At 35.5% G+C, this 144,179-nt stretch overlaps 12 protein-coding genes and 1 pseudogene across 17 annotated transcripts; 8 read left to right on the top strand and 5 right to left on the bottom strand.

Annotated features, from left to right (window-relative positions):
- Window positions 1-17,396: 17,396 nt before the first annotated feature.
- Window positions 17,397-17,843, bottom strand: LOC130470204 (uncharacterized). The gene has a single exon (XM_056839848.1). It carries the CDS (start codon window positions 17,841-17,843, stop codon window positions 17,397-17,399), a length of 447 nt encoding a protein of 148 aa, XP_056695826.1.
- An 8,782-nt stretch (window positions 17,844-26,625) lies between these two features.
- Window positions 26,626-32,051, top strand: LOC110789732 (uncharacterized). The gene is made up of 3 exons (XM_021994443.2): window positions 26,626-26,870; window positions 28,243-29,139; window positions 31,596-32,051. Exons 2-3 carry the CDS (start codon window positions 28,280-28,282, stop codon window positions 31,768-31,770), a joined length of 1,035 nt encoding a protein of 344 aa, XP_021850135.2. The 5' UTR covers window positions 26,626-26,870; window positions 28,243-28,279; the 3' UTR covers window positions 31,771-32,051.
- A 1,922-nt stretch (window positions 32,052-33,973) lies between these two features.
- On the top strand, window positions 33,974-36,641 carry LOC110789707 (transcription initiation factor TFIID subunit 14b). 2 transcript variants are annotated; one of them, XM_021994413.2, is made up of 6 exons: window positions 33,974-34,162; window positions 34,286-34,374; window positions 34,563-34,784; window positions 34,881-35,068; window positions 35,168-35,265; window positions 36,351-36,641. In XM_021994413.2, the coding sequence occupies exons 1-6, from the start codon at window positions 34,055-34,057 to the stop codon at window positions 36,435-36,437; spliced, it is 792 nt and encodes a 263-aa protein (XP_021850105.1). In that variant the 5' UTR covers window positions 33,974-34,054; the 3' UTR covers window positions 36,438-36,641. The 2 variants fall into 2 exon arrangements, with proteins under 2 accessions (XP_021850105.1, XP_021850104.1); XM_021994412.2 differs by having other exon boundaries at window positions 33,977-34,162; window positions 35,156-35,265.
- A 3,033-nt stretch (window positions 36,642-39,674) lies between these two features.
- Window positions 39,675-40,517, top strand: LOC110789706 (protein SMALL AUXIN UP-REGULATED RNA 10-like). The gene has a single exon (XM_021994411.2). It carries the CDS (start codon window positions 39,733-39,735, stop codon window positions 40,042-40,044), a length of 312 nt encoding a protein of 103 aa, XP_021850103.1. The 5' UTR covers window positions 39,675-39,732; the 3' UTR covers window positions 40,045-40,517.
- A 3,893-nt stretch (window positions 40,518-44,410) lies between these two features.
- On the bottom strand, window positions 44,411-49,116 carry LOC110789730 (uncharacterized). Its single transcript, XM_021994442.2, has 5 exons — window positions 48,888-49,116; window positions 46,919-47,077; window positions 46,736-46,817; window positions 46,463-46,579; window positions 44,411-45,103 (listed from the first exon to the last, which is right to left on the bottom strand). Exons 2-5 carry the CDS (start codon window positions 47,035-47,037, stop codon window positions 45,053-45,055), a joined length of 369 nt encoding a protein of 122 aa, XP_021850134.1. The 5' UTR covers window positions 47,038-47,077; window positions 48,888-49,116; the 3' UTR covers window positions 44,411-45,052.
- A 1,743-nt stretch (window positions 49,117-50,859) lies between these two features.
- Window positions 50,860-59,226, top strand: LOC110789735 (dihydroceramide fatty acyl 2-hydroxylase FAH1-like; annotated as a pseudogene).
- Window positions 59,227-62,284: 3,058 nt separating this feature from the next.
- On the bottom strand, window positions 62,285-65,247 carry LOC110789729 (uncharacterized). 2 transcript variants are annotated; one of them, XM_056839817.1, is made up of 2 exons: window positions 65,124-65,247; window positions 62,285-64,178 (listed from the first exon to the last, which is right to left on the bottom strand). In XM_056839817.1, the coding sequence occupies exon 2, from the start codon at window positions 64,153-64,155 to the stop codon at window positions 62,431-62,433; it is 1,725 nt and encodes a 574-aa protein (XP_056695795.1). In that variant the 5' UTR covers window positions 64,156-64,178; window positions 65,124-65,247; the 3' UTR covers window positions 62,285-62,430. The 2 variants fall into 2 exon arrangements, with proteins under 2 accessions (XP_056695795.1, XP_021850133.1); XM_021994441.2 differs by having other exon boundaries at window positions 62,285-64,197; window positions 65,124-65,222.
- Window positions 65,248-70,661: 5,414 nt separating this feature from the next.
- LOC110789728 (peptide methionine sulfoxide reductase A5) lies at window positions 70,662-74,904 on the top strand. Of its 2 annotated transcripts, none has more exons than XM_056841018.1 (4): window positions 70,662-71,083; window positions 72,560-72,672; window positions 72,762-72,906; window positions 73,576-73,692. In XM_056841018.1, exons 1-4 carry the CDS (start codon window positions 70,781-70,783, stop codon window positions 73,675-73,677), a joined length of 663 nt encoding a protein of 220 aa, XP_056696996.1. In that variant the 5' UTR covers window positions 70,662-70,780; the 3' UTR covers window positions 73,678-73,692. The 2 variants fall into 2 exon arrangements, with proteins under 2 accessions (XP_056696996.1, XP_021850132.1); XM_021994440.2 differs by lacking the exon at window positions 73,576-73,692 and adding an exon at window positions 74,273-74,904 and having other exon boundaries at window positions 70,671-71,083.
- Window positions 74,905-75,762: 858 nt separating this feature from the next.
- Window positions 75,763-80,771, top strand: LOC110789727 (peptidyl-prolyl cis-trans isomerase Pin1). The gene is made up of 2 exons (XM_021994439.2): window positions 75,763-76,202; window positions 80,332-80,771. Exons 1-2 carry the CDS (start codon window positions 75,968-75,970, stop codon window positions 80,454-80,456), a joined length of 360 nt encoding a protein of 119 aa, XP_021850131.1. The 5' UTR covers window positions 75,763-75,967; the 3' UTR covers window positions 80,457-80,771.
- Window positions 80,772-81,296: 525 nt separating this feature from the next.
- LOC110789726 (zinc finger CCCH domain-containing protein 6) lies at window positions 81,297-89,553 on the bottom strand. 2 transcript variants are annotated; one of them, XM_021994438.2, is made up of 4 exons: window positions 89,151-89,553; window positions 83,676-83,834; window positions 83,363-83,487; window positions 81,297-82,728 (listed from the first exon to the last, which is right to left on the bottom strand). In XM_021994438.2, exons 1-4 carry the CDS (start codon window positions 89,223-89,225, stop codon window positions 81,609-81,611), a joined length of 1,479 nt encoding a protein of 492 aa, XP_021850130.1. In that variant the 5' UTR covers window positions 89,226-89,553; the 3' UTR covers window positions 81,297-81,608. The 2 variants fall into 2 exon arrangements, with proteins under 2 accessions (XP_021850130.1, XP_056696995.1); XM_056841017.1 differs by having other exon boundaries at window positions 83,676-83,870; window positions 89,151-89,537.
- Window positions 89,554-91,133: 1,580 nt separating this feature from the next.
- On the bottom strand, window positions 91,134-96,177 carry LOC110789705 (uncharacterized). The gene is made up of 6 exons (XM_021994410.2): window positions 96,017-96,177; window positions 95,846-95,929; window positions 95,503-95,584; window positions 93,564-93,652; window positions 92,774-92,885; window positions 91,134-91,473 (listed from the first exon to the last, which is right to left on the bottom strand). The coding sequence occupies exons 1-6, from the start codon at window positions 96,050-96,052 to the stop codon at window positions 91,250-91,252; spliced, it is 627 nt and encodes a 208-aa protein (XP_021850102.1). The 5' UTR covers window positions 96,053-96,177; the 3' UTR covers window positions 91,134-91,249.
- A 15,481-nt stretch (window positions 96,178-111,658) lies between these two features.
- LOC110789724 (heterogeneous nuclear ribonucleoprotein Q) lies at window positions 111,659-117,178 on the top strand. Of its 2 annotated transcripts, none has more exons than XM_021994436.2 (11): window positions 111,659-112,029; window positions 112,709-113,805; window positions 113,893-113,982; window positions 114,068-114,532; window positions 115,221-115,314; window positions 115,397-115,495; window positions 115,636-115,874; window positions 115,977-116,061; window positions 116,202-116,254; window positions 116,342-116,455; window positions 116,555-117,178. In XM_021994436.2, exons 1-10 carry the CDS (start codon window positions 111,810-111,812, stop codon window positions 116,426-116,428), a joined length of 2,529 nt encoding a protein of 842 aa, XP_021850128.1. In that variant the 5' UTR covers window positions 111,659-111,809; the 3' UTR covers window positions 116,429-116,455; window positions 116,555-117,178. The 2 variants fall into 2 exon arrangements, with proteins under 2 accessions (XP_021850128.1, XP_021850125.1); XM_021994433.2 differs by having other exon boundaries at window positions 115,977-116,067.
- A 5,840-nt stretch (window positions 117,179-123,018) lies between these two features.
- Window positions 123,019-125,884, top strand: LOC110789725 (histone H1). Its single transcript, XM_021994437.2, has 2 exons — window positions 123,019-123,894; window positions 125,046-125,884. Exons 1-2 carry the CDS (start codon window positions 123,727-123,729, stop codon window positions 125,451-125,453), a joined length of 576 nt encoding a protein of 191 aa, XP_021850129.1. The 5' UTR covers window positions 123,019-123,726; the 3' UTR covers window positions 125,454-125,884.
- Window positions 125,885-144,179: the final 18,295 nt, after the last annotated feature.

The following is a 144,179-nucleotide window of genomic DNA, read 5'->3' as shown; positions in this document are numbered from 1 at the left end:
ATATAAAATGAAGCTATAAAACTCTGGGAAAACAATTCATTTAAAAGATTAAGAAGTTATTAAATTAAAGGATAAGTAGAAATTATAATCCGAGACAGAAAAGATACAAAGTTATTAAGCATAAATCACAAAATGCCCGTGCATTATAAAGTAGTGAAAAGCTAAAAAGGAACAACGATCGATCAATCCACACCAACATATATAGAATAATCTATATAAGACCCCACACGACTATGTTTTTTCTTAAGTATAAATCACAAAATGAAGTCAAATGAGCTTGTATGAATAGTGTCTATAACTTAATTGTGTCATGTAAATAAGAACAGAGGAACTATTATATAGATATAGATATAGGTAGATTTCTATGGTATATATGGATGTTATAAACCGTATAAATTTCAAATACTTATCCTGATATATACGATGTATGTTTGAATTAGTTTATGTGTAGAATTTGATTATGTATTCATATATAGGAAATCCTCTATATAAGTTAGTAAAAATATTAATGAATCTTTTAGTTCTATATGTATTTTTCCATATTAATTTTTGTCACCATAAAATACAGTAAATTGAACATATATTACGTGATATTATTATGTTGTAAAATATTTGTTGCTTGATTTTATTTTTTAAACTTTATTTTTAATACTAAAAGAGAGGCCAATCAATGTGTGACAAATGTCATCACCACATTGATTTCCTCTCTTTTAGTATATTATATAGATTACCATAATCCAAGAATCAATTTAAAAGTACCCAATAAAGTGGACCACAATTGACTAGAGGGTAGACTGGTAGAGTCCAGAAACACTTGTTTTTCGATATTTCTAAACTTATTAACTCCTATATGGTTTGGGGGGAAGGGGCGATACATGGGAGGTTATGTACCAATTGAGTTGATCTCAATGAACCAGAAGGATAATTCGGAGGATTTTTGTCTTCAACACCTTAAAAAGAAAAATCAACATTTGTAATTTTATACCTTATTTAACTTTTATTATATTTAAACACCTTAAAAATAAAAAAATTAGAAATTAACACCACTTAACGATTTTCGTTAGAAAGTATATTTGTTTTAACTATGCTATAGTTTCCAAGGCATGATTTGATGGTAGACGTGTCTAACGGAAATCGTTAAGTGGAGTCGATTTCTAATTTTTTTTAAGGTGTTTAAATATGATAAAAATTAAGTAAGGTGTTAAATTACAAAAATTGATTTTTTTTTAATGTGTTAAATGACACAAAAATCCTAATTCGGAATCATGATAAGTCTAGTCCATGAGGCAAATCAATAGGAAATGCGAAAGGAGTTAGCATTTGAATTGAGAGGTTCTTTTAAGGCTAAATATACTTAATTAGGGTGCGCTATCTTCGATCATCAGATGATACATGAATTTATCTAAGTTTATCTGAAGTTAATTATTGAAAATGAGGTATGATACCCAATTTCAGCAAGAGATCGAATGAATTTGAGAGAGTAAACTTATAAGACACAATTGATCGAAACTTACTGACCTGATAAGATTTGATAGTAACTTATCTGAACTTATTTGAACTAATTAAATCAACCTGAACTTTAGAACGCATCCCCTAGTATATTTTTCCAAGTTAAGTTTGGATCCTTAAATCTTGAGTTAGATTTTGATGTTGGATTTATCCCTTGTGTTCTAGCTTAAGGTGCTTGAGGTTTATGATTAAGGATATAGTGTATACACAAGGAAATTAAGGAAAATGGATCAAAGGTACACACCAAGATTTGGTTAAGAACTGCTGGAATTTGTGATGATTTGTCATATGTTGATGCAATTTTAATGGTGTTATAGTATGACTCTTTATGTGTGTGCTATATCAATGCAAAGACTGAAATATGTAGATTATGAATATACATAAATATTCACTGGTACATAATTAACTTTAGGTAACACCGAAAAACTGTTACATAAAGGGGGTAAAGTGTTCCCATAGATAATAGGTAACACTTTATGGGTGATACATCTGCTCGTGCTACCTATTATATTAGGTAACACTTTTAATAACATATGATAATACTTTTACTAGTGTTACCAAAAATAATTTTATGTAACACTTTTCCATTCCTATTGTAGCACTTGAAAAGTGATACTCGTAATATCTTAGGTAACACTTTTTAACCATTAGTATCACTTTTTTATATCATCTTTTGATTTACAGTAACACTTTATTGAATCGTAGGTATCACTTTTCACCATATAACGTAACACCTTGTTCATTATTTAGGAACACTTTTCTATTCTTAGGTAACATTACATATTTAACACTTTTAATATCTATTGTAACACCTAAATATAATAATTTAACAAATATTACAAAATTGGTTCATAAATAATAATAATAATAATAATAATAATAATAATAATAATAATAAATTTATAATTTTTTTTGGTAAAATAGCAATTTTATTACCAAAAGATAGTACGTACACAAAATAAGTTCCAAACAAGGAAACAACTAAAGGTAGGGAGCACACCCGCACCCTAACAAATTAAAATAATAGTATTTGATATACAATCTATGAAAATTATATTATTATGTTCAAAATAAAATCAAATTATCATATCCAAAACTAAAATGTATAATCCAAAACTAAATGTCTTCTATCTGTTCATCTTCAACTGGTTTCCCTTACGTGCGCATGATTCTCATTGTCAACTTTAATCTTCATTTGCTGTCCGATCCAATCCATCATCTTGATCCTATAAGAAATATAAAATTAGTAAAATTCAACATACATAATGAATATGTCTAACATTTAAGAGAAAAGTTGTCCTCGTCTTAATGAGAGGCTTTTTCGTAGTTTGCTTACTGCCTCTCAAGAGAAAAGTGTTTCATATAAGTCAAATCCTCCTTGTAATATACTTAAGAAAGAGCCTCCCTAATAATTGCAAGGATCTTTATGAAACGGTGGTAATTTGTATGTAACTTATCCCTAGTTTTCGGTATTGTGCAATCCTAGTTTTACTAATAAAACCCTTGTTAAATTCAGAAAATTTGGTATTTGGTGACTTGTTTAACTCAAATTACAGTTCCACATGTTTTTTTTTCTACCAGAAGTTTTTTCTGCTTGCTTATGTTCCTGTGATCTAGGAAAGCATCAACTACCATTTGACTTTCAACAGTAACAGTAGATGGATAATGATTATGAACAATATTTAAGTAAAAGATATATAAATAATTCACATGGTCATGCTCTTGGTCATCTGTTACTCTAGGACTCTCTGGAAAAGATGACATCACACGAGCAAACGATTCAGGAGGAAGTTGTTGCTTGAACATCTTTAGTACTTCTGCTACGGTATCTTTCACAATTTGATCTTTATAAGGTTGTATATATTCATCAGGTATGATTACACCACCCACTGAAGCTTTTTTACTCTTGCCTTTTACTTTCGAACACCTTCCTAATTGCTTGTGTTTTTCCGAGTTCTCCAGGTTCATTACTTCAAAAAATGCACCATCTCCATCAATTTGTCTTTGCCTTTGGACTTCCTCCATCTTATCTTATAACAAAATTGGCATTATATAACCACCAGGCCATTTTAAGATGGATTCGCATATCCTAAATACAGGAAGGGGCATATGGAACTTACAGTGTTACTTTGAATAGTCTCGTAAGGTGTTTTATATTCTTTTCCCACTTTTCTTTTCCGAGTTTCTTTGTACAAACGTGCTTGAGATGGTGGCTTATTCTCAACATCTTGTTGTTGTTAGAAATTCACACATCAAAAGAAGAACAAAATAGTAAAATGTTACTCATTGTCAGAGAAAAAAAATGGATTTCAAGATTAAAATGGATTTAGTAGTGCATAATTATTTACCAATTCATATTGTCTCCTCACAAAGCTCGTTGGCCCCATAGTGTGCCTTTCTCTTTGGTTGATACTGCTTTCCCTTTTCTTTTGGCTTTCTTCCTGTATGTTAAGTACAAACTAAATGGTAACTACTTGCACATTATGCATTGCGAGATGATACTTCAATTTCAAAGTAGAATATCTTAAAATTGTGAAAAGGTATCTATATCAATGTAGGGGGAAAATAGTAGTTCATAAAATAATGCCTCATAGCATAGCAACAAAAAAATGCACTGCAAAATAACATTTAACACATGCTTGTTGCTGGACATCGATTCAAGAAAGCTCCCTGGGAAAGCACCTTAAGTGTTCAGAAATACTGATTTAGTGGGGCTAGCACCAACACCAATAGAGCCTAGAAATAGGCATAACTATGCAACAATAATGGCCTAAATACATGGGCTTCAATATATATGACTGTAGACACCTACTTTTGTCCCCATTCCCGACAGGGAAGGTTCGATGATGAGAACATAAAATCTCCACTTGGCAACGCATCTCCTATTAAATAACGAATCTCAATCACCCTTTTCATTTCAACCAAAACTGCTATTTATAGAAACCTGCTAAAAATAGTAACTGCCGTAACGGGTAGTTGCTAAAAGTGGCAAGACATAAAAGATGGAAACCTGTCAGAATTAGGTGTTGCACTCCAACATAAATCCTAAAAGAGCTAGAATTTGCAAGAGGAATCCTATTCCTAGTATAATTCGAAAATAAGAGTTACGTATTAATTAAAATCCTAACGAACCTAGAGTTCGTACCGGGCCTAGACGCATTGCGTCATAAAGTTAATACGCACTAAAAGATTCGGATAAGTTTCAAAGACTCTGTATTTCACGAGTCCAAATATGACAAGGAAATACGGCCCATACCCTATTTTCAACGCCTGGCTCTGGGCGCCGAAATCTTCGGCGCCCAGCCCTGGGCGCTGAAATTACCTGGGTACGTGTTCTCTCCTAATTCTTCTTAGATTAGTGCTCTAAAATTCTATCTTTCCACGAACTCTTTTCTATAAATACAGCCCCAAATTCGACGTGAAAACGACACAACACACAATTCATATTCTGAGTATTGACTCCAACCCCTAAGCCTAAGCCTTACGCTGCGAAATTGATCCCGCGTTCTGTCGCAATCGATCCAAAAATCGAACAGAACGTATCCTGTCCCTTGTAGCTGAAGAATTAAGCCCGAAAACTTGAGATTCGTTTAAAAAAAGGAGAAATAGCAAAGCCAAAGTGGTTAGTTTTCTGAGAACCATGACGCACCTCTCAAGGGTGCGTCATAATGTGTCCCTTCGCATGATTTAATCGCTTTTCTCGCCCATTTATAAAACTGTTAAACTATTAAATTTGATTGTTCTATCACGCCTAATAAAGATAATATCTTGGACAATTGAACTATCATGCTAGGTCCCTTAAATCAATCTAAACAAGATAATCACGATCGATCTAGTATTATGTGTTGCATATTGCTAAAATCAATTCAGATTAGTTTAATAGTTAACGCATGTCCCTTCAATTATTTATGCTGAGCTAGTAAGGATATCCTGCCTCTGGAGTTATCGAAGAGCGAGTACTCCTCTCGGTAGTTACAGTCCCCCGAACCCTCAATCTCTGCCCTGCTGGTGTACGTTGAGCGATCCCCACACCAGGGATCACAAGAGAACCTATGGCCGTCGTGGTCAAATATAATTGCACTCCCTTTATGTCACGATAACCGGGTTTTGTCAGTTTTTCTCATTGTCGTTAAAAACTGAATGGCGACTCCTATATTACTAGTCAATTGGGTGTAAACTCACAGGAAATCCAATTACACTTGATTTGACAAAAAGAAACGTCACGCCCACGAGGGACGAGGTCACGCATTAGCCTCGTGCTTTTTCGACCCCCTCACAGTGGCGACTCCACTGGGGATAGTGAAGGAAATACTCGTGCTCGTAGGTAATCAAAATAGCCGATGGGTGAAACGATCCTACCCTGCGTTTATTTCCCCATCAAGTTGGGACGACCTGAAAATCAGCATATTAATGTGAATGGACAGAACCGCGTAAGGAATCTTGGCTCCCTTGGGATGTTTCATCTCGGGAGTTGGGACTAAGGATACCCATCGTCAACCAGGGGGTGCATACGCTTCGAATGTTGTCCACTCGGCACTTTTCGCTAGTAGTACACCCGTACCAAACCCAATCGTTCGCCCACTAGGTCCCTCTCATCGGTGCATGCCCCCTTGGCTTACATCGTGACTGGCCTCTTGGGCGAAATTCGTCTGTTGAAGGCACTACCTCAACCGGGGCATGTGTTGGATCTGCGATAGAAGCGGTACCAAGCCGGCGCAAATATTACCCATAGAAGCCTATCATAAACTACATGACATATTATTATTTTGCCTCATGATGTAATGTTAGTTATGTGTAGCGAATTATGTGATTGTGTGTGACAAATAATGCTAGAAAACCAACGACCTTAAAAGTTGCCCAAACATTCATAAACCAATTGGCCAAAGAGTTATACCAAAATACGTGTTCCGCAAACCCGAACGATCGCCACAAAAGTAAGCGACGCTCGGGATGGCCCGTAACGAATCCCACAAACGCTGCACAACGCGTAAATGACGTTATTAGGCAAGCACGCAAAATCAAAGTCGCATAAACGAAAAGATATACGCAAACAGAAGACGAGGACCAGTCAGGGACGCATTTTCAACGCCCCTGTCTGGGCGCCAATATTTCTCACGCCCTTCGCTGGGCGCTGAAGTTGCTGCCTGGCCTTTTGGTCAGGCACAACAGCCTCGGTGCCCGCGCATAAAAAAAAACGTAGCAATAAAAGAAAATTCGCAAAATTGCTACAAGGGCGTACAAAAAGGCACTCGATTCTAAAAACAACTTATAAAAAATAAATAACTCTTTGTGTCGTTGTTAGGCCTCCTATGGCGACAATGCTCGGCACCAAAACCGAGCATGCTAATTTAAATAACTTTGAATGTCACATGGGCAAAGAATTCAAAAAATGATGTTCAAATAAAGTTTTCAAGGAAAAATAATGATCGAATAAAAAATAAATAAATCTGAGTCTAGACTAGGCCATGCCAAAGTACAATCTAAATCCTAAGTCTTAGTTGTCTTATACATAGAATCGGTCCTAATGCTTGGTGTCGTTCTGCAAGTTAAAAGGTTAAACCATATTGAGTCTCCCTTCCTAACATTTAAATCGATAATCACCCATATGTAATTGTCATCCCTTGCTAAGAATCTACGGCCTCAATACTCTCTCTCACCAATAAGGAGAATATATTATGTAATTCAAGTGTTTGCAAAATGGAAACAGTCACATTCTGAAAATTATTCCTCCATAGTCGTACAACCCCCAAAGTGAGCCTAAGGTGTCAATACCATTAGCAAAAAAAATTTAATGGCCTCAAGGCTTATGATCACATTGGGTCACGACTATCATAGTCCTCTCGAGCCACTCGCTCCTTGAAGTACTCCTAAGTACGGACTAAAAGATTTTCCATGAATGCAACATGACGAACCATGAAGATACCCAAATCGGCATGCCATAAGGCTACCATTGGGGTAAAGAAATACACACTAAGAGGGAAGCCGCACTAATGATTCTAGTCTTGCAAAAATGAAAATTCGATCTCCCCAACTAACTACCTTGCCAACATTAAGCAAAAGGGCGCATGACAAATGAACACCCAAGGGTTAAAATCTAAAGTGTCAACCAACGAAAGTTATGGTCCAATTAGCCTGAGTCTGAAAGTCGCTTAGTCAAGTATTATAGGCTTACGCCACGTCATTATTTTGAGTCTAGGCCACCTCCTTGTATTCATACACGGGTTATAATCAGAAAAATTAATGAAAGTTCGAGTCTAAATCACAACTTCCAATTAAATCCCGGAAACCGGAATCTGAAAAGAAACAAAAAATTATTTTTGATGTAATTCTTTCGTTAAATTTCAATAAAAAAAAACATTTTGAATCTACTCTATTTGCACATTTTAAGAAACGACTAAATACACTTGCAAAGTAAGACAATTTAAAGGCCCACCCTAGGCCTACTAAAATTAAAGGTCCACTATAGGCCTACCAAATGAGGCTCACTCAGTCTCGCCTCGTGACTCAAAGACCACAACCATCTACATTTTAGCCCAAATAAAAAGGGGGAGAAATACCAAGCAAAAAAGAAAAAAGAGAAAGAGAAAAGGGAGAGCGAAAAGAGCGAGCCATGAAATACTTAGCCCGTACCTCCCGAAGTACGAAATTTACCCAAAAGAAAAAAGAGAAAGTGAAAAGGGAGAGCAAAAAGAGCGATCCATGAAATACTTAGCCCGTACCTCCCAAAGTGCGGAATTTACCCAAGTAAACAAGGGAAAAGAATTGAGTCAACCAATCCAAATCATGCCACAAAAACTACATAAAATTCTACGATGTCTACCCTTTCCAATCCTTATGTTCTTAGACGCCTTCGCTCTGGGGCCCCTGTTCAGCTCATTTAACCCATCCATGTTCTCATTGCCATAACCCAAGAAACCATTACCTCGACTCTTGTTCTTGAACTTGTTGTCAACTGCAAACCACGTACGACCATTGAAACGTGCGTCATACCCATTATTTCCGAAGCCCAAACCTGCTCTTACACCACCATTAGTATAATGACCATATAACTTGTTTGGATACATCCTTGAGCCATCCCCATGCTACTCATTGGCCTTGGTTGATGTAAACTCATGACACTAGCACGAGGCTGCAAATTGTGAGTCTTAGCAGATGTAATCCTCATGCTTGACTAATACCTATACAAATTATCCTATCTCATTCGACCCGTATTTCAAGCCGTCTTGAGTCACGAATAAAAAAAACAAATGAAAAGTACGTTCTACGCTTAACGTAAAAAAATTAAATAATAATAAACAAAAATAATAAAAAAAACTTTGCAAAGCGCACAAAAAAAGAGAAGAAGCATTTAAAAAAGGAAAAGAAGCATTTAGCGCACAAAAAAGATTCGCAAATATTTGGCACGAAACGAAAAGGAGCAGCGCAAAAAGGCAGCCCAGAACGCGCTTTCAATGCCCAGACCTGGGCGCCGACAATAATAGCGCCCAACCCTGGGCGCCGTTCTTGCTTCCAACTCCCAATTCCTAAAAGTGTTCGTATATTTTCCTATATACATGCGGAAGAATAACGAACACTTGGGGGGTAGAAGATCATACAAAAAAGGCAAAATACGCGCGCTCCAAAATTTTCGTACACCTATTTCACCCTATTTCAAACATTACGGCTCCACTTGAACGTACTTGTTTAAAATCGGCATTCTAAGAAACCATTTTCTGGCTAAGAACTACGCAAGACCTGATTCCAAATTAAATATATTTAAGGCGGATACGTAGGCAATCCATGATTCGGTCCAACCAATTTGCAAAAATGTTAAAACCTATAGAATAACAAGAATAAAAAATAGAGTCCCTTATTGAAATTTAATTACTTGCAATCCAAGTCGAAAGAAAAATTTAAGTCAAAGGAAGAATCCAAGTCATCAAGATGCCAAAATGAGCACACATCGAAAAATAATAAGGGCACGTACCCTTTCCAGAAGGAGTACTCACACTCCTAGGCACTTAGCCAATACTCAAAAGATCGCTTTGCCTCAATTGAATGGGGGCTAGCGCGAGCGTCCATGACCTCTAAAGTACTCGACTTGACCCTCCCTAAAGCAAAGTAACTCACTTAAAGACCTTCTTTAACCACTAGACACAGTCATAATCGCCAACAAGTAGTAAAGGCAGTAAGCTTGCAATAAAGAGGATTGTTCTACGGCATCGCCCCATCGTTCCTTCGAACTCAGGGCACCCGTTCATGGTAATTCAAATGCTTGTGAATCTCCTTTGAAAAAAAATAAAAAACATCAGACATTGTCAATAGGACTTGGCACTTAACCAAGGCTCACCCCACTCAGACATATGACACGGGCATCTAAAATCGAAATCAGAAAGAGAAGACATAACAGCAACTGGGGGCTAAAATTTGAAATGAAAGAGCTAGGGAAAGAACTAAGTATACCTTGACCTTTTGTGCAGACATACACCAAGTAAAATCTAAGTCAATTTGAAAACGGTTTATATTCCCGCAATTCTGGAAAAGATGGCCCTAAAAGCCTAAAACATGTGCCACACGGGCACAAGTAATACCTTGACGCCTGCACCCTGGCTTCCAGCAAATCCTTAGACAACATTCCAAAAATCGTAACAGTATTTTGATTCACTCATGTAATCCTGTACGAACCCTTCTATAAGTCAACTTACTTAGGACACCTCGGATTGTACACAATAGGACTCGGACTTCAAATAATTTTCAAAGACTTCTTCGAACATAATAAAGTGTCGTTGGTTTAAGCCAAGTATGCGTTTATCTCGATGTTGCAAGTGAGTCAAAAGATTTCTAAATATGGTTATGGGTAAAGAAAGGCACCTAGCTTTTGGTCAAGGCACACTTCAACATGTGACTACCTTGACCATGGCAATGTCGCACAATACGACATTTACAAGAGAAGTAGCAAATCACTACTCGAACGTACCTCGCACTAAACGAGTCTGGTTCAAACTATTCATGAAGCATGTCACCATGAATGCATAAAAACGTATGCCAAGCATTATAGCACCAAGCCAATCCCGTAGCTACAATTGGGGGCTTGAGAAAAACACTCTAAAAATGCTCGAAATGACGATTTTATCGCAAATTCTCGACGCTAATGCCATACACACGTCATAGGGGCACAATCCTGAGGCCAATCGTGTAAAACGAACCTTAGGATGGCTACAACCCCTCCCAAATTCTAAGCACTACTTAGAATATATAAAGTCACCCCACTATCAAGGGTAACTGAAAATCGCGAGTCACCAAAACTCCGATCAAACTACTGCACATAACGCTCGCCCTATAAACGCCTGTTACACAGTCTACGTCGTTCCAAAGCAAAAGCGAAAGAAAAATCAAGGATAAAAACTGTCAAATTATACCCAGAAATCATTTTCAACGCCCAGAGCTGGGCGCCGATATCTTTAACGCCCCAGCCTGGGCGCTGAATCTCTCTGCTTGCCAAATTTTGCCCAGGCATAAAAACAAGAAAGAAACATCTATGAATCCTCGCATCGAACGAAGTAATAAGCCGTGCACACCCACGCAGAAGGTGCTACACTTGTTCGAGCACCTGAACGAGGCGTGATGAAGTACTCCAATGCAAAAAATAATAATGATATCCCAACACCTGGAGGAATATTCTAAGACACGCTGTTAGGCCACACAAGCCTAAGTCGCACCATAAGTTCAACCGTCCCACGGTACAAGTCTAAGAAAAAAGAGTAAGGCATATTGCACTAATGCGGGCACGACCAAGAGTAAGGGGCAAAGGCTACTTATCGCCCAAATTCAAAATGCAAGCCCCACGACTCCTACATTAAGGATTAAAGGTAGCGAAATATTACCACGGAAGGGATAGCTCGCACCTACACGAGCGGAACCCCAAGGCATCTTTCTCGAAGGAACCTACAAAAATCGTACGCCAAAAGGAAGCATCCCAACATGCATACTTGGGGGCTCCAAGCTACGAAATGACCATAGCAAAATAAAAAATCTCAAAGCAAATGTTTGAACGATCGAAAGGGCACGATGCTTGAGCCCACTTCATGAATGGGCCTGACCCCTATCAAGCTTCTAAGCAAACTATTCAAAATCAGTCATTGCTCAAAAAAAAATGATTCAAGCGAACTGATTAATGGACCGCACGCAACGGCCATTCTATGAACGCTCGTTCTCACATACATTCTAAGTATCGAACATTCACGAACACGTTCAAAAGAAAAAATATACGAGCGATCAAAGTCTTACGCCTCAAAGGTATGTTCCTCGGGCCATATAGACTCGCCTGACTATTGCAATAACTGTACGCCTTAAGAGTAACAGTTCCTTTAAATAATCGCCCCAAAGCGACAAACACCGTAGTCCACCAATCGGCTACGACTTCTCGAGAAATCATCACGAGAAAGTCCTGCCTGGGATGCACTTTCAACGCCCAGGACCAGGCGCCAGATATTCCGACGCCCAGCTCTGGGCGCTGAAAATCAAAATAAAGAACCAGCCCAAACAACATTTTCAACGCCCAACCTAGGGCGTGAATTATTTCAACGCCCATGCCGAGGCGCCGTAAATGAACCCAGAAAAGGCCCCTGACTTCTATAGGGCCCTGCCGTATCCATTCGACTCGAAAATTGCCGATTTCTTTACTGAAAGTCGCACCTCACGGCTTTGTTCAAAGTAGCATACCACTACAAAGATCGCTCGCACTTACGAGCATAATCCCAAACATGGTCAAGGACATTACAGAATGCGTATCCCTAAGGAAACCTCTTTGACAAGAAATGACCGTCAAGCACGAGTGCTTGGGGGCTCGAAAACAAAAATATATAAAGAGAGTATGCAAAGTTAAAACAATATTCCCAGACTACGCTGTACGAAATCCCGTGTTTGGATAATCTCGAAAGATAAAACCAGATTACGACCTCAAGACGAAGGTCGCCGTTGATACTTATACATGGACCCCTGATCGAAGACCCAAGTAGTGGCAAAATTGAGCCGTAAAAACTAGCTCAAAACCATGAAAGATGATGACCACAAGACAATGGTCCGTCTAAGCACGTTGTCAACCCACATTTAGGTTACAACTAAATCCGAGCATCCCTCGAAAGAATTCGCTCCTACAAGAATGAACAAAAAGAAATTCTCAAAAGAAATCCCAAGAACAAATGAAATAGGGACTTGCCCACCTCAATCGGGCAAGATCGCGGCATTTACCCCGCGAGTCCCAAATCGAAAAGACGAATTCAGGTTCGCTCACCTCCAGCGGGCGGGGCGTCCACCCTTAGCGGACAAGGCTCGCCCACCTTCAGCGGGCGGGGTCTGCGTCACTAACCGCGCAGGTCCTCAGTTTTCGAAAATGAAAAGAAAATAAAATCTTCAAAACAAAAACAGGCTCACCATCTTCAGCCGGCGGGGTCTGCGTCACTAACCGCGCAGGTCCTCAGTTTTCAAAAAATGAGATCTTCAAAACACAAACAGGCTCGCCATCTTCAGACGGCGAGGTCTACGTCACAAACCGCGTAGGTCCTTATTTTCAAAAAACAACAAACAAATTTCGAAATAGATTCGTCCACTTCTATCGGACGGGGTGTCCACCCTCAGCGGACAGGCTCGCCATCTTCAGTCGGCGGGGTCTGCGCCACTAACCGCGCAGGTCCTTAGTCGCCGTAGCGATAACTATTTTCGGTTTTCCCTTTTTCCAAAAATTAAAGGATCGGTTTTTCCTTTTTCCAAAAATTAAAGGATTGGTTTTCCGTTTTTCCAAAAAAGAACGATGTGCCGGATTTTCCTTCGTTTTACGTCCCATAAAAACAAGGGGGTTTTCTCGTTTAGCTGACCCTGAAAATGAGAATCTTTAAAAACATTTTACCTCGTGATTGGGCTTGGCCAGGCCCAATTACACTTTATAGCTTTGATTTTGAAAATATCTGTAGCTACTTCCAATGACAAAGTGATCGAGGGAGTTTCTACGCATCTTTAGGTACTTCCAATGACAAAGTGAGGGAGTTTCTATACTATCCGTTGAAAAATCCCAATGACACGTGAGGGATATGTCGACACTTCAAGTGATGACCCTTAAGTCAAACGTTATCACTCGGGGGCTCGTGAGACCCTCGCAAAACGAGTCACATACACTATGGCTTGTGTGACGCACTCCGTCCAGTACTTTGACCATCGTCTCATCCCGAGACTCAGTCAAAGTGGAGGCTAACTGTAGACACCTACTTTTGTCCCCATTCCCGAAAGGGAAGGTTCGATGATGAGAACATAAAATCTCCACTTGGAAACGCATCTCCTATAAAATAACGAATCTCAATCACCCTTTTCATTTCAACCAAAACTGCTATTTATAGAAACCTGCTAAAAATAGTAACTGCCGTAACGGGTAGTTGCTAAAAGTGGCAAGACATAAAAGATGGAAACCTGTCAGAATTAGGTGTTGCACTCCAACATAAATCCTAAAAGAGATAGAATTTGCAAGAGGAATCCTATTCCTAGTATAATTCGAAAATAAGAGTTACGTATTAATCAAAATCCTAACGAACCTAGAGTTCGTAACGGGCCCAGACGCATTGCGTCATAAAGTTAATACGCACTAAAAGACTCGGATAAGTCTCAAAGACTCCGTATTCCACGAGTCCAAATCTGACAAGGAAATACGACCCATACCCTATTTTCAACGCCTGGCTCTGGGCGCCGAAATCTTCGGCGCCCAGCCCTGGGCGCTGAAATTACCTGGGTACGTGTTCTCTCCTAATTCTTCTTGGATTAGTGCTCTAAAATTCTATCTTTCCACGAACTCTTTTCTATAAATACAGCCCCAAATTCGACGTGAAAACGACACAACACACAATTCATATTCTGAGTATTGACTCCAACCCCTAAGCCTAAGCCTCACGCTGCGAAATTGATCCCGCGTTCTGTCGCAATCGATCCAAAAATCGAACAGAACGTATCCTGTCCCTTGTAGCTGAAGAATTAGGCCCGGAAACTTGAGATTCGTTAAATAAAAGGAGAAATAGCAAAGCCAAAGTGGTTAGTTTTCTGAGAACCATGACGCACCTCTCAAGGGTGCGTCGTAATGTGTCCCTTCGCATGATTTAATCGCTTTTCTCGCCCATTTATAAAACTGTTAAACTATTAAATTTGATTGTTCTATCACGCCTAATAAAGATAATATCTTGGACAATTGAACTATCATGCTAGGTCCCTTAAATCAATCTAAACAAGATAATCACGACCGATCTAGTATTATGTGTTGCATATTGCTAAAATCAATTCAGATTAGTTTAATAGTTAACGCATGTCCCTTCAATTATTTATGCTGAGCTAGTAAGGATATCCTGCCTCTGGAGTTATCGAAGAGCGAGTACTCCTCTCGGTAGTTACAGTCCCCCGAACCCTCAATCTCTGCCCTACGGGTGTACGTTGAGCGATCCCCACACCAGGGATCACAAGGGAACCTATGGTCGTCGTGGTCAAACATAATTGCACTCCCTTTATGTCACGATAACCGGGTTTTGTCAGTTTTTCTCATTGTCGTTAAAAACTGAATGGCAACTCCTATATTACTAGTCAATTGGGTGTAAACTCACAGGAAATCCAATTACACTTGATTTGACAAAAAGAAACGTCACGTCCACGAGGGACGAGGTCACGCATTAGCCTCGTACTTTTTCGCCCACGAGGAACATACTAGATAGTATACTTTGACAATTAATTTTAAATGAGGTAATGGCGGTAGAAAATTTTAAAAGGATACTTAGTAATTATGCCTACTGGAGTTATTTTCCATAGTGCAGTATGTTCATTGGGCTAATAAAATTCCATGTCAAGGAAAAAGTAACTATCTATTACTATATACTAAAAGAGACACCAGGAATGATACGTGTAAATTCCTGGTGCAATTTTATCCCGCCAAAAACCATTTTCCCAAAAAAAGTGTATCTGTTTGATTTTATTTTTATTCTCTACCTTTTTTTATAAACTATTTAGGTATGGAAACAAAGTTTAGTTTATAAATTATGGAAATAATAGATACGTAATAATAATTATTCTAAATTGGTAATATTTTAGTCAAATCGCTATATTAGTAATGGAAAATATATTACTAAGTATTTTGGTCAAATTACCATATTAGCATTTCAAATATGCATATTAGATGAATAAATTTAAACGAGTATGTTAAAGATGTTATAACTATGCAGTAGTATGGGAGATATTCAGTTAAATATTTTATGAAAAAAATAATCAAAATTCGTGCGTGCACGGCATCTAATCTAGTACATACCTATACCTTAAAAGGGTCCCGTCATAAAACTAGGTGGTTTTTATTCGACGTCCTCAGTCGCTAAAAATGTCCGCGTATTTATGATAAAAGGACAATTTTACAATTTTAAAGAAAATTATCCCCCTCCCTCACTTCACCCTACCCTTCCCCTTCACATCTTTTAAATATTTTTTGAATCGAAATTAATAAATAAACAAATAAATTTTTTAAACTACAATTATTAAACAAAAAATTCTAACAATTTTTTTCAATTATATTAATTATTTTAATTATGAAATTCAGTAATTATTCAAAAAAAAAAATATATTGCAACACTTTTTTAAATATTCGAAATTAAAAACGAAATAATAAACTAAAATTTTATTTTCTATTACATTCGTTTTTACCTAGCTGGGAAAAAAAATTCAGATTCAAAATTTTTTTTTTTAAACACAAGGGCTGCCCGAAATTGGCGGCCCGAACTGTGTCTGTGCCGCCCTAGATCTGCGGCCCAGACATGGTTTCAGCCGCCAATTCTGGGCGGCCCAGACATGGTTCCGGCCGCCAATTCCGGGCGGCCCAATACTACAACAATAATAAAACAAAACCTTCGATGACAAAACGTGCATTTTGGCCGACCGACCACGGCGTTGAAGGAACGTCGTCGTCCATGATGGAGGGGAGGGCGACGCCTTGCGAGGCCAGAACATAGATGGTGGTGGAGCAACGTGATGATGGTGGTGGAGCAACGTGATGATGGTGAGGTGATGAGTGAAGAAGATGGTGGAGGGGACATCGCTGGAAAAAGGTTGTGGATGTAGCCGAAAAATGGCCGGAGTTTGAAGTGGCCTCCCGGAAATGGAAAGTTGAAGGGAGGTGGGGTAACTTATATAAGGGTAGAACCATACTTTCACCATAAATACGCGGGCGTTTTTAGCGTACGCGGACGTCGAATAGCGATACATTAAAATTATTGGTAATAATATACACACGTAAATTTGTGTTTTGTTCGAATTATTTTTTCTGAACTTATCTTATCTGAACTTATTTGAATTTATCAGAACTTACTTGAACTTATCTTAACTTATTTTATCTGCAAAAGAACTTATTTGTATGAATTAAACTTATTTGTTTGTGAAAATATTTGAAAAATACTAACTTATTTGGACTTATTTTGTATGGAATAAGTCAAAGTAAGTCGTACATAAACCCTTATTATTTCACCCTCTAACTAATTATGCGTTTCCTCGCAAATAAAGAAGAAGCTAATTATTTGATGAGAGTATCATAAATTCATAATAACATTTTATGTTTTTTTTTTCCTTCTGATGTATACTATGTAGTCTGTAAGTCCATATTATTCATCGATTATCTAGGGATATCCTTCATAAGTCCATCTTGTTTCTACTAGATTAGATATTGATATTTGTAATAAGTCTAGTTTATTTTCCATCATTTCTTCTGATGTATTAGGAGTGTCCCTCGTGAGGAGGGTCTCCTAGTGCTTTTCCTTTTCTTCTTACCTTGTAAAAAAAAAAAACCCTTCATAAGTCCTTTTTTTTTTGAGATAAAAGTTTTGGTGTCTATATTATTAATTTGTCCATCAAAACATTCGGAGCAACCTCTCACAAGGACTATGGTTCTCCCAAATTTGTTCGACTCCAAAAGGAACTAAACGAGCAAGATTATGGGCTACGGTATTCCCATCTCGCTTTACATGACACCAACTAATGGTATCCTCTAGTATCGCATCAAGGTCTGTGAAGAAAATCAATGCTTTACATAATCTGTTGACAAGTACCAGACAATCAGTTTCAATAATCACGTTAGACAGGCCATGGTTACTGGCAAGATGAACAGCCATCGCAGCAGCCATACATTCCGCCACAACCGGAGGACAATATGCTCTCACACGTATGGACGCCGAGAAGATGACATCCCCTTTCCAGTCCCTCGGCACCCACTCCTCCGTACTCAAAGACGCATCACAGTTAATTTTGATAATGCCTTCAGGTGGGGCTAGCCATACCTTTGGACTTGTGCTTCTCATAAGTCCATATATTGAACACAATTAAAATTGGTCTAATGAAAAGGAAAAACCTTTTCTTTCAACTTGAAGTTTGAGGGTTCAACTCCCACTACGAGCACTTTAAAAGGAGTTCCGTATAATTTCCTCACCCAACGTTAAATACATACTTTGTGGTTATATGAATAAAATTCGCTTTTCCAACAAGTTAGCAATCATAACTTAAATTTGTCTAATACTTTTTATATGACTAATTTTGCGAGAAACAACCTTATATATGTTTTGTTAAAATATTAATCTAGAAAAATCTATATAATACACTTGTAAAAATGTAACAGCTGGGCGTTGCTTGCCTTGGCGGGCTGCTTGCTCGCCTGCTGTGCTTGCGCGGGATTCGCTAGGCGCGGGCCTAGCTTCGTGCTGGGCCTTGCGTCTAGCAAGCTCGTCCGATGTTTATTTCGTACGACGCGCTTCCGATTAATTTTCCGATTCCGGAATTCATTTCCGATTCGAACCATATTTAATATTTCCGATTCCGAAATTAATTTCCGTTTCGAACAAATATTTAATATTTCCGATTCCGGATTTATTTCCGATTCCGATAATATTTCCGATTCCGACAATATTTCCGTTTCCGGTAATATTTCCGATCCGGCAATATTTCCATTTCCGATACGTACTATGTTTCCATTTCCGGCAACATCTACGACTTGGATATTATTTATATTTCCGATACGATCCATATTTCCGTTTCCGGCAATATCATCGTTTCCGGAGTATTCATAATTTGAATTGATGTATTATAAATTGTGATTGCCATCACCTATTTATAGGGTAGGATTATCGGAACTAGAAACCTACTAGGATTCAACTTATCTAATTCTATTAGAATTAGATTTAAATTAAATCTATTAGTTTTAGTGTATTGCATAACAACTAATTCTAGTAGTTTCAGGAAAATATTCTAATCGGATAAATCCTAAACACTTAAGGATTCGAGACACGCATGAACACTACGACACGCATGAGCAGCCCGCAAGGGGCCTGACGCGCGCGCGAAGTGGGTTGGCTCGGCCCAGCAGCTGGTACACGGCCCACGAAGGGCGCGCCAGCTTGCTGGGCCTGGCCTTGCTCCTTTGCTTGGCTGGGCCTTTCTTGCCTTGGAGGGCTGCTTGCTCGCCTGTTGTGCTTGCGCGGGCTTCGCTAGGCGCGGGCCTAGCTTCGTGCTGGGCCTTGCGTCTAGCAAGCTCGTCCGATGTTTATTTCGTACGACGCGCTTCCGATTAATTTTCCGATTCCGGAATTCATTTCCGATTCGAACAATATTTAATATTTCCGATTCCGGAATTTATTTCCTTCGAACAAATATTTAATATTTCCGATTCCGGAATTTATTTCCGATTCCGATAATATTTCCGATTCCGACAATATTTCCGTTTCCGACAATATTTCCGATTCCGGTAATATTTCCATTTCCGATAATATTTTCCGATACGTACTATGTTTCCGTTTCCGACAACATCTACGACTTGGATAATATTTATATTTCCGATACGATCCGAATTTCCGTTTCCGGAGTATTCATAATTTGCCTTTTGACGATTTCAGCTCCCACTGGAACCGAGATCCGTCGATTTCGAATATCCATAAATGGAGTATTTAATTCACTTAAATACTTGATCCGTTCACGTACTATTTGTGTGACCCTACGGGTTCAGTCAAGAGTAAGCCGTGGATTTAATATTATTAATTCCACTTGAACTGAAGCGGCCTCTAGCTAGGCATACAGTTCACTTGATATCACTGAATTATTAACTTGTATAATTAATTAATACTGAACCGCATTTACTAGACTTAGTATTGAATGCATACTTGGACCAAGGGCATCATTTCCTTCACACAATTGTACTTTTTTTTTTTTATTAAAATTACATACACTTTCTGATTTTTTTATTTTAAATAATGGGGTCCCTAGGGACCCCACGGGGTCTTAATAGGTCCGCCTCTGGGGTAGACACAAGAGTTCTACCAAAAATATAAGGGGGAGACAAGGGCTCTCGCAAAAATTGTTGTACAATTCTTATTAATGCAATCAAGATAAAAATACAAACCAATCAACAATGCTTTACAAATAGCATAAGGGTTCACCTTCTAGGAAGGGTTGAAAACGAAACCCTTCATATGCTTAGTATTGGCCTTCTTAAGCGAAAACTAGATGCTCTCTTTACACTTTATAACATCTACAAGTTACTTTAAAAACTATGTTTTGTAACACCGTCTGCTGATCTACTTGCTCTCCTAAAAATAATATTTCTTTGAAGTTGATCACGAAGAAGACGCCTTAGTTATAAATTTGGAAACAAAGGTATATGGTTGCTACATGCTTACGTGTGGATTCTCATAAGTATTGTTGGCATGCCATGGCAATCATCCAAAAGAGAGAGTAGAAAATAACATGACAACTTCATTCACCATACATTATCATGTACAAACACATGCCAAAGCTTATGCTCTTGTCTTTAAAGTCATGTCAGGCATAACTAGTGGGAAGTTGCACCTTACCCGAAACCATTTCCCCGGTATTTATTGAAAACAGTTGGTAGTACTAGCAAAAAAAGAGAGGAACAAGAGGAAGGTCCGGAAAATAATAATAGGTTAAGAGAGCCAATCAGAACAATACGATAAATCAGTTCCTGTTTTACTTCCATGTGAATCTTGAAAGGATGCTAAGTTGCTAACACAACACACAAAAAAAACTTTTCTCAATAAAATGTTACAAAGGTTGTTTCTCACAAATAATTTTTTAAAGGTCTAAAATTGCCAAAAAAAAATTATAATAGGTTGTTTCTCGCAAAATCAAATATATAAAAGGTCTGCTTTGACAAATTTTCCAAGAAAAAAAAACGCACGTGACAGGCACGCCACAATCAACACCTGGAAATGGATTAAGGTTCTTTGTCACAAAAAGATATTTTTCAAGGTTTGAATTTGTCAAAAAAAATTATAAAAAGGTTGCATGTCCCAAAATTGACATATAAAATATCTATTTTAACAAACTTACAATTTTTTTTTTATAAATAAACCGAATTATCAGTATGGACCGAAATATCCCGAATTCAGCGTAAATTGGGTCAATAACCAAAAATCAAGGACTTTTATGGATCGAAGATCGGACCAGAATCTCTCGGTCTAGTCCATTTCGATCCCGTTCAGGTCTAAATTCCAGTCCAGACTGAATTGTAACACCCTTACTTGTGGGATAAAGATGAAGATCGGTCGACGAAGACTATTACCCAAAAATATTTTCTACAAGGTTATTTTTTACTTATTTCAATGTCTTTAGTACTCAGTTGGTATTATTTTTAAAACATTAACCGAGATGAATTAAATAGCACTCTATACATATGATTATATGTTTTCTTATATATATTAGGAATAAATTAGTAAATTATCTTAAATTCTAAATAATTTTAAGATTCGAACGGTAAGAAAAATTGAAAAAAATAGGAGTATCTCTATTATATAAGGGAACTTATGAGATCATTATCGTAAATGACATTTTGGTGTCTGAGTGTCTCTCTCTGCAATAGTCTAAAATATCCCACTATACTTACAAACTGTATTAACATTCATTATAACTAGATTTTAGCCCGTGCGATGCACGGATTCTATTAAATTTTTATGTTTAAATAAATATCCTATGTATATACCACTTTTATATTTTAGAAGATTAGTCTTTTATTTTGCATTGAATTTCATTTTAGATTTTTTTTTATTATGAGAGTGTTTGTTTTTGGATGAAATTGTATATGCGTAATATTAATAATTAATAAATAAAAATATCTACGTGACACTTAATGATTTCTTTACGTGGCACTCGACTTTTTTAATTCAAAATTAATTTTATAATCTTATTTTTCATTGGCTGAAACCATTAGATTTTTCTACGTTGCACTCTAATATTGGATTAATGTTTGATTTTAAATTGAATTGTATTTATTTTATTTTAGATTATTGTTTGATTTTGGATGAATTTTATTTTAGATTTATTTTTTAATTATTAGAGTGTTTCATTTTAGATGGAGTTGTATATTAGTAATTAATTAATTAATTAATTAATTAAAATATCTACGTGGTGGAAATCGATTTTTAATTATTAGAGTGATTGATTTTCGATGGAGTTGTATATATATTAGTAATTATTTAATTAAAATATCTACGTGGAACCTAATTAATTATCTACGTGGCACTTGATTTTTTTAATTCAAAAAGAAATTAGTAATCTTATTTTTCATTGGCCGAAACCATTAGTAATCCTAGGTGGCGCTCTAATATTTCAGCAAATATGCCTCGTGAGGCCGAAAACATTAGATTTTTCTACGTGGCGCTCTAATATTGTATTAATGTTTGATTTTAAATGGAATTTTATTTATTTTATTTTAGATTATTGTTTGATTTTGGATGAATTTTATTTTAGATTTATTTTTTATTAGAGTGTTTGATTTTAGATGGAGTTGTATATATTAGTAATTAATTAATTAATTAATTAACATGTCTATGTGACACCTAATTAATTACAGCGCGTCTCCTGTGAGACCAGTCACACCATCAACTTGATGGTGTGACGAGCGCGAAACCAACCGCGTACCTCCCCTAAAACTAAAAAAAAAGTAACAGATCTAAACTATAGAAGTAACACACCTAAACTAAAAAAGTACCTCCTCTAAAATTATAAAAAAAAGTAACATGTCTAAACTATAGAAGTAACATACCTAAACTAAAAATGTACCTCCCCTAAAACTATTCCGTATTAAAAAAAAAAAATTAACATGTCTAAACTATAAAAGTAGCATACCTAAACTAAAAAAAGTACCTCATCTAAAATTATAAAAAAAAGTAACATGTCTAAACTATAGAAGTAACATATCTAAACTAAAAAAAGTACTTCCTCTAAAATTATATATAAAAAATGTAACATGTCTAAACTATAGAAGTAACATACCTAAACTAAGAACGTATCTCCCCTAAAACTACTCCGTATAAAAAAAGTAACATGTATAAACTATAGAAGTAACACACCTAAACTAAAAAAAGTACCTCCTCTAAAATTATAAAAAAAAATAACATGTCTAAACTATAGAAGTAACATACTTAAATTCGCAAGTGTGAACTGGTCTCACCATCAGTTGATGGTGAGGACAGTCTCATATAAGAATTTGGGAATTAATTATCTACATGGCAATCGATTATTTTTTAATTATTGGAGTGTTTGATTTTTGATGGAGTTGTATATATTAATAATTAATTAATTAAAATATCTACATGGTACCTAATTAATTATCCACGTGACACTTTATTTTAGATTATTGTTTGATTTTGAATGAATTTTATTTTAGATTTATTTTTTATTAGAGTGTTTGATTTTACATGGAGTTGTATATATTAGTAATTAATTAATTAATTAATTAATTAACATATCTATGTGACACCTAATTAATTATCTACGTGCCAATCGATTATTTTTTAATTATTAGAGTGTTTGATTTTTGATGGAGTTGTATATATTAATAATTAATTAATTAAAATATCTACATGGTACCTAATTAATTATCCACGTGACACTTTATTTTAGATTATTGTTTTATTTTGGATGAATTTTATTTTAGATTTATTTTTTATTAGAGTGTTTGATTTTACATGGAGTTTTATATATAATTAATTAATTAATTAATTAATTAACATATCTATGTGAAACCTAATTAATTATCTACGTGGCAATCGATTATTTTTTAATTATTAGAGTGTTTGATTTTGATGGAGTTGTATATATTAATAATTAATTAATTAAAATATCTACATGGTATCTAATTAATTATCTACGTGACACTTGATTTTTTTAATTCAAAAAGAAATTATAAATCTTATTTTTCATTGGCCGAAACCATTAGTAATCCTAGGTGGCGCTCTAAACTTTCAGCTAATATGCCTCCTTTATATATATACTAGATTTTAGCCCGTGCAATGCACGGATTTTATTAAATTGTTATGTTTAAATAAAAATCCTATGTATGTACCACTTTTATATATTATATTAAATTAGTTTTTGATTTTGCATTGAATTCCATTTTAGATTTTTTTTTAATTATGAGAGTGTTTGTTTTTGGATGAAATTGTATATGCGTAATATTGATAATTAATTAATAAAAAATATCTACGTGACACTTAATCATTTCTTTACCTGACACTCGACTTTTTTAATTCAAAATTAATTTTGAAATCTTATTTTTCATTGGCCGAAACCATTAGATTTTTCTACGTGGCGCTCTAATATTGGATTAATGTTTGATTTTAAATTGAATTTTATTTAGTTTATTTTAGATTATTATTGATTTTGGATGCATTTTATTTTAGATTTATTTTTTAATTATTAGAGTGTTTGATTTTAGATGGAATTGTATATATATATATATGTAATTAATTAATTAATTAAAATATCTACGTGGAACCTAATTAATTATCTACGTGGAAATATATTATTTTTTATTATTAGAGTGTTTGATTTTCGATGGAGTTGTATATATTAGTAATTAATTAATTAAAATATCTACGTGACACCCAATTAATTATCTACGTGTCCCTTGATTTTTTTAATTCAAAAAGAAATTAGAAGTCTTATTTTTCATTGGCCGAAACTATTAGTAATCCTAGGTGGCGCTCTAATATTTCAGCAAATATTCCTCCATTGGCCTAATCCATTAGATTTTCTACGTGGCGCTCTAATATTGGATTAATGTTTGATTTTAAATTGAATTTTATTTATTTTATTTTAGATTATTGTTTGATTTTGGATGAATTTTATTTTAGATTTATTTTTTAATTATTAGAGTGTTTGATTTTAGATGGAGTTGTATATATTAGTAATTAATTAATTAATTAAAATATCTATGTGGCACCTAATTAATTATCTACGTGGCATTTGATTTTTTTAATTCAAAAAGAAATTAGAAATCTTATTTTTCATTGGCTGAAACCATTAGTAATCCTAGGTGGCGCTCTAATATTTCAGCAAATATGCCTCCTTTATATATGTATATTAGATTACAATAAATAAGAGTAAGTGAAAGTCCTCAAATACTTAATCACAATTGTTAAAAAGTCAAAAATAAAAGTTAAATCTATCAATACGACATTGATATACTAAATATTTTAAGTGTCTCATTCAATTTCGAATAGGTAAACATACAAAAAAATCAACTCCTTACTATGATACCAAAATTTTAAAAGTTGAAAAAATATGTTAAATCTTATACAAATACTTAACTATATTAGGATTAAAAAAAATAAAAATTAAATAGTACCGGCCTATAGTATATATTAACCTGTAATCAATTATAAATTAACATGAATAAAAAAAATATGTATTTTTGTTAATTGTGGAATCAATCGACAATTGCTTATTAAATAATTATATGTTATTGAAAAACATTTAATTATTTGTCATTCAAGTAAGTTATGTTTTCCTTATAAGTGAAGTACTTTATTATGCCATATTTGTGGTAAATAAGTTTATTTCAGATATTTTTTTTTTCCCAGATTAAATTAATAAGTTCAAATATATTAGAATATAAATTTAAATAACTTCATATAAGTTTAAATAAGTCAAGATAAATTCAAATAGGTTCAGATAAGTTTAAATAATATGCCTGAATTCACTTATTTTATCATATTGGCTCTGAACTTATTTTATTTATTTTGTCTTATCTTAGTGACCCTGAACTTATCTTATCATTTCTTATATCAACTTATTGACCGTTATCTTATCTTATAGTATTATATTATCTTATTGGAACTTATAGAATTACCTCGGAGTAATATTTACCATATCTTATTATCTTATCTTATTTTATCTGATCTTATCTTATCTTATTGGCTATGAATTATTTTATCTTATCTTATTGACCATGAACTTATCTTATCTGAATTTATTGACCTTTATTTGATCTTATCTCATCTTATTAGATATGAAATAAGTGAAAATAAAGAGAAGAGAATAGAGCTTAAGCTCAGACAAAATACGTCAAATAGAACGGAACATAAGAACCAGCGTAGTTAGGGGTGTGCATGGTCCAGTTCGGACAGGAATTTGGACCGGATCGGACCGGACCGAAGGATTTCGGTCCGGTCCTTGGAAAACATCAATTCTGGTTTTTCGGTTCGATCGAAAACATCAATGCCAAAAGAAATCATAAAACAGGTCCAAACCGATCCACACCTGAAAAATTCCGATTTTGGACCGGATCAGACCGAATGATTCCGATCCGATCCTCGATCCAAGAAAATTAAAAATTCTGATCTACTGATCCAACCGGTTTCAGTCCGATTTTGGACCTGTGCACACCCCTAAGGTAGTACTCCCTCCGTCCCGGAATACTTGACCTGTTTTCCTTATCGGGCCGTCCCTTAATACTTGACCTGTTTCTAAAAATGGAAATATTCTAACAATATTATATTATTTCTCACTCCACCCCTATTAACCCACCTACCCCCTACTCCATACAAAAAATAATTAAAAATTCAACCCCTACTCTCCCCCAACCCCACCTCTTAACCCACCTCCCACTAACTACATTAAAATAATACCCACTATCAACTACTACCTATTAAATTAAATAAGTCAATTTAAGTCCCTTAAACTCTGTGCCGGTTAAACCGGGTCGAGTATTTCGGGACGGAGGGAGTAGTGTTTTGTAGGGGGGAAAGAGAAGGTGAAAACTGATAAGCTAATAACCGCTAGCTAAAGTTCTCTTTCTCTCTCCTGGTTTGCTACGCAATTTATCTGTGTGGGGGTGACCTTTACCAAATCGGTGTCCTGTCTTCCTTCCAAACAAAGGCCAGACAACCCATCATCAAATTCATCATCTTTCTTCTTCTTCTTCTTATTCTTCTTCTTCTTTTTTGATTTCTTGAGTCAAATTATTAACTTTCATCAACCGTTAATCTGCGTGCGTCAAAAGGGCTCTTCTTCATTTCCGTTTCTCTCTCCTCCTCAAGGTACGCCTCATTCTACCCCTTTTTTTATATCAAAAACCCTGAATTTGTAATTTCTGTTTGTTTTCTGTTTGTTATTTTTCCCTTGTCCTTTTTCGCAGCTTGGATCTTTCTGCTTTTTTCAATACTGTTTATGGAGGTAGATTTTTCATTTTTGATTTTTTAATCATGTGTTGCATTTTAGGGTTTTACTTTCTGATTCTCAATTGATCTGGGTTCCTAATTTATTTGTTTTAATTTCAATTTTGTATTTATTTTTTTAATAATCAGAGAATTTATTTGTGGTTGATTTATCTGTTTTAATTTGGGTGTTCTAAGCTTTTGGCGTTGGTGGTTGGTGTATTCGATTCTGAAAGTTCCTCAAATTTGTGGAAATTAAGGTTTTTAGTTCATAGCTTGTATATAGGCAATGGTATTTCATAAGCTAGGCTGAGAGTAGAGTTGTACTATTGATTGAACAATTTGAATCAGGTTTATGTTTTTTCATATGAATGTTGTATATAGTACACTGATCAAGCTGTTGTTAAATGGGGTTTTAACTTTTAAGTTATCATGCTCGAGGTTCATTGCCCGAATGCCTATACTTACATAATTGTGGGTTATAGTTTGGAATAGCCTTTCTTTTGTTTAGTAGCAAGATATAAGATGGTGTCAAATGAAGTTTTAAGTTATTGTGCTTGAACTTCATTACCCTTACGAGTTACGAACATACCTTCTGCTATTTATAAAAGTTCGAAATGGCCTTTCCTCCGTGTGATAGCAAAATGTAAGATGGTGCTTTATACAATTTCATGTTGTGTGTATGTGTGTAGATGTCCTGTAGAATGATTCAAAAGTGTGCTTATTTAGGCTTGTTATAAACTTATAATGGGCATTGTCTACTTATAGAGTTTGCAACTTGTTTAAACATTGTCTTCGAATGCAATTTTGTGACTAGTGTTTTGCTCATGATGTGATTGCTTGACAACATTGTACCTATTATCCAACTAAGGTTCTGTTTGGTAGGGTGTTACGATTTTCCACTTTTCACATTTTAGGTTGTTTGGTTAAGCAAGGGATGGAAAACAATTTTCCATAACTCCCTCAAACTTGGAAAAACCTTTTTCCATTTAAAAGGGAGGGAAACCACTTTTCCACCTTTCCTCCTTACCTCCCTCTCCCTTCTTCCCCTCAATTTTCGCCATCTTCTCCCTTTTTTAAGGAACCAAAGAAAGGAAAACTAGTTTGAAATTGTGTTTTCCCTTGGAAAATGTTTTACATGAAAAATCATTTTACAGTGAAAACGTTTTACACCAAACCAAACAAACCCTAAGTGAAAAAAGATGGGGTTTTTTAACGTCTCTGACTTGATTTGTTCATGATTTTCTGACTTCAGAATTTCCGAGGCTATTCGGTGGGACTGGGTAAAGGAAATGGCAGCGGAGGAACATGCTGACTTATCAGTTTTGAATTCCCGGTTAAGTGAAAGAAATGCATTGTGGAAGGAGGAGATGGAAAGATGTGAATCTCAAGTTGATGAATTACAAGTGAAATATATGGAGGTAAAAGCCTCTATTGATGGGTCTGAAGAGGATGCAGACAAGGAATTGGATATTCTATTGCGGAGAGTGAAAACGGCGGCAACTTTATTGAACTATTTAAAGACAAGAGCACGAACTATGGCTGTTCCTCATTTAGCACAAGCATCTTGTGGGATAAAGAAGTTGGCAGGGGTAGGATTTGTTGACAGGGATGGAATTCCATTATCTAATTGGTGTAAAAATACTGATATTTTGTCCTTAGATGGTCCTAGTGATGTAACATCTACAGGAACTAGTGACCAAAGTGGTCTTGATCGTGATAAAGATGGAGCCTATGTATGCGATCTACTAAACTCCGTGCATATGGTTACAAATGTGATGGAAACTCTAGTTAAAAGGGTTTTAATTGCAGAGTCTGAAACTGCTGTTGAGAAGGAGAAAGTCAACTTTGGTAAAGAAGAAATTAAGAAGAAGGAAAGTCAACTTGAAAACATGTCTTTGAAGCTGGAGGAAATGGAAAGATTTGCTTTTGGAACTAACTGTATATTAAGTGAGCTGCGACAACGAGTTGAAGACTTGGTTGATGAGACATCTAGGCAGAGACAGAGAGCTGCAGAAAATGAGCAGGAACTTTCTCGTGTAAAGCGTGATTTTGAGTCTCTGAAATCATATGTCAGCAGCCTCATCAGTGTAAGAGAAACGCTCATTTCGTCTGAGAAACAATTCCAAACTATTGAAAAGCTCTTTGAAAGGTTAGTATTTGTTCAATTCTTTACGTTAAGAACTTTGAATAATTTTTTTCCTCATTAAGCTTCATAGAGATGCTAAGTTTCTTGCCTCCTTTTTCATTGTTGCTGTCATTATGAATTCAAGCATTTCATCAATATGATGATTATAGGTTAATTACAATATTGATGATTTATCATTATCATTACCCCATTGCCTCAAAGAGGCTCCCGCAACAAGCGGGGTAAGGGGGGGCCGGACGTACGCAACCTTACCCCTGCAATTGCAGAGAGGTTGTTTCCAATTGACCCAAAAGCGATAACGGGACGACCATCTTCTACTTCATGGAAAGGAAGCGAAAAGGTTTTAAGAGCCATTTTGATTTAGTCCATATTGATGATTATGAGAAAGAATTGCCTTCTTGGTAGATGATTTTATTTAAGGCTGAAACTACTTTCCACTTTTATAGGCCATATTTCTATTTGGGATGTCCCATCATAACTGTGCACTCCTCATATCTAGTAAGTTAAATTATGATTTTTCCCATAGTATTCGTACTATTTTAAGGATTTATTGTTGATGCTAGTTCTTAACAACATGTGCCCTGTTAAAGCGGGGCAGAGGAAGTATAACACAATGGCACTTTGGTCCTTTTTGTTTTATACTGGCATGTACACTCCTTCTGAATTGTTATTCTTGCAGCTTGCTCTTCACCTTGTTATTCCGTTCTCCAATTTCACTCGTGTCTAAGCGTACTTAAGGGAGAGGGGTAGATTGCATGCTGCATATTAAATTTGATTTACATAGTATAGAAGCAGTGTGATTTTACATGGAAATTTAGGTTGTTCCACTATATAGAGCAGAAAATAAGGGGAGGAAAGAAGGCTGGCATGTTGAAGTGTCTAATCTTGGTTGTTTGCTTTGATGTTTATGTTCTTATTATAGGTCTTGATAGAGTCAGGCAATTATAACATGATCTTTTGCCTAACCAAGTTTATGATATTTTCTTCATCTTACACTTGGGCTTGTTGTGTGACTGTTGTGATAATCAACATACCCCTATACGTTTTAGCTTGTGCCGTGCTTATTCTTGCTGTCTTAGTAGAACAGTATCACTTTATGTTGTATTGTGCTTCTTTAAATCATTATGCCTTTACATGTCTGGCATTTAAAAGATTACATGACAACTTTGAGATGGAAGGATCAGAGTATAGGCGCACAGGCATCTTCCTTATAACTGTTGGGATGTTCTTGATTGTCTCACAAGTTGCAGTAACAACTAACCACCATGATCAATATTTATGGAGTATTACATCCTGTACAATTATTTGGAAAATTTATGATGCCTTTTTTCATGCAAGAACTTTATTTGGGTCTTTCAGAATGCATGATCCTGAAATGCTGTGTTGTCAGTCCATGTCACCACTCGTCTATTTTAGTCATGTTCAACAATTAGGATATGGCTTAGCAGATAGCAAATTGTATTAGCAGTTTAGCACATTTGTTCTGTAGATACTCGGTATTAGATACTAGTTATGACTTATGTGTATTATGCATGTGTGTGTTAAATTAGTTGTTTGTTCTCTTTTTTTTTTTTTTGTGGCAATTTGTTTGTTTTCTCTTTTGATGTATGAAAAATGACACATAAAATTACAAGGCGTTTTGGTGTCAAAAAATCCTGCTTATTACCTCAGTTTTTTAGACTTCTAAACTTTTTTACTTCCACCTTTTACATGATTTTAATTTAAGACATGAAGGGAAAATACCTTGAGATAATCTTCTTCTAAAGAATAACAATAGTTGGTATTTGAAGAATTTCAAGACTCAAAGTTTGGTTTTCTAGTTGGTGAATTACCAAAGTAGTTTTCTTGATGTATTTCAGAAGTACTTGTTCTAAGAATTCTCAAGCTCTGCCCTGCAGCTGCTCTCACAGTCTCATTCCTTCCTAATTATAGACGTAGTACAAGTTTTAGACAAACCTAACTACCTAAGGCGCTAGGCAAAAGGAGAAAACTTGCACATGGAAGCTTTGTCCTAACATTGAAGTATAAAATTTCAATCTTTATCAACCTATATCATTTTATCATTTTATGTCAATGTCATTTTACACATTAAATAGTTAACCACTAACATGTAATTTACCAAACACTTTACACAAACAACTAATTCAATCAGCTAATCAAACCAGTTAATACAAATAGCTAACAGCTAACAATTAGTCAAACCAACTAGCCGCTAACAGCTAATATCCAAACAATGCCTATAGTTCTAATGCAAATCTACTTTTCAGTGTGCTCCTCTTATGAGCATGTTTGAACAAAGTTGATTCACTAATTCACTATGATTGCGGATTTGTTGTTCAATCTACTCATTTTTTACTCTACTATTCCCGTCTTCCAAACACCCGTTTATTTTGCAATTAAATGTCACTTTGAGTTGATAATAATATTTGCGTGCTTTAATTCCTTTCTTGCAAAACCAGGTTAGCTGCTAAAACAACCCAATTAGAGGGAGAGAAAATGCAAAAAGAAGTCGAAGTACAGAAATTGATGGAAGAAAATGTGAGGATGCATGCTTTATTAGACAAGAAAGAAGCACAGCTATTAGCAATGAATGAACAATGCAAGATGATGGCCCTGAACGCTTCTATAATCTAGGGCCGGGTCACGGGTCACCAAACGGGTCACCCAATTTGCGTGGGTTGGTTTCTTTCTTTATTCTGTACCATTGTACAGCTGCTTTGCTTCTCCATTGACGGGTCGGAGCAGAGCTAAGCACCGGGTAATCCGGGTTTGATATGATTTGATTTTACATTATATGTAGCATGATGGTGGTGGAGGAGGTGCAAGAACTGTACTATTTAGTGAATCGGCTGTTGTAACCAAATGTAATGGATTATTTGTTCAATCAATGCAAAAATCCCCAATGTTGTTTCTCACTCTCGTTTGCTACCCTTTTTTTGTCTTTCAATTGGTATGTTTTTCTGGATTTTAGTTATTGTTCTTGATCTATTTAGGTGAAATAACCAAATAGAGTTTGTGATTTTGTTTTATGGGGGATTGCAAAAAAGTTTGTGTACTATTTTTTGTGAATCGAAACAACGAGGAAAGGAAGGTGTGCCGTCAATGGGGGTTCGCGATGAGGGAAGGGGAAGGAAGGTGGCGCGGTGTTGGTGTTGGCGGCAACGTCGTGGATCGAGATGGGCCATGGTTGGTGGGATGGTGGTGATGGAGAGAGGAGAAGGAAGAAGATATATTGGTTTGTTGGGCGGCGCCAGTCAAGGGTATTAGTTGACTTCGGGTGGGTGGTGGTCGATTTTCGGGTGGTGCATTGGTTTTTGGGTGGGTGTTTCGGGGTTAGTGGTTTGTGGGCTGTAAGGCTGCACCGGTGGTTGAGGGGATTTGGTCAAGCGTTAAGGCTGCACCGTACTAATATAGTCATGGCGGCCATGAACGAGGATAATAGGGGGGGAGGGGGGAGAGAAAATAGGAAAAAGAAGAAAAAAGAAAATAGTTAAATCAATTAGTGATTAATTAGGAGTTAAGTTAATTAAGGGTAATGGGTGGGTTAATTAGATGTGAATTGGTTGCTTACGAGGTTGATGATGTCAATAAGGTATTTTGTGTATTAAATTTTGAAATAGGGGTATTTGACGATTTTTGAAACCCGAGTATTTGGAATTTTTTTTCAAAACTTAGAATCATCTCATGAAAAACCGGTTTATGTTACTCTCTTTAGTTATCAATTTGACAATATCATTATGATCATTTTATGTGCAATACTCCATCCGTCCCTTTTTATTCTTTACGCTTTCCGTTTCTAGTGTCCTATTTTAATATTTACGTTTATGATCATTCATTTTATATTGTATTATAAATGACCTTAATATTCTGTCAAAAATCATGCAAATGATTGTTTAATTATTTAAAATCATTGGCATACTAAACTTTTCGCACTTTCCATTGAAACATTGCATTTCTCACACTTTCCCAATGTCATATTTTGAATATTTACTTGCTATCTTAATGTTGGTGCTCAACCCAAAATGTGCATTTTAAAAGACGGAGAAATTATATTTTATCACGTTTGTCAATGTAATATTTCAAATTTCAATCATCGATATCTTTTATTTAATGAGTAAAAATTATAAAAAATAATATTATAATTCTAAACAATGAGACGATTATATAAATGGCGTCAAAACTCAAACTGTGTCAACTAAAAAAGAACGGAAGAAGTATTTCAATAAATAATTTAATATATGTGGCACACCTTTTTTTATTAATAAAATAGTTTTGTTAAGCAAATATTCATAGAACTTTTATCGGACCGAAGTTAACCAATCGTGGCGTATGGTTTTTTTGATGCCAATGAGCCATAGAGACAATACAAATTATAAATAGGGGCGGGAAAATTCAACCTAAAACCTATTGTATACAAAACCTAAATCTCTTCATTCTTAACCTGTTCGGCAAAATTAGCGGTAGCGGGTAGCGTTAGCGATTGAGTAGCGGGTGGCGGTTAGAGTAGCAGGTAGCGGTAAGCGGTTAGCTGTCAAAGTAACGACTAACTAATATGCGTGTTCGGTAAGAGTAGCGGTTGATATTCTAAAATAAAATAAAAGGTAGACTACAGTTTAAACTTTATTATAAATTTGTCAAAAGTTACCCGCTACCTTAAAAGCTACTAATTTTAACGTTTGACAAAAACTACCCAAATGCTACCTCTATCGCTACGGCGCTACCTACCTTGTCAAAACAGTTACAAATTTTACAAGTAACGTCTTAATTAGATCAAAACGTTACTCGCTACCTCAAACGCCACTGCCGAACCCGCCCTTAATCAAGGTGTATGGGGGTGGTCTCTTTCCAACATACGATTATACGAGTAATTTGATTTCATCATACAGAAGAAACCTTTTACTCCGTATTTCCAATTGCAATGACCCAAACACCACCTTCTGCCCCAAAGGATGATTCCAATCGCCCCGAAGCTACAGCCTCACCGATCAATAAACCTGAAAATTCTCCAGAGGAGAGAGAAAATAAGGTAATCCTACTTAGTAATGCTTTTCGAATTTCCCCAATTCTATTTGTGTTTTTTTGGGTTCCATGCATTTTTCTATTGTTTATCTGACGCCTTATTACCTTTCAATCAATGGGTTATGGCAAGAATTTGAGTCGAAGAGTCAAGGATGTCGAAATTTCCGTGCCAATTGTTTATGGAACCATTGCATTTTGGCTTGGTAGGAAGGCGACTGAGTGAGTTTTGCTTCTCTTTTGTATGGTGTTTCGATTTTGTTATTACACACCAAGTGTTTGATGAAATGTGTAAGTGAAATTTTGTGTCTTTTTGTGAATGGTATGTATTTGTTATTTCCCACCAAGTGTTTGATGAAATGCCTGAGTGAAAGTTTGTGTTTTTTTTGTTTGGTGAATGGTATGTGAAGGTCTCAATCGCATAGATGGACTGTCTATGTTCGTGGGGGAACAAATGAAGATCTGAGTGTTGTAGTAAAGCGTGTTGTTTTTCAACTCCATCCCAGTTTCAATAATCCTATAAGAGTTGTTGATTCTCCGCCTTTCGAGTTGTCTGAATGCGGTTGGGGTGAATTTGAGATTGCCATTTCACTCTACTTCCACAGTGATGCCGGTGATCGGAAGTTGGACGTGTGAGTAAAATCTCTTTGATTTCTTTGGTTTTACTGTGTTTAAGTCAAGTGTGGCAATGAAGAGTGGTTTTCTCACTGAGTGTAAATTTTGTACAGATTTCACCATTTGAAGCTATACCCTTTAGAACAGAATGGTCCACAGTCTACCAAGAAGCCCGTTGTTATGGAAACATATGATGAAGTTGTTTTTCCTGACCCTTCGGAACAGTTTCTTGCTCGTGTACAGAATCACCCTGCTGTTGTTGTGCCTCGGCTTCCTGCAGGTTTGGAGTTGCCATCTTCGGGTATGATGTGGTTCTTCTTCCGTCTTTGTTTTTATCGTGGATTTACTTTTTGTGAACTTGATTTGTCGGTTTATTTTAATGACATAGCTTCTACTGAAGAGCGCAGAGGGAGCATGAAAGATCACCCACTAGGCCATTGGTTCATGAATTTTTCGGAAGCTGATGAATTGCTGAAACTTGCTGCAGCTCGTCAACAGGTAGTTGCAATCATCTAGTTTCCAAATGAACTTCAATTTTGTAGTTTTTCTTAATGTGGGATTGACATTGGTAACGATGGTAGGAATGTGTGAATGATAATCTCTAAATTAGTGCTTGGTTAAAACTTCATCCTTTTTTTTCATTTGTGGGGTGGTTAGCTTGTTTTATGGATGCCTTTCTCTTTTATGGTAAGAGGTGGATTCTGCAATCATATTGTTGGGTTTTGAGTTGAGCTTCTTTTTTTTTTCTTCTGGTTTCGATACAACATGTTGAGAAACTATTGTTAGAAAAAAGTAATGACAATGTTCAATGTTCAAAGTTCAAACAATAATCGTCATATTTTCTGCAAGGATTGGATTGACAATAGGAGACTACAGGGTGATGAGGTTGGGTACTTTGGGGCACATAAACCATCCCTTTGCCCACTATCACAAGCTAAATAACATATTATTTCATTCCTTCTGAGTTCAAAACTTCAAATAATGAGAGGGATCTTATAGGAAAAGTCACTAGGGTGTCTTGGTAATTCTTGATGACTTTGAGTTGCTTGGTATATCCGTATATTACGCACCTAAGTAAAACATTTTCTTCATGCATAACCTCGATAATTAAGAGGATGTCTTAGTTAGACTCTATGGTATGACACCACCTCACATATGATAAGTAGAGCATAAGTCCATAAATGGCCACACATCATTGCAAGTTCCAAACTTTTGACTTTCAAGAACGCATTATACACATGCATATAAATTATTGTGTGTGTGTGTGTGTTCGCGCGTGTGTGTGTGTGTGTGTGACTGTGTGTTTGATGATGCGCATGCACATTATGTGTGTAGGCCTGCACGTGTGCGCTTGGGTGTATGATATAGTACGTATATATACATTGCTCATTTGTCCATTGATTATGCATTTACGAACATGTTATTTAACTGCTTGCACATGCTCAAACCTGTTGCTCATTTTCTTAAACCAAGATGCAAATCTTATGACTGTAAATCTATTCATTTCACTATAGAAATCCTATTTTGGGTATTTCCTTCTGATTGACATTTTTCATTTATGGCACCTTTCTGTTTCGTGATAGGTACAAGCCCATATTGTCAAGCTAAGAAGACAAATGAGTATGGTGGAGGGCTCATCCGGGACTGCGGATCCTGCCTCTGCCTTTTAAATGTATTAGCTGACTTAGAAGAAATAGCTGCCCTAGCAGCTTTTTTGAGCTTGAAAGGATTGCTGATGTATGTGGTAAAATGTAACAACGTCAAATTCATAGCTTAACATGAATTTTCTTTTCATGTGAATTGAGGGCTTTGTAAATTGTATATTCTGGAAGTGATATTTGGGCACATTAATGTGGTTCTTACGTTTTCACTTACTTTCATGTCTACATATAAATTAATCAGCTTTTGTTCTCTTCTTTTTCCTTGACTTATCCACACCTCTCCCCTAAGCTGCTTTGATGGGGAATGGTCGAAGGTTTATGAAAACTCGATTATGAATTTTCTTGTATTTTTTTGCTCCTCTCTCTGCAACAAGCAAGACAACTGTAGTATGAATTTTTTGACAGCAGCAGAAGTTTGAATTGGATGATAATCGCAGGTCAGAAGACCTAAGGTTCTTACTGAGTAAGCTGTTTTTTACTGCATTAAGGTGTGTCTTTTGCTTGTTTTTTTTTTTTTTTTGTCTTATTTAATTATTTTGTATGTGATAAACATACTAGCAATTTTTGTGTATATCCCTCCTGAGATTAGCCTAATTCTTGTTTATTTTTAAGTGCTTCTGCAGTAATTTCAGTTTTTATGCCTTCTTCAGTTTCTAACCATTCTGCAAAGCATAGTTTTGTTCTGGTTGTATAATATATATTGTCTGTTGTTGTTCATCTATAGTGTTTGGAGGTAATCGAGTGATTGCTTATGGAATCCTGAAGAGCCACCAGAAGCTTGTATCGAGACATCTCAATCGAGTGGAATGAGTGCAACAGATAATAGGTACTTTACTAATTCCTAAGCTACTCATTGCCAAAGTTTAATCTCTTCTCTCTCGTATTGCATTAGCTATTTTTGACGCGTTAAGTGTGTTGGTTTTCTTCATTGCTGAAGTAGTGTATCTGTTCATATAGGCTTGCATGCACAATGAAACTTCTATTGACAGTCTCACTCTCAGCTGATACATGATTATGGTTTCAGTATGGTATCTCATTTCATGTGAACATTTATAACATGGTTATACCCATATGCTATCCTAGTGATGTTGTCTGTAAAGATGGCTGTGGGCTGGGGCGGGCCGGGCTTCATGCCGAGTCCACAGGGCCGTGGGCCTAATCGTGCGGGTCCACGTTGTTTCGTGCTGTGCCGAAAAGTTAAAAATAAGGCCCAGGCCCGGCCCAAGCCACGTGCTTTCGTGCCGTGTCTGGCCGGGCCCACGTGCCTAAAGCTAATTTGACTAAATTTAACGTGCTTTGTCGTGCCGGGTCGAGTCGTGCCGTGTCTTGTCGTGCTTTTTCCAAAAAATTAAGGCCCGGGCCCGGCCCACGGCTTCGTGCCCGTGCCGGGCCGTGCTTTTTGCGTGCTCGTGCCGGGCCGTGCTTTTTTCGTGCCGGGTCGGGTCGGGCTTCGGCCCGGCCCGGCCCACAGCCATCTTTAGTTGTTTGTAAGTACCAATACTAGTATTCCCTCTGTCCTGAATACTTGCAATGAATACTTGCAACAGTTTGATTGTCACATTTGCTAAAACACTAGTTTGACCGTAATTATATACAATTACATATTTTTTAAAAAAATTAAAAAATTGATATTTGAAAAAGTTTACATTAACACGAATCCAACAAAATATTACACAATAACATTTGATTTTTATATTTAAGTAGAAATTTTGGTCAAAGTTAATATATGAATAGCGCAAAAGTCAAACCGTTAGCAAGTTCAGGGAATATATCGTTGTAAAGTCAAAATACCCTTATTTATATACCAATGTGGCAATTTGGCTGCCTCTAGTAACCCTTCACAACCCAAGAGGCCTAAGCTAAACAACATGCTTATCCATACAAGTTTTAAGATGATTGGTATTCCATGTTTTGTCTTTTTCTTGTTCTCCCAAATCATTTTTCCTCCATGGCCACATGGGGTTGTTAACTTGTTATAAATCATGTTTATTGTATCTTGTTTTGTTAAATTCTTGTCTGTATTTGAGTTTGATTATCTTATCCAACTCTCTTTGTTTTATCTATGGATATTAGGCTGTGGGGTCATCTCAAGAGTTATAGATGAAAGAGAAATAAACAGTTTTGGAGATGGTAGAGCAGAACAAAGAATTTCCTAGGCTAATTAAGACTTACAATGACCTTCTTTGTGGTCCTTTTGGTCTGTTTTTGTAGGGTAGTTTAGTGACAACTGACAAGAATAGCATGTCTTTGCTTGTTAGTTAGCTTATTGGGAGGGTATTACCAAAGAAAACATGCCTTTTGTTGATTGATAAGCTTTAGCTTTTGAGTAGTAGTCTCCCTTTTGCACCTTCGTCAAGTAGAGATGGCCAACGTGGCGGGTTTGGTGGGTCATGGGTGGGTTTGGTGGATCGTGGGTTGGGGATGATTGACACACGACCCGCCTCAGTTAAACTCGGGGTTGGTCGAGTCGTGGGTTGTGTCAGAAAAAATGAACACACGGTACGTGATGGGTTGTGTGGGTCCGATGGGTTACTACAGGTTTTGGGGCCTGGTGTGACTCTGATGGGTCAGGTAGGTTTGGTGGATTTAGACGAGTTTTAGGAGCTAATGTGGTCCAGATGGGTTTGGACGGTTATTTAATCGTTAAAAAGTTACAAATTTTATATGAACTTAAATTAATTACTTTTCATGTTATTGATATACTCATGTAAATATGGTTAATGTATATTTAAACAATAAAATTAGATTTTATTAGCATTTTAAACATACAAAACAGTTTAAATTAGGATATCATGTTATTGATATACTCATGTAAATATGGTTAATGTATATTTAAACAATAAAATTAGATTTTATTAGCATTTTAAACATACAAAACAGTTTAAATTAGGATGGCGGGTACGGGTGGGTCGGTTGTGCCATGCTGAGTTGTGTCAGGTCCGATGGGTTAGGTTAAAATGGGATGTGTAGGAAAAACTCGACCCACGACACATCAAAAAAATATATGAGTTGGACGGGTTGTGTCATGGGTCATAAGTGGGTCCCACCCACATGCCCCACTATGGGTTGTGTTGGGGTTTTCTGGTCAGACCCGACCCATTGGCCATCTCTATTGTCAAGTATTATTCCATCGTGTTCCCATTTGTCATCGTAGTCCTTTAGCTACATGTTTGTCATCATCAAGCCCTTTGACCCACATCTTGCTTTGTCAATCTCCTAATATAAATACTCTTTTAGCCCTCCTCAAGCAATACAACTTATTTATTAAGTTCATCCTTCCCCTTAAACAAGCCTGTACTTTTTCATGGCTTTGAAGAGGACCTCAAATAGACAACCCCATCAAGCCTTGGCCCTCAAAAAAATCCTTAGAAGATGTTCAAGCTTTGTTGGGGAGAGTGAAGATGAACTTATTCAAGATGTTCCAAAAGGCCATTTTGTTGTTTATGTAGGACAACATCGAATTCGATATATCATTCCTGTAACATGGTTGGCTCACCCCGAGTTCAAGGCTCTTCTTCGACAAAGTGAAGAAGAGTATGGATTCAAACATGAAATGGGTATCACTATTCCTTGTGATGAACCCTTTTTCCTCTCCGTTGTATCTACTTTAGGGTGAAAAAAACGAACATGGTTGGCTCACCTAGGGGTGTTAATGAGCCGAGATGAGACCGAGCTTGGCTAAGCTCGATAAGGATGACTTGAGGGTCGGCTCGAGCTGGAAGCTCGTCGAGCCTTGAAAACCGAGCTTGGCTCGAGCTCGGCTCGATATGGGCTCGGTGCATACAACTTAGTCTTGGTGTTTGCTTCTTCAAGTTGTCCCTAAAGTCTTGTGAGCCTTGGTTAGAGTGAAAGTTTGATGGAATTAAACAGCTTAGTCTTGGTGCATTGTTTCTTTATTCATTTCAAAGGCGGGAGCCGTCGTTATTAGGTGAATGCCGCGCCTAGATGATTACATGAGGGTCATGCAGTTATGATCTCACCTAATTTTAACTTATTTTTCCTAAATTTATCTGAACATATATGGAGTATTATGTGACTCAGATTTCTACCTTTAAACTTTTAATGATATTTGGTAAAACTTCACAATAAGGAACCTTTTTGCTGAATTGTCTTTGGTTTTTACTTCTTAAAATACGTTGGCGTATTATGTGATCAAAATACTGGTTTAGATTTTGATTTTGCTGATAATGCAAGAAATCTTTGAGAGAAGAGGATGTGGTTGTAATTTGTAAGAAGCTAACCCGAAACAATCTGGTGCATTTGTATTACAAATGGAGCTAGGCATGGGTCGGGCGGCACGTAAGCTGTCAGAGCTCGGCACAAAATGGGTTCGACACGGTAAAAGCCCGTTGTAAGCCCGTTATCCATGTCACGAAAGACACATCGATAGACTATGGGCCATGCATATATGGATAATGGATAATGGATACCATATTACCATTTTAGAATTTTGGTATGAGCCCGACACGAGCACACAAGGCCGGCCTGCACTCAGACACCGTTATTTTTAACCAATTACTCCCTCCGTCCCGGAATACTTGACCTGTTTTCCTTATCGGGCCGTCCCTTAATACTTGACCTGTTTCTAAAAATGGAAATATTCTAACAATATTATATTATTTCTCACTCCACCCCTATTAGCTCACCTACTCCATACAAAAAATAATTAAAAATTCAACCCCTACTCTCCCCCAACCCCATTCCTTTACACATTTCCCTCTAACTACATTAAAATAATACCCCACTATCAACTACTACCTATTAAATTAAATAAGTCAATTCAAGTCCCTTAAACTCTGTGCCGGTCAAACCGGGTCGAGTATTCCGGGACGGATGGAGTAATAGAAAATCTAAAAATAAATATGTGGCCCACTTACTCCAACTGACACGTGTGGGTTTCACCCATCTAAAAGTAAATACGAAATATGACTATTAGTTTCGGACAGATAGGATATACTCCATATTGCGTCAAGTAATTAATCAAATGGGAGAAAGTCTTGCGTTATACGGAGTAGTTGTTCTGTAATCAACTTGTTTGGTTTCAGGAGTGCCAATTCAAACTACAAATTGAACGAATACATACTTGTAAAAGACAATAGGTTGCGTTTGGAAACGTAAAAATTCATTTTTCAAATACTAAAACGATGAAATTCAGTTCAAATACTTCAAGTGAACAAATACATACTCCCTCTGTCCCGGAATATTTGACATGTTTTCCTTATTGGACCGTCCCTTAATACTTGACATGTTTCTAAAAAAAGGAAATATTCTAACAATATTATATTATTTCTCACTCCACCCCTATTAACCCACCTATCCTTACTCCATACAAAAAATAATTAAAAATTCAACCCCTACTCTCCTTCAACCTCACCCATTTACACATTTTCCACTAACTACATTAAAATAATACCCCACTATCAACTACTACCTATTAAATTAAAAAAGTTAATTCAAGTCTCTTAAACTCTGTGCCGGTCAAACCGGGTCGAGTATTCCGGGACGGAGGGAGTACTTGTAAAAGATAATAAGTTGCGTTTGGAAACATAAAATTCAGTTCAAATACTAAAACGATGAAATTCAGTTCAAATACTACAGGTAAACAAATACATGCTTCAAACTAAAAAACTGGAAAAAAGAAAATTATGGACGAAAGATGGGGTGACACGTGTCATCTAATGATTTATAAACGGTTTTTTCATGAAATGCCCCTGGGGTTTGCAATAATGCACCAAATACCCCTGCGCGTTTCAAAATTCATAGAATACCCCTATTTTTCCGTACTGTTCATTAAATGCACCTGTACTTAACGGACGTTAGCCTGCCGTTAGCTGTGTTTTACCATTCTACCCTTAATTCATATTTGGGGCTATTAAGGATGAAAAACCCTAAAGAAAATCAAAAAAAAAAAAAGAATCTCAATCTTCTTCGCTTTCTCTCTCATCTCCCCTGTTCTTCTTCCTTGAATTCTACTCAAACGCTACAAAATCTGGGTGTTCTTTGGGTGAATTCGGGACAAAAAGGGGATATTTGAAACGATTTCGATCTCACCCCCAATTCATCAATGGCAGATTCACCTCAAATTACTCAGAAACACAAGGCTCCATGAGGGTTCGATCTCACCCCCAATTCATCAACAGCCATTGATCTTCTTCCAGTGATTTGGTGGTGCAAGTGGTGGGAAGTCCGACGAATCCACCATTGTCGCCGACGAAGGTTGAAGGCTGGCCAATTCCGCAAACTCCAAGAAGAGGAAGGAACCCGAGAAGTTGCAGAAGGTTGAAGAAGTGGGTCCTGTTTGGTGGGTTGAAACCTCCAAGAACATCTCCCTTCATTTTCAATTCGATCCAGATGGTCAATTCTCTGCTAATCTCTCTTTTTTCTCTTTCTCTTGGTTTCGCGTTTGTAATTGTGGTTGCAAATTTGCAGGGAATAAAAAATTTAGGGGTACTTGAGATGCAAATTGCTTTTATTATTTTGTATATTTATTGAGATTGGTGGGATTATTGGAAATTTGAAGTTTAGTTTTTGAGAATGAGATTTTTGGGTTGTGTTACTTTGAGATGAATTTTTGTGGAAATTTAATTCAATTTAACATGATAATTTGATTTTGTCTATTTTTCCTTCCTTTTAATGATAGATTCCAGAAATGAATTTGTTATCTACAGATCCCTTAATATTGATATTGTGGATTGTGGATTAAGCCTAATTAGTAATTTACTTGTGAGTTATCAGGAGTTCGTATTAATGTTTGTTTATTCAGAGGTTTAATTGGTTATTTTGAGGCCTCTAAACATGGAGGATCTGAGGCAAGCAAAGAATCAAGTAATGAATTGTAAAATCCAAGAATATGAACTTGAAAATTTATTTCAAACACTATATAAAATGTTAAATCTTACAACTTTGCACTTCCTGTACTGCAGTTTCTGATAGTTTTGCTTATGAGGGTGCAGTACTGAACGAACTAAAGCAGTGGAAGGAGCTCTATGGAGAAGGAGGGTCAAGAAATGAGCAACTTACTTACTTCTTATAGGAAGGTGGTATGGAGAAGGCGGGTCAAGAAAGAAGGATCAGTTGTAAGAGAACTCTGAGTCCTCTTTGGCAATAGATACATATCATAAGGCACTGAAGGAAGCTTATGTAATTTGTATTTCTTGTTAAACACTTTTGGTGGGCGAGTGGGAAAAAGCGAGTTTTAGATATAGATGCAACGAGGGCTGACATATATCTACTTATACCGTATTCTGTATTAAGAGTTTGCTCATGTTGTATAAGAAAAATAAAGCCTAATTTAACTTACAATTAATTTATGTACTACCAGTTACTGCGGCAGTAGCCATTTGTATATTATGTCTTATTTAACTTACAATTAATACTTGTTCTATCTCTTCTAAGTACTTGAATTTGAAACTGAGTGTCTAATGGTTAATTAAAGTTGGTGTGCATTGCAAACTTCTTCTGTTTATTAATGGAAATTTGTTACAAACTGCTCTACTTCATTGTTACTTTGCTAGGAAAATTAGAAATGCAAAATAGCCGTTAGATTCAAATTCTGCAGTTTAAAAGCAGTTTGGGTATTTGGTGCAAACAACTTTATAAATAGGTGTATACTATGCAAAAACTTTATATGTAGGTGTATTATGAATTTTAAACATGACTTAACGGAGGACTAACGGAAAGTCATAATAGGGGTATTTGGTGAACAGTTTTGAAAAAATAGGGGTATTCTATGAATTTTGAAACGCGCAGGGGTATTTGGTGCATTATTGCAAACCCCAGGGGCATTTCATGAAAAAACCGATTTATAAAAGATGAGTGACACGTGCCATCTAATGGTCTATGATTTTCTTTTTTATAGACTAGGTATAGATAGGTTGCGCTTGAAAACGTAAAATTCAGTTCAAATACTAAAACGATAGGAATTTAATTTCTGGAATTGAAATGTTGAAATTTATATGGTTTTTAGAAGTTAGAGATGGAACTGAAGCAACATACAAAGACAATGCTTGTATATAATTGACATATCTTCGAGATCAACATTTATCGTAGCGCTCGATCTATTTGACAAAGTTACATTACTATGAAGATCAATTTGACAAAAAAAATAACCAAATGTTGCTCCCCACATATAAATTAGTCATTAGTTCATCAGTAAGATGGTTGTAGATCGGGTCGGGCATCACGTAAGAAACACGGCCTAGCACAAGGATGTAGTTGTGAGTCAGGTCTGGGCCGCAATTTTTTGGAAAAAGCACGACAAAGCTCGACAGGATAAAGCATGACAAGGTTCGGCTGGATAAAGCACACAAATTTTAAAATTAGGCTTTAGGCACGGCGGTCCAACCCGGCTCAGCACGTGGACCTTGTTTTGAAATTTTCTGCCCAACCCGGCCCCTATGCAGAATGGGACTTGCCCTTCAGGCACATGGCCCGAAACCCAATCCAGCCCGACCCACAGCCATCATTCATTACCATCAGTTGTGTAGCTCAAAATGAGTACTTCATCCTGAGACAAAAACACCAAAATTCTCCAAACATATGATCATACACCATAATTGTAGAATCCTTCATCAGTTATTGGCTTTATCTTCGTTAAACTTCTGGGAGGCCATGGTTCCTCCTATTTATCCACTCCCATCGAGTTGCCCGTGTGAAAGAAGATGAGCCATGTATTGCTGTTGTCACAGAAGATTAAAGAGTTAACGCAATATTAAATAGACTTGTTCAACGGGCCGAAGCCCATAGCCCTGTTCAGTCAGCCCTATCTCTCAAATTATAAACCACTCTTAGGCTCTTAGCCCTTCCTTATCAATAAAAAAAATAACAAAACTTCATACATATATTATTATAGGAAAATTTTACAATAGCTACAATAATTTGGTAGTCATTACTAGTTACTACAACCGTTCAATCAAGACCGTACATATCTATTATTATATCAGAACCATTGATTTTATTGACCAAATAATTAATGTAAATTTAAACGGTCTTTTGCAAAAAAAAGAAAAGGAAAATCATAACCATTGATTTTATTGGGACCCATTAAGTTTATTAAATATAACCCTGTAAGGGCTCAACCTACCCCTTTTATTGACCAAAACCCATACCTTGTGTAGGGGCGTTTGGTTTACGGATTTTTGGTATGAGGTATGAGTTTGGAATGATCAAAACCCATACCTTGTGTTTGGTTTAGAAAAATTCATTTTCTAAACCTATACCTCAACCCCACAAGGTATGGGGTTTAGAAACTCAAGGGGGGAGGTGGGTATGGCTCATACCAAACTTTTAGGTTTCAAAATAAAAGAAAAATAGTCATTCCTTATATAACCAAACACATGATATTAGGAATCAAGTTTCAACCCCATACCACCATGGGTTCATTCCTGATTCCAAACCCATACTACTACGCGAACCAAACGCCCCCTAACAACCCATTAAAACTCAACCCTTTCATATCCCAGCTCTTTTATAGAAGTAAAGGGAAAGGGCTTAACCCTGTTTAAAACGGGCTGGACTCGGACTATTAATGGCCCCCCACCCGTTGAACAGGTCTATGAGTGATATAGCTACAAGACCACTTTTGATAATAAACCATCAGTCTATCACAAATACGTTTCCAATCTTCGGATGAAATCCCTTTATAGAAGTAAAGGGAAAGGGCTTAACCCTGTTTAAAACGGGCTGGACTCGGACTATTAATGGCCCCCCGCCCGTTGAACAGGTCTATGAGTGATATAGCTACAAGACCACTTTTGATAATAAACCATCAGTCTATCACAAATACGTTTCCAATCATCGGATGAAATCCCTTTATAGAAGTAAAGGGAAAGGGCTTAACCCTGTTTAAAACGGGCTGGACTCGGACTACTAATGGCCCCCCGCCCGTTGAACAGGTCTATGAGTGATATAGCTACAAGACCACTTTTGATAATAAACCATCGGTCTATCACAAATACGTTTCCAATCTTCGGATGAAATCACTTTAGCATAAGTACGGTTATATCATAAGATTAAAGTGCCAAAGACGAACTTACAGCATGGTAAGAATATGGTGATTTCCCCTGTCGCTCGAAATGTTTTGCCATAATTGAAAACTCAATCGGACCCCAATCTTCCACCTCAAAGCAATTGCCAAGCGCGGCTTTATACAACTACAGAACACAATATGAAAGCATCAGATTATGAATCTTTAAATAATAAGCAAGTGATGGGAAAAGATACAACTACAGAACACAATTTGAAAGCGTCAGATTATGAATCCTTAAATAAATAAGCAAGTGATTGGAGAAGAGAACACTTCAGTTCACCTTCGTTGTGTCTGTTAGCATTTCTGTTCCTGCAGGATAAGATGCGTAAAATTGATCACCTCTGGAGAATCCGGCTCTTGTTCTGCAACGCGCATAACACAATAGACATGTCATCTCTCATTACATCATTGTTCAACATTGAACAAAACATTAATTTTACCAAAACATATAAGCTAGACTTACGTGTTGTTGGTATAACCATAACTCAATACTGCTACAAAACCATAAAACCCAGTATATGAAACAATTCGTCGAAGTTTCTGAATCTTCAATATCTCAAAGCATGCATCATATATCCTCATGATTGATAAAAACTTTGTTCTCTTTTTTCAAGTTGGCAGCCTGTGGAAGATAATGAAAAGAAACAGAAAATGTAAGCCTCAAATCAAACAATAAATCAAATAAACTCCGGGAAATAAGCTCTAACCATTTCTTCACACAAAAATAGGGGATGTGGGTGGGGGTTCTATGTCATTGTAAACCGCCCCCATATCTCTTCTATGCTAATTCCTCCGTATGAAGTAGGAACTTTGCAGTATTGATCGATCCCATCTCGACAGACCGAAGAAATGGTATGCTTAAATGACCAGAGGAAAATTACCCCTTAATCAATTCCATATTCTAGAAGTTGTACGAGTGTCATGGCATTTTTATTGGTATTAATTGATTCCTCTTTCACTTTCAAACTTTTAATTCATTGTTTTTATTGTTCTTACTAATTTTAATTGGGTCTGATTAATTTTGCCAACTTAAAGAAATTCTTAAACAATGAAGTTAAACATATCTGGAAATTTTCCCTTTGTTCATGGTATTAGTCTTAAATCCATGTTATTGTTTGTATAATTTTTAGAATTCTATGAAGTAGATTTTTTTTCCTCAAGCTGAATTGAAAACCCTTTGAATTTTACTTCCTCAAGCTGAATTGAAAACCCTTTGAGTTTTATTTCCTAATTCATGACCTCAACGATTTGATTTCCTTTACTGGGAACCAACCTAATTCACAGAGATTGAAGCAGCTTTACTTCATATTAATGTCAGCAATATATTATTTATAGCGATACCGGTGCCATGCACAATTTCTACCGAGGGAGCAATATTTTTCGGATTTAAAGCCATGCACAATCCGAATGCAAAGTGATTGTCATAGATACAAACCCCCAAAATGAAATACAAAATAAAATTCTTTTTTTCAATTTTGAGCTAGAAACAAACAGAAGACAAACACTATCATTGTGGAGGGGGGTGTATCATTAATTGAGGGTATACTGGTTATTTTTTACATTGACAGGAGAAATCCCCACAATTTCTACCAAGAACTTCATAGATGTATCGTTAAATTTAGAAAAATATTGCTCCCTCTGTTACTAAATGTTCTTCCATTTCACTTTTGCACACTTACTGATACACATTTTACATCGATAATATTTCTAATTTCATGTTATTAAAGATTATAAAGCTTTCAGATGGTTAAAGTACTCATCGAACAGCAAACTAGAGCAGCAAACAGAACACAGCAGCAAGCAGCAAACTGAACACATTAGTTAGGACTTTGAAATTTTGCATCCAGACTTTTATACATCCAATCTCAATCAATAATCCAATCTAATGCAAAACAATGATATATCCAGAATTCAATACAAGCTAGCAACAATTAAACATCTAATTTGACCAGATTAATCAAAAGGCATAAATTCAATTGAATTGGTACAAATATCACGATGAACGAAAAGTAATGAAAGTTGATAAACTTCAAGAGCTAGCCAATATACTCCCTTATCCCATACAATCTTTACCACAAAACCCTAAAATTCGCAGTAATTCAGTGTAGATGGAAGAAAAATGCAGTAACAACTAGCAGATTGAAGAAAAATGCAGTAACAACTAGCAGATTGAAGAAAAATGCAGTAACAACTAGCATATTAAAAAGTACTTGGCGACTACGACATTCAACTTTCAAGAACAACGATCCGAACCCAATACAACTGAAGAAATAGAAGCGACAATGATACGTAATTTGCAAAATGCAACAATAATTAATCGCGTTACAACAATCGCAGAAATCAAATTGCATCAGACTAATGAATTAACAAACAGAAGCAACAATTAAACATCTAATTTGACCAGATTAATCAAAGCAATAATCTGATGTTACCTTGAAAATCAAAACAAATATTGAAGAGGAACCGAACGAATTGATAAGTATTGAAGAGGAATCGAACTAATAAAGAGAGATTTATGGATCCAACTCGAACTGTAGAAGAGGAATTTCAAACTTCGGCAATTTCAGTCGCCATTGATATCGAGCTTCAATATCGCCGTTTATCAAAAAAAAAATTGGGGGAAATTAACTATAAAAAAAAAAAAAGTTTATACGAAGTATTTGTGTAATGACGGGAAAATGATGGAGTTGGGCTGTGTTTAAAATAAGGCTGTATTTTTGTATTTCTTTTGGGTTCAGTAAATAGTAATAAGGTTGTGCTAAGTTTAAAATTGGCCCAAGCTAGATTTTTTTTTTTTTTACCCTTAGACGGTTAAAACTTTTTCGTCTCATGTTAGAGAGTAGAGACATTTGGAAATTTCATCACTAACTAGAGACAAAATATACAATTTCATCTTAATTTTTACGGCGTGTTTGGGAACTCTGATTTAATGAGGAAAGTGTATAAAATTGTGGAAATAGGAGAATTTTATAATTTTAGCTTGTTTGGTTATTTAAATGAAAAAGTGAGGAAAATAAAATGTGTGAAAATCTGCGGAAATCAACTAGTTATATTTTGTCCGTTTTATTTTTCATACTTTTCCCCTCAAAAGTGATGGAAAAACTATGGAAATCTGTGGAAAACAAAAGTAAAAAAGTGAAAAGTATGTGATATTCCAATTTCTCACTTTTCCGTAATAATTAGCCTAACAAATCAAAATTTAGAGATTTCTACACATTTCTTCGGATTTACTTTTCTACATATATCCATAGTTTTACTTTTCCTCACATTTTCAAGTTAACTTGGTTCCCAAACACAATGTTAATTAGAGACTTACTTTTGTAATCCATCTCAAAGTTTGAGATGTTTATAATACCCGTATCAAAATCGTCTCTAAAAGAGATTATTTGGTAGTGTGTCTTGGTCGTTGTGAAATGTGTAAATAACTTTATTATTTCGAAACGGAATGAGTATTTCTTTTTAAAAATAACAAGAAAGTACAAAAATACCATTTAGCACTATTACAAAATATCATTTAACAGCATTGTTAAATGATATTTATGTGATCAAATCTCATTTATATCATTTGTCGCCAACCAGAATAAAAGTTACAACCAACCAGAAACTCAGTTTCCTTATAAAAATAGAAAATCATAAGCATACAAGAGAAGCTAAAGCATCCAACACGTAAAGCAAACAAGGGAAAATTACAAACTAATTTAATTAACATGCATGCTCCCAACATCTTCGTCGTAATCAACATGGGCACGTACAAACAATTAGAGATGTTGTTACGACATTAACGGCCTGTTTGGTAACCGATAATGAATGACGAGAATGAAAATAAATTTAAGTGGTTATTTGGCAAGAAAATAACATCATGAGATCTGTGGTAATGAAATTTGTCCCAAACTTTGTGTTTTTCTTCATAAATTTGCATTCTCGAAATGGTAATGGATGGTAATGAAAATTTATAAAGAAAAAGAGATAATTTGAGTGAACTAGCATTACCATGGGTGAACATTGTTTCTCCTTACAAATTTACATACAAATTTATTCTCATTGACATCATTTATGGATAACTACCAAACGTGTCATAAGTAGTTTTATGTAATCACGTAACACACACGGACTTCTAACAATTCTTCTTTCCAACGTGTATCTCTATTATATAAGTAACTTCACCTAAAAAAAGTAACTCTTGCGAAGTTTGATATCCATATAAAATATTTGAATTTTCCATTCCTAAGTTTCAAATCTGGTCAACCATTGTTTTTAGGTTTGTATTTTCCTATCTTAATCGCATTTATCCATTTAATTTCTATCCTATGTTCCAATTGAATAATAATTTTGCGAAAACTGATAAAACTCGTATATATTTTTTTATTGAGAATGCCACAAAGTATAGCTACTTGTTTAAAGGTAATGGAAAGTGAGGTATAACTCAATTGGTTAGAGCTTTCATCCCGGTTCCAGATGATCCTGAGATCGATTCTCATCCCTCTCATTTGCCCCCAAAAAACATATTTAAAGGAAATCGATTTCAATGTCAGTTTTAATTGGAAAGAAAATAGTGTTAAATCGATTTCAATGTAAATTTTAATTGGAAAGAAAATAGTGTTGAATCGATTTCAATGTAAGTTTTAATTGGAAAGAAAATAGTGTTAGATCGATTGCAATGTAAGTTTTATTTGGACAAAATGTTGAGTTACACTTTTTTTTTTGTGTGTGAATGAGCTGCATGACCACAATGGCAATACAACATTCCGATTAGTGGGAGATATGTATGGCATGGTGTTGACGTACAATTTGTTATGCCAATTGATTTTCCTCAAAGATGAAAAACAATTTTGGGATTTGTTGGAATTGTCTACATAATCCTTAGAATACAATTTATTCATGGCTTGTCATTTGTCCTGCAAACATGAAACGAAAAATGGAAATTAACATTTTGTATTGTAATGTAACTTATCTTCTATAAAATGACATATATTTCATCTGTTTCACAATAGATGCATCATTTTACTTTTTATACTATTTTTATATTAATTTTGACCATTAATATCTTTAATCATATATTAATAAAATTATAAAAATTAGATATTTTGAAAATATATATTGAGATTAATCTTGTAACAACTAAAAATTACAAATTTTGTCTTTACATATTAGTAATAAATATGGTCAAAATTAGTAAATAAATAGTTTAAAAAGATTTACAATGAAAGGGAGGAAATACTAACAAATTTAACATCTCATTATGTAGTTGTACGCTAGACGGAAGACGTCGTGATAGTTGTCCAGGAATTCACAGTGGATTTAAAGAAACCACTTGTCTTTCAGGTATGTCTAAGGGTGTGTTCTATTTACCTGATTTTCACTTTATTTTTTCCGTACTTATCTGAACTTACGGAGTATTAAATCTTATTTTAGTTATAAATTTTACTTATGTAATCTTTATTTTTTCTAAGCTTATATTATCTGATTTGCTGAATTCATTTTTTCCCGAAAATAAGTGAAAATATACAACCTAAATTCAACCAAACTATGAGGTTTCTTCCTTTTAGTCTTTTGTAGGTTGGTCACCTTGGCGAATCTTATGAAGAATGGGTCCATCAGCCCATTGTTAGTAAGGAAGGCCCCCGTTTATTTGAAAGTGACTTTTGGGAGGTATTGTGAGAAATAGTTAACTGTGTTTTGTTTCAGTTTGCCCTTTTTTTTTAATTAATTAATAACCTATTAGAACTTGTACTTGTAGGGGCGTGCCTAGAGCTGTAAAAAAAAAAAAAACTGATCCAATCAGAAAACCCGATCTGAACTGACCAAATCTATAACCGGCCGAGACCCGAAACGTTGTTAAAGCAGAAAAACCATTATCCGACCGTAGCTGACGTGACTAAACCGATAATCAATTTTGACCCAACTCCGTATGACCAAACCCAACACCTGATCGGGAGATGAACGATATTTTAACTGACTCGATCGAACAATTATGCAACCCCGATTCGACACCCAACCCGACAATAACTGAACCCGATTATAGTCTGACACAATTTCGCCTGCGACGACCAGTTATCCGACTTAGTCCGACCTGTTGATAACTCGACTTATCATTGACCATGCTAAATAGTAACTCCTAACTACAATTCAACATGAACCTCCTTACGTTGAGTAGACAAGAACACCTTTCAACCGAATCTGATGGATATCCATCCACCCGATCCAGATTATACGGACGAAAACCCGAATATAAGCGGATGGTTGACGGATGATGGATGGATCGGATGACGGGTGGGTCGGATATGGATGAAGGTGCATCCAACCCACCACCCGATCCATCAACCTATTACATTAGTTGTATGCTTTAATTTATCATAATTTACTTTCATAATATATTTATTATTGTAAATAAAACTATACTAGACATAAGTATAACACAAAATATCGCGTTCCCTTACTAAGATAACACAAAGATTAATCTAAATCTTTGTAAAAGTTACGCAATGGTTTTTCAAAAAGAAAAAGGGAAATTTGGTAATATTAATCCAACCTTTGACCGATTTTCTTTTATTAAGCCCACCTACGACATATTTTTTAATAATCTCACCTTTATTACCCAACAACTTTTATTGGGCCCAACAGGTCATAAAACTGTTGTAAGCGGCATTATTTCTCTACATGGCAGTACTCTCTCTCGATATATTCAGTCATCATCATCAATTCATCACCATCTCGTTGACTTTTTCACCGATTACCGGCCACTTAAGCCCAATAAAAGTCGTCGGGTAGTAAAGGTGGGATTATTAAAAAATATGTCGTAGGTGGGATTAATAAAAGAAAATCGGCCAAAGGTTGGATTAATATTACCAAATTTTCCAAAGAAAAATCGTCATGTGGACTATATGTGGACTAATTATTCCTAATTGTAATATGTGTCACTTTACGTTGTTTTTATATATCTTCAAATTTATTTCACCCGATTCTCACCCGGCCCACCCGAATCACCCGTGGATGATGGATGCGTCGGATGTGGATGAAGAATTTTACGGATGATGGATGGGTTGGATGACGGATGAAATGTCATGGATGGATGCGGATTGAGCTTCACCCGATCCAAACCCGATCCATTGCCACCCCTAGACCTAATCGACTTGAATAAAACTCAAATTTGAAATAAATTGAAAATTAATTTTGACAATATATTTTCCTTTAGTATTTGGGGTTGGGTAAGAAGAAAATCATAGGTTAAAAATTTGGCCAGATTCGATAGTTAACAAAACCAATCTTGACCCATGTCCGAGAGTGAACGTGTAACGCCCCGGCCTCTAATTCAAATATTAAAGCATAATTAGCAGCGGAATTAACCTAATTGGTCGGGACATTACCAGCCGTAACTTCCCTTTGGAAATTACAAGGCACACATCCATCATAAGCTGTTAAATACTCCCAAAATATATATAATAATCCTTTATATTACCAAAATAAAAGTACATAACTTACTAAAAGTCTTTAATTAAACTAATAAACTTTAAGCATAAACTAGGTGAATATTATTAAAGTGAAATTCCTCGCCACTACTCGTGTCCATCGCTCCCCGCAGTACCTAAAATGGAAAACAAAACGGTGAGCCGAAGACTCAGTAACAACTACCCTAGCAACGTAAATTCATTTCAACTCATTTTATTTAATAACACAGGGAGAATAGAATAAGTAAAACATTTAATAAAACATCATATTCAATTCATTCATAATCTTTTAATGAAAACGTCATTCATAAACTTTTAATTAACCATGCTAGTTGTCGGCAAGTACGAACCGTGAAGGAATTCTCCACTGGGCCTGGGCCCATAAGAGCCTGGGCTCATCGTAACATGGGCCCTGGGCCCTGAGCCTGGGCTCATAAACCATGGGAGCCTGGGCTCGTAATCCATGGGTGGACAGGTGTCCGTGGTGCATGCATGACCGATAGATAGGAAGATGGTAGTTTATATACCGCCAGACAAACCAGGTCTTTCACTTTCATTTATCATATTGTATGTAATTTTACCAAGCCTTGGCTTGTATTTCAATTCGAAATAACATAACTCATTTTATATCATAAAACATCATTTAGATCCTGGGATCCATAAAACATCATTTCATTCAACGCATCATATAAACATCATTTTATGAGAAAACTCAATCAAATCATATTATAAAGAATAATTCAAACAAATCATAATTCATTCCCACAATCCATAAAACATGTCAAAACATTTAATTCATAAATCCAATCATAACGTCATAATTTAATAATACAATTATAAAGGGATTGCGGGTACTAGCAATAGTCGTTACCTCACTTCCGCGATTTGCTAAGGGTTTTCGTTGGTTCGTTTGTCCTGAGCTCCGAGTCCAATTTCTTAAAAAAAAAAAAATTAAATAATTGAATTAGTACCAAAATGATAAATAATTTAACTTAATAATTTCGAAATTTATAATTAACCAAATTTTCTAATAATAATGTTAAAAAAATATATAATTTCATAGTTTTAATGAAAATATAATTAAACGCCTGAAGAATATAATTAATTGAAATTTCAATCGAAATATATATATATATATATATATATATATATATATATATATATATATATATATATATATATATATATATATATATATATATATATATATATATATATATATATATATATATATATATATATATATATATATTCCTTAATTAATTTACACGAAAATCTTATTTAAATTTTGTCCTTGATAAATCCATTTAGTAACTTATTTTAGTTAAATCGATAATATAATTTAAAATCAATATTTTATAAAATCATAAATTTTATAAGTAATGAATTTTTATAAATAACGAGTTTTAATAAAAATATAAATTTCGAAATTTAACGAAATATTATTATTGTTACTCGGATTTTTAAATCAATTTTTATGAAAGTATTGTTTAAATTTCATTTTGGATAAATAACACTAGAATCCTATTCTCATGAAATCGATAATAAAACCTGAAAAATAATAAACAATTTTATTAGTAAATATACATTTTACAAAAATTATTAAATCCTAAGAATTGATAAATTAGATTCTGAAAATTATAAACCAGGCTTAACTCACCCAAAAGCCCAAATTATAAAATGGCCCAATCTGAATTTAGGTTTGAGGGAGGATTAAATCAGGTTTCAAATGAAACTGATTTCCTTTTTTTTTTCTTTCGAATGGAGGCACGAACAGGGGAGCAAGAAGGGAGGAAGAGAAGAAGAGAGTGCGGAGGCTGGGCTGGGCTGGGACTCGCCGGTGATTTCGACGGCGATGGTGGAGGTGGTTTAGCGGCGGCGGAGCAGTTAAGGGGATGTGGTGAGTGGCGCGACGAAGGGAAGAAACAGGGGATATTTGTGCGGCGGTTCTACGGCGGTTCTGGGAGGAGTAGGGGGGGTGGTTCGCTGGTGAAATTGGGCGGCGGAGGTTGGTGTGTGGGTTGGTGATGGTGGTTGTTGGTGGAGTGTGGTAGGGGTGGTGCGGGGTGGCAGAGAAAGAAGAAAACAGGGGATGGGGCAGGGGAACGGGGCAGGGGCGTCGCGAAAGGAGGAGAGAGCAGGGGAGGGGATACGGTGAGGTGGTGGTGTTTGGTGGTTAGGTGGTGTTGGGTGGTGGTGAAAATGGTGGTGCACGGTGGTGGTCGTTGGTGGTGGTGGTGGTTGGTCCGAATCAGGGAACAAAAAGAGGAGAGAAAATTGAAATTGAATTTGGTTTTTGATATTGAAATTGAAATTGGGTTTTGTTTGTTGTTGAAATTTCACCTTAATTTTCTGAATTTGTATATGGAAGGTGTGATGAACAAGGGAGTGTACTTGGGGTTCAAGCATTTGCATTTGGACTGAATTGAGAGGAAGGAGAGGAAGTCAAAACTTCCTGGTTTATGCGTGGAGAGCAAGCAGAAATTTTTCCCCCTTTTTTTTTTTTTTTTTTTTAAATTTAATAAATTCACCATATTTGGCAAAAATCCAGAATTTGTAGTTAATTTTCAGAAATAAAAATATTTAATTAAAATAATTCCTTAAAAATAAATAAATTATCGTTAACGAAAATAAATAAATAATTTCAGTTTATAAATTCGTCGTTTAAAATAAATCGTAAAAACGATTAAAATAACGAAATTCGATTATTCGTAATTTAATTAAAACGAAATCAAGTTAATAAATATTTTTAATTTTAATAAATCGAATTTAAAATTTCGGGGTATTACAGAACATGACCTAGATTTTAATCGACTCTATAATTATCCGATCCAAACTTGAACTCGAAATTACCTGCAACAAAATCAACTTAAACCCGACTCTATAGAACCTGAACCCGAAATTGTACCTAACTTGAATATGACTCGACCCGAAATGGAAAAATAACCCAACCGAAAACCAACCCGTCCTGGACCTAGGTGATAAAGTGGCTTGACACGACCTGAGACCCGAGATGACCTGACCCAAAACCCCGAATCGAGTAACTATTTTGACATCTTTAACGCACGCTGTTTTTGAATTTGTAGATTCGCCACTGCCTTAAACTGCAGTAATTCAGATTTCTAACATTTTTTTTTTCCCTTGGCTTGATCCAGTTTCTAACCCTCACTGTGTGGTGGGCTATTCCAACTATTTGGCTTCCAGTTGTGTGGTGGTGCATCTCCATGTCTGTACGGATGGGTCACACTATTCCAGAGATAATGATAATGGTGATTTTGGTATTTTTGTATGGACATTCATTGAATACACTTTACATCGTTTCCTCTTCCACATCAAAACAAAAAGTTATTGGTTAGTTTTTTTTTATTTTATTTTATTTTTAATTTAAAAGCTCATAGTTCTTTCTCTCAATCACACAACTACTCATTAGTGAGTACTCACTTTTTTTCTAATAAAAATAAACAATCTCATTTTATTTACCCCAATTTAACCAAAAAACTCTCACAAAAATTGTTCTTGAAAAGAGCAAATAAAATGAGACGAAGAATTGAATATAATTTTATAACGTATGTTAGTATCAACGTACATTATTTACAGGGGTAACACTATCCATTATCTTATTCATGGTTGTCATCACAAGCACCCTATGGATAGCCTGCGTCTTGTTTTCCCCCCTGGTGCGACAACTGTTTTATGTTTTCCGGTTAGTTGCATTCTCAATTGTATGTAATATATGATTTGGACGTGTTTTTTTTTTTTTACTCACACTTAACGTTTTAGAGTATGCTTGTTATAGAGCTTTTAAGTGATGGAAATATAATCACTTAACTATTTCCATTACCTAATGTTTGATGTGAGAGGTGTGGTAGCACGAGGTTGGCTAAAAACATATATGGGCTTGTCGAGCCTTATTGGTACAAATTAGTTTCTTACCGGTAGTGATGACTACCAATAAAGATTTTGTTAGTACCAATGAAGCAAAAAATTTAATGGTAGTGATCAATTGTGTATTAACTGAATAACATAATAACTTTGTACCAATAAAGCATGTTAGTTTTCACCAAAAATAAATAAATAAAAGCATGTTAGCGCAAAATGGATCAGCTAGGTTATTGTTTGAGACTTTCTCGTGGTAGCACAATTCATTTCCTAAAAGTAGCCAGTACCATCATTTGTTACCTCTTCCAAACCTATAATAACAAAATTGTTACCCTACTCGATCCAATTTGTTACAATCTTTTCCTACAAAAGGTCTTGCATTCACAAGGTGTGCAATAAATTTATTTTACACCGGAATAACTTTATCCTAACTTATACCCAGTTTTTTTGTAACTTTTAATATGCTTTTATTAACTTTTATATATATAATGAAAAAATATTGATGGATACACATTTTAAAGGGTTAGATTATTTAGTACGCTCGGGCGATGCCCCGGGTTACCACGTTAATAACATTCATATTTACTTATATTATTTATTTTTACAATGATAAAATGATATATGTAATAGTTTCGTGGTAAAAACTTTATTATTTAAACTCGAGGTAAAGGGTTTAAACCTTACGCAAACCATATTTGAACTTCTATATATTATCCCTAATTTTGTTTCTGAATTTTGCTTTTTCTTTTCTTTCCTAGTTTTGGAATTTGGTCAGGATTTTTGCAACACAATCCACTACTCCAGCTATTTTTGGAGGTGGCCTATTGGGATATGTGATGTATGATGTCACACACTACTTTCTACATCATGGACAACCAACCAATGACTTACCTAAGAATTTGAAGGTATGCTTAATTTTATTTCTAGGGTTACTTAATTTGGTTGACATCTAAAAACGGGGAAATAAAAATTCTTGGGAATTCATAAATTAGTCAGTTGTTTAGTTGACATAAAAAAGTAAAAATGAAGGAAGTTGAAATTTATGGGAAGTTAAAGTTCTTACAAAATATGGGAAGTAAATTAATTAGTCCCCCCTGGTCAATCAATGTTCATGAGAATTTCTAATTCCCATGTTGCCACCAAACAACTTTAAAAAATTCACATAAATTTAACAAGGGAACTAATTTCCCTTAAATCAACTTTCTATAGGAATTTAATTCACATGTCAACCAAACAAGCCCCTAAGAGTCACTTTTTTTAGGAGTTACATAGTATTACGTACGAAGTATAGTCTTGTTCTAGTATAATACATATAGTGTGTGATTATTGTGTTTGGTATTTCCAGAGATATCACTTGAATCATCACTTCCGCATCCACAACAAGGGCTTTGGCATAACTTCATCTATGTGGGACAAAATTCTAGGAACACTACCTCCTCAAAAATAACTCAATATTGTAAATAAACCTGATTGTCCGTACAATTGTTCTTCATCTTACACCAATTGATCAATTTTTTAGTATATTAAAAAGTGTTTCAAACCAAATACATATATCTATTAATATAAGAAGTATTATGTAAATCATATAGCTAGGTTATACTACCTCCGTTCCTAAAAGTTCTTTACGCTTTCCGTTTTAGTCCGTTCCTGAAAGTTCTTTACACTCCTACTTTATTCCATTTTTACTCTTATTTGGCCCACCATAACTTACCCACTCACAATACTTTAATATTAGTTTTCACCCACTCACATTGTTGGACAATTTATAGCCACTCATTTTCCATTTGTTACCCCACCATCACATGTTCACCAAAATTCCTTAATTACCGTGCAAATAGTAACCGTAAAGATCATTTAGGAACGGAAGTAGTAGTATGTATATAATTTAGTAAATATTCTCTTGTATATTTCGTAGAATAATTTCCTAATTTGTAGTGTATAAGTATTCTAAAGTAAAACAATAATATGCGAAAAAAAATAGTCTTTCATTATCACGAGTCTAGGACAAACTATTCTCTAGCTCTTTCTACTTCTGTTTGTGCCCTAGATGTTTCCTTCATTCTTGCGATGGAAGCATGGAATAAGTTATGAGTTATCTTCCATGACAATAAGAATTCCCGGAGTAGGCCTCTAGTGCGGTTGGGGGAGTTCTTTGCGAACGAGGTCTTGATCGAGCATCCCTCGATCAAGCCAGGGGCGGATCTTGAACAATTTTATGAGGGGGGCCGGTAGAAAAAAAAATTAAGCAATATACTATGTAATTATACAATTATATACAAATTTTAGGGGGTTTGTAACAAAAAATACACTATAAAAGTTCCGGTCGGGGGGGCCAGGCCTACCCCAACACCAGCTAAGATCCCTCGAGCGAGATCTCTCCAAACTCGATCATGCCTTGATCAAGCCCCAACCACGAATCGAACAAGGCTTGGAGAGTTCTTTGCGAAATTAGACCTCGGTCCAGCGCTCGAGCGTTTCTTGAGCGAGGTATGCATTGTTTCTTGCATCAAATGCCACAAGCACTAGCTCGAGTTTCCCACGAGCGAGGCAGCTAGCTATCATAGCGACATGGGACCTCGAGCGAGGTCGACGTAACTTTAATGTACAAGATTAAAAGTGCTTATGGCGAACTTCAACTCTCTCTCGAAAATGAATTTGTAACACCATAAACTCATGCAAGAGTCATACCAAAACATTTTCCTTGAACTTCTAAGACCCAAAACAACCCGACACATCCATCATATATCCAATTCAACCTGCGACCGAACTATCCGCTTATTGCGAAATCACCAAATATATCACGCAAAACACTAAAAACATGCAAACAACGGAGTATTAGAATACGGTTAAGGATAAACCATGCAAATGCACCATAAAATGAATTATATGCAACTAAAAATGCGACCTAAATGTAGTAAAAAGTCCTATAAAAACGTGACTCGTCAAATTTCCCCGATCTAGACTGTTGTTTGTCCCCAATCAACTTAAAACAAAAATAGAGAAAAGAGATGGATATGACTTTTTAAGAAATACTAATTCAACTCTCAAGCAAACAACCAACCAAAGCTATTGAAACCAAAATCTATCCTGGATACAAATAGAACCACTAAACATAACCAACCCAAGCTATTGAAACGGAAATCTAGCTCGAATACAAATAAAACCACAAAACATCATGATCCACGTTTGAAACCACCAAGTTTATCCACAAACTGTTCCCGATCAAGCTACTGGTCGCCGCGCACTTTGCAAAATATAAATATATGATGCAACATAGGGGGTAAGAAGACTGTAACAAGAAACAAAAGGGGCTAGGTAAAGGGGTAGGATATGATTTTGAAAAAGGAGAGTTAAGCCTAACTCGAGGAGAAATCACGAATCAAATATCAATGGCAAAGATGATGCCATATCAAATCAACCCCATTAGATGAACTCAAACATACAAAATCAGGACCAAGTGGAATATACAATGTAGTACTGAAAATTTCGAGCATTCGGTTTTTTTTTTTGGTGCAAATGAGCCATAATGGCGGGGAAGAGAATCGATCACACGACCACCTAGCTAGAACAGGGAGGAAAGCTCTAACCAACTGAGCTATCCCCCACTCTCTTCGAGCACTCGTATTCAGTATATATACTTTAGTTTAAAACACTATGTTTTGCACATTATGATGTCACATGTTATCTCTTTGATTTTTTTTTTTTTTTTAATCCATACTTTATATTCATCTTTTCTCCATTTCCTCTTTACTATTATACTTAATTTTATTCGTTTCACATTCCAATTTTAATTTTGTTATATTCCAAATGGATCATATTGTATTATTCTTATGTCTTTCCCTTATATTACAAAGTTAATATAACCGAACTTTTAAATTAAGAAACTCGTGTAAGCATGGCATAATTCTTTTAGGACAGCTCGACTATCGTAGAATTTTCAAGAGTAATGCAAATTAGTTGAGATGTTACATCTAGCAGTTTCAGATTTTTAGAGGTTTGGAATTGGGCCAAATTTAAATCCAAATTCCCGGTATTCCCAAACATGGTAATTGGGGCTCTAGGACTCCAACCCTTCGAGAGCAGGATGCCGATATTCTACTTATTTTCTTGCTTTCTCGGGAAAAGTTCCGGCCAGAATGATTGGGAAAGATCAACCAAATTGGAATTTGCTCATTTTTCCACTCAGCTGCCTAGGATTCTAAGCTCAATAAAAGAAGACCAAAACTCCTGCTTGACTCGCATCTCGACTTTTAAGAACAGAGCGCATTCGAGGTCTAATGAACGGATCGAGTTCTGACATTCGGAATTTTAAATGGAATTCTAGTTCTCAAACATGTCATAATATAATAGAGAAGAGATAGATATATAACAACCAAATACGATTATTAAACCAATCAAAAGAAGAGGACCAACTTTTTTTAAAATAGATAAGAAAAAGGGACCCTATTAACCCATCACCAAGCACGAATCGATTAGCCAACACAACTATGCACAATCCAAAGTATTTCGCAGCTGATGGGGGAGAGGACCAACATTTATCATTCTAAATTGATAACAATGAAAAATACAAAAGGTTTATTTATTTTTTTAAAAGGAAACACAAAATAAATTATTACAAAATAAAGTATTACAAAATAAATGAATACATAATTTATGTGTATAGAAATGCACTAGTATTCTCAACAAAGCATGCTATAGAATACCTTAAGCCGACCCCCAATATATTATATATACCATTTGAATATGAGGTATAATTAGATAGATGTTGATAATGGCATGGAATGGGATATATATGTTTTTCGTCAGCGGACCTCTTCTGATACTTATTTCCATCATAGAACGCTATTGTAAATGCAAATGGAGTAACTGAACCTCCCTTTGAACTTCCTATTACTCGAACAACCCGCCAATTGTTCAAGTCAAAGTCGCTGTAAAAAGACTCTGGACGAAAAATTAGCTGAGTTGGAAAATCTGACATTGAATCGAGTATTGGTCCAATAACTATAAGAGGATCATGTAGATGCTCCACTTTTAGTTGAAAATTACTAAGGGCCCCTTTATGGCGAACTGCCTGTGTTATGCTTAGGATGCTCAGTTTTGATGAAGGTAAGTTCCTCTGAGTAACCTGCACCAAATTATACAAAAATTCAAAACCACCACGTAAACCACTTCTTAGATATACATGTAATTTTAGTTCCTCTTCTAACTCGTTGATTTTTTTCTTATCTTCCGCTATCTTATCATTTTGATCTTTACTGTTACGTTTTTCCTCTGCTAATTCCACTTTCAATCTGTCTATCTCATCATGTTTCTTCTTCAATTTACGCTCAGCTTCCTCCAACGCCTCTTTCAATATTTCTATCTCATCTTGTTTCTTCTTTAAGTCTTGCTGCCTTTTTTGCTCTGCTTCCTCCAACTCGTCTTTCAATTTGTCTATATCATCTTCTTTATCTTTTAACTCTTCTCGTTTTCTACGTTCGGCCTCATCCAACTTCACTTTTAATTTGTCTATCTTGTTTTGTTTGTCTTTCGATTCCTCCATATTTTTACGCTCTGTCGTCACCAACTCCTCTTTTAATTTGTCTATCTCGTCTTGTTTCTTCTTCAGTTCTTCCTTGTTTATACGCTCTGCCCCCGCTAACTCCTCTTTCAATGTGTCTATCTCGTCTTGTTTCTTCTTCAGTTCTTTCTGCTTTATACGCTCTGCCCCCGCCAACTCCTCTTTCAATTTGTCTATCTTATTTTGTTTATCCTTCAATTCCTCCTCTGCCGCCTCCAACACCTCTTTTATGTTATTTATCTTCTCTTTTGTCTCCTTACTTCCCTCCTCCTTTCTACGCTTCACCTCCTCTAACTCCTCTTTATGCTTAATTTTTTGGTTCTCCAATTCCTTATCTTTCTCACCCAACTTTTTCTTGCACTCAGTATCATCGCGACTACCGTTCCCTGGATTGCTCCCTAGTATATCCAAGGGACGACCGTCGATAAAGTTGCTACGAGCCCATTTAGTATTCAGCGATGTATTGACTTGATATTTGGACCAATCAAAGAGATCAAATAGCCTGTAGTACTCCACTAACATGACCACAACTGTGACCCCTGCAGCCGGTAAGAAACCAAGACCCTCGCGATTAATTATCAGTCGCGAGTTGAAAAGATCTCTGATAAGCGCCTGCAGATCATCACCCCTGATATCTTTGTCCCCGATTCTCAGCACTTCATATTTGTGTCCAGGCCCTATACTGATTCCAAGATGACTCCATTGCTTCCCTTTCACCGGAAATAGGTAAGGACTGTCCAACTCATACACTTCGATCGCTCTTGTATCCAGACACCGAAGGAAAGTTTTGTCTGACTTCATTGTGTAAGCTTCCATTTCCTTAACCTGTTTTTTTTGTTCTTTTGTGTAAAAGATGGACTAACCAAATGTAAGTATTAAGGTGTTTAGTTTGAAAGAGAAAAGGTAATGGTAAAAAGAAAGAAAAAGAGAGAGAATGGAAGTAAACACGACCCAAACTTCTTATAAGTTACTCCCTTCATATTTCAGTGTGTAAGGATGGTGGGTTGATTTTAAAATAAGATACAAGTTGGGCGAGTGAGAATAAACAATTATATAAAAGATAATGGGTATTAAATTATTCAAAATACTGTAAAAAAACAAGGAAGAAATAATAAAATAATAAATTAGTCCCCTCTTTTGGCCCCATCAGCCGTCCGTGGCCACGACGTCGCCCTTTCTTCCTCTTTTTCTCTCTCTTTTCCCCTTTATTAAAATGCAAAAGTATATCCTAAATAGAAAATGTATCATTTAATAAGATACGACCGTTATAAAAAGGTGCATCATTTAATAAGATACGACCGCTATAAAAAGATGCATCATTTAATGTAATACAAAGGGAGTATTTGTGTCGGAAAAAAACAGAAGAAAACTCATACAACTCGCACCACCCCATCCCTTCAAATCTTCAATCTACAACTACCACCACCCCCTTCCCTCCTCTATCGCCCCCCTCTAATTTGTTGATCACTTGATCCCCTTCAATCTACAACTACGTAAATGTTATTCAATTATCTTTCCCTTTCTTAAAGCCCAAAATAAATAATGTTCGATCCGAATTTTGACTTATCAAGTAAAAGTATAGAAATTAGAAAAGAAAACACAAAACGAGTAAACGATATATTTTAAAGTTTCTAGCTCCCTAACTCGAACCAGATTGACCCGTACAGGATTCCAGTCCGGTATGACACTTCTTCAATTCTTACCTTAAAAAAAAAAGACATACTTCATATTTCATAAATTTGCATTGCAAAAGAATAAAACTGAGTTGTTACGAGTGTACATACCAGAAACACAAGGTCAGTTGCTAATAAAGGAAGGTGCACTTCTGTTTGCTTTGAAAAAAGAAATGCATTGATTTATAAGGATTCTTGTTAGGGTAGTGGGGCAGTTGTAAGGTAAGATGTAACCTACTATTTTGGACTAATGGCATTTTAACAAGTTTTTAATTACATGATTAATGAGTTATGACAAACCAAAGCTGCGTGTTTTGACAAGAACGAAGTTTCCTCGATTCTAAAATAATAAGTCTATGGTCTTTTTTAATTGTTTTAGGCTGACTACAAAAGGAATCAAATTCAAATAGTGTTCAGTAGACCTGTTAAAAATCGACCTGATTCACCAATTGTTTGTTGGTTTATTGGTGATTGATGCTGAACTTGGTAGGGAGAATTCCGTGTTCGATCTCCCGCAACAACAATTGGGAGGGGATTGGAACCTATTCATCCAGAACTCGCCCTGAATCTGGATTAGCCTTAAGGGTGAACCGGGTGCTAACACCCAAAAAATATCGTCCTGACCCGAATTGAAAATAGTGGGTCATGAACAAGATTTTGTGACCGTAACCCGATTTTATCCGAACTCGATCATCCCTAAAAGTAATGGGTCAAAACCCGACCGAACCCGTTTTGGACCCGACCGATTGAAAATCATTGTATTTATAGTAATAAATGAGATTGTGTGAAAATTTAAGCATAATAAACACGTTGTTTTTACTATTGTTGTGTGTAATATGATTTTAATTTGAATTATACGTTATTTTATGGTTGAATTTGTGTAGGAAAATTTGTTAATTTGGGCCCATATTTTGTATATTTATCACCTAAATCTATACTAATATATTAAAAGGTGTTTATAAGAACGTATATGTGTCACGTAGATCCCTCCTTATTACGCCACATCACCACTACTAAGTATCATGACATGTAGTTGACAACCAAAAAACATGTAGAAGGATTGAACACTAGACCTCTTGAATTAAAAGTTATCATTCTTACCATCTTAGCTAGCCACAATGATGTTATATTTTTCTATTTAAATAATAAATACAACCTTTTTAAAATGAATAATAATGAATTAAAGGGGAAAAAAACAAAAGGCTAGGGAATTAATTACTTAACTTATAAATGTACAATTATTCTCTTCTCAACTTAAGCTTGAAAAATAAAATAAAAACTTAGGGTAATGGAGTGTAATTATGAGTGTGGAAGAGGGAAACATTGACAAGAGTATAATAATCAACTAATCATGAAGAAGAGAACTCGACTTTGTTTTGATTTTCGGATACGGGAAGGAAGTTTGTTGACCGGCCACTGATCTTGCATGGAAATCAGATAATAGCACCACATACGCACATATTTAAAATAAGTAAATCCCACTAAAAGTAAAACCCGGAGCAACGCCCGGGCCACAAACTAGTTAATGAAAATCTAATGCGCGTTTAAAAATCTCTCAAACCGTTGGGTCGACCCGAACCCGAAAATTCTGGGTCTTGAACAAGCATTTGTAAACCTGAACCCGAAAGTTACCGACCCGATTCAACCCGAACCCGAAAATAATTTTTTACAACCCAACCCGACCGACCCGTTTGATAGGTCTAGTGTTAAGTAATGAGGCTTTCTGAGAATATGTTGTTTGGTATCAAATGAAAATGCAACCATGTTAGACTTGTGAGTATCAAATTATGGCGTTTGGTACTAAATAGAAAAATGCAACCACCCTACTTTTATCAAACTACTACGTATGATGTTTGGTACCAAATAAAAATGCAACGATTGCAGAAAACACGGATATTATTATTTAATTCTTAGTATTGGCTTTAAAGACAATGCATAGTATTGTCTAAGACTTCCTCGATCGTAAAGTAATACGGAGTAAGTTGTGGTTTGACTGTATTTTTTTTTGTATAAAATCGCCTTACAGAAACGATATGGGAAGACCGCTTTGATGGCGACTTTGTTGGTAGCCTTGTTGGTGCGCACGGACATCATCTTTTTTATTAAAAAGAATTGCAAAATTAATTATTATTATTTTGGTGCCAGAGTTAAGTATAAGGTTGGGACATATCTTTTGGTATTTATCACCAATCCGTGTTTATTTAGTCGTTGTTTGGAATATGAAACAAGAATTCTGATCATTGTTAAACAAAGGTGAGTTAAAGCGGGCCACTCACCAAAGTAAAATCGTTAGGATGATGGTAAACGTCGCAATCTTACGTGTCGGAGTTTAATTGGTACATATAGGCGCCACGTAGACTATACGTCATCAAAGTATTTTTACCATCAATGCAATATTTTTACTATGGAAATATGTAACTAATGTAGTCGATACAAAGAAGGAAACAAATTAGAATATTAAGATTTTCCTACCTTTTTTGTAACATGTATAATAGGCTATATAAGTTAAATATTTTAATTTTCAATTTAAATCATGACACATATCATAAGCATGTCATGTCATCATTGTGACACGGCTTAAAGGTCGCATGTTGCGACTTTTATCATTTTCGAAATCGTTATTGGTCGACATGCCACAAGCATTGGGAATTAAGATGACATTAGCCTTCCAAACACCCATCGAAACGTTGCGTTTCATTTTTGTCAAAGAATAAAGCAGTTTGTCATTCATCTTCTCCTTCTTCTCGGTCAATAAAAATCGACCCCTAAACCCTAAATTAATTACACAAAATCGAACGAATTAATATTATTATGACTCCGGCGATGATCTATGTTGTTGAATCTTCATCAAAATTTCGTCTAATATCTCGAATCACTAATTAATTTGAAAACCTAATTATAAAATTAATCGTCATTTTCTCTCTCCTAATTATTTCCCCCCAAAATTTTTTTTGGAATACAAACCCTAATTAATAAAAAAAATAAAGGTAAAAGAAAATAAAATAGGATTTGAATTTCAATTTCAAATTCAAATACCACTTGAAATTTCAATCTGAAATTTCAATCCCATGTGGCGTTGCTGATATGGCAACAACCAATGGAACCACATAATATGTTACTATTTGGTACCCTGAGGGTACATGTAGCAGCTTCCCACACAATCCACTACTCCCGCTATTTTGGTGGTGGCCTATTGGGATATGTGATGTTGTCACACACTACTATCTACATCATGGACAACCAGCCAGTGACGTACCAAAGAATTTGAAGGTATGCTTACTCTTACTTTTAAGAGTCACTTTTTAGGAGTTACATAGCACTTGTACTAAATTTTCAAGAAGCCTTTGAGAACTTTTGTGCTCATGTAATATACATATAGTGTGTGATTACATTGTGTTTGGTTTTTCCAGAGGTATCACTTGAATCATCACTTTCGCATTCACAACAAGGGGTTTGGCATGCATAACTTCATCTGTGTGGGACAAGATTCTAGGATCACTACCTCCTCAAAAAATAACTCAATATTGTAAATAAACCTGATTGTACGTACAATTGTTCTTCATCTTGCAGGCCCATTGATCAATTTTAGTATATTAAAAAGTGTTTCAAAACAAATACATATATCTATTAATATATTATGTAAATCATCCAGCTAGGTTATAGTATGTATATAATTTAGTAAAAACATTCTCTTGTATATTTCGTAGAATAATTCCCTAATTTGTAGTGTATAAGTATTCTGAAGTGAAGCAATAATATGCTACAAAAAAAATAGTATTTCATTATCACGAGTCTAGGATAAACTATTCTCTAGCTCTTCCTACTTCCTTTGTGCCCTAGATGATTGTCAATCTTGAGATATGGAAGCGTGGAATAAGTTATGAGTTATCTTCCATGACAATAAGAATTCCCGGAGCAGGCCTCGAGTGCGGTTGGGGGAGTTCTTTGCGGCATGAGGCCTTGAGCATCCATGTCCCAAAGAACTCAATCATGCCTCGAGCAAGCCCTGGCCCAACCATGCCTCGAACGAGGCCTGGAGAGTTCTTTGAGGAAGAAGACCTCGGTCCGGCGCTCAAGCATGGCTTGAGCGAGGTATTCATTGTTGCTTGCGGCAAATGCCTCGAGCACTAGCTCAAGTTTCCCAAGAGCGAGGCAACTAGCTATCCTTGCGACATGGGAAGTTGAGCGAGGTCGACGTAACTTTAACGTACAAAATTAAAAGTGCTTATGACAAACTTTAACTCTCCCGAAAATGAATTTGAAACACCATAAACTCGTGTGAGAGTCATGCCAAAACATTTTTCTTGAATGCCTGACCCACCAAAAAAACAACCCGACGCGTCTAGTAGATATCCAAATCAACTTAGGATCTATCTCCTCTTATTGCGAAATCACCGAATAAATCCTAAAAACAAGAAAACGTGGAGTATTAGAATACGATTAAGGATAAACCATACATATGCAACTAAAAATGCGACCTAAATGCATCAAAAAAATCCTATATAATGCAGATTTGTCAAATCCCCTCGAGCTAAGTTGTTGTTTGTCCCCTATCAACTCTAAGCCAAAAATAAATAAAAGAGATGGATATGACTTTCAATGAACGAAAATAAGATCGATTCAAATCTCGAGCAAACAAACAACCAAAACTATTGAAACGAGAATCTAGCTCGGATATAGGTAGATCCACAAAACATCATGATCCATGATTGAAACCACCGAGCTTATCCACAAACTGTTCTTAATCAAGCTATTGGTCGTCGCACACCTTGCAAAATATAAATATATGATGCAACATAGGAGTAAGAAGACTGTAACAAGAAACAACTATAACCCAATCACAAATACACACATGTCGATAAAAGGTCTTTATATTCAACTTGTAATGGGATAGGTAAAGGGGTAAGATATGATTTTGAAAATGTGAGAGTAAACCCTAACTTGGGGAGCAATTACGAACCAAGTATCAATGGCAAAGATAATGACATATCAAATCAACCCCATTAGACGAACTCAGACATACAAAATCATAACCAAGTGGTATATACAATGTAGGAGTACTAAACAATACGAGCACTCGTATTCAGTACTCAATATCTATACTTTTAGTTTAAAACAATATGTTTTGCACATCACGATGACACATGTTATCTCTTTGATTTTTTTATTTTGTTAAAACCATAATTTATATTCATCTTTTCCCCTTTTCCTCAGTTAGATGTTCTTTTGCATTATACTTAATTTTATTTGTTTCACAATCAAATTTCAATTTTATAATACTTTAAATGGATCATATTATATTAGTCAATATAACCGAACATTTAAATTAAGAACGAAACAAATAAGAGCTCATCCCAATCAATCTCCGTGATTGGCGAGCAAAACATATCTAGGGATATTTTTGTAAATAAATTGTCAAAATATACAATCTATAATTCTATATATCTAAATATACAATCACTTTTTATATTAAAGTTACTTTTTTTTTTATTCCATATTTTTATTTTTTTAAAAGTATCAAATAAACTGTACATTATAATTTTAAGATTGTATATTTGTTCATTATAATTACGAAAATACACTTAATGCCAATCAAGATTATTGTTTTGAAATTTCTCAACAAATAATTCTTTTAGGACGGCTCAACGATCGTAGAATTTTCAAGAGTAAATCAAATTTAGTTAAGAAATAAAAAAACGAGTTAACGAATTGTCCATTTTCTCTCTCTTCAAATTGGGGGTTGTTTGGACAAAGCTGATCGAGTTGAGATGAATCAGAGCGCAATAACAAGAACCCCAACCACATCACTATCCACAATTCTCTCTCGTCAACTTCTTTTACTCATCATCGCCGGAATCCTTTTCCCGGCGCCGGCAACCAGCATCCGGTTACCGGATTCAACGTCGGATCAGCCCTTGAGTACCGCCGTCTTTGCTCTCGGAAGTTTCTGGAGATCCGAGCCTGTTTTCGGTTGCTTTAACGGCGTTGTTCGCACCACTGTTGGTTATTCCGGTGGCTCTAAGCTTAATCCTGAGTACCGAAGTTTGTCCGATCATGCTGAATCTGTTCAGGTAAATTCTTCCATTTTTCTTTGTCGTCTTCTAATTATTGTTTAATTTTCCCCCTTCTTTTTCGTTTTGTTTTTCTTGCGGATTGGTGTTTTATAATGTTTGTGTCTGTATGATTTGATGGATTTTATATGGAAAAATTGCATAATCTTTTGAATGTTTTGGATGATTGGGGGAAACGTTGTTAGAAGTGTGTTTGATTTGATTGAAGTAGTTTGATTGTAGAACTTTCATATGGTGAACTGGGGAATCGCTTTATTTCTAGGTTTTGACTCTTGGTAATGCAATTTACTGCATTGTCTTTTGTATGTGTTTTGTGATTGTTGAGCCAAAAGTTGTTGAAGGTTGTAATTGAAGTGATTGCTCTATATTTAGAGCAATGTGGTTGCACATTGTCCAAATTTTATATAGGGAAGCTTTCTACCTCTAGGTTTCGACATTAAGGCTCCGCTTGGTTGGGCGAAAAACGTTTTTATTGAATATAAAAACAAAATTCTAAAATAGTTTTCCTTTGTTTGGTTCCTTATAAAAGTTATTGAAAAAAGAAAATAAGAGTAGATGGGTGAGGATTGATGGGAAGTAAGAAGAGGAGGTGAGGAGTAAGGCTCCGTTTGGTAGGGCGTAAATGGTTTTCATTGTAAAATGATTTTCCATGGAAAACATTTTTTAAGGGAAAACACAATTCCAAACTAGTTTTCCTTTGTTTGGTAACTTAAAGAAAAATGAGAGAAGATGGTGAAGATTGAGGTAAGGAGGAAAGAAGGAAAAGTGGTTTCCTCCTTTTTAAATGGAAAAGGGTTTTCCACCTTTGAGGGAGTCATGGAAAATTGTTTTACATCCCTTACCCAACCAAACAACATAAATGATTGAAAAGGGAAAAATCGTTTTCCATAAAAACGTTTTACGCCCTATCACACGGAGCCTAAAAGTGTAAAATTGGTTTCCCTTCCTCCTAATGGAAAATATTTTCCACCCTTGTATGAGTTATTGGAAAATGGTAAAACACCCTTTACCATAACAAACAACGTAAAATGATTGAAAAAAGAAAAATCATTTTCCATGAAAATGTCATGAGAATGATTTACACCAAACCAAACCAAACACTCCCTATTCCCTAATATGGTATTGCTTTACTTTGTCGCAATAACTTTAAGTAGCATTGCTTGTTGGAAAGAGGAAGAGGAGGGGCGAGTGGAAAAGTTCTAGCTTCATGACTTATTCAGCTCTTCTGAAATTCAAAAACAAGAAAATAATGAGGATCAGTGCACTCGACTTTGATGTCATTAGGAAAGAAGAACAGTTTGAGCTAAGGCGAAGAAATTAGTTTGTATTCGAAGTGTTGTTCACGTAATTCATTTCCGATGCACACTCTTGTCATAATCACATCAGTAGGCCCTCAGATCAAACTATTGGATGCGCATTTTCTTTTTGTATTGATTTATCTATTACTTACTAGATTGACTTTCGTATGGTGTTTAGATTGAGTATGATCCCAGAGTTATAAGCTTCCGGCAACTTTTGGAGGTCTTCTGGTCAAGTCATGATTCAAGGCAGGTATTCGGACAAGGCCCTGACGTTGGTAACCAGTACAGGTGAGATGTGTGATCTCTTGGAAAGTAACTTGCTCCATGCCTTATTATAAGTTTAATTTCTCACTCAGTGAACTGGTTTGTGTTGACAGGTCTATCATCTTCACTAATGGTACGAGTGAGTCCAGATTGGCCGCTGCCACCAAGGAAAGGGAGCAGACTAAATCAAAGAGCAGTATAGTGACTACCCAAATTCAACCCTTGGGGACTTTTTATCCTGCTGAACCTGAGCATCAGGTATTGCTCATGATACACTCTCAGAGAATGTTTGGTATAAACTTAGGAAATACAATGGAAAGGAAATAAATAAGAAAGGGAAAGGATAGTGTTAGCTATTACCATTATCAGTTGTCTGGTATACCTTAGAAAATGAATTCACTTGTACCCAGTTGGGGATTGAGGAGGGTAACCATTTTGTTACCATAGAGTTGGGGAAGGTAACATATTGTGGTAATGGTTACCCTTAGGAAAGAGATTGTGTTACCACACCTTTTCATACCAAACATTAGGTAATGGAAAATTGGAAATAGTTCAGTGATTCCATTTCCATCACTTAAAAACACTATTACCAAACATGCTCTCAATGATCAAGCACCTTTTTTATCTAATTTTATCTTGACGGATACTCTTAGGACAAATGTCAAGAAAATGATTGGCTGCTGCTGCATGTTTTGCTTACTAAGAAAACAAGATTTGCAATAAGTGTTGCTTTTCTTTGGTTTGTTACTCAGGTTCTTGTGAATTTAATAAGCCATCAGAAAGAAATCCATAGAACATAGTTACCCTTACGCTAGTGTTTAGAGTTTAGACTTTCTTTTGGCCAGGAAATCTATGGTTATTCCTGTTATACAGCCAAAAGAAAAGGCTTTCAGGTTAGCTGATGTTGTTCCCTTTCAATATCCACAGAAATTTGAGCTCAAAAGGGGTCCTTTTCTCCTTCACTTGATTACCAATGTAGGAAGCTTCTTGCTCTCAATGAATCAATCACATTTTTCTAATTTTATCTAGATAGGGATACTATTAGGGTAAATGTGAAGAAAATGATTGGCTGCTGCTGCATGTTTTGCTTGCTCAGAAAAGTAGATTTGTAATGTGTTGGCTTTTCTTTGGTTTGTTTAGGATTTGCAATGTGTGTTACTATAATGAGAATTTAATAAGCCATCAGAAAGAAATCCATGGAACATAGTAGAGATGATCAACATTGGCCCGCCCGAAAATTACCGGGTTTTGGACAGAATATTTTGGCCCAATTTGCGGGCCTGGTCCGACTTTTTTGTGGCTTTGGGCAAAGTAAAACAACAATTTTAGTTATAAATTTGACCCGGCCCGTTTTTGGCCTGAAATAGCGGGTTTTGGGCACATAAAATTGCCCCGGAGCTTGGCCTGGTCCGGCCCGACATAATGGCAGATTTTTATGACGATGGCCCGGCCCGAACCCCTACCCGGCCCGCCTTTTGATCAGGTCTAGAACATAGTTACCCTTACTCTAGTGTTTAGAGTTTAGACTTTCTTTTCCGCTTGAACTCTATGGTTATTACTTGTTATACAGCCAAAAGAAAAGGCTTTCAGGTTAGCTGATGTTGTTCCCTTTCAAAATCCACAGAAATTTGAGCTCAAAAGAAACCCTTTTCTCCTTCACTTGATTGGGAACTTGCCAGAAGAAGAGCTTCAGCAATCAACCTTGGCATCGAAAATGAACAGTTATGCAGCCGAACTTTGCCCTCAACGGATTCAGAAGCAAATCGATGCCAAGATTAATGACATAATCAGGAAAGGTTGGCCTGTTTTGAGGGAAATCTAGTACAGACAGAACCAAGGTGCCACAACAAAACAGGGTTTTTTCAAGCCCCATTGATTTTGACAGGTTAATAGCAGTTCCGAATCGAGCATCGGTTAAATATTACTATTGATTGGAGCAAATTACCAAATTTAGGAGGCTTCTTGCTGAAATGTGTTGTAGAATGAGCATTTTTTTGGGTGCATGTATCTCTATTGTCAAATGTATTCTTAGTGGTGTACAGTAATGCTGTATGCCTGTATGTACCTGATTGTTGTAATTCTTCAGAAATCAGGATATGATATGATAATATACAGTAGCACTAATGGCCGTGGCAAGCTATGAACATTTTTGGAATGAACATTAATTCTCTGGGTGTAAAAACCTTGATATGGTAGTTTAGGTAAGATGTTGATTAATCATTATTTTTAACCCATTAAATACATTGAAGTATATTACATCGTACTACTTATCATATGAAAACATTCAAAAGGAGTACTTCATAGGTCCTTACTTGGGAGTGAAAATGAGACGATACGTTCGTAAATTATTCGTGAATCGGCTCAGCCAAAGCAGGGTCAAAACTTGTTTGACAAGTAAATAAACAACTTGAAAAAAGAAAATTAAGCTCGTTAAGTAAATGAGCCAAGCTAGCTCGAATAACTTCATGTTCGTCTTGTAAATTTCGTCAACAACTGTTGTGTCAAGTATAACTTGTTCAAGCTGGAAAAAATATACTCCGTATGATATTTTAAGTCTATTTTAGATTTTTTTTTTTTTGTATCTTTTAAATGAAATCATAATTTTTGTTACGTATAAAGTTTGACCATATATTTTTTACTATTAGATAAAGATTTGAAAAAAAAACTTAATAAAATTAAATGGATGCACAACCTTTTTGCTTTAAAGGCAATTAATGCTCATTTATTTCATCAAGCTTGTTCATGAATCACGAACTAAATGATTAACAGAACTTTCGTCGTAAGCGCGATGGAGGTGACGGAGGACGTGCTCGTACGAACCTTCCGCGGCTTACATACGCTCTCAGGAGGCCCGAAAGCTTGAACATACCAAATTCTTAACGAATCAAAGTCAACCAACAAAAATTCAAAGTCCATTCAAGCTCGAGTTAGCTCAAAGCATCGAACACTAACAATCTAACCCGGATCGACTCGTTTGCGGCCTTAGTCCTCATAAGCCTTGATTGGTGAAGCCTTAACCCGTTAACCCGTAAGGGAAGTGGATCATTTACCTTTCTTACCAAAACAAACAAAAATGAAGTACGGAGTATATATATACACTCACAGATCACACACTTATCTAACTAAAGCCATTTTTCTTCCACGACCGGAAGAAGAAAACCAGACGGAAAAAATAGAGTCCTCAGGGAGGAAGCGGCGGAAAGAAGCTTCGAACGACGGCGATCAAGGCGGAGGCGGCGGAGGAGTAGGAGAGAGAAACCGAGAGAAAGAGAAGCGCCACCACCATCATCGTCACCAGGAACACAAGAAATCTAAGAAAATGTCGACGACTCAGCAAGTTAGGGCATCTCACATCTTGATAAAGCACCAAGGTTCTCGCAGAAAGGCTTCCTGGAAGGATCCAGAAGGTGTTGTTATCCTCAATACTACTAAAGAATCTGCAATCTCTCAGCTCAAATCGATTCGCGATGATATTCTTTCTGGAAACGCCAACTTTGAAGATGTAGCTTCTCGAATCTCCGATTGCAGCTCTGCCAAGCGAGGCGGCGATCTAGGTTTATCTCTCTTCTCTCTCCTCTTTTATTTCGTCTTCTTTTGATGTTTCATATGAGTGACTGCGTGGAAACCCTAATTAATTGATTTGTTAGGTTTGTTTTAATGTTTTGTGGTAATTTTTTACGCCTGAATTCCTTAAACCCTAACAATTAGCTGCTCTTCTGGAATTTGTTCAATATTTGGATTGTGTAGTAGTGATTTAGTCGTTTCTATTCCATATTGGGAATTTCTTACTAGAATTCACTAGCTTGACATATTTGATGTATTGAAGACTGTCATCACATTCTGTCACTCAAGTACCTATGTCTCAACACCATAGGTATGCCACTTAGAAAATCATTTGCACCAAACTCATTCATTTCACCTAAAGTACCTGTGTCGGACACTCCCCATGAAAGTGATGACACTTTGACACTTCATTCTGTGTAGTACAATAGTGATTTAGTCGGTTCTATTCGATACGGGGAATTTTTGACTAAAGTTATTACTCGCTAGCTTGACATATTTGATGTATTGAAGACTGTCATCACATCCTGTTTATTTTGATGTTTTTTTTTTCCATTCTTCAACGCACCTTTTTTAATAGTTTCTAAATACTTTGTTAGTCAAGTACCTATGTTAATACTCAACACCATGGGTATGCCACTTAGACACTTTGTTTTGGACCAAATTCATGCATTTCACCTAAATTACCTGTGCCGGACACTTGGCATGGGTATGATGACACTTGGACACTTCATTTGTACCAAACACGTGCAAAATTTTCGTAGCATACCCGTGTTTAAAACCTGGACACATACTTGTGCCTTACTACACTAGCCGAGTTCTAGTAACATCTCCTAAAAACTGTAGTCTCTTCCGAAAAGATTGGTCACAACCGAGTTCTAGTAACATTTCCTAGAAATGATGCATCTATTGTGGAACGGAGGAAGTATATGATATGTGTTATTATTTCCTTTGTTTCAATGTAGGTTGCAAATGTAATATCATAGTTGTTTCAAGTAGAACTTAAATTCACTCTATGAAAACAATGTACAATGTACAGAGTATTAGTTGATACATGATGTTGTCAAATTAACTTAAAAATTCTAGTCGAAGAATAGACCACAAAAGATAAGTAGTAGCAAAAAGTAACGTCATAGCGATGTTCTTTTATTTAGAAGGAAGGGATTACTCATTGTGTGTTCTAAATTTATGCATTCAACAAATATCAATATGAACTTTCTTGTTCTCTGATAATCAGCTTGATCAAAGGGTATTTACTTAGCAGTATAGCATACATCTCCCTGAATTAAGCGATACTATCAGGGTTTGTATATGTGACAAGGATCTTATCGAAATAATGTTTAAGCCCGTGAATAACTTCTCATTCCTCTATCGTGGTCTTTGCTTGCTGCTGTCCCATCTCATCTCATTAGGGAAAAAAACCCACCAATTCATTATTATTTTATCAATTAAGTAACAGTTTGTTTAAACTTTAACTCCGTAAGCCAAGAATGAAGGAATTCTTTGTGTCTTCATAGAAAAAGGCAGGTTGAAATAATCAAAAGTTGGTAAGGCTAAAAGAAAGAACTTAATGAATGAAACAGAGTGGGGAAATTATAAAGAATGGAAAGGTGACGGTCATTTATGTGTTTATAAAGTATTTTCATATTTTGGTAAATCAATAACCTGTGGTGGAAAATCTTAAGTCTTAATTCCTGTAGTGTATGGTTACATATGATCAGGTCAGTGTTATATTTCTGAGACCAGCCAAAAGCTCATGTTATGATGTTAGTGTTGAGTACACATAACTCATGCTATCCCCCCAAAAGAAGTCATATTAGTAAAGATTTTTGCTCCTTCTTAAGTAAAGTTTGACAAATGACAAATAGTGTCTCCTTTTTGAGGAAAGAGTATTGAGCCCACTGATTAGAAACTTCTATAATGACCTTCATATGAAGTGAGAATGTTTGGAATTCATTTCTTTTATATTTGGAGAATTTTGTTGTCATTATTCTATTCATTAGATGATACAAGACACCCAGGTACACAAGAATGAAGACATATATAACTATGTAAGTGGATAAATCATATATAACTATATAAGTGGTGAATCATCCACAAGAAGTACTTGGTTTAGAAAGAAACGAAAGTGAAAACTAAACTCTGGTCTTACAGACTTGCACTCTGAAATGATAATCTCAAATACTTCTGGTTTCAATACTACAATAACCTATAAGTTGTTTGAGGTTCAACAACATAAGCTAATGAAATATCGAGTAGCAGAATCATATCCTGGATTGTTGGCGTATTCTGGTGATTTTGCTGGTTACCTCGTGTGCTTAAACTTCTTAGTTCTTTCTTAAATGTGCACTGTGCAGTAACTGTTTGCTTGTTCTACTTGAGGAAATTGTTTGCTCGTTTAAGTAAAGATTTTCGCTCTTTCATAAATTGACAAGTGACAAATAGTCTTTTTGGGAAAGAGTAGTGAACCCACTGATTAGCAAGCTCTTTTATATGAAGAACTTCTATAATGACCTTGATATGAATTATGAACTTTCTTGGTTAAAAAGTAAGGATAGTTGGAATTGGTTTCTTTTATGTTTGGAGAAGTTTGTTGTCATCAATCTACTCTTTAGATGATCACAAAACACCCAGGTAGACAAGAATGAAGGCATTCTTGGCGTGGATAAATGATTTATAGTACTCCCTCTGTCTCGTAATACTCGACCTGTTTTGATCGGACACGCTTGCCAATGCACAACTTTGACCACCAATTTCTTTAAATGCATATTATTAAAACTTATAAAAGTATTAATATTTTGAAAATATATATTAAGATGAAGCCAACTATATATTATATATTAACATTTGTTTTCATATACTAGAAATAAAATTGGGTCAAAGTGAATTGTGTGAATAGTGTGAATAGTGCAAAAAGTCAAAACAGGTCGAGTAATAAGGGACTGAGGGAGTATAACTATGTAAGTGGTGAATCATCTACAAGAAGTGCTTGGTTTAGAAAGAAACGAAAATGAATCCTAAACTCTGGTCTTACAAATTTGCACTCTTACACGATAATCTCAAACACTTTTGTTTTCAATACTACAATAACCTATAATTAATGAATGAAAGCTCGAGTAGCAGAATCATATCCTGGATTGTGGTGCGTATTCTGGTGATTTTGCTGGTTACCTTATGTGCTTAAACTTCTTAGTTCTTACTTAAGTGTGCACTGTGCATTAACTGTTTGTTTGTTCTACTTGAGAAAATTGTTTGCTCGTCGCTCAGTACTGATAATACTGTCAACTGGTGTACCTGTAGTTGAGACTTGAGAGTCCTGAACAGGGTTCTTTGTGAAACTTTTTTTTTAGTTGAGATGCTTGAAATGTTCACAACTTGAGGGAAGCGAACTCATGGAGCTTATGCCCGAATTGTTAATTTTGAAATTGTCAGTAACACGTTCTGTCACGGGGATTAACCTAGTCATTCGTGTTGCTTTGTATCCTGAGCTGAGTTTTGAGGCATTGATTCACAATTGTTAGTGTGAAGCCTTGGAATTTATTGTGGAACCAATACTTTTTTCTCATTAGGTACAAAAAAATATATTGGAATATTGAATACTGGATGTGTTTTTTTACTTTAGTTACAACATACAAGCAAAGCACAAATAATTGAGAAGTTCCTAGTGAATGTTGTGCATGCTGCCTGTGTATTGTGTATTATCAAGTAGACCTGATCATCATGAGCCCAGCCCGGCCAAAAAATAGCGGAGTTCGGTGCAGAAAATTGGCCCGGGTCTTGGGCCCGACCCGGATTTTAATTTTTCGGGTGGGTTTTGGGAAAAATGAGCAGTTTACGCTTTAGTAAGTAGTGCCCTCTCCCCAAAAATCTCAATCTAGGCAACTCAAAGTTGCAATTTCTGTTATAAATTTGTCCCATCCCGAAAATGTCCTGAAAAGCCCGCTATTTTTGGCCCGAAATAGCGGGTTTTTGGCAGAAACTCTTCTTGCTATATAATCTACATATTTTATTAGAGCTGCATTTTGCTCTAATTATTTTTCCATATATCTTGATATATACATACATGATGGGCTTGACTGTTGTCCCTAACCCTAACCATGTCGTGGGTGTTTGTTTCCGCAGGTCCGTTTGGTCCGAGGCAGATGCAGAAACCTTTTGAAGATGCAACATTTGCTCTAAAAGTTGGGGAGATAAGCGACATTGTTGAGACCGACAGTGGAGTTCACATCATCAAGAGAACAGGATGAGTTGGTTGCCGGAGCACCATGTGGATTCCGATTCCGATTGTTTTGTTGAATAGGCTTCAAATTTTCAAGAAGAAAGTGTTTGGGATGTTAGTTATTTTACTGTGCTTTTACGATACAATGTTTGCCCGATCAGGCTATTGCGGTCGTGATAAACGCTTTATCGGATTCGTATTGATTGAGGGATAATAGCTTTTAATTCTCTCATGTTTTGTTGTGTTCAAAGATGTGTAAAACTACCAACCGGGTTGGCTATATTGATGGAAACCGTGTTTTTGTCTAAAGACATGCATGAATAGGCAATATGTTTCTCTCTTATATTGACACTTCGTTTTTTTTGTTGTTGTGTGGGGATTCATTTTCTTAATTCACCGTTTTGTACGTAATAGGTGTATGATAAATTTATTAAAAATTGAGTTATTTTTTAGTTTTTATTCAATTTTTGGTAATTTTTACCTAGTTTTTATTACGGAGTAACTTTTATACAAAATATTATAATTATTTTTTTAATGGATAAACATTTAAAAGGATTACGAAGTTACTTTAATACCTTATTAGTGAGGTTGAAATGATAATTTTTATTAAACCGGAAATTTTATTACGATAAAATAGTATCATTTTCACATTTATCGGGACAACGGTTAAACATTTTGACTTAACTTTTAATCTAATGTACAATATTGCATACCACCTTTGAATTACAAATTTGGGTAGATTGAAATATTCCAATCTAATTAAACAGTTGCCCATAACAAAAGAAAAATCTCATTACCAAAGCTAAAAGACCAAAAAATTAGAAATTTGGGTTGATTGAAATATTCCAATCTAATTAACAGTTGCCCATAACAAAAGAAAAATCTCATTACCAAAACTAAAAGACCAAAATGTATCTTCTTCTGGCTCCAGATTAGGAGTATCGGAGTATCAAAAATTTCCTTCGGAAAATATGCACAAATGAACTAGGATGAATCACAAACTACCCTATTGTAGTCAAAATCCTTGTAAAATCATTTCACAAACCCAAAAAAATAGAGGAATCTATCTAATACAACTGTTATACTTACCCTTCAAGGCAGTTTCCTACAGAGTTTGATTCATTTCACAAACCAAAAAAAAAACTGAGGAATCTATCTAATACTGTTACACTTACACTCTTCAAGGGAGTTTCCTACAGAATTTGATTCTCTTACTAGTGTGAGCATCTCGTACACTTTCCGCTTCCACCTTAATCGACGAATCATGCTGAAAAGGGCACCTTAATCCCCTTCTGCAACCTTGTGAGCTGTTAAAAAATCTGCAAACTTTCTTCATCTTTGCCCTCGCATCTCCTTGCCCAAATATGGCTGTCGGTGCAGAAGCTCTCGGCCTGTGAATCTCTGTATGTTCTTCCTTACTTCCATGTAGTTTGATAAGGGTCTTGTAGTAATTCACATCCTTCTCAACTGGGGCCTTGACCGAAGAAGATGAATGTTGTGAAAAGCTCCTTGATCTTTGTGTTTCTAAGGGCATGCTCTGATTGTGTTTCTCTGTTGATGACATCATGTTCGGTCCATAATCCTCGAGTAAGTAACCGGGCCTACGCGAGAGTTCCGTGGGAGGATCTTGGTTGGACATGGAAGCCCGGGATGTAGTGGTCCGCAAAGATGGTCCCACGTCCGTAAGATTTTGCAGCAAGTCAGGTTGAGTGAAGAAGAAGTCTGATGCAGATGCAGTGTCATTTGACCCTAAAATGTGAGCTGTTGAAGTAAGAGGAACCGTTCCTGGAAGCTCTAGCTTGTCCACTGGCCTTTTGTAGACCTGATCATCACGAGCCCGGCCCGGCCCGAAATATAGCGGGTTTTGAGCTGTTGAAGTAAGAGGAACCGTTTCTGGAGACGGAATTGCTGTCTTGGTGGTGGGGTCCATAGGGATGGATATAACTGCTTGCAGAAGCTTCTTATTCATATCTTGAAGCTCATAAATGGGAGTTGTTTTTGTAGTTTCAGAAAAGCCTGAATATTTTTTTGACAATATCTCAATCATTTTCGGATCACTAAGGATTTTAACAAGGAGATCAGTGTCAACCAAGCTTCCCTTCTCATTGCTTTTCATGATTGCTGTAAAAGCAGCTGAAGCCGCAGCAGCAACAATATCAGCCTCTAGGGCAGTAGATACTCCTACAACTGGTTTCTCATTGACAATCACCTCTTCTTCCTCTTCAACAGGAATAACCGGGATGACGGGGGTTACAAGATCATCATAATCACATTCTTCCAAACCTGGAGAAATTGATGGGCTAGATGCAACAAATAGATAGAAACTCAATTCCTAAGCAGAAATTGGGTTGGGCCAGAAAAGGTAGAAAACCAAGGCTCCGTTTGGTAGGGTGTAAAACGTTTTCATGTAAAACGATTTTCCCCTTTTCAATCACTTTACGTTTGTTTGGTTTGGCATGGGATGGAAAACAATTTACCATAACTCTCTCAAAGGTGGAAAAACATTTTTCATTTGAAAGGAAGGGAAACCACTTTTCCATATTTCCTCCTTACCTCCGTCTTCTATCCTCCCATATTCTTCCGTTTTCCTTTTTTTCTAAATTAATTTTCTTGCAAGGAGCCAAACAATGGAAAACTAGTTTGAAATTGTGTTTTTCCTTAAAAAAGTTTTACATGGAAAAATCATTTTTCAATGAAAATGTTTTACGCCGAACCAAACGGGGCCCAAAACAAAAGAGAACGGAAAAACGTGAAAGGTTTTCTTTCCACAGAATATGAAATCAATAGGGAATGCATGGATAATTGAAGCAGAAAGGAAAGGATGGAATTCTTGTTGCCAAATATGTCGGGGAATTGCAACTGGTAAGAATATAAAACCATGCTAATATTGCAATGAGAAATCCTAAATGATAGATTTTTCTGAAGATACAGCACCTTGGAGCAATAGCAGATGGCCGGGTAGAACCAGCTTCGAGCACTCTCTTTTCTCTGTAATTCTGGGTCTCGGTCTCTTTGCTGAATTCACCAGCCACCACTTTCCAGTCACTATTCAAGATGAACTGCTCATACAAAAGGAAACCGTTGAAACATCAAATTAAGAACTTGAATTCTCAATAAATGTGCACAGTGATTCCACTGCCTATCAACAAACATACAGTTTGAATAAGCTTACAAGTGTGTGCACAGTTGTTCCAGTACGTATCCACGACAAAAAAAAGAAACCATTTCAAAACAAAAGTAAGCTTACCATTGATGGACATTTCCACTTAATCTGGGGAATACAAGTGTGTTTCACTGTCCCTGAGAATGGCTTGCTTCCATATTTAAGGGATGGGTTTGTGTGAAGGTGATCTTCAGCTTTATTGCCAATTTTTGAGGAGCAATCTTCTGGCACAAACATTTTTACCTAATTCAAGCAGGATGTTAATAGGGGTGAGTAGCCCTGGCCCAGGGAAACGAGTATTAGACTCGTTGAAATATAAGATAACATCAAAGTCAAACTATACCATAAAATGGCCCGACATAAACTCATAGTTAAGTAAAAGGCCATTCGTTTTATAGACGAATAATTTTTATCATCTTCATTTACCAATGCTACTGCTTAATTTCTTATGTACGATCAAAAGCGATGATGACAAATCTGATGTTACAAAAACTTGATGTTACACTTACACATGTAAGCCCCACCTACACATTAACTGTATTGCACATGTAACCCCCACAAATAATTCAGACAAAATTCAGCATTATACATGTAACCCACACACACATTAACTGTCACAGAGCACTGGTATCTATTTCAGAATTATCTCTGAAGTTTGAATACTGCTCCACATAGGCTTATTGATGTCATTACAAGTCAACAGAAACATACAGCAGTAGCAATAACTACATAAGCAACAAACCTAGCAACGTGTGCATACGCATTTTTAAACATGTATTCACTACCACTATTCCTCAGTTCCAACTATACATTTTTAGTGGTAACTGTTTGAGCTCTTGTATCTAAAGGACTTGCTGCTTAGGCCATGTGGGGTTACAACATTCCCCTTCTAGTTATTGCTGCTAGAAAATGTAATGGTATTATTATCGGAACCTCATGAACACCACAAGTCATCCTGTGACTCAATGTTCTTCCAATGGCTATCTTCCCCTGCTTCTCAAAAACTAATAATGATACAAGGAAACAAATATTACTCCCTCCGTCCCACATTACTCAAGTGTTAGGAAATAAGTTGTTTGGTTATCAATTGTTTTATTGAAAAAACAGATGGGATAGGAGTTAGTGGGGTACTTTTTTAATTGAATGAGAGAGGATGTGGGCCTGTGGGGACCAAACTTTAGTTAATAGGAAGAGACAGTCAATATAATAATTGTGGGGTCAAAAGTAATGTGGGATGGCTGAAAAAAGAAAGTGTAACAAGGAATGTGGGATGGAGGAATGTCCACAACTCATAACATAGACTCCACCACACGGAATATGCTCATGACAGGAGCAGACTTCCAGCCATTTCCAGGCTGTATTTATCCATTTCTTCATTATTTATTTTCGTTGATTTCCTAGTAGTAGTGGCCTTCAGTTATAATACTCTATCTCCTCATAATTTGGGGGGCATCTATGTCCCTTTTGATTGGGAACTTTATGTTTTATCTTGGAAGTTCCTGCAAGTGCTAGGATATCTCAAGTGCCAGTCAATCTTCTGCTTTCAATTCTCTGTATTAATGAGGATCTACTTAACATATATATTTTTTAATCATTGATTATGCTAAACGTTAAGATTAATAATCATAGCATGATATCGGAGCCAAGGAAGTGTTATAAGTAGTGAACTGAAAATCGACTTGCGCTAAATGCTTCTCCCTCTGTTCTATTATGGTCAATGTAATTACTGTACAAGTGTACATACAAGACCAAGAAGAATAAAAAGGACCACTATTTTCTACTTTTAGAAGGAGAGGTACTACTAATTAGTTTCAATGGTTCAGTGTAGTGGGCCAATGGAGGAGAAAAATAGAGAAACAAATTAACCTAAGAGCATGTTTAGAACATCAAAATGCTTGGACTTGAGCAGAGGGAATCTATTAAAATACTAAAAGTAATAACAAAGAGGACATAGATGGAGGCCAAAAGAGAAAATGACTTCATGAAAACATTTTGAAAGACCAAATATTTGGTGTTAGGAGAGAGAAAATATATTGAGAACCAAAGATGTTGCTAAACATGCTATAAGGGATAAAGTGAAAGTGTGTAGAACTTAAAAGAACAGATAGATGAAAACAGAAAGTGGGTAGGGTAAAAAAAAAAAATGGGAGTCGTCGTTTAGATCTGGTGCAAGAATTCTGATTGCAGAGGCCATATTGACATTTTTCCTTTCTTGCAAAGCAAAAGGCTAAGGAAAGAGTGGAAAGCTATAACAAATTATCAATATCAATCATGTAGGAATGATTACACTAACTAGTGTCATAAACTCATAATTCAGCTCCATTCTTAAACCAATTTACCCCATCCACATAAGGGTCAGCCTGAAAGCTATTAATCTTGTAGATGACAAACTATTTCCCAAGTGAAAGTAGGGTAGATGTATTCCTTTCTTTGATTGGAATCTTTAATTTCGATGTATAAATCCACTTAAACACTTCATCTTCAAATAGAATCACTATGAACCAGTAGACCAGATTAACAACACATGTTTCTCTCAGCTGCTCAGGCCATACTAACCATGTACTTCCTCAAATCCATGTCACTCCCAAGTACTGCTGGTTAGTTTTCACATCATATAACCAGTTGCAGCTAATGCCAAATAAATAACAGCAATCTAATATCTGCTCAATCAAAATAGATGGCATAACCACGTAAGTATCTTAGCCTTTCAACCCATAACAAAGCTCCTAAAAATAACTCCAAGTACTAAAGTCAGAAATGATATCTAGGGACTAAACTACTAAAGAACTATCTCTCAAAGAAAAATCAAGTTCCCAAAATATTGATGTAGTTACAGCACAAATAATCAGCCAATTTTCACCCTTGGGTGATTATTTTTAATTTTTTTAGCCAAACACTGACATTTGACTTCTCTATATCTCAAACAAAGTCTTTAAACACATCAGAGAAGAGCAAAGATTGCCATAGTACATGAAACCTAGGAACAAAAAATCTTTCAATACCATTCATGGAACGAAGTCAACAGTTATCACGATCACAGTAATGCTGCCATCAATAACCCTACCTTCCAGAAATGCAATAACTCGAATATTTGCGAATTCAGGTTTTCTAACATGTCTCATTAAGCAGAGATCTAAAGCTTCATCGGTATCATTTATAAACAGATTCCAAACCAGGACTTCCTCAAAACTTCCTTCCTGGATCCTCCTTTACTGCACATATCCATCGGTGATCCAAGGAAGACAGATACTCCACCTCATAGCCACAGAGCATTACAGACAAAAGTCACAAAACAAATACTATAAAAATTTATAGTTCACCAAAAACTCTCTGGATCTACTTTTGTGTGTGTGTGTGTGTGTGTACCTCCCTAATGGATCGACTCCTATATAGATAGTTTTGATTTATCCTCTTCCGTTACTCAAAAGTTATTCAACCATTCATAGGCCTCGGTCCCATGACATAAAGAAATCCGAAGCACGAGTCTTTGTTACTGTTACAGAATTTCCTCGAGACTCTTGGAAGCCTCATGAATAAATTCAAACCCATGACCTTTCAAAGCCAATACACTAGAAGACTATCATTGATCACAAAGATCGTACTAAACCAAAACAACACTTTTGTATCAACATCAGATTACACAATACATACTTTTTATGCAAGTAAAATTTACTCAACACAGCAGCAGATATCCCACACATATTGGACCAACTTCAAAGGCGATGCATTGTGACAGTCTCCTTTCCAGCATAACTTAACTGCTTAAAACTCGGTCTTCATTATGAAATTGAAAACCTAGATGAGCAAGTGAATGATAAAAAATCTTTCCTCAATTGTTCCACCTATAGTTTAGTTTCTATTACTAATATGCAGCAGGGAGGCCTTGATTTCATCAATTGTCCTTAATATTCCTGTCTAAGAACACCAGAAGTTATAATCCCAGAATTTGTCATCACTTGGCCCATTAACTTTGAACATCATCTTTTCTAGTTTCACCAGTTAAATATCTGCTTCCTTCGATCAGCTAATCAGTGCCACAAAATAAATGATCCAAAATGCCTCACCCAGGCTTAAGTAAACAAGGTACAGTTAACAGACTGCATAAATCTGAATCCATTCAAAATTCCTCAAGCATCCATTTCTTCTAAATCAGGAAATGCCCAAAGCTTTCTATTTATAATGCTTCACCTAGCTCACCCCTACTATCATTCATAACTACAAATGGATTCTAAGCAATAGTTATACTGTCAACACATGAAACTTTGGTAATATCAAGTGAACATTAATGAGTTTTCACCCCTAAACATCAGAAATTGAGCAGCAGATTAAACTAATCATCTATCTTTGCCAGGGAATTTGGGAAGGGAAGGCTTCTGATCGATAATACTACATAAATGTAGACCGTGAAGATGATGTCACTTTGTCAGCAAAAGTGACTTCTAATTTCAATGTATCTTACACAATCTAGTAGTCACATTTAAGTCATTGTGCACAGAAAAAGAAAGAAATGGGGTAAATGGGGTGTCAGTTAAGCAACCACACTTCATTATTCTGAGGATGGTTTATCTGAAAAGGAAACTTCAGCAAGCATTGATTCAATCATTAGCAAAATCCGTTGAAAGCCGCATGTCACTTTTAATTCTTCACCCTTCTTGCCAAGTTGCTTCAACAATTAGGTTTCAGAAAAGAGCTTATTTTTCTTCCACGGTTTTTTTGTTTGTTTTTGTTTCGGTATAGTGAAAGTAGGAGCTGCTTTTGTTTCGGTATAGTGAAAGTAGGAGCTGTAAGGATTTACATTCCTTAAAAGGCATCATATCAATGTCATTCTTTATAAATGTCCCTCAATATTAAATACATTGCTCTTCGTTAGGAAATTAAATCTTTTCATGTGCTTCTGTGGCTTGTGAGCTTTTAGGTTTCAGAATTTTTTTCCGCAATGAATAAAACAACGGGGAGTTCTCTTTGAGCCTTCTACATGTTTTCGTAAAGAAAGAAATAAACCTTAATTCTTATACTCCATATTTACTTCTTCGCAATATCACTATTGTTTGAGTTCACCAGTCTGTTATTGCATATTTGCAATAGTCCAATAAGGTAAAACTAATTAACTTTTGTGTTATTGCAAATTTGCAATTACTTCGAATAATCACGACCGGAAAATTCCCAACATCGGTTTATAGTGGACTAATACAACTGTTCAGTGATACCAATCTATCCCTTGCTAAGAAAATGTAAACATACAATGTATTTGACGCCACATGTTATAGTTTAAAACTTGTGCTTGCAAAAACAACAAATAAATGAAAATCGAATATCGATATTCAACTAAAAATAATGCACTAAGAAAGCAGGCGAATTCCAGAAATTCTTTGAATAACAATGGAACAGTCTCTTTACTCCAAACAAAAATATAATCAAATTGAATCAAATTAGGGGAAAATGGACAAATTATACCTAAATATGTAACCAACTTGAATTAAATTAGGGTAAAAGAACGAGTTATACCTAAATATATAATCAAATTGAACCAAATTGGGAAAGAAAAGGGACGAATTCTACCTGACAGAGACTAGCATCTGGAGCCCAGTTTACTCTCTTGGATTTCTCGGATGATATTGATGATTGCTTCCTCATCTTTCTTCCTTTGTTTTTCCGATTATATAATTAATGACTGTAATCCCTAGCCAAAAAAAACCCTAAAAAATATTTGTTGAGCGATTTCCGGGTGTTCTAGTGCCTCTACTACAACAAATTCAAATTTTTCAAAAACAAAATGCTGCTCGAAAAATTAAAATTGAGTGCAGAAAATGCCGATTGATTGTTTTTCTGATTGTGAAAAGACAAATTAAGAATCGGAGAAGAAAAACTCTTGAATTTTTCGGAGCAAAAGATGAACGAACTACTGAACTTTGGGACAAGGGAGTGAACAAAAAAAACACGTACAGAGTAGCGCCAACTCGCCAAGCCGCCAACCAATCATCATTTTCTAAATTATTATTAGTATTTTTCTTTTTGGTGAAAATCATTTTCTCAATTATTTACGTCTTGAATTATTTCCTTACTAGTCTTATATACACACGATACTTGCGAATATAAGAAATAAATTTGTGCTATTACATTTAAATCTAAAATAATATGTAATTAAAAAATATAATATAAATGCATTGCATGCGAATATAAGAAACATATAAGTTAGATAAAGTCGAACGCTATAAATGCGAATATAAGAAGCAAATTTGTGCTATTACATTTTAAACCTAAAATAACATGTAATTAAAAAATATAATATAAATGCATTGCGTGCGAATGTAAGAAACATACTATAAGTTAGATAAAGTCGAACGCTATAAACAAATTGATTAAAATGGTAAGAATTTATTTAAGGGGCTGGATTGATTAAAATGTTTTTTGAGCTTTTTCTATTGAGTAGGTTGTCATTATATTTTTTATTATATAAGGGTGGAGGTTATTTAGTAATCAAAAGGGACATCAAAAGTGGATTTACTAAAATAACCTCACCTCTTCACTTATTTATATAATAATAGAGACTATTATTCCAGAAAAGATAGAACGGGCTTGCCTTGTTATTAACGCAATTTAATTTCGATGAAAATGCTTTGTAAACGTGTTAATACAAACTTTAGAACAACTCATATGCCCTTCTAATATGAGAATTTTCGCGGGGGACATAATTCAATTTCAAGCTAGTACTTAGTTTTTAAAGATAATATATTTTGTTGAATAAAACTTAATTTTTAATGATCAGTATGGAATAGTGACCTAGTGTAGTATGGTGTACAATATTAATTTTAATTGATTAAAGTTATTTTTCTACCCCAATTTTTTATTGAATATATACTATGAAATAGTAGGAACTATTCGCATTTTGTTAAGGTGAAGACCCCGTCAAAATAGTTGAAGAGAACGGAACCATAGTTTAACTATAGTATTGCCAGTGCCACCACGAAAAAAAACTTCTTGTTTTAAAGTAAGAGAGGTAGTCGGGTAGGTCTTCTATGTATATGATGTCACCATTAGAATTATTAATTTATACGATAATAAAGTGTGATGAGTGATGACTACTCATACGGAATATATAATTAGAAAGTGAACTTTTTGAGTGATTATAATTAATACTTCGTAGAACATAAATTTTTTATCATAAGGTGTAACTATTTGATTAAAAAATACAACTATTTGCAATAAGTTATTTTTATACGTCGGTACATAACACCGTCACAAATAAGTTTTTATAAAGTATAATAAGAAATGTTTTAAAAAGAAAGCACACTAATACACCGTAAAACGAGGCATATACTCCGCCCAATCGATAATTATCAGGCATAAACTGTACAAGGAGTAACACAATTATTCAAAGAATGATGCAAACCAACCACAAGGTCTTCTATAAGACCATTGATGTCACCATTCAGTTTTTTAACTATACAATAACGAAATATAACTATTCGAATAGAAATCGTGCATTGACAAACATACCTTAAAAAACTATGTCAACTAAAAAAAACGGGGAAAGTAGTAAACTATACAAAGAGTAACATAATTATTTCAAAGAATGATACAAACCAACCACAATTACATCAATAATTATCATCCCTGAGCTACAAAGAAACATAGATTGGACAAATTATAAATTAGGATTAATCTTCTACAACTTTTTTTGAAGGCATGCTTGTATCTACAATTTCTGAACACAATTTAGAAGTGATAATTACATTAGTTTCGGATGCTGAAAAGGGCTTAATAGACGACCGAAGTGACTCGGGACCGTCTGAAGCAATTCGTTTACATAACGTATCACAGTTACTAATAACCTCGGTTAACCTCCCTTTAAGCTCCCCGAGCTCCACTTTCAACGCATGAACTGTGTACAATTCAAACATGGGATAGATCAACAACCGTGCTACAACTAGAACAACGACTACAAAAGGTACAAATGCAGAAAACGGTTTACTATGAATTACTCCCTCCGTCTCTTTTTGTTTTTTACGTTTGATATTTTTCACGCGTTTTAACGATTAATTAATTTGCATCGAGATTCCTCAATTTTTTTATTTAAATAAGATAAATTACGTTTATTTATTATGTTTTCACTTTTATCAAAATTATGATATTGGGAAATGAGAAAAATTCAATGTCCCAATGAAAAAATGTGAAAGATTAAATGACCTAATGAATTTAATTGGTTAAAATAATAATTGGCCACAAATTTTGATAGAATACCAAGTCATTTATGTGATAATATAAAAGGAAATGTAAAAAACATTTTGAAATACCCAAAAAGGAAAACGTAAAGAACAAAAAGAGACGGAGGGAGTACTTCTCCGCCTAAAATTAATCGTCACAAATGCAAATGTACTGATAGCCACACTGCTTTAGGATCTACTACAAAGTTATCATGTTTCCTAGACAAAAAAAAATGGTTAATGATTGGTTTCTAATATGCACTTACCTAAATTAAGTAATGGAAGGTCTTTTTGTAGAATCCTAAATAGGAGTTGGGATAGTTTGGCAACTATTTTCGAAAGAAAGGAGTATATCTTTAGCACATGATAAACACAAATTAGGCTATGTTATATTCACGTTATTTCCATTTATTAAGTTCTAGAAAAATAAGGGTTGGCCAAGTACAATTTATAACTAAAACAAGCTTTGATAAGTTCTAATAAGTTCAGTTAAGTTCAGATAAGATAAGTTAAAAAACAATAAGTGAAAATCAGGTGAATAGAACGCATCCTAGTGCCTGAAGAGCAAGATTGGTCGGCTAACATGAGTTGTTATAAGGAATTGTCCGCGTAACGTGGAGTAAGCGAAATAAAAGAAAAATAAAAGGTTATGGTAAACAGAGTAGACACGAGGCACGAAAAAGAGGGAGCACGAAAATAAGATAGGCCGGTCTAGAGAAAAGGCAAAATTATGTTTTGAAAAAATAATTGAAAAAAAAAGGGACACGAGCGAAGTTTGTAAAGAAATTAGAAAAAAGAAGAGATGGAAAATAAGTCATGGTAGGTCGTGGGTATGTATTATCTCCTTCCACTTCGCCCTATCTAAGAGCAGTACAAAGAGAAATACCTTCCATGGTAGTATTACAAACTAATGATCAGTAAGCATAAATATTGTAATAGGCATTGTGATGCTGAAACGTATCATGAGATCAGCATTACCTTCTGATAAATGTAGTGATGCAGTCTTCATGGTGGATACAGATCCGTTAAACCGTTGCAGAAGTTTAGCTGACAATGCATCTACAACTTCTATCTTGTTTTCAATTTCCTCCTGAACAAAAATAACTTTAGATGATTAATTGGTTGATCTGAATTCTGGAACTAAAATGAAATTGTTGTCATTAGTTAGCTTAAAGAACTTGAAATTTGCCTTAAAAAATGACTTTGTTCTTTAAGGAAAAGTTCTAAATTCTCAAAATGAAGCCAAGGAGTATCAGAAGCCAAAGTCCAAAAGAAAGATAAAGAGAGGCAAATAAGAACACCTTCTTCTACATCTTAGCTCTAATGAACTGAGTTCGAAATGCTGAGCCCAGTGTATTTGAAGTGTTTAAAGACTCTGAAGAGGATTATGTTTAGATAACTCGAGCCAATCAAGGAAACATTACAAACATAAACTAAAAGAAATTAGACGCCAGGATAAGAGCTTAATCCACCCCTGTGCATTACAAATTAGTTTGAGCTGTTGGTGAACTCGTGGACAATATCATACTAATGGTGGAGCTGTTGGTGAACCTCGTGGGCCCAACAAATGTTATCAGGGAACGCATGTGCATTACAAATTAGTTTGAGCTGTTCGTACTAATGGTTGTTATCACAATATCATACTAATGGTGGAGCTGTTCGTAATTGTTAATGGTTGTTATCACAAATTAGTTTGAACACTTCTAATAAGCATTCTTGCAACAGCGTATTAAAAACACAAAAAATAGTATTTAGATAAAGTGCGGACCTGTCTACAAGTGATCTTTTGAGCCTTCTCCTCCTGCCAGTCACGATACATGGAGAAAAGCTCCAGGATCACCTTTGGGTTTAAAGTACCTAATACAACCATAATCCATAGAAATTCAGAAAGCATTCTGTGACGTGGATTTATGAAATTACTGAAACCATTCCCCCTCCCCCAACTCACAAGGGTTCAAAAAGGAGGGGAAGAAGAGAAATGAAAAAACAATGAAACAAACAAGACTTTCAAATCAATTCACTTCTCTTAGCATCCTCCTTATGACCACATCCACAACCTTTGCCTGCAAAACATAATCCATAATTTGGTTGTCTGGTCTTGTTTATGGAGTGTTTGCAAGCTATGTTACTTGGACTCGGGTACTGGCATCGGGCACGGGTACGTGTTCAAGTGTTCTACTCCGCTAAATTGTGAAATTTTTTCATGATTTAAGTCGAAAATAAAGTGTCGGAGTGTCGAGGATCCGACACGGATACTTGAGGTAAAATGAAGAGTCCGAGTAACATAGTTTGCAGGTACAACATAACAGATATGTCCATACCCCACAGGCCAAAACCATACCTTCCACATGAAAGTACCAGTTACATTCATGTTCTCAAGTCTTTAAAAATGTGCGAATTTTTGGTGGCATATTCCTCTTAGTTTCTCAAATGATATTTTCTGTTTATTTCTCTTCATAATCAGTAGGATTTATGGATGACAACTGCATTAGAGTTTCATACCAATATTCATGTTAGGCCTCTGAAATTTCCACACCATTAGTTGCTAATAGAATTGTTAGATCACTAATTCACCAAAATGTAGCCTAATAAACGCTGGACTGAAATCTAAAGCTGCATTCAGCATAGATCTTTTGTAACAGTTGCCAAATTAGTACACCCAAGCACCATGAATCTGGGTCATCCTTCTCAAGACTGTTAAATGATATGTTAAGGAATTTGGGTCATCCTTCTTAAAAAAAAAAGGAAAAACCAATTGGCTAACTTTCAGCTCATTTCATTTGTGGCCTTCATTCATTGAGAACTCAGCACATCCAAAAGGGAATCAGATATACTCGAAGACCGTGGATTAATCTCAAACACTCACAAACAAAATCAGTAACATACTAGTTATTCAGCCTAGAACAGCTAGAGGAAATCTCAATTACTGTAAATGCTTTAATGATGGATAGAAAGGGATATGTAAATGAATTCCACGATATAATAACAACTTGAGCTACTAATTGTAGGGATGAATCATGAAAAATATCACACAAGGAAATTCAATTCATGGTCTAACCCGAATTGGGGAAGGTTGCTTCAGGTGGCATTAAACTAATACTTCTTACCTAAATCCCACATTACCTTTTTTTTCCCCTTTCTATTAAATCCCACATGTTTTCCAGAACCAAGCATAGGAAAATTCCCTAATTTCTTTCCCATCCAAATCTTGTCTACCAAACAAATTATTAACAAGGAACCGCCTTCGAACTAATAAAAGAAGTCCATTGGTATCAAAATTGTTAGAATATGCCTTGAATCGCTCAAGTCCCCTTTCTGCAACGCCCCAACACGGGGACATTATATGTTACTATGGACTAGGGTTATCCATTTTTTGGTCTATTTTCTAGGTTTTTCCGTATCAGTCTAGAGAAAACTATATAAACTCTTTAGGTCCTAGTTGTATTATGTAATGTGTACTTCTCAGTATCAATAAAACTCCTCCTACCTATGTTTGTGGATACAGCTAACACATTGTTAGTTAATCATGTTAAATCTCTATGTTCTTTATCTGCGTTCTTAATTATCTTTCTTGCTTCTTTTATAACAAAAATCATTCGTGAAAAAATAACCCAATTCAGAAACACACATAAACACAATTTACCGAAACAAGAAGTAAATAGAATAAGAAATACAGCTTTAAGTGAGAAGCATAGTTACCAACTTACCATGCTTTGAGGATGCAGGCTTCCTGACTAGAAGATCAGTCAAACTGCTCTCTGTTGGAGGAGCTGTCAGAATTGGTGTAGCCTACAACAATTCAATTTGCAAATTATTAATCATAGAAACTAAATTACCAAAACAAATTAGATATTCATAAAAAAAAAATAGGGGGTATAAAACAATTTAATTTGCAAATTATTAATCATATGAACTAAATTACCAAAACAAATTAGATATTCATAAAAAAAGGGGGTGTAAAACAATTTAATTTGCAAATTATTAATCATATGAACTAAATTACCAAAAACAAATTAGATATATTTATGAAGAAGGGGTATAAAAACTCACAATTTTGAGGGATTTTAATCTATCTAAAATGGGGTCAACATCTTCGATTCGTTCGGAAACTGTAGTTATTTGATTCTCAGGTTTCTGGGGAAAAAAACACAGCAAAATCATCAATAAAATATAAATATAAAAGTGAAAAATTAAGAGTGAAAAGTGAGAGTAGTGGTTTACAATGGAGGATGAAAGCGTAGATTCAGATGCACCCATTTGAATATTTGATGGATTCTTGTGATGAGTGTTGATGGAGTTCGTCAATGGCAGCTGCTCTGGCGCTTTCACATAAACAGATATTGGCTCGTTTAACGAGGATAAAGAACGAGTACTCCCTCTGTCATTGCCACTTAATTCTCGATCCGGTTTGATTTTTGCACTATTTACATAATTAACTTGACCTATTTTATTTCTAGTATATGAAAATAAATATTATACTATATTATTGGCTTCATCTTAAAATATACTAGTTCAGAACACTTGCCATGCACAGATGTTTATAATCTTTTTTAATTTATTATTTTTATATGTTCATGTATTGGAAATTTATTAAGATCATTATTTAAAGTAAAGGATACATTTCTAAAATTTGGATGAGAAATTATGAATTAAAAAGAAGATACATGGTACGTATCGGAAATGGAAATATTATCCAAATCGTAGATGTTGCGGAAACGGAAACATGGTACGTATCGGAAAATATTATCGGAAATGGAAATATTGCCGGAATCAGAAATATTGCCGGAAACGGAAATATTGTCAGAATCGGATATATTATCGGAATCGGAAAATAATTCCGAAAACGAAAATATTAAATATTTGTTCGAGACGGAAATTAATTCTGGAATCGGAAATGTTAAATATTGTTCGTATCGGAAATGAATTCCGGAATCGGGAAATTAATCGGAAGTGTGTCGTACGAATTAGCATCAGACGGGCTTGCTAGACGAAGGCCCAGCACGAAGCCAGGCCCGCGTCCAGCAAGCCAGCGTGCCACACGAATAGCCAAGGCCACGCTACGTGTTACCCTTAAGGGGTGTTGTATAGTGCGGGCACGCGACGACGAGCAAGGGAGCTCGTCGCCCGTGCGGTACGAATGCAGCGAGCAACAAAGCATGGCGCGCGCGCGAGGCATTGGTGTTGGCCGTGTGTGTTGTGCGATGGGCGATGGGCGACAAGGCAAGGCATGAGCGATCAGTCGCGTGTGGGCAGCGAGCGTGCTGCGCCACAGCGCGCACTGCCTCGCCCGCGAGCGCTGGCTCGCTCAGCGAGCGCTGGCTCGCTCAGCGAGCGATGGCTCGCGTGCAGCGAGCGATGCCTCGTCAGGCAGCTGCTACGATGCGAAGCGGGCGAGCAGGCTGCGCGCAAGCGTGGCTTGGCTTGCTGCGTTTGCGCGTGGCTGCTGCTAGTCATGCATGTCGAGCGATCAGTCGAGGGGCGTTGCTGCCTCGTGCACTCGACGGGGCTTGGGCGCAAACCCAAGTGCCTCGTCTTGTTACGATTGACGCGTTTTAATTTTAATTTTGAATTTTCAGTTCGGAAACGATTTTAATTAATTTTAAAATTCGTAATTTAAATTGTTTTCTCGGAATTTAATTTTGAATAATTTAATTATTATAAATTTCGATTTATACTAATTATTTTTACTAAAATTAAAACCTTGAATTAATTTAAATTCATTTTAATTCAACTGAAAATAAATTAAAAGGGATTCAATTATAAATTTATATGAGCTTTAAATTTTAATTAAATTTGTATGTTTCCGATTAGACTAGGAAATACATTTTTATGTTTAAAATTAGTAAAGCATGTAAATTTATTGGTTTAAGTGGGAGCATTTTAGTCATAAACTCTTGATTAGGTCTATATTCCTTTAAGGTTAAAACAACTTGATTAGAATTAATAAGGACTGAATAATTGGTAGATTATTGGTGCCCTTGATTAATTGCTGCAAATATTTATGTGATGCATAACATGTTCTACTAACTAGATATGTGGGTCATTCATGATAATGAATGGGTGAATGGTATATATTGTATATGTACTGTTTTGCAGGTTATGGAAAGTGACTAGTATGGCCTAAATAGGATAGAAAATATGGTCTGCGTACCATTAATTTGAATGTAATATTGGTCAAATGCACCAAAGTTTTTCAATTTAAATATGGTTTGCGTACCATCAAATAGTTGTAATTAGTTTAATTATAGCTTATCCTATTTGAAGAAAATGGCGCCCCCCATGGTGAAATTCAAGACGGAGTTTCCAATCCATTTTCAAGACGGACTTTGAAGTTGAAGCTTCAAGATGAAGTCGGGCCATACTAGATCACATTAATATCTTATGCATGTTTTAAGTTATTTATTGCTTTAAATATGTCTTAATTATGCATGAGATTGTGGCTTGATTATGTTGCATGATTAAGGATTTTAGTTCACTTAAAATCTAACCAACATAGTAAGAGCCTTAAGTTCCAAACTTAAAAATTGAGTTAAAAGGTGTCATGCCAAAATAACACTTACTTGGATAACTTTTACATCAATCTTAGTAATAGTTTTCCGCCATAGCGAGGTGTTACTTATTGATTCTAAAGGGGTAAGGTACACAAATAATTGTGAGTACATGTTAGTTTTGGTGGAACTCAACAATATAAGTAAGGAGTCCTTTTATATCGTGGCAAATGCGATAGGTTTACCTAATAAGTTCTTAGACGTACCTATCAACCAAGTGTAGTTTCTAGACTATTAGCAAAGGCTTTGCTTACCTAAAATATTTTAGAATTGAGTCTAAATACATAATGTGCTTAATTCTTCAATGATTTAAGGATCTTGGAATCATTTTATTCACACCTGCCGGAACAATAAAATCGAATAAAATGCTAATAACTTGTTTGAATTGCATGATTGCTTTAATTTCAAGTTATTATTCATGATAAATGTTTAGACTTTACATGCTTCAATGTATGTTTTAATTATTGTTTATAATTAAATATCTTGCACTGCAGTAAACCCTTTTAGAAAGGTAACAGTAAATTTCCTCGATTGGTAGTGAATCCAAGAACGATTCACGGAAATGAGAGAAAATGAGCAATTTAAAAATGTACGTTTCTTTTAGCGACTTTTATGGTTGTTTTCGAATATCAAAGTCGAATGGCAAACCGATTGGTGCTTGTGAATTCAAAATACAATGTAGTTTTGAGATCATAAAGCATTGAGTTTAAACGCTCAGTTTTACCAATGGTTAACAACCGAATATATTTTTCCATTTAATTCTCGAATGAGTCTAGTCCCTAGACATTTGAATAGATCGGTGATTAGAGAACTTTAGAAGCTTCTGGTAAGATCATCTAGTTGAAATAGAATATTCAACATAAATAAAATGGTAAGAACTTTGTTGGAGTGAAATTGGACATGTCTAAACAAAGTATAAAAGTCAACACTAAAGAATTCAATTCTTAAGACTATAAGAAAGGGTACAAGAAATAGGAAAACAAGGAACAAATGAAAGGAATTTACGATTCCGTTTCTACCTATAAGTTTATGTTTAAGAGAAGTGACCTAGCAATCAAACTTCTTTGGTATCATATACCGCTTGAGGTTCTTACTTCGGTAATAACTCAAACAATGGAAGCTAGGATACACTAATGACCTACAAGTGGGAAATGAAGCATGTCAATGCTACATTAGTTGTAGGGTCATCTAGTTTGTTTTAAGTCATTTCAAAGGCTGGAACTTAATGGCTATTTTGTTCCATAATCAGCATACCTAAATTTCTGCTTCAAACACAGAAAGACTCACATTCAAGAAAAACAAAAACAATGTTTGTTTGTTTATTTGAATGAAATGGTCATTTACGGGTTGAGTCACGTATGCATGCTTGATTAAAACAAACAACTCTTTAACAATAAGAACTTTACTAGGTTCAAATCAATCTCTTGATTTGAGTTCCACAAACCTTTAGCATTGTTGCTTAGACCATGTCAACAAGTTAACATTCAAAAGCTCTATTTTGATGGACTTTTGAAAGTTGGTTGATTTTTAGATCAATTCAAGACAAGCTAGTCTTACTTGTTGAAAGTACCAAAAAAATATGAACCATTGTTAGAACGCCTAGACAATAGAGTTCAAAGCTAAAGAAAGATTTTATGACTTTATTATTTCACATAGATTTGAGTGAATACAGGTTTATTTACTCAAAGTGATATAAGTTTGAATCTGTTTGGCTAAGTTCAAAGATTCAGAAGTATAAAATCCACTTGGTAAGAAATCATAAAGATCTAGGATAGATCATGTTAATGATTACTTGAGTCCAAAAATGATCATCAATGATTGTGTATTCACGATCTAGCTCCATAAGATATGGCATATCTAAGTTGGAATGATCGAAGTCAATTAGTAATTGATTCGATCAATGATGAATCATAAAGACTTTTCCTATAATTTCTAAAACAAAATGCTCAACTACCACCAAACTAAACCAAATTCGTCAAAGCTATTGAAAAGTAATTTCATAATATCTTTTCAATAATTATATATCTAAAGAGTTGCTAAATTCAGTGGGAGCTTAGTGTTTGTTATTCAACAAACTAAGGCCCAAGTATAGATATATGTTTCATTGTGATTTATTCAAATGAGACACAAGGGTATTGTTTCTACCACGATTTTTCGAGAACATAATGTTTGTTTGCTCGAAATAATGTCCTTTTGGAGATTCGTTTCCAAAATGACAAGTTGGAGAAAATAGACCTCGAAAGTCTTCGAGGCGAACAACAAACATAAGCGGACATTCCGAGGGCTTTTCAAAGTTCTTCAGAAAATCCGAACACTTATTCTTTAAGGACTTTAGAAGTGGCTTTAAAGAATAGACATCTCTTAGAAGACTTTACAAGTGCTTCAAGGAGAACATAATATTCAAAGGACTCTCAAAGTGTCTGTTGATATTCTATTGTTTGATGTTCTATACCCAAATAGGCATAGAGTTTAAGTCACTGAAACTATGCGATTCTTCTATTAGATAGTGAAGAAACATAGAGTTCAGGTCAATGAAACTATGAGATTCTTCTATTAGATAGTGAAGAAACCTACAACTTGCAGTCAAACTATTATCACGTAGATTAATGAGTTTGTGACTTGTAAGAAAGCTATGACGAAACCCAGATTCCCTAAAATGGTTAGAGGCCATATATAGACTAAAATGTTTTAGATGGTTAAAGGCCATAAAATATAACCAATGTTTTGATGATAAAATTGAAATTTTGTTGATTTGCAAGAATGGTTTACACCAATTGGTTGCAAATTGGTTTTAAGGATAAAAACCGTCAAACATGGAATTGTGATCACACACAAAGCTAGATTAGTTGCTAAAGGTTACAAGCAAATTCATGGCATGGATTGTGTTGAAACCTCATGCATAATCGTAATGCTCAAGTCTATAAATCAAGCAATTATTGCATATTGGTAAATATGGCAATTGGATGACAAAACGTATTCCTCAATCAAATGTTGGAAGAAACTATGTACATGGCATGTCATAGGATTTGTGGATCCAAATAAATGCTTGAAAAGGAAAGCTAGCTTATGAAATCTAAGTACAGATTTAAGCAAGCAATTGGGAATTGGAATTGTATTTTAGTGAAGCTAATAAGTATTTTAGTTTCATAAAATATACACGATTCTTATAGATATATAAGAAGTTTAGTGGGAGTACGTAAAAACTTAATTGGTCCTATGTGTATCATACACATATCTCTCTATTGTGAAATGACATTCAAATGCTAATGACTTAGATTTGAAATTATTCATCAATGATGGACCATGGCGAAACTTAGTACATACTGGGTATTAAGATCTATTTACAAAGATCTTATAATGTTGTTTTATATTAAGTAATGGCATTTACTAAATCAAACACAAAAGACTCCATTGGAGATATTCGACCCATATGAATAAATCTAACTAATGAATGTTTGAACTATGTATAAGCATTTAATAAGTTAAACATCAAAGAATCTAATGAGATTCTTCACCTATATTATATGTCAAAGAATTTAGTTGGATTCAGTATCTACTGAAACTGAATGAGCTAAAGTTACATGAATAGAATTCAATAGGGAATTATTCTGCAAAATAATTTATCATGTATAATATAATATGAGGATCGCCAAAAATGTATCGTATGACTTTGGGCATGACGAACATATATCAATCTCTATTGATCTAAGTGAAGATCAACTAGATTGAGATCAAGAAAAATTTATGGTACATGAAAAGTACATAGGAATAGTTCTTGATTCAAGGAAATAAAGATATGCTGAATATTGATGCTACACGCATAAACACTGGCAAAAGATCAAGCAAGATCACTTTGGAGTTAACCATTGGCAAGGACGAGCTATAGAGCACCGCGTTTTGAAATGGAAACATTGATTGGAGACCATGAGTTGTTGCGTGGGAAATTAAATATTAATTTCTATGTTCTAAGATACAGCTGGAAAGTCTTCCACATATCCGTGAACTGCTTGGATAAGTAAATCCAACCAAAGCATCACTAGCAACCTATATAGTTGAAGTAAAAGTACTTATTGCCTAAGAAGCAATAAAACAGGGTTGTTTATGTTAAAGAGTTCTTCACTGAACTTGGGTAGATCACATGTCTATTGACTTAATGGTTCTTCATTGCAAAATGCGTAGAACCACTAATGTAGCAAGAAAGACTAGATCACAAAATAAACATACTCAAAAGATCTTATCATACTATCTCGAAGAACATTCGATGAAAGGGATATTAAGAGTGGCAAAGCATGATAACTAAACCTATGCAACAAGTGAGAAGCAACACTCACATTGTGGCACTGGAAATCAAGCATGGTTTTGAATTCCATTAATTGTTTTAAAGATGGGGTCGAGTCCCATGGTTGTAAAACATTGGGGTTGAACATTTATCATATATGAAATGTATTTTCATATTACATTTAATCTTGGTTTAGTATTAAATGATGAGTCCCTTCAATTTGATGATATATTCAAGATAGACTGTCAGGACCAATCCTGTGACTAAGAAATATCTATCAAGTGAACTTGAATGTCAAAAGTTGAAAATGTTCCCTGGTCGGAGTTTTCTATAAAGATGGACGCATAGAAAACGTTAGACGACTAGAATGCAAGATGACTAGTAGTTTTGTTTCTTGAACTATGTGGACATGGCAATATCGTAATCATTTGCATAGATACTTACTTTGGGAAGACCAGTATCGGACAGACCTATGAAACTTTACTGTAAGAGATGAAAATCTGTCATAAGTAAATTTCATTAAAATTATTAGACACTAATCCTCAATACCTGAGTGATTTGAGATTACTTGTTTGAGAACTACTTACTTTGACGTTGTCAACCGTCACACCGTAAAAGGAGGCTATAAAGGCAACGCTCAGGTAATCAGCTATCAAACGAAGTCTAATCTCAAGATCGCAAGATTGGGATTGTCCTCCCATAAATCGGGATGAGATGCTGAAAGTTGTACAAGGCCACTCGGAGAGCTAGAAACTGTAAAATGCATGGTCGTGCTCAGATGAATCATAGGCTATGATTATCTGTTTATTTGATTAGTTGAACTCTGAAACCGAGAAACACCTCTCGACATAATAAGGATGACAACTCTTACCTTATGTTCACGAGCAAGCATCGAGTGACAAAGGAATTAGGAAATGCACACTTGTCCCTAAGGACAAGTGGGAGACTAAAGGAAATAATGCCCTTGGTCCAAGTACGCATTTAAAGATAAGTCTAATAAATGTGGTTCAGTATTAATTATGCAAGTTAATAATTTAGTGAGATCAAGTGAACTGAATGCCTAGCTAGAGGTCGCTTCTGTTCAAGTGGATTAATGATATTAATCCACAGCTTACTCTTGACTGAACCCGTAGGGTCACACAAATAGTACGTAAACGGATCAAGTATTTAATGGCATTGAATACTCTATCTAATACATATTCGGAATCGACGGATCTTGGTTTCAGTAGGAGCTTAGATCGTCAAAGGCAAATAAATGAATACTCCGGAAACGATGATATTGACGGAAACGGAAATATGGATCGTATCGGAAATATAAATATTATCCAAGTCGTAGATGTTGCCGGAAACGGAAACATGGTACGTATCGGAAAATATTATCGGAAATGGAAATATTGTCGAAATCAGAAATTCGGAAATATTACCGGAATCGGAAAATAATTTCGGAAACGGAAATATTAAATATTTGTTCGAGACGGAAATTAATTCCAGAATCGGAAATGTTAAATATTGTTCGTATCGGAAATGAATTCCGGAATCGGGAAATTAATCGGAAGCGCGTCGTACGAATTAGCATCGGACGAGCTTGCTAGACGAAGGCCCAGCACGAAGCCAGGCCCGCGGCCAGCAAGCCAGCGCGCCACACGAACAACGACGGCCACGCTAGGCCCAGCGCAAGGCCAGGCCCAACAGGCCGTGGCTGCGCGCGCAGCTGCGTGCAATGGGCTGCGAGCAATGCTGCTGCTCGTGTGGGCTTGTAGCTCGCGTGGGCCGAGTGGCCATGTGGGCTGTGCGCGGGCATGGCCTGCACGCTTGCGGGTCATGCTCGTGTAGTGTTTGTGTTCACTTACGAAACCTAAAGCGTATTGGATTCGTTTGATGATTGAATTTCCTAATCCTAAAAGGATAGATTAATTAATTTAGAGTTCTGCTAGGATTCTAATTTAATTAATTCGTATCCTAGTAGGATTCGATTACTTATTTTATGGCATATAAATATGAGTTCAGTGCTCATAATTTATAACGAGTTTCAAGTATTCAAAGGTAAGAATTTGAGCAAAAAAATCAGCCAAACACTTGCCCATATAGCCAAGTATAATTAGTACCTTAAGGGCGATTCTAGTTGGTCAATCTTAAGGCGGATCCGGACGTGTTGTGGACTTTCTACGGAGGGACGACACTTGGAGTCCTAAAGACTTGTTCTTGTTCGGTTCGGGCGCAGCAAGGGAGGGCACGCATAAAGTGTATGCATCTAAATTATGCTAATTGTTATGTGGCAATTAATTTGGAATCCTGGCGTTTATGGTTTTTCCGCATGATTTATATTCGCTTATATGTATCATAACCTAACATTCTTTTAATAAAAAAAAGAAGCCAAACTCATATGTAAATGTACAAAGGCTCTTCTTCATTCTTCATTCTTCCTTCTTCTTGTACTTCATCTTCTTCGCTCATCATCTTCCCCATTCCTATAGATCAATAATCCAAGTGTAAATTCCGGAGCATAAGGGGGTAATCCAAGTAAATTATTGTACTAATTTTCGTGAAGACTCGGCAATGATTTTGCGTACACAAGCAGAACAATGGAAAATCCTCACCTTTTTTATTTCGATCCTAAAAGTTTTAGAAATGAATTAGATGCTACGCATATGATTTCCAATTCATTTAGCTACAATGAGGTGATAATTTTTTCCAATTTATTTCAAGCCCCTGTCAATTAATTTCCAATTTATAATGAGGTGTTATTTTTTCCAATTTATTTCAAGCCATCACTTCAACAAAGTCAATTTTATGTTTTAACGATTCTCTTTAGTTTCGCCATTAATTAATGTTTATAGAGTTTATGGTTCTTTAATTAGTTTCGCCATTAATCAATAGACATAGTTTTCGCCATCATTCAATAGATATAGTTTCGCCTTCAATAGATATAGTTTCGCCATTAATCAAAAGTATAATATCAGATAGTTATGTTAATAGTTGTTTTTATGTATGAATGATAAGCTGATTAAAGTATTACCTAAATGTGTTATTGTCAAATATTAGTATCTTCGTATTTCTCCAGCCTCTAGCTGTGCAAATAGAAGACCTCCTACAAAAAAAATAAAAATGGGTTAAGTTTCTTAATTGAGATCGACAATTATAGAGCGTGAAAAAATACGGAGTGAAATTAAAAGTTGATCAATGTAACAATGTAGCGTGGAACACACAATATTACATAGTTCTTAAAATAGATGAAATTTAAAGGAGTACCTTACTAAGCCAAGTTTTAGAATACTTCTTTGTATACTACATTGGTGTTAATTTTGACGCCATGAATTTCTTTCGCGAATGAATATTGTTCGGAAACGAATGTGTAGTACAGTTTGTGGGTAAACGTGTATCATTTATATAGTGTAGACGTAAACTAACCAACCTATTTTTTTTATGCCTAATATAAAGGAGAAATTTTAAATACGTAATTGTTTAAATCATAAGATTTTGTCGATTATTTTAAAAGTATTAAAAAAAGTTGTTAAAATGATATACCCATTTTCGTATAATATGGATATTCTTTGACTGCATGCCTAATGTCTAGGTTAGTTTTAGATACGATATTTAGATATTCTTTGACTGCATGCCTAATATCTAGGAGATATTATCAAAACCGTACAACAACCTTATTTAAAGACTTATCACAACTTCCTTACTAAATATTAATATTAATAATACTATACTAAAGATCTAAATATTAATGATACTAAATATCTACGTGCAACAACCTTTTATAATCACCATTAACTTTCGTTATTAAATTAAAAATATATATATAAAAGTTTAGGCGGGAAAATAATTGCTAAGAAAGTGACACATGTACTTCGGGAAATTTCCTGGTGATTGCTTTAGTACTCCGTATATAGTAAATGATGTAAACCGTTTTTTGTTTCCTAAATTTTAGATACTCCATTTATTTAGGGAATTTGATTTTGTAACTTATTATTTTTTCGGGTTAGTTAGTCTCAAATCTGATGTTATCTTTTCCAGAGGATTTTGTAAAGATCGATGTAATCAATGGAATTTATTCTACTTTATTTTGTACGGTTGATTTGTTCTACTTTTCGATATATTCCATGTATTTTTGTTTTTAACTTTTTCTATTGTTATCATTTATTTGAAAATTTTGATTAAAAAATAATTTATCTATGAATATTTAAAAAGTAATTTTAAAAAGGAAAATAATAAGGATTCACCAGGAGATGACACGTGTCATTCCTGGTGTCTGTTTTAGTATATAGTAATAGATTTTCAAAATATTAATATTTTTATAAGTTTTTATAATATGTAGTTAAATAAATTGGTGGTCAAAGTTGTGCATTGACAAACGTGTCCGGTCAAAACAGGTCGAGTATTAAGGGACGGGGGAGTAGTTGAGTAGAGATTAAGTTCATCACTCTAATCCGTTTTACCTTAATTCTACACATTTAACCCAACAAAAAATTTAGGTATTAAGGAAAAATAAGAGCTTACATATCTACGGAGTATACTATTATTAAATGTCTAAGACAAATCATGTCACGTCGTCATGTGTCACATTCTCTAAATATGATAAAGCGTCACATCAACAATGATATGAATTACCAATGATGTCTTGACCTAGTGATTAAGACTGAGGGTCTGTGTACGATAGGTCTCAGATTCTAATCCCCTGCTTTGTTAGGATTCGAACATTGAACCAACGAGAAATATAGTAGAAAGCTTAATATCTTAGCTATACTACGGAGTATTATTTATGTCTTGTGTACGTGTATTTATAGTATCTTTTCACATGGTTTATGTTATAAATTTGCTTATTTTCACCACATAGTAATTGAAAGAAAATTTAATATTGTTACCATTATACCTTCAAAACAATAATATTGATACCATTATTGAAAATGGTTTTGAAAATAGATGAAACTGCTTTTTGTAGTTTTAAACAATTTTACTATGATGTTTGGTTATCAGAATTTTAGGAGGGAATGGGGATTTTGAGGTGTAGATGTTTGATTATTTTAAAAAGTTAATGTGAGTGTTTGTTTATTTATTTTTATTTTGTTTTTGATATGGGAGGTAAGAAATACAAAGGCCGCAAATGAGCTGTTATGTTTAACAAACATTATAGGCTTGATAGTAAACGAGCCAAGCTCGAACAACATCACCGTTCGGCTCGATAATGTTCACGAGCAATCATTTATATAACTCATTACTTATTCGTTTATAACGTTCAATCTCGAAAAAATAATGTTATAGTGGAATAAAATATATTTTTTAAATTTAAAATATGACCCTTGAATGTCAACAAATATATAAAACGGGAGTGAATCAATAGTGCAGTATGATGTCCCATAAAATATTTCAACCTATTCATGTATTTTGTTAAGTTTCAACTTGATTATATAATTTACGTTAGAAAAAGTACTTTCCAAAGGTTGTTTATTAAGCTTGAATAAAGCTGGTTTAGTTATAGCTCGAGTTCGTAACAACCGACTGCTTAACGAACAAAGCTCAAACAACAAATTGCAAAGTTAAGTCAAGCTCGAGCAAAGCGTAAACAGTTAAAATACTTATCAAGCCAACTCGGTTTGGCTCGTTTACAACATTGCGTAGTGGCCTAGTGGGGACCTTGAGTGTAATATTTTAATCACAAATTCTTATTTACAAGGGTGTACAATATTTACTGTATAACGAAGTAAAAGTTAACTAAAAATGTTTAAAAGTTAAGCTTATATAGGTAAAAGTTATCTATTTTTTAGTGATAATTTTTTTTCATTTTAGTAAAACTTATTTCTTCAAAATCAATAATAATGTATAAAATTAATCATCTAACCCTTTAAAATATTTATCTATCAACTTTTTTTACTAATATAAAAGTTAATCAAAACTAGGTTAAAGTACGTTATAAAAAAAAAATGGGTAAAAGTTATCTTGGTGTACAATAAATTTATTATACACCTTGTGCGCGCAAGATCTTTTGTATTTTAATTAATGCAGAAGGTATAAAAAAGGAAAGATAACTCCTTCAAAATATAGAGAGAAAGTATTTTCAGGTGGTAAAAAACCGCAAATGTGATGGTGCAGGGGTGTGCACGGTGCTCTTGGTGCACCGGTATCAAAACGACAGGCAATAAATGAAAAACGCGGATTTCTTATTAAATCTGGAGAAGAAAAAAACATCTTTTGTTGAACAAAAGAACAAACGAACTTTTTTTGTTAAAAAAAGAACAAGGAATTCTCTGTTCTATTCAGCTATGTTTTATTATGTTCTTTTGTTTTCACTCCTTTTTGCGGGTATATATTTCTGTATTTTTCATAATTTTGAAATCAGAATTTGTGAAGAGGAGAGAGAAACTGTGATAAACTGTAAATTTGATTTTAGAGAGAGAAAGTAATTGAAAATTCTCAGATATTGGTTGATTTTTCTACTTCAATATTAAATTCTATTGATTCTTCTTCTTCAAATTTGAATTTCTCAGCTGATAATCAGATTTGTGAAGGTAATTTTTCAATTTTTTGATTACGGATTACATATTTTGATGATTTTGATTTCGCAATTATCGTGTTTTTGATTATTTTGATCATTTTGTTTTCTCAATTACTTTGATTAATGTATTTAGATTATATATTTTGATGATTATGATTTCGCAATTTCGCAATTACTTCGCAATTATTTTGCAGTTCTTTTGGTACTGTTTTGAAATTCTTTATAATTGTTCGTTTCTCTATCTTAATATGTTCGTTTAGGCTTTGTTGTTGTTCTTTTATGTACTGGTAATGTTCTTTCTTTCTTTTATTAGTATTCATGCATATTTTGAATGTTCTTTTCTTAAACTTTTGTTGTTCTTTCTCATATGTTGCTTTTCCCCCCTGTAGTTTTCTGTTTTTTTTATTTATTTATTTATTAATTTTGAGTTTCTTGTTCTTTTATTTATGGTTTATGTTCTTTTTAGGTTTTTCAACGTTTTTTTTAATTTTCAAGTATTATTATCAATATTTGATTATCTTGTTCTATTTATCATGCATTTTTCTCATGATGTTCTATTTATAAAATTTTAAATGAGAACGAATATGTTCTTTTCATATTTGTACCCAAAAAACAAGTGCACCGTTCTGATTATGAACACTGCTTATATTTCTTCTCCTTCCTCCTTTTTTTTTTTTTTTTTTTTTTTTTTTCATTTTCTATATATATATAATATTTCTCCTATTGAATTCAATCATTTCTCATTTTAGAAACACATTTTAGAGAGAGAAAGATGAGAGGTTTTATTTTCTCTCAACAAAAGGGAGATTTTATGAGAGAGAAAGTTCGAAATACATTTTCTCCTCCTTCTCCTTTTAACATGTGATTTTAATTGAATTTTGTTTATCGAAAACTAGCTAATTAAGCAAAATACTAGTTTAATTTCGCTAGTTTTTGTATTTTTTTATCGATTCAAAGATATTGATGTTGCTGATGAATGTGCATCGGGTGATTAAGGTACACTTCCTTGTTCTTATTTCTATGTTGTTTTTAAATTCTAATGTTCTTTTTTATAACATATTATTTATGTGTCATCAACAATGTTTGTTCTTTTATATCTTCACTAATTGTTCTTTTCCATATTTACAGTGTTGTGTTGAGTTATTTTTGATAAATAAAATAACGGAATTAAAACACATTTTTAATCTTAAAAATAAATTGTATTAGAAATACAATAACTACTTTTAAAAGAACATACATATAATTCTTTCTTTGAAATATAATTTTCGTCCTTCCAAGCATTGTCGTTTTATTAAAAGAACAAAAAGACCTTTTAAAAGAACATTAATCTTTAAAATAATGTTGTTCTTTTTTCCAGACTTTGTGGTTCTTTTTCATTTACATTCTTTAAATAAAATTGTTCTTTTGTTGTTCTTTTACTTTTGTTTATTGTTCTTTTCTTTTACTTTTGTTGTTCTTTCTCATATGTTGCTTTTTTTTCCTGTAGTTTTTTTTTTTTATTATTATTATTATTATTATTTTAATTTTGAGTTTTTTGTTCTTTTATTTTTAATGGTTTATGTTCTTTTTAGGTTTTTTTTTTATTTAAATTTTTCAAGTATTATTATCTTGTTCTATTTATCCTGCATTTTTCTCATGATGTTATTTTTATAAAATTTTAAATGAGAACGAATATGTTCTTTTCATATTTGTAACTTTTATCTGATTTGTTAATATTAGTGTTTTACTTGATATGTTCTTTTCAGGTTTTTGTTAATGTTCTTTTAATTTACGTTATTATGTTCTTTCTGATTTTTTTGTTTTTTTCTGTTGCACTTTTCACATGATGTTCTTTTTGAAAAATAGTTGTTCTTTTTATAATTTACCAGGAGATAGAATATATTCTTTTCGTTTTTTACCTTTTCTTCGGTTTTTTAACATTAGTGTTCTTTTCAGGTTTTGGTTAATGTTCTTTTTGTTTACTCTATCATGTTCTTTCTGATTTTTTTTTTTTTTTGTTGTTTTTCTGTTGCATATTTCACATGATGTTCTTTTTGAAAAATAGTTTTTCTTTTTATAGTTTATCAGAAGAGAGAATATATATTCTTTTCGTTTTTTACCTTTTCTTTGATTTTTTAACATTAGTGTTCTTTTCATTTACTCTATCATGTTCTTTCTGTTTAGTTTATTATGTTCTTTTTCGTTTTTTGTTTTTTTGCGTTTTGTTTTAATATTTTTTGCGTTTTATATTAGTGTTCTTTTTGCTTTTTGTTAATGTTCTTTTAGTTTACTTGTTAATGTTCTTTTATGATTTATTTTCCCCGTTCTTTTTTTTTTTTTGCATTTTATTGTTATTTATGTGCGTTTTTGGACAGGTGCACCAAGAGCACCATGTACACCCCTGCACAATCTGAGCGTTGGTAAAAAACAACTTGGTATTTTGCGATAAAAGTCAATTTTTTTCATTTTAATTAATTTTGCGATAAAAGTCAATTTTTTTCATTTTAATTAATTTATTTTGTAACAAAGTCCGGGATATATAAAGCACTCCTTGTTCGGTTGTTCCTTAAAATTTCCGTCAAAAACACACGAAGTACTTCCTGTTTATCTGTTGTTCAAACACCCGACTATTCTAGGGTTTCAACCTTACCACCAAAAATCGTCAAAACTCTCAAAATTACCACCAAATCAATCCGATAAACCCTCAAAATCATGAGGACTCGAAACGCTAACGCCGTTAAAACGCCGACATCCCAGAAAAAGACACCGCCGGCGAAAAAGTCCGCCGTCAAAACGCCTACTCCACCCACGCCACCGGTGGATTCTACGGCGGAGACGACGACGGTGAAGAGAACACCCAAATCTGTCGCTTCTAAAACTCCCGAATCCCCCTCTACTCCATCTATCGTCGTCCCTAAATCCGAACCTGCAGGTATATCCAATCACTCTTTTTTTTATTTGTCATCTTGCATGTGATGAAAATCTAGGTTTTTGTGAGAAAATTTTAGCCTTCTTTTGTTTAAATGTTTCTTTCTATTGTTCTTGTTGAATTGTTCATGTTTTTAAGATTGATTTTTCACAATTACGATAGTATGGTCTAATATTTTCTGGAGTTTTGTGTGGGGAGATTCAACTATTTGATTTTAAGATTGTGGGGAGAGTCTTGTGCATGTATGATGATGATTTAGGGACGTTTTCCCCCTTTTCTCCTGGTGTATAGGAAGTTACAAATCTAGTGATGTAGTTATGGGAATTTATTGGTTGTGTATCCAGGAATTGTTCATGGTAGTGGGTAATTAAAAAAGACTTTTTTTGTGGTTTTGTAATGGCTGGGTTTAAGATTTCCGTAATTAGAAGTTGACTGACTTGCATTTTTGGGGATGTCATGGTATATAGACATGATTGTTTATGATTTATAATAGTTTTCTTTGTTAATTAGCTGTCTGTTCAATTGAATCTAGATGAACAAGCACAAGCATCAGCTGAAAATGCTAGTTGTAAAGACTTCTTTTTGTGTGGTTTTGTAATGGCTGGGTATAAAATGGGATGTCATGGTATATTGACATGATTGGTTATGATTTGTTAATAATCTGTTGTTCAATTGAATTTAGATGAACAAGCACAAGCATCAGCTGAAAAAGCTATTGTATCACCACCTACCAAAGGAACTACTACTAAAAAGGTGACAAAGAGAATAGTGAAAAGGAAGGTTATCAGACCCAAGACTCCTGCTTTGGTTAAAGATGAAACAGTGGCAGCTGCAAAAACGGATGATGTTGTTGAAAACAAGGTTGAGGTAGACCGAAAAGACGAGGATACAACGGATGTAAAGGTTGTAGAGCTTTTGAAATCGGATGAAGTGGTCATGAAAGATGCAGAATCTGTAGAGCAAGAGGAACCAAAAACTGAAGAAAAGGGTGCAGATGAAGGAGAACCCCCCCTAGACAAGGGGAAAGAAAAGATGGATGTTGATGAATCATCAGTTGTGGAAGCTGAGCCAACTGAAATACCTGTAGTAAATGAGGAGCCTAATGAAGTTATTGAAACCAAGGTGGAGAAGGATATGGATGATGAAGATCCCGAGGAAGACGTGGATGATGACGTGGAAAAACTGGAGTCTGAAAAAGGGTTACAGGATAAGTTAGAGAATGTGGATGATGCTCAAAAGCAAGAGAATAATGTGGATGATGCTCAAAAGCAAGAGAATAATGTGGATGATGCTCAAAAGCAAGAGAATTTTATTGAAAATGAGATGCTAAAGAATAAGGATGATGATGAGAAGATGGAGAATTTGGAAAAACAAACTGCTGCTGAACCAGAAGGTGAAGAAGAGGCTTGTGCTGCTGAGGAAATTGAGTATGGTGATGAAGAGGGTTTTGTGGAACCTCGGGATGAGGACCTTCAAGAGGATGAGGAGCCTGAGACTGGGGATGAGATGAAGGTTTCATCAGAAGGGGAGCACACGGAATTGTTTGCAGCAGCAGCGAAAGAGCGCAAGGTCAAGAAAGAACTTGAGATTTTTGTTGGTGGGTTAGATCGTGAAGTTGTCGACGATGATGTGAAGAAGACCTTTGAGAAGGTTGGAGATGTGGTTGAAGTTAGACTACTGAAGGATCCATCAACAAACAAGAACAGGGGATTTGCATTTGTGAGGTTCGCGACTAAAGATCAAGCTAAGCGGGCCTTAACAGAAATGAAAAATCCTGTTGTATGTTATCTTCCTTATTTCAGAGGTATTTGTTTCTTAATTCTTTTCTTTTGCCCCCTCTTACAACATATTTCATTTGAAAAACAGATACGTGGTAAGCGATGTGGGACTGCGCCTAATGAGGACAATGACACTTTATTCCTGGGAAATGTCTGCAATACATGGACAAAGGAAGCGGTAAGACTGTATTTCCTGTGATTAATGATTATTGTTGAGATGCCACAATGTGCCATGTTTTAATATTTATCAACTCTCTCCACAGATAAAACAAAAGCTCAAAGATTTTAATGTAGAAGGTGTTGAGAACATCACACTTGTTCAAGACCCCCGTCATGAGGGTTTAAGTCGTGGATTCTGCTTCATTCAGTTTGCTTGCCATGCGGATGCGATGTTTGCGTATAAAAGGCTTCAAAAGCAAGATGCGGTATTTGGTCACACCGAGAGGACTGCAAAGGTTGCTTTTGCTGAGCCTCTTCAGGAACCGGATCCTGAAGTGATGTCCAAGGTTAAATCAGTTTTTGTAGATGGACTTCCTCCTCACTGGGACGAGGATCGTGTTAGGAAGCATTTCAAAGTTTATGGTGACATTGAACGTATTACACTGGCTCGCAACATGTCACAAGCTAAGCGGAAAGATTTTGGTTTTGTTGATTTCACTGCTCATGAGTCTGCCATTGGTTGCATAGAGGATGTGAATAAAAGGGAGTTGGCGGATGGAAACTCAAAGGTATGTTTTTGGTTTCATATGTATTTATTCTTGGCTGTAGAATACCATGCCACCCTTTTAATATTTGTTTATGCAAATGAGTTGAAATATCGGATGTCGTAAAAATAGATTGGACATTGTCGCGTTGAGACGGAATTGTAATCCTGTGATTGGCATAGGGGAGACATATCTTCAGTTACGAGTGGGTTAATTGTGTATGAGATTGATTGGAATTGTGCTAGACTGTTGATCCCTGTTTTTTTCTTCAACCAGAAGGTCAAGTGACAATTTAAATTCAGTTTTGATAGTTCAGTAAAATTCTAGTGAATAGAATAAGGTCTTTATCTGGATTTTATAATTGCTTGTTGTGTTTTTCTAGTACTTTTTGGTTGCTCTGGAGGGCTTGTTTTTACTTGGCTTATGAGTTATGACCTTATATTATGTGATAGATTGTGTTTGTTCCCCTTTAGCGTCCTTTTTCTCTTGTGCAGGGTGTTAGTGTTCTACTTTGATACCATCCACCACTAATGTGTTCTAAGGCTATTTCTTCATCCCCTTGCCCCAATAAAAGACGCTGTTCCCATTTTAGATAAAATTTTTCGATGGGGAAAAGAGCCGTTGAACTCATAAAGATGCTTATTGTTGTCTGATTTTCTATGAAATTCATTTAACTTCTATTTGAATCTCATTTTTCTATTTCATTGTCTAGACAAAAGTAAGAGCAAGGCTTTCCAATCCTTTGCCTAAAACCCAAGCTGTGAAAGGAGGAATGTGTGGTGGTTTTCGAATTGGCCGACCTACCGGTATGCTGGCTAAGCACTCTGTTATTCTGCTTTTTTCCTTTTCGGATATTATTTACACTGAATGTACTTGTTTTGTTGATAGGAAGGAGCTTTGGGCGTCCTGCACCTGTTGTGAATCGACCAAACTTTCAGTATGGAAGACCTTCACGTGGTCAGTTCAATGAGCCTGTTGGACCATATGGTAATTAATCTATCCTTGTAGATACCATCTAACATTCAGCTCCCCCCCAAGTTTATCTTTTCCTGGAAACGTTGCTGTTGTTGCTGTGCCTATGCACTTGATATGCTTCGTTTTTAATTCATTACAATTCCTTTTAATAGGGCGAAGAGTTCCTTTTAATAGAGGTGGCCATGGGGCACCTGGGCCTAGTGCTGCTGGAAGACCTAATTTTGGTGGACCTAGAGATATTGATCGTGGCCTTGCAAGACCTGTTCCTCCAAGGAGAGCCCCATTCCAACTTGACGATGGTGGCTATTCAAGAACTTACATGGGTAGGCAATATGATGATCCATACGTTTATGATGACAGCCATGGATTAAAGCGCCCATTTTATATGACTGTAAGTAGCTGTTCTAATTGATGGATTATAGTCTTGTTCATACTGTGGTGTTGGTTCAGTCGATTATTTACAAATATTTTTTCTCCTTTCCATCAACTGCAGGAACAAGATCCTACTTATATGGAGCCAAGTCGAGTTCGTCCTCGATTTGATTATTCCGGTTCTGGTCGTGGTACTCATTTCAGAGGTACAGGTAATTTTAGAGGCTACCTTTCTCATTGATGCTCCCTCTTTTTCCTCGCCCACATTTTCCCATAAAATAAGTAGGTTTACACTTTACAGTGTACATTATTTTATTTGACTTGAATGTTTGTTTGTTTCCTCCAGATACTTATGGAGCTGGCAGTAGCTTTTATTCAAGTGGATATTATGGTCCTGATGTAAGTTGTATTTACTTTTGAAAGCAGCTGCTTTGCTTGATGATTCAATACCAAACAGTCTTAGACTTGTCTTTTTTCATTTTGCAGTATGGTGCTCGACCCAACCCTTCTTTCAACAGCCGGGATCGTCCTTATGGAGGTGGTGGTAATGGGCCTCATGGTTACTACTATTAGATTAAGTGTAGAACCAAGGAAACTAAGGTAAACTTGAACATTTTTGCTGTCTTCTCGATACTGATGGTGATTTTGTTATTTTTATTTTCAGCACGAGTAGCTTCAAATTTTGTTCTTTATTCATAGGTGATAGGTTTCAGCAAAGGCTAATGGACCAGAGGCTTGCTGTTGGGAGCTGTTGTTTCCTGCTTCCTTCTCCACTCTTTTCACTCATTACTCTACCTGTTCCTTCACTATCTTTATATTTTCTTCATCACTCGAAACTTGGTGTAGTCGTGTGTTCGTGACATCAGTTCCGTATCATAAGCTGGCTTTATCTGATCTAGTCTAGGCTTTTCCCCCCTTTTGAATGATTGGGACTAGAGTCCATCCCAGATTCGCATAATGGAGAAGCTGAAAGATAATGGCTTTGAGTGACCGTTCGCAGTTTGAGGATGTATTGTTGCCTTGTGGTTTCTAAAGTTAAGTCATTTGTTCTTACTCGATCTGTTGTCACAACTTGGAGTATAATGAAGAGTGACTTGTGGAGAAGGCTTTTTAGTTAATGATATTATCTAATATTGGAAAGAAACATAGAAGCCAGCTTCTCTTGTGCTTTTGGGATTTCTGTGGAATAAATCTGAAGAATATTTTGGCTGGAAAGAGTGGGTACAGAACTTGTGTCAGTGCTCAAGTAATGCTTTATGGATCCTAGTACTTTGAACTTTTGAATGTATCGATCTCAATATTGGATATTTTTTTGTTATCTAACCTTTGGTCATGCAGTTACTCTTTACTTCTTTTTATTGGTTATTGGGTGTTTTAATTATGGAATACGAGTTGCTTTTCTTCAAAGAGTTCATCTTTTACCAGAGAGTTATTGACAATTTGGGTCTGTCAGCCTTTTTGGTCTTTACATAATGAGGTTATCTTCAAGGAGAAGATGGGATTACACATCTGTTGACAATTTATAAAGATGCATGGGCGCAGTTGGTTATTTGTTATTCGAGGTGGGTAGTGAACTAGCAGTGTTATAATATCTTTGGTGGGCTAATTTACCTTAGTAAGGTTTTGTGGTTATGGGAAATGTGATAAGCATGCTTACTCCAATGGAAAACCGAAACCAGAATTTTGTTTATTTTTCTTGGGGTTTGCTATATTTGCTGGAATAGTTTTATGGCAGTGATATTCTCATCAGAGGGGTTTTGTTATCTCCTTTTTAGGTTTGGCCTCTTACCTCTCAGCCTTTTTGGTTAGGTATACGGTAATATTTTCTTTGTAAAAGATTAGCTTTATTGAGGCTTTGCTTTGTTAGGATCTTGGTGTAGTTTTTGATAGTCCAACTTTAGTTGATTGTTGCATTTTCCTTGGCACTTGGTTTCAGTGATGTCTGAAATATGTGAGAAGTTTGTTAGTTTTTTATTTGTCTAGGAGATACAAATATATTCTCGAGGTTGTCTTATTGGGTACTCTATGTAGATTCTTAAAGCTGTAGTTTTTTCTATGTGGACTGACTTGAGAGTTTTGATAGTATAAATATGACAATTGCATATTCTTCGGATATGTATACAGTAGTGACTCTGATCATACTTGAGAAGTTTCTATAAATGTCCTTGTTTAGATAGAATGACATGAAATGCTAAGGTGGCAAGTGTTAAGTCTATTTTTTTTTTGTGGTGCAACAGTTTTGATGAAATGACTGACACTTTGTTTCGATAAGAGGAAATAGAGAGAAATGGAGGGATTTTATTTTCTCCTCTTTTGGTTTGGCCTCTTAACCTCTCAGCCTTTTGAATTAGGGATACGGTAAAGACGTAATATAGTTTCTTAGTAAAAAATTAGCTTTCTTAAGGCTTTGCTTGGTTAGGATCTGGTGTAGTTTTTGATAGTCCAATTTCTAGTGGATTGTTGCATTTTCCTTGGCATTAGGTAAGTTGGTTTCGGTGATGTCTGAAAAATACGTGAGAAGTTTGGTAGTTTTTGTTTTGTCTAGGAAATACAAATATATTCTTGAGGTTGTCTTATTGGGGACAATACGTAGATTCGTAAACCTGTAGTTTTTTCTATGTGGACTGACTTGAGAGTTTTGATAGTATAAACATGATAATTGCATATTCTTCGGTATGCTATCCTATCTGTATACAGTAGTGACTCTGATCATACTTGAGAAGTTTCTATAGCTGTCCTTGTTTTGAAAGAATGACATGAAAATGCTAAGTGTTAAGTTTCTAGTTTTTTTTTTTTGTAGTGCAACAGTTTTGATGAAATGACTGACACTTTGTTTGGATACGAGGAAATAGAGAGAAAAATGGAGGGAAGGGAAAGGGATTACACACTTCCTTGTTTGGATAGAGGGTTGGGGAAAGGTTTCCCTCCCTCTTTAATTAACACCTATCACTCCAAACTTACCTTCCCCCTCTTTTTCTTCCCTTCCTCTCCCTTTTCATCTTGCTTTCTAACCTTTTTGACAAAGTTTTTGCTTTTTCTTCCTTTGATTTCTGGTTCTTGTTCTCCATACGTTCAGAAACAATATCTCTTGTTCTTCAAAAACCGTTAATTGTGCTCTGAGATGACATCCCGAGCTTTTTTCATTTCCCGAGACTAGGTAGTAAATTTAGCCTTTTAGGTATCCACCGTGGCTGAGTTTGTGTAGAGTTCTGTACATTTATTTTCATGTCGATTGTTTTGAACATAACTTTTCATTCATTTCGTCATCTTTGGTAAATGTATTATCTGTTATTGGGGATTATAGAGTATAGAAGTATAATTCCGAGACTTGATCATGAAACAAAACTTCTGAGGGATCATAGATACACACCTTTTGCAGCTTGTCTGATCCCTGTATACACTGCTGCCGTGTATTTCTTTTAGCATACTTGTCTTTGGACATGTTATCTTGTTTAATCACAGAATTTCTGTCGTTATGTGTTAGACAAGTCTTGGCAGTTCTAGGAGTTTTATTTACCTTTTCTCTTTGAAAAAAAACTTTTCTGTGTTTTGAGGAAGAAAGATGCTATCGTGATACAGAAACGCTTGATTTTCTGGTGTTCTAATATTAGTGCCGGAACAGTTTGGGAGTGTAACTAGTCTCTGGATATGCCTAAAATTTTCCATTGCTTGTCCAGCAGTTTCCTTGATGTGTAAATATTATACATGACATAAGATTTCGTTCAAAATGATAGTCATGTGGGGTTCATTTTTCCGGCTTTTTTTGTGATTGAAGCAATCATGTTTCTGCATTTTCATGACATGAGCCATCTATAATTCTAAGACTTCATGCATCTCGATCTTTTGGATGCCTTGTATTTGCTGATACAAGTTAGGAGTTGGGTCATTGGGTGTGTGTTTTGTCTGGACATTTTATTGCATTTCTTTTATCAAGTAGTGACAGTTCCCACTATTTTTTGTACAACTTCATGTAACTTTTCGTTATAGAATGACTTTGAACTTTTGAACTTTTGAACTAGTTTAAGGTGAATGAATCGGGGGTAGGATGTATTTTAGCAATGATATCAGAGAGTTGGCTGAAAGTTTATTTCTGTTCCCTTTTGGATATTGAACTTTCGCTTGGTCACTATTTAGTTGAACGTGTGATGTGTCTCTTGAGCTAGGGCTTACCTTATGTGAAAGGTCAAGTAGTTAGGCATATTGTACCCACATTTTGCACTATTTATGAACTAACTATTTTGTTGCTAATATGTAAGGACTAATTCTGTATTTTTAATTGTTATTGGGTTAATCTCAATATATATTGTTAAAATATCTATTTTTTTGTAGTTTTCTTTAATATCTTATTAGTGTAGAAAGTCAGGATGATACATCTAACATCTATTGTGAAACAGAGAGAAATACTTTAGGAATGAGGTCTTGAATTAGTGTTTTGATGGCTAGTTTATGTGATTATAGGTTGTATATCCCAAGCTTAGTATTCTTGTCTGCTTTCACAAATTTTATTCGGGGGTGTTTAGTTTTTTCAATACGAAGTATATTATTATAGCCTTGTGAATATATATATATATATATATATATATATATATTGTGTGATTACTCGAAAGCTATACATTTGTTTGTTCTCTCTTATCCCCATATTTCCTGATCAGATTTCCGTTGCCTCTCTCTTTTCTCCCTCCGGCCTTCATTTGTTTTACCCCAACTTGCTTCGTGGATTTCGTGTACGCTGAGGCTGCCATGCTGTACTTGGCATATGCGTTGTAATCTTCTCATTTGTTCCTTCCCTACTTTCTTAAGCGCGTGAATTATGATATATGGTGACCAATTCGTTCGTTATTCTTGAGAATAATTGTTACATAGAAAATGAAGTACGGAGTATTAGATTTAAACGATCGCCTGCTTGTATTTATGTTAACTAAGTTTGAGTTTGGATCTTGGACTTGTGTGATCATTTCTTGGGATGTTGGATCTGATGTTGTCAGGTTCGTATGTGATTTCCATTCCCTCTCCATCCTTTCGAAAATTGTGGAAATATAGACAGTATATTGTGTACACTAATTTAATTTAAGCAGGTTTGATTTGAACTTCATAATATTAGTGTTCTGGCTATTGAAATTATGGTGTTGAATCAAAAAATGAACTATATGAACAATTTTCAAATAGAACGTTCTGTTTTTACATTACTTGATCAATCTTCAAGAGTACTATATGACTAATATCATTGTCTTCATTTTTCAATTTTAAATATTAATTTAATGCAATGGTTTTGGACTTTTGGAGGTAGAATTGTTGGCCTTTTGTGACAAAAAAGGAAGAATTTTTGGCCTTGCCAAAGCACCATAAAGCATAGAAGCTAATGCTTGTGCCAATAACTATTTTCAGAAAGTGAACATATTTCCCCCTTCCTAAAAGTTTGCCTCAATTTTCTTTTCGGTATGTCCCTTTGAGTCAGCCCCATACGGCCATACCATTTCCTTTTACATTATTATTTAAGTTAGCAAACACACAACACCTATCAACCACTTGCTTTTTTTTTTTACTTTCTCAATGAAGTGAACCTTATACGGGGCAATCTTTTAGTGACAAGGAGTAGTAGATATGTGGGAAAATAGATACATATGTTGTGATCATTTCGCTAGTGAAAATAACGCTAAAATGGAGTGCGAACCAAAGTGGAAAATCATGATCAACTAACTAGCCCTGTTCGAGATTCTCAGTGGATTGTTTTGGTTGATTTCTTGAGGTGTGGTGTGGAATGAATGATGCTTTGGGCATTGTAAGAGTTTTTGTCAATGTTTTCTGTAAGTTTAAGTCCCTACCAGCCAGAGTTAGCTGGTTAGACACTTTGGAAATGGGGTGAATGATAATGGGAGCCCTTTATAGCTCAAGTGTCTTTGTTGGAGATCGACTTTACCCTTATGTTTAGAAGGTGAAATTCTTTTCACTAGGTCTAATTGTATTCAAAATTTTGTAAGGTGAAGTCATTTCCACTAGGTCGAATTGTATTCAAACTATTGATAAGAGGATGTATAATCCATAGGTGGACTTAAGTTACTGTCCTATACGTGCCTAAAACGGAAACATTTTGCTATTTGTGGTTCAAAGTAATGGACCTTATATTCGTTTGATCATGTTCTTAACGTAGGTTTGGCAAGAGTTGACGTAGTAGTAAAGACTTGGTCTCACAACCTCAAGATTTCAAAGGTTATGAGATCAACTCCCGTTATGGGCTCTTTGAAGGTGGAGATTTTTTTCTTTGCTCCCTCTAATTTCCAATGAGTATGGCCTGAAGTTGGCTGAAATTACTAAACGATTTCCCTAGAAATAGCTAAAACGAAAACTAATTCCCAATTTGTATTGGTTTAAAAACTGTTTCCCATGGTATCGTTCACGTAGGATTGAGACAAGCTTCGAAATTATTATTTTTAATAATAATATGAATCGCTAACATCAGTTCTGGTTTAACATAAAGAACAGTAACACTATTAGCGGTTCTTTATGTTAAATCGCTACCACGGTTGGTGGTTCATCTTATTTATATATTTTCTTGGCTACTAGCGTTAGTGTTTCTTTAGGTTAAACCGCTACTGGTGTTAGTGATTCATTTTATTATTTTTTAAATAAAATATGGAGCTTGTACCCGATCTTACATGGCCGTACCATGGAAAATAGTTTCTAAACCAATGCAAAGTAGGAATTAGTTTTCGTTTAGCAAATTTTAGGCGAATCGTTTGAAATTACTTGTGCGAGGTACTAGTTCAGTAAGGTCTTTCGCTCAACTCTAGATATGTAAATGAGAATATAACTACACACAACCAAACAAAGTTTCTCAATTAACTCAATTACAAGAGTTTAACATAGTCCGACTACCAGAAGAAGTATTGGCAGCATCTTCTAACCTTGCGTAGTTCGTAGCTGCAACAGAAACTCGCGAAGGGAGTGAAAGGGGTAAGCAATTGAGAGGTGGGGAGCAAAGGGTAGTTAACCGTCGCGTAGACGCTATCTGGTTGCCCCCAAGGCAGGGAGTGATCAAAGTGAACGTGGATGGTGCGGTCTTTAAGGGAGTGGGGATTGGCTTGGGCGTGGTGATAAGGGACAGTGTGGGAGATGTGTTGAGGTCCGCTTGCCAACAAGCAAAACAAGGGTGGGAAGTCGATGTCATAGAGGCGAAAGCTATTGCCTTAGGCCTGAGGTTGGCATCATAGTGTTATGAAAGGGAAGTGGAGGTGGAATGCGACAACCTGAGAGTCGTTATCTTGATCAATGGAGCGCAAAGAGAGGGCTCTCAACTGGGCATCATTGTTCGGGAAATTAGACACTTAGCTAGTAATTTTAGTAGCATTAAATTTAATCATGAATTTAGAGAGGCCAATATGGCGGCTCATACTATGGCTCGCCTTAGCCCTCTCGACTTCACGACTCGAGTATGGGTTGGGGGTTGCCCAAGTATTTTAGATGATGTAATTGCTTCGGATTTCTGTTTAATCAATAAAGATAACTAGCGGTACCGGCCGTTTTCCCTAAAAAAAAAAAAAAAAAGTTTAACATAGTCTTTAAATCCCAATGATGTAATTTCACCATTTGATCAACAAAAATATTTCGAAATTTAACCCTTCAAATCCATCAACAAAAACACAAACACTGTTGGATTGGTTTTCTTCCTAAAACCGCCATAATAAAACAACCTTCTAGATCTTTCCACGTGTAAACTTCTAAATTCTTATCTATACACGTAATCAATCCACCTGATTCTTCAACGACCAATCACAGGCCACTTAGTGTACCTATAAAGAACGGCGTTCACTAAACCTCTCTCTAGCATATTCTGTTACCACTCCAAAGGAAGGAAAGAGCAACAAACTTCAGCTATGTCGAACATCGCAGTTGGAAAGGAAAATCAACCTCCGCCGCCGGAAACGGAGGCTGAGCTGCCAAAAGTAGATGCGAAGGCGGAGGAGAAGCCTAAGAGAGGGAGGAAGCCGAAGGTTCTCAAAGAGAATAAGAAGTCTACGACTCCTCATCCTCCTTACTTCCAGGTAGTTTTCTTTTTCGCTCTGATTTATATATTTTTTGATCATAACATAGAACATATTCTGTGATTGATTGATTGATTTTGCGATCGTAAGAATTTGTTGCTCTGTTTGATTATTTCTCATGAGTTTTTGGCGATGTTCGATTGATTTTATTCTTGCTGTGTCGAGTAAATTGAAGTTGAAATTTCACAGTCGCAGAATTTGTTGCTCTGTTTGATTATTTCTCATGTATTTTTGATGATGTTCGATTAATTTTATTGTTGATTTGAGTAAATTGGAATTAAAATTAAAATTTACAGTGACATAGTACTAAATAGTCAAACAAATTCTTTAAATCGGAAAATAATTTCGTTGATTCTGACGGTGGTTTAATTGAATTAATATCATGTTTGTTGTTCATACGCGACGAATCAATCGACTATCCGTTGATGTTGTTCATAACTCTGTAGTGATTGATGTTGCGATCGTAATTTGTTAGAATTGTTGCTCTGTTTGACTGTTTCTCATGAATTTTTGATGATATTCGATTAATGGTACTCTAATTGTATTTTTAAATTTAGATTATGTTTCTGTAGTTGAAGTTAAGAAACTGATTTCTTATACTCAATCGTTAAGCAATTTTGTTGATTCTGAAATTTTAATTGAAATAATATCATGTTTGTTTGTTGTTCATAACTCTGTTGGATTGATTTTGCGATCGTAATTTGTTACAAGTTGTTGCTCTATTTGACTACTTCTCATCAATTTTCGATGATATTCGATTAATGTTACTCTTATTGTATTTTTAAATTTAGATTTTGTTTCCGTAGTTTAAGCTAAGAAACTGATTTCTTGTACTAAATCGTTGATCAATTTTGTTGATTCTGAAAATGTTTAACTGAATTTAAGTATCATGTTTGTTGTTCATACGACGATCCTATTTGCAAATTTATTGAAAAATGATGAAATTTGTTTATGGATTAATGTTACTCTTATTGTATTTTTAAATTTAGATTATGTTTCCGTAGTTTAAGTTTAAGAAACTCTTACACGAAATCGTTAAGCAACTTTTTTGATTCTGAAAGTGATCAATTGAATTAATATCATGTTTGTTGTTCATAAAATCAATCGACAATCCAATTTGAAAAATGACGAATTTGATTTGGTGATTACAGATGATAAAAGAAGCAATAGTATCACTGAATGAAAAAGGCGGATCAAGTCCATACGCAATCGCAAAATACATGGAACAAAAACACAATTCAGTACTCCCTTCAAACTTCAGGAAAATCCTAGGCTTTCAACTGAAGAATTCAGTGTCAAAGGGTAAACTAATCAAAATCAAAGCCTCCTACAAGCTTTCCGAGGCCGGAAAGAAGAGAGAGAAATCATCATCTTCATCATCTACCACCAAGGCTGCCAGAGCAAACGCAGCGAAAGAGCCTACTAAGAGGAAGAAGAAGCCTAAGTCCAGGTCCGTTAGCAAGATCGATAACCCACTTCCTAGTAATAATAATAATCCTACTGGTAAGAGGAGTAAGAGGTCGAAGCCGAAGCAACTCAAAACGATTGCTAAGAAGTAGAGTTGATCAAAATTTCGTGCCGGACTCGAGTTTTGGTCCAAAAATGCATATTATAGGGGTGCTCAAACCCGTACTTTTACGGGTCGGGCTATTGGGCCGGACTATAGAAGTAAGAAGGCAAGCTTAGTTGGCTTTTGGTAATGGTTTTTAGGGTCTTTAAAAAGATATAAATATTGTATTTTGTAATGGTTTGTGTTTTGTGAGTTTTAGTTTTAGTGTAGGGAAGGTGATATGGAGAGGTTATGTAATTATGGGAATAAGTTAAACTAACTACCACTCCATAATAGATAGCAGAAGCTTAGTAAGGACTAACGAGTAGTTGCCTATTCTGTCATTTTGGTTAATGTGTATGGACTTGTATTTTGCTAAGAATGAGGGATTGTGCCTTTGTAAAATATTTCTCCAAGGAAGGGAAGCTTCATTTTATTTCAGGTCGATTCTTGCCATCCTTTTTCTCTCTTGCCATAGCATCCAATTTATGGGGAATATACAAGGGGTAGGCATGGTCACAAGGTCGAGTCCATTAACGGTGAAATACTTGAGAAGATCTACGTAGTTAAACTGGTTAACTTTATGATAAGTGCTGGTTTAGAAGAGCTTTTTCTTGTTACCCAGTAAAAAAATATTCTCCCCATTTCGAAATATTTGCACCGCTTTCCTTTTAAAGTCGTCTTAGAATATTTGTACCTTTTCTATAAATATCATATTTATCTAATTTTACTGTTTCTCTTACTTAATTAATTCCACTTGTATTCCTAGCATTTAAAAATATTTTAAAAATCTCTTCACTCTCACTACCCTAAAAAAGTTCTATATTTCTCACTAACTATATTAAATTACCAAATATCAACTACAACCTAATTAAATAATAAGTCAATTAATTGCCTTAAATTATGTGCTGGTTAAGCTGGTGCGAGACGGAGGTAGTATATGTAAATAGGTTCGTAAGAGCCGTTAGAATCATCGATTCACAACATACTTCATATAAAATTGCTTTAAATTATGTGCCAGTTAAGCTGGTGTGAGACAGAGGTAGTATATGTAAATAGGTTCGTAAGAGCCATTATAATTATCGAATCACAACATACTTCATATAATACTACGTGACTACTCGTCCAAATTCGGCACGAATTTTACTCTTTACACTATTCGATACTAGTCGTATGCAAGCGATGTGTGCGAATATAAAAAAATAAAGTTGATTCCCTTAAGTAAATACTGTAAAATCAAGATCAAATCATCAATATTAACAAATAACATAAAAATTTCATAATTTTTTTGTTTTATCTTAAAAAGTTTGTTAACCAACTTAGATGTCATCGAATGGATGAAAAGAAACGGAAACGATTCCAACAATCTGTATCGAACCAAATCCTTGAAACCACAAAAATCAACAGGGTTGGTTGTTTCAAAGAACAAATGCATAAATTATCATAGAAAAATCTTTCCATTCCCACCACAGTTGTGGAAAGGTGACAAAAAAAAACAAAATATAAATTAGATTATGCCATTACAATTAGCTTTACAAAAGGCCAAAATTTCTGACAGGCTCTATTAGCTACTAACATAGTTAATATAGTTAGAATAACTTTTCCGATACTGCCTAGTTGGGCAATGCTTGTACATCAGAAGAGATTCCTATTCAGATAAATGAAAGGATCCAGTTATACTACGCATCTGACAGTCTGACACAGGTTGAGACCCGACTAAATATTCATCTTGTCCTGTCCCCGTCTTCAAATTTTCTTCGGCCTCGTCGTCTTCCTCATTTTCCTTTCTATCCTCATTTCCCTCTACAAACCTGAAGTAACACAACCACCAATTACAACATTAACTCTGGGACAGCAGTGCAACAATTTAACAAATAGCAAAACTTTCCTTTTTCAACCATCAATTGATTAGTACCCCATAGTATTACTATGAATAGTAGAAGAAGGTATTAATACTTCATTAGATTTCGTACTGCATATACCACTATCAGGCAATGACCATAATTAGATCTAAAGCACTGGTACTTTGTGTGAACAGAGTTATGCCTGAGCAACAACACGAATCACAAATGAACATTAGCTACTCCAAAAATGCATCTAGGATTAACAGGTTCCATTAGCTACTCCGGAATAAAGCTACTCCGGAATAAAGCTCATGATACATCTAGGATTAACAGGTTCCAAAAATGCATTAGCTACTCCTATATATGCACTTGTTAGGTTATGAGTAATACAATAATATAATTCATGCGGAAAAATCATAAATCCAGAATCCAAATTAATTTCCACATAGTTAATTAACATAATTTAGGTTACATACAATGTGATGCGTGCCTTCCCTAGCTGCTCCCGAACCGAACAAGAACAAGGTTTTAGAGCCCCTCCGTAGAAAGTGCACAGCACGTTCGGATCCGCCTTAGGTTCAACCAACTAGGATTTTACTTAAGGTTTTATGTATTCGGGCCAGGCTATTTTATGTTCTCCCTTGAAAACAAAGTAAGTAAAGAATATGATTTTCAATCTTTGATGTGTGTATAATTATGAAGGCCTAGCCTCATATTTAGAGGGTAGGAAATAAGGAGTTTGAGTCTTACTAGGAAAAGAATTACCAACCCTTCTAGGATTGAAATTCTCATCCAATTAAAATTGTAATATTAATTAAACTCTTAATCAAACCAATTCTAGTAGGACTAGGAATTCTTAATCCCAACGTTACTTGACAACTAAGTAATCGAAATTTTCTTGGAGCCCAAGTTGAAGCAACCAACGCAGCCACGATGGGCCACGCTGGTGCGCGTGTCTGCCTAGGCCCAGCCGCAGCTCGCCAAACGCCCAGCGCGCTGCAGCCTTGCCTTGGCGGGCTTGCTTGCTTGGCGGGCTGCATCCCTGCCGCTGCCTTGCTGGCTTGGCGGGCTGCTATGCTGCTGCTGCATTGCTTGCTTGGCGCGACCCACTGTGCTTCCAGGCCCATCGGCTTGGCGCTGGCGCTGGGCTTCGTGCTCAGCGCTATGCGCTCGGCCTTTGCTTGTCGAGCGATTGGCCGGCTCGCTTGTCGCTCGTCGAGCTACCGATTCGTTTTCTGATTCTGGAATCCATTTCCGTTTCGAACAAATATTTACGTTTCCGTTAATATTTCCGATTCCGGAAATAATTTCCTTTTCCAACGATATTTCCGATTCCAGTAATATTTCCGTTTCCGCAATATTTCCGATTCCGGGAATATTTCTATTTCCGATACAATTCATGTTTCCGTTTCCGGCAACATCTACGACTTGGATAATATTTATATTTCCGTCATGAACCATATTTCCGTTTCCGGCAATATCTTCATTTCCGGAATATTCTTTACTTTGCCTTTTGACGATTTCAGCTCCCACTGGAACCGAGATCCGTCATTTCTGAATGATCATAAATGGAGTACTTAATGAATAACATATTCACTTAAATACTTGATCCGTTCACGTACTATTTGTTTGACCCTACGGGTTCGGTCAAAAGTAAGTTGTGGATTAATATTATTAATTCCACTTGAACTGAAGCGACCTGATCTCACTGAATTATTAACTAGTTAATTAATACTGAAGCGCATTTATTAGACTTAGCATTAAATGCATACTTGGACCAAGGGCATTATTTCCTCCAGTCTCCCACTTTTCCTTAGGGACAAGTGTGCATTTCCTAATTCCTTTGTCGCTTGATGCCTGCTCATGAACATAAGGTAAGAGTAGTCATCCTTATTATGTCCAGAGGTATTTCTCAGTTTCAGAGTTCAACTGATCAAATAAACAGATAATCATAGCCTATGATTCATCTGAGCACGACCATGCATTTTTCATCTGAGCACGACCATAAATATGTTATTGGACATAAAGTTATGGCCACAACCCATGCCAGCTATTTCTTTGTACTGCGATAGTGAGGCAAAATTGTCTAGAGCTTATAATAAGATTTATAATGGTAAGTCTAGACACATAAGTTTGAGACATGCATATGTAAGACAGTTAATATCCGACGGGATTATAACTGTAATTTATGTAACGTCTTGTAACAATTTGGCGGATCCTTTCACTAAAGGACTTCCGAGAGAAATAGTTTATGGAACAAGCCTGGAAATGGGCTTGGGACCTATTTGATTAATCAGCAACAATGGAAACCCAAGCTTTTATTATGAGTATCCATAATAAAAGGTTCAATGTGGTAATAACAAATTGTTGATAATTGGTTATGTCACACTAGTTTATCAATTATTCTGGTGTATGTTTTAGGGTGAGTTATATACTCTTGATGAAATTCTAGTGATATATAGAAGACATAAGGAGTGGTGTCGCTTCTAACAAAAGTTTTAAGGTCAAACTTTTGTAAATGTCTATGAGCCAGGTAGAGCACATTGCCATAATAGTGCTACCTTGTTTATGAACATATTAAAGGACGTTTGTGTGTGAGGTTTTTCCGATTCTAACACAAGGAATTACGGCTCAAAAGTTTATAGCTGCCATAAATTTCGTTAGTGTTTTGAAGATCCGTCACTAAGTGAAAGTTCAAATCGAAAGATATTTTTATGTATGCACATTCTGTCAAATTGAAGACTAAGTGGGGGATTGTTAGATATAATAGTCTTCACTTTGTTATGTGGGAGTTTTCTCCCACATGGAAGAAATATGAACTTTTGCATATCTTTAAATATATCCATGTGCTTGACTTATTGAATATGTTGTGGCTTGAGTCATTTGGCCAAGTAGGGCATTAGGCTTGGTGTGCTAGTATTGGGTTAATAATATGACTATATATTATTAATCAAGACTTAACACTTTGCACGTAGCACGTGCACAGTTTATTTAAGGATTTAATTAACGATTAATCTTTGTGCTGTTATTAATACTTTAATTAATTAAAATATTAATTAATTAGTTAATTTAATAGGATAATATCAGAGGCGGTTATTCTGTAACTGCCATTTTATTTTCCTATTTAACCTAAGGCATAAGGTTAATGTTAATTACATTTTTTTTCATATTCCTGATAAACACAAGAGAATGGATGATCTTGCTGTAATCCGTTCGTTTGATTAAGGAATCATGAGGGTAGATTAGCTTTGAACCCCATCAGCAATATAATGGGGCCTAATATTATCCTAAGGATAGAGATTAACTCGTCCTAATCTAGTTTCTGTATTTTACGTTTTCATAATTCAAAGTATAGTTTATAACATTTTGTCCTTCATTTTCGTATCTTCAATTTCGCTTAGATCAATTTTTCCTCCATCTTCATCCTCTATTTGTAAGGACGGGTATTTTTCTACCAGATGGTCGGCCATGTTGCCGGAGATCAGTCGTGCGCAACGGAAAAGTCGGCTTTCTTCCAAGAAACGTGCTCTATCTTTCGAGGGAGTTATTGTTTATGCCAAATTTCGTCTAGGGGCGACGCTTGGCTTAGGTCGACACTAACTAAGTAATAAATGTGGGAAAAGATAAAAGGAGAGACGACACAAGGAGGTGTTGACGAGTAAAACCCAGGAATAGAGAGAAAAACCGCGGATAGCTATGAGGCTATCAATCCACTAAGTAATCCTAAGAAATAACTAAGTAAATAAATGTTATTTGCGAATGAAATAAATGAATACAATAATTGCTTTAATGGCTAGAGAATATAATGCTACTGTGTTGCTTGAATGCTTGAGTTAACTTGTCATTTGGGAGTCGCTGCTTCCTGCTTATATAGGTAGAATCCAACGGCAAGATTAGTTGAGAGGATCCCCGGAAAATAGGAACCAGTTGATGACCGTTATCCTCACATTCTCCACTCGTCTCCAACAGCTCCCGAGATCTTTGGAGACTTTCTTGACTTATTCTGTTTATTCGACGGCGCTGTACATCTTGGGCTTTGGGCTTAGATCTTGACCTACTTTCTTCTCGTCGCATATCTCTTGTCGTTGGTCACTTGTTGCCTGTCTCTCGTCGCTTGATGCTACGTCCGACCTGTTCACCAGACACGATGCAACATGTGACACGACAGTACTTGGTCGACACGACATGATCAAACGTCAAAAGCAGTTATATCGTCAGTCCAAAAAGTGGGATAACAATTATTATTACTCCCTCCGTCCCTTAATACTCGCACCAGTTTGACCGGTGCGGAGTTTAAGACACCTGAATTGACTTATTAATTTAATGGGTGTTAGTTGATAGTGGAGTATTTTTTTAATATAGTTAGTGGAAAATGTGTAAGAGATGGAGAGTGGTGAGTGGGGATGTGAATTTTTTAATGATTTTTTTGTAGGAGTAGGGGGTATGTGGGTTAGTAGATAAGTGTTAGAAATAATATAATATTGGTAACAATTTCCATTTATAGAAGCGATGCAAGTATTAAGGGATGGCCCGAAAAGGAAAGTGGGGCAAGTATTAAGGGACGATCCGAAAAGGAAAGCGGGGCAAGTATTAAGGGGTAGAGGGAGTATTGATTTAATTCGAATCTGGAAGAGAGACAAAGTCAAATTATAAATCGAATCTTTAACCGCGATGATATATTGCAACTTGCGAGTAGATGTGGAACGAAAAGGAACGTGCCAAGGAAGTTCCCAAGCAAAGATGGAGAATGTTCGCTTTGGAAACCCCTTGTTTTAGGCTTGTTTTTGAGTAGAAGAAAGTGAGATTTAAAGCTTCGTAGATCGAGCTAAAGTGAAAGACGTTGTATCAATTTCAGATGGAGAACGTTAATTATGAATTTGGAGCGTCATTTTCAGACATTGAAATGAGAATAGCACGTCACAGCCTACTGAACGATGAGGAGAATGAAAATGAAATCCGCATCAAAAGAAAAAAGGCCATGAAAGGTACTCAACTCATCGAGGCAGCAACCAGAGACGACGATGTCAGTGTGATAGAGATCCTTGCATCCGATCCATACCTTATTTGGCATAGGTGAGAACACACATTCTTATTTATAATTGGTGTTCAATAAATATTGTACACCGGAGTAAAAGTTGACTCAAAATGCTTAAAAGTTACATTTATATATGTAAAAGTTAACTATTTTTTAATGATAAATTTTTTCATTTGAATACAAATTATTTCTTCAAAATCACTAATAATGTATAAATTAATCATTTAACATTTTAAAATGTTTATCTATCAACTTTTTAATTTTTAATATAAAAGTTATAGAAAAATAGGTTAAAGTTACAAAAAACTGCATAAAAGTTATCTTGGTGTACAATAAATTTATTGTACACCTCGTACGCGCAAGACCTTTTGTAGGTGAGAATTCTATTTTCATGACTTATAGTTTAATTTGGCTACACTCTAGTTTCTCTACCTTCATAAATTAACACTAACTTGCATGTTTGCATCAATAATTAATACTTTCTCTGTTCTTATTTAAATGACACAATTATTTAGTCACATTTTCCAATGTACGATTTAAAACGTTAATACCTTCAATTTTGGATAAGAAAAAATTATAAAAAGTTGATATTTAAAAAATATTTATTGAGACGAATCTAACAAGACCATAATGACTATGTTTTTACTTACGGATATTTCATGAAATACCCCCGAGTTTTGAAGTAATTCACCAAATGCCCATCAAGTTCCAATAATTCACCAAATACCCCTGACAATTGACTTAATGTCCCAAATACCCTTACTTTTAACGGTCCGTTAGTCCGCCGTTAGCCTAGTTTCATAATTCACCAAATACCCCTATTATTAAACTTATTTCACCAAATGCCCCAAACTTAAAAATAGTTATTCTGATGTTCCAACGACTAGTTTTTTCGTTTGAAAAGTAGCTGTTGATCTTGCTTGGCTATAAAAACCCACGTTCTGAATGTTTCTTGTAATTTAGATATTGTTTTTCTTTGCTTTGCTAATTGCATTAGATTTCTGTCATGAGTTTTGTTTCCAAATCATCATCCACACACAATGAGTCCACATATATTAGAGTACCTAACCAATTTTGCTATTGTGATAGGAAATTTGTCATCTGAAGCTCCGATACAACACTCAATCCACAAAGGTTGTACTACAAGTGTGATCCTTGCAACAATCTGAGATGGTGCAAGGGAATAGTTGAGCAAGAAAACAGGGGGCAGCAGCATGAAGGACAATACAGGGGAAGCTTAGACGAAGGAGAAAGTACTGAAAATAGGGGAAATAGTAAGATGCAATACGACTTGAAGCAAATGAAGAAAAGGTTGATACTGTAATGTCAATACAAGGCATCTTACTTTGATTTTGAAATGAAGAAAGGCTAATCCTATTTATGTCATGGTTTGGGATGGACAGGCAGAACTTAGGACTCAGGAGAGCAAGCAAGTACTTTTAGCAAAGAAAAGTTAAGACTTCAGAGAACTCTTAGCAAAGCAATTGGGAGGCAAACAACATGTGAAAGAAGTCCGAGGGCAGGGTCTTATTATTGGTATAGAGTTGGATGTACAAGTTGGCCCGCTAGTTGATGCTTATCGAAATTCAGGAATGTTAAATTGTTAATATTAACTGCTGGAAAAGGAAAATAGTGAGATTGGTTCCTCCACTGACCATATTAGAACAGGAGCTCGAAACAGGTTCTGAGATTCTCCTCGGGTGTTTCCCGTCCCTAGGTTGAAGCAGTGGAGTTGAATTTGTGTACGATGAGTCGATGTTTGTCAAATTTCCTTGTGACATCAATAGATCCAAAGCTCATAATTGGCATCGTAGCTGTAAATCAGGAATAAGTTTCCTACTAGCTTCTCTTTGGATTATGCCTTGAGTTTAATGTACAAATTGTCATTTCAAGATATCCCACTCGTTAATCAGAACATTGATTTTCTTTGTTGCTTGGATTCATTTCATAAGTATCTTTCTTCCTTATTACTCCCTCTGTATTTATTTAAGGGATACACTTGCCTTTTCCGGCCGTATTTATTTAAGAGATACACTTGCCACTTTTAGTAACTTATCAACCCCACCATCTAATTAAATAATCTATCTACACCCACCCCCACCCCCCATCCCCTAAAATGACATGGTCCCCACTTGTTTTATTATTAAAATATCTACTCAACCCCACTTGTTTTATTACTTTATTTCATTCAATTTTTCTTCTTAATACCCGTGCCCGACCAAGTGTATCCCTTAAATAAATACGGAGGGAGTATAAGGCTTAGTTTGTAATTTTAATACCTATAAATTGTGTAGCTTTGTATTGAGTGGAACACACAATCAATATTATTATTTTCTCTTCGTACTACAACGTTTGTTCAAAATTAGCCTTTAGATATTATCACGACTTTAGTGGATCAAGAAGGCATAAGCAAACAATAAGCAACGACTAATTTTCAAACGAAAAAACTACGTTGGAACATCAGAATAACTATTTTTAAGGTTGGGGCATTTGCTGAAATAAGTTTAATAATAGGGTATTTGGTGAAATAAATTTTTAAAAAAGGGGCATTTGGTGAATTATGAAACTAGCTAACGGCGGACTAACGGACCGTTATCAGTAAGGGTATTTGGGGCATTAAGTCAATTGTCAGGGGTATTTGGTGAATTATTGGAACTTGATGGGCATTTGGTGAATTACTTCAAAACTCGGGGTATTTCATGAAATATCCGTTTTACTTAAGTATAAACCACAAAAACAAGTCAAAGGAGGTTGTGTGAATAGTTTCCAAAATCCGGCCTATTGTGTCATACGGAGTATAATTAAGAATGGAGGAAGTAGTACGTACTCTTGACTTTACGTACGTAATACGTACATTGGAGTATATTGTACTAATCTTACATGCACGTAATGCGTTCGAATATAAAAAAGCAAATTTGATCCCCTAATCAAACATATTATAAAATTAAGATCAAATCATCAATATTAACAAATAACACAAAAGTTTCATAATTCTTTTGTTTTATCTTAAAAGAAGTTTGAAAGGAAAAAATACATAATCTGAGTAATATGTACAAAAACAAATTATGAACAAAAACAAATTGAAAAAAGGGGGAAAAGAACAAGGAAAATGGTAGAGATCCCAAATACTATGTCGATAGCAGCTCTCGAAAATCGACTTCCACCACCAACGATCATCTTCCATTGTCACCAAATGTACCCCCAAGAAACAAAATTAGTTAAATTGGACCCTGAGTTGCAAAAACACATGGCATCATTAGTAAAATTAACACTCTTTTTTTTACAATTGACGTCAATTTCACACCAAAATTGTAAACAATTCTGGAGCTTTTAAATAAATTCACCCAATTCACGTAAAAACCCACAAAATCATTCAATAATTTATTTACAATTCTAATCATGTTTCCAACATCTCCAAATTATACCTGTTTCGGTGTTGAAATAATGGGCTTCGTATGAAGGCCCTTTTTGTTAGTGTTGAAGATCTTGCTTGCTTGATTGGGTTGTGTCCGAATTTACCTGCACAATGACAATGTTACTAGCCCCGGGGGTGTTTCCGAGGAAAGCCCCTCCGATGCCTAAGTAAGAACGATGTTCGGATTCTAAAGAGAGTTCTTTAAAGAGTAGTCTTAAGGCAATAAATTGGACGTACCTTGGGGTGTGAGCCTTGGCGGCTTATTTATAGTGTTTGTGTAATAAATGTACCCATAGGTCATTTATTGTAGTTGGGCCTTGGGCCTTTGTTGGTGGCTGACAAGCCAAGTAGGTTAGAATGGGATTGATGTTGTTGTATAGAGCCATTGGGCTTTGGATTGCTGCCCCAATTGGTGTTCAATTGGGAGTCCAAACAACATTGCCCCCAGACCTGGTCCATTTAGATTTAAATGGGTGAGTTTTCAAGCATCAGAAGTCCAAAAGTTCCCTCTTTTTTTCCAAAAAGGAACATTCGAATCCGTGTTTTTTGTGGGACAAGTGTCGAAAAGGTCTTCGGAAGTGTTTTTGATCGAGTGGATTGGAATAAAGTGGAAGTTGTGAGGTTTTTGGATCGTGGCCTATAAATACCAGATTCGTTTCACCGTTTCAAACTTTATTCGCTCAAATCTCTCAAAGCTTCCAAAGTATTCCGGCGATTTCCTTGCGAGTTTTCTTCAGATCTTTGCAAATTCACTGGGAATTTACTTCGGGAATTACTCCGTTCGTTTCATAGGCGATTTCTGCTTCTGGAGAGGTAATTTGTTTCCAGTTTTCTTTCCCTTTTTCTTGTTGCCCATTTCTTTGCTCTTCGGAACTCTAGAATTGAGAGTTTTTCCACGGCTGGAGGAAGATGGAAAAAGAAGTCTGGTGTGGTGTCTTCTTCTAGTGAAGGAGAAGAAAACATGGTCTCCTTGGAGAGGCTGAGGGAAGCTTCTCCCGAGGTCGAAGATGAAGAGCGCTCGGGGGAGGAAGCTCGTGCTAAGTCGAGCCGTGGGGCCGGTGTTGCTGGCCATTTTGCTGTTCGTCCTCTCTTTCTGAGGTGATGGGAGGAGGTAGATCCTCATGGGAGGCTTGCGCCCCATTTTGTGATAAATCCGACATTGCTGGTCCGGATAGTACGTACCTTGAGGTGTGAGCCCTGGTGGCTTATTTATAGTGTTTGTGTAATAAATGTACCCATAGGTCATTTATTGTAATTGGGCTTTGGGCCTTTGTTGGTGGCTGACAAGCCAAGTAGGTTAGAATGGGATTGATGTTGTTGTATAGAGCCATTGGGCTTTGGATTGCTGGCCCAATTGGTGTCCAATTGGGAGCCCAAACAACATGCCCCAATTGGAAGTTACATCACTTTAAACTATTCGGCTCATTAAATCAGTTATAAACTAGGCAAATTTGTTAAAAAGGACCTTTTATAACCCAAATTTTGCGAGAAAGGACCTTATATAAACTTTTTTGTGAAATAACACCTTAATGTAATTTTTTTTGCGAGAAATGACCTTATATAATTATTTTTTTGTGAAATCACACATTAATGTAACTTTTTTTTTGCGAAAGACAACCAAAAGTAAATTTCCGGCATTGACTGAGCTTTTCCGGCCATTGACTTGCACGTGAGAAGCACGTGTGGCTTTATTTTGCTAATCACACCTAATTTTCCGCCAACATTCTAAGCTTTAAAACCTAAAGTTGAAAAAAAAACCCGAAATAAAATCAAGTTTGAAAATTCAAGAGTCGGGAAAATCAGTGTCTTTAGCCAACGTAAGCCACACGTGCTGCTCACGTGCAAGTCAATGGCCGAAAAAACTCAATCAATGCCGGAAACTTCCCTTAGGTCCTTTCTCGCAAAAAAATTTACTTTAAGGTGTGTTTTTACAAAAAAAATTATATAAGGTTCTTTCTCGCAAGATTTGAGTTATAAAAAGTTCTTTTTGGCAAATTTGCCTATAAACTATATATATATAATATATAACAAAAGTGTGAACAGATTTGTATAAAATTTAAGAAAGGATATGTATATTTTTTTATACTTTCTCCGTTTAACAAATATCGCCACCATGATAACTTTTACACTATTCACGTTGTGTCTTTGACCCTCTAATATACTTAAAAAGTATGTAATCATGTATATCTTATTAGATTCGTATCGTTATATACTTTCTAAATATCAACTTCTTATAATTTTTATTTATACATAAGTCGAGAGATAACGAGTCAAAGTCATATATTGTGAAACGTGAAGTCAACATGGTGCAATATTTTACGAAACGTAATACGGAGTAGTCATATGTTAAATGAAACTAAAAATGTAGTACGAAGTATTAGGTGAAACTAATTAGGTGTTGGAGCCGATAACATACCTTATTGAATGAGTTATTTGTAGAACTACTTGTTTTTCTTATTTTTTGTAGGGAGAGGCACAAATCAGTGTAAGACGACAAATAGTGTATACGAGGTTCAATCCCAAGTCTTGAGTACCATACTACCATCTTAAGCTAGTTGATATCTATAAAAATAATTGTTTAGGCTGAACTTAACTGAATTTAACCGAACTTATCTAAATTTATCTAAACTTGTTTTATCTGGAATAAACTTATTTCATCTGAAATAAACTTATTTGGGTGTGAAATATCTGAAAATAACTTACTTTTGTTGAACTTATATTATCTGAACTTATTTTGTCTGAAAGAAATCAAAATAAGTCGAACAGAAGCCTAATAATAAGCTAATTTTTTAAAAAATCAAACTACTTCTGTTTCGTAAAGTTATTTACGGCTACTATTTTCATAAATATTAAGACAAAAAGGGAAGAATGTGTAAAAAGATGGGGTGAATTTAATAAAATATGAATAAAGTTAAGGGAGTGTAAAAAGATGTGTTGATGTATACACTCCTACTGCAGCCTCTACTTCATGTACCATACAACATCATCATGCAGTATACAAGCCAGCAAGCAACCACCCTTACTGCACGAAGCTTCTAGAAGGAATCAGCTCAACTAACTCCCCTAAATTCTAGGAATTCTGTTAGCTTATTGTTAGCACTGTAATAATCAGTTAGAGCTGTATTAATGCTGATGTGTAGGAATGCTGACATCTGATTGGTTAGACCACGTAGCATTCAGTGTATATAAACTCATCATTCTGTAATTATGATTCAATTAATAAGATCAGTTTATGATTTCATCAAACACTTTTCTCTTTCTCTCTCTCTCTTTCTGTCATTGTGCAGATTGTCAGTAGACAATCAAGGTTAAACATCAACTGTGAAGTTGATTTTAACATGGTATCAGAGCAGTTGATCAACTGATTCTGCTGTTTTTTCGTTTAATTGTTGAATCAATTGAAGCTTTTCAATCATTCTTTTCTTAGTTCAAAGTTTTTTCAATCATTCTTTTCTTAGTTTTCTTCTAGAAAATTCAATTGCAAGATGCCTGCAGATCAGCAAACAGATCAATCACTAAATCCTAACTCTGCTTATTATCTAAGCAATAGTGATCTGAATGCCACAAAACTGGTGAGCATTGAATTTGAGGGACAATACTTTAATGATTGGAAAAGGTCTATGATGATTGCGTTGTCAGCAAGAAACAAATTGTGATTCATTGATGGATCCTTGAATCAACCAGCAGCAAACTCCACCAATTACAGATTGTGGTGCAGATGTAATGACTTGGTGATATCTTGGATGCTGGCATCTCTTGAGCCTAAGATAGCAAGAAGTGTCTTGTACCTCAAAACTGCAAGAGAGATATGGCTGGAATTGGCTGACAGATATTGCAGAGAGTCTGGTCCTCACTTGTATGCAGTACAACAACAGTTAAGTGAGTTGGTTCAAGGAGAGGATGAAGGAATTGCTAGTTTTTTCACCAAGATCAAGCTATTTTGGGATCAGTTAGACGGTTTGGAACCTTTGCCTACATGTGTGTGTACTGGTTGTAGCTGCACATTGACACAGCAGCTTCTCAAGACTCAACAAAATCAAAGACTAATTCAGTTTCTAATGAAACTGAATCAGAAGTATGAGCATCCAAAGAGCACAATATTAATGATGAATCCTCTGCCTACAATTTCTAAAGCATATGGCCTTTTGCTTCAAGAAGAGCAACAGAAAGAGATGCATGATGTCAAACATCAACCTAATCCAGAATCTACAGCTTTCAATGCTAGAAGGTTTGACAAACCTTACAAACCTCAGTATGTTTCAAATTCTGGTGCTGGATTTCAGAATGGAGGTAATGCAAATCAATTCAGGAATACAACTAGAAACAACCTGTTTTGTGATCATTGCAAAATGAAGAATCATACTATTGATAGATGCTGGAAACTGCATGGTTATCCTAAAGACTTCAAGAACAAAGGAAAGAGAGTTGCAGCTGCAGCTTCACTAGATGATTACTCTCTCAAGGAAACACAAACTGAAAGAGAACCAGGAGTAGTTCATGCTACCTTCACTGAAGAACAATACAGCCAGTTAATGCAGTATCTGAACAACAATCAAGTTGCTAATCAACCTGAGAATTCTGGATCTCACTCACTTGGTTTAGCTGCTACCTCACAACACAAAGGTATTTTCTGTCTATCTGCTAATTTTAAGAGAAATTGGATTTTAGATAGTGGTGCAAGTGATCATATGTGTTCAAACCTATCTTTATTTGATTCTTTTGAAACTGTGAATAAAGATCAGCACACAATCACTATTCCTGATGGCACTGAATTACAAGTCAAACATAAAGGAATTGTTCACTTAGGTCCAAATATCATTCTCAAGGATGTGCTGCATGTTCCAGAGTTTCAATTCAACCTGATCTCAGTATCTAAATTGTGTTGTGATGCTGGTTGTTCTGTTTCTTTTACAAATAATGACTGTGTTCTTCAGGACCTTTCCAAGAGCAAGCATACTCTGCTTGGTAGGTTACATAAGGGATTGTACAGATTCAATGAAGATTTGATGATTTCAGACACTCAATTCTCTCACAATAACTATGGACTCTCAACCACTGGATCAGCAGCTGTACAGGAAGCCAAACTTTGGCATCTTAGGTTGGGACATATGTCATTTGGAAAAATAAAGAATCTAGATGGAGTTGATGTACCAGGATGTTTAGCAGAGTCATTTTGTCAAATATGTCCATTAGCTAAACAGTCTAGGTCTCCCTTTCCAACTAGTTGTATCAAAACCACTAGACTATTTGAGTTGTTACATATTGATGTATGGGGACCATACTCTATTGTTGATACAGCTAGGTGCAATCAATTTCTCACCATTGTAGATGATCATACAAGGATGACTTGGACTCACCTTATGAGAAATAAAACTGATTCATTGCAGATTATAACTCAATTCCTTTCTTATGTTGAAACACAGTTTGGTTTTAAAATCCAGCATATTAGATCAGACAATGCTCCTGATTTGATTGAAGGAGGAATGAAAGAACTATTTCTATCTAAAGGCATTTTACAACAGAAGAGTTGTAGTTACACACCACAGCAAAATGGTGTTGTAGAAAGGAAGCATAAACACTTACTTGAGACAGCTAGGGCTTTGTTCTTTCAATCTCACTTGCCTGATAAGTACTGGAGTGAGTGCATACTTACAGCTACATATCTTATTAACAGGATGCCTTTAAAGAGCATACAATTTTGTACTGTTAGGTTATGATACATATGACAATTCATAAATCATGCGGAAAAACCATTTAGCCAGGAATACATATTATTTACACATAATCATATAGCATAGTTTAGATGCATACTCTTTGTTGCGTGCCTTCCCTAGCTGCGCCCGAACCGAACAAGAACAAGTCTTTAGGACTCCAAGTGTCGTCCCTCCGTAGATAGTCCACAGCACGTCCTTAAGATTGACCAACTAGAATCGCCCTTAAGGTACAAAAAATTTCGGCACTTTTAGGCAAGGAATGTGTCTGAATTTTGTTAGGTTATGATACATATGACATTTACATAAATCATGCGGAAACAACCATTAACCCAGGAAACATATTATTTACACATAATCATTTAGCATAGTTTAGATGCATACTCTTTGTTGCGTGCCTTCCCTAGCTGCGCCCGAACCGAACAAGAACAAGTCTTTTAGGACTCCAAGTGTCGTCCCTCCGTAGAAAGTCCACAGCACGTCCGGATCCGCCTTAAGATTGACCAACTAGAATCGCCCTTAAGGTACTCAGAAAATTCGGCACTTTTGGGGCAAGATGGGTGTTTGAATTTTCTCTCAAAAAACTCACTTTTGAATACTTTGAAACTTGTATATAAATTATGACCCCTAGGCCTTTATTTATAGAGTTATGGAAAAGGAATCGTAATCCTAGTAGGATGCGAATTAATTGGAATTAGAATTCTACATGAATTCTACTTAATCAATTTATCCAATAGGAATAGACATTTAATCATACACTGACTCTTGCAGATTCAGGAATCTCGCATGAGCTCAAACTCACACACACACGGCAGCCACAAGGGCTGCCCACGCATGCGAGCAGCAGCCCACGCAGCGCGGCCCACGCATGCGCGGCCTTGTGCGCGCTGGGCTGTGGCGTGCGTGCTTGCTGGGCGATGGCCTGGCTTCGTGCTGGGCCTTCGTCCGGCAGGCCTCGTCCGATGCTAATTCGTACGATACGCTTCCGATTAAATTTCCATTTCCGGAATCTATTTCCGATACGAACAATATTTAATATTTCCGATTCCGGAATTAATTTCCGTTTCGAACAAATATTTAATATTTCCGTTTCCGGAATTATTTTCCGATTCCGGTAATATTTCCGATTCTGACAATATTTCCGTTTCCGGCAATATTTCCGATTCTGGTAATATTTCCATTTCCAACAATATTTTCCGATACGTACCATGTTTCCGTTTCCGGCAACATCTACGACTTGGATAATATTCATATTTCCGATACGATCCATATTTCCGTTTCCGGCAATATCATCGTTTCCGGAGTATTCATTTCTTGCCTGTGACGATCTTAGCTCCCACTGAAACCAAGATCCGTCGGTTCCGAATATTCATAGATGGAGTATTTAATGCCATTAAATACTTGATCCGTTTACGTACTATTTGTGTGACCCTACGGGTTCAGTCAAGAGTAAGCTGTGGATTAATATCATTAATTCCACTTGAACTGAAGCGGCCTCTAGCTAGGCATTCAGCTCACTTGATCTCACTGAATTATTAACTTGTTAATTAATACTGAACCGCATTTATTAGACTTAACATAGAATGCATACTTGGACCAAGGGCATTATTTCCTTCAGTCTCCCACTTGTCCTTAGGGACAAGCGTGCATTTCCTAATTCCTTTGTCGCTCGATGCTTGCTCTTGAACATAAGGTAAGAGTTGTCATCCTTATTATGTCCAGAGGTGTTCCTCGGTTTCAGAGTTCAACTGATCAAATAAACAGATAATCATAGCCTATGATTCATCCGAGCACGGCCATGCATTTCACAGTTTCTAGCTCTCCGAGTGGCCTTGTACAACTTTTAAGCATCTCATCCCGATTTATGGGAGGACAATCCCAATCTTGCGATCTTGAGATTAGACTTCGTTTGATAGGTGATTACCTGAGCGTTGCCTTTATAGCCTCCTTTTACGGTGCGACGGTTGGTCAACGTCAAAGCAACCAGTTCTCAAACAAGTAATCTCAAATCACTCAGGTATTGAGGATTTAGTGTCTAATAATTTAATGAAATTTACTTATGACAGACTTTCATCTCTTACAGTAAAGTTTCATAGGTCTTGTCCGATACTAGTCTTCCCAAAGTAAGTATCTATGCAAATGATTATGACATTGCCATGTCCACATAGTTCAAGAAACAGAACTACTAGTCATCTTGCATTCTAATCGTCTAACGTTTTCTATGCGTCCAATTTTATAGAAAACTCCGACTAGGGACCATTTTCAACCTTTGACATTCAAGTTCACTTGATAGACATTTCTTAGTCACAGGACTGGTCCTGACAGTCTATCTTGAATATATCGTCAAGTTGAAGGGACTCATCATTTAATAAACCACAAATTAAATGGAAAAATGAATTCCTTTCATTTATTGTGAATGATTAACCAATAATGTTTTACAAAGATTTAAACTCTAAAACTTTAAAACATTAAACAGAGACATCAAAGCCATTCTCCAATATGCTTGATTCCCATAGCTGCAGTGTGCGAGTTGTGCTTCGCTTGCGGCAGAGGTTTAGTTAATGGATCTGATATGTTGTCATCAGTTCCAATTTTGCTTATCTCGACTTCTTTTCTTTCAACGAACTCTCGTAGAAGGTGAAATCTACGAAGTACATGCTTGACTCTCTGGTGGTGTCTAGGCTCTTTTGCCTGTGCAATAGCTCCGTTATTATCACAATACAGGGCTATT

Source organism: Spinacia oleracea, chromosome 3 (genome assembly GCF_020520425.1).
Source record: "Spinacia oleracea cultivar Varoflay chromosome 3, BTI_SOV_V1, whole genome shotgun sequence".
Taxonomy (NCBI): Eukaryota; Viridiplantae; Streptophyta; class Magnoliopsida; order Caryophyllales; family Amaranthaceae; genus Spinacia; species Spinacia oleracea.
This window is presented reverse-complemented; position numbering and strand designations above follow the sequence as displayed.

Coding starts and splice junctions, on each gene's coding strand:
- LOC110789727 (XM_021994439.2), top strand. CDS start 75,968: ATGTCGACGACTCAGCAAGTTAGGGCATCTCACATCTTGATAAAGCAC. Junction 76,203..80,331: donor CAAGCGAGGCGGCGATCTAG/GTTTATCTCTCT, acceptor TTGTTTCCGCAG/GTCCGTTTGGTCCGAGGCAG.
- LOC110789729 (XM_056839817.1), bottom strand. CDS start 64,155: ATGGAAGCTTACACAATGAAGTCAGACAAAACTTTCCTTCGGTGTCTG.
- LOC110789732 (XM_021994443.2), top strand. CDS start 28,280: ATGGCAGCGGAGGAACATGCTGACTTATCAGTTTTGAATTCCCGGTTA. Junction 29,140..31,595: donor ATTGAAAAGCTCTTTGAAAG/GTTAGTATTTGT, acceptor TTGCAAAACCAG/GTTAGCTGCTAAAACAACCC.
- LOC110789730 (XM_021994442.2), bottom strand. CDS start 47,037: ATGAGGATATATGATGCATGCTTTGAGATATTGAAGATTCAGAAACTT. Junction 46,580..46,735: donor TGCTAACAGACACAACGAAG/GTGAACTGAAGT, acceptor TGTGTTCTGTAG/TTGTATAAAGCCGCGCTTGG. Junction 45,104..46,462: donor CACCATATTCTTACCATGCT/GTAAGTTCGTCT, acceptor CTGTGACAACAG/CAATACATGGCTCATCTTCT.
- LOC110789707 (XM_021994412.2), top strand. CDS start 34,055: ATGACCCAAACACCACCTTCTGCCCCAAAGGATGATTCCAATCGCCCC. Junction 34,375..34,562: donor CTTGGTAGGAAGGCGACTGA/GTGAGTTTTGCT, acceptor TGGTATGTGAAG/GTCTCAATCGCATAGATGGA. Junction 35,069..35,155: donor TTTGGAGTTGCCATCTTCGG/GTATGATGTGGT, acceptor TTAATGACATAG/CTTCTACTGAAGAGCGCAGA.
- LOC110789725 (XM_021994437.2), top strand. CDS start 123,727: ATGTCGAACATCGCAGTTGGAAAGGAAAATCAACCTCCGCCGCCGGAA. Junction 123,895..125,045: donor CTCATCCTCCTTACTTCCAG/GTAGTTTTCTTT, acceptor TGGTGATTACAG/ATGATAAAAGAAGCAATAGT.
- LOC110789726 (XM_021994438.2), bottom strand. CDS start 89,225: ATGAGGAAGCAATCATCAATATCATCCGAGAAATCCAAGAGAGTAAAC. Junction 83,488..83,675: donor AGTGGAAATGTCCATCAATG/GTAAGCTTACTT, acceptor TTGTATGAGCAG/TTCATCTTGAATAGTGACTG. Junction 82,729..83,362: donor CCATCTGCTATTGCTCCAAG/GTGCTGTATCTT, acceptor TGTTGCATCTAG/CCCATCAATTTCTCCAGGTT.
- LOC110789705 (XM_021994410.2), bottom strand. CDS start 96,052: ATGGGTGCATCTGAATCTACGCTTTCATCCTCCATT. Junction 92,886..93,563: donor AAAAGATCACTTGTAGACAG/GTCCGCACTTTA, acceptor ATTTTTGTTCAG/GAGGAAATTGAAAACAAGAT. Junction 91,474..92,773: donor ATCACTACATTTATCAGAAG/GTAATGCTGATC, acceptor AATTGTACACAG/TTCATGCGTTGAAAGTGGAG.
- LOC110789706 (XM_021994411.2), top strand. CDS start 39,733: ATGGCTTTGAAGAGGACCTCAAATAGACAACCCCATCAAGCCTTGGCC.
- LOC110789728 (XM_021994440.2), top strand. CDS start 70,781: ATGAATCAGAGCGCAATAACAAGAACCCCAACCACATCACTATCCACA. Junction 71,084..72,559: donor ATCATGCTGAATCTGTTCAG/GTAAATTCTTCC, acceptor TATGGTGTTTAG/ATTGAGTATGATCCCAGAGT. Junction 72,673..72,761: donor GACGTTGGTAACCAGTACAG/GTGAGATGTGTG, acceptor TTGTGTTGACAG/GTCTATCATCTTCACTAATG.
- LOC110789724 (XM_021994433.2), top strand. CDS start 111,810: ATGAGGACTCGAAACGCTAACGCCGTTAAAACGCCGACATCCCAGAAA. Junction 114,533..115,220: donor TGGCGGATGGAAACTCAAAG/GTATGTTTTTGG, acceptor TTCATTGTCTAG/ACAAAAGTAAGAGCAAGGCT. Junction 115,875..115,976: donor AGCGCCCATTTTATATGACT/GTAAGTAGCTGT, acceptor CATCAACTGCAG/GAACAAGATCCTACTTATAT.
- LOC130470204 (XM_056839848.1), bottom strand. CDS start 17,843: ATGAGAAGCACAAGTCCAAAGGTATGGCTAGCCCCACCTGAAGGCATT.